This window comes from Aythya ferina, assembly GCF_964211825.1.
Source record: "Aythya ferina genome assembly, chromosome: 13".
In the NCBI taxonomy this organism is placed as follows: domain Eukaryota; kingdom Metazoa; phylum Chordata; class Aves; order Anseriformes; family Anatidae; genus Aythya; species Aythya ferina.
The window spans coordinates 7,513,049-7,625,816 of NC_140311.1; the positions used below are offsets into that span (position 1 = coordinate 7,513,049).

General features: G+C 43.5%; 4 protein-coding genes and 1 long non-coding RNA gene across 26 annotated transcripts; 2 read left to right on the forward strand and 3 right to left on the reverse strand.

Moving 5' to 3' along the window:
- Window positions 1-5,430: 5,430 nt before the first annotated feature.
- Window positions 5,431-24,060, reverse strand: SLC9A6 (solute carrier family 9 member A6). The gene is made up of 16 exons (XM_084534697.1): window positions 23,749-24,060; window positions 19,853-20,052; window positions 19,422-19,499; window positions 18,670-18,746; window positions 17,664-17,776; window positions 17,401-17,506; window positions 14,280-14,421; window positions 13,949-14,054; window positions 13,636-13,724; window positions 13,305-13,418; window positions 11,646-11,757; window positions 11,259-11,412; window positions 10,911-10,941; window positions 9,653-9,732; window positions 8,956-9,061; window positions 5,431-8,763 (listed from the first exon to the last, which is right to left on the reverse strand). The coding sequence occupies exons 1-16, from the start codon at window positions 24,026-24,028 to the stop codon at window positions 8,488-8,490; spliced, it is 2,064 nt and encodes a 687-aa protein (XP_084390823.1). The 5' UTR covers window positions 24,029-24,060; the 3' UTR covers window positions 5,431-8,487.
- A 6-nt stretch (window positions 24,061-24,066) lies between these two features.
- MMGT1 (membrane magnesium transporter 1) lies at window positions 24,067-28,581 on the forward strand. Its single transcript, XM_084534698.1, has 4 exons — window positions 24,067-24,281; window positions 24,410-24,462; window positions 25,261-25,364; window positions 26,326-28,581. The coding sequence occupies exons 1-4, from the start codon at window positions 24,200-24,202 to the stop codon at window positions 26,486-26,488; spliced, it is 402 nt and encodes a 133-aa protein (XP_084390824.1). The 5' UTR covers window positions 24,067-24,199; the 3' UTR covers window positions 26,489-28,581.
- A 4,186-nt stretch (window positions 28,582-32,767) lies between these two features.
- On the reverse strand, window positions 32,768-74,646 carry LOC311443800 (integrator complex subunit 6-like). 16 transcript variants are annotated; one of them, XR_014697502.1, is made up of 19 exons: window positions 74,329-74,641; window positions 74,129-74,206; window positions 57,726-57,875; window positions 56,939-57,028; window positions 56,441-56,624; window positions 55,481-55,609; window positions 53,445-53,608; window positions 52,218-52,370; window positions 50,319-50,451; window positions 44,890-44,984; window positions 44,031-44,141; window positions 42,228-42,443; window positions 41,629-41,752; window positions 41,070-41,212; window positions 40,708-40,939; window positions 39,622-40,014; window positions 38,729-38,822; window positions 38,021-38,322; window positions 32,768-37,578 (listed from the first exon to the last, which is right to left on the reverse strand). XR_014697502.1 is itself a non-coding variant. In XM_084534292.1 (18 exons), exons 1-18 carry the CDS (start codon window positions 74,437-74,439, stop codon window positions 38,223-38,225), a joined length of 2,700 nt encoding a protein of 899 aa, XP_084390418.1. In that variant the 5' UTR covers window positions 74,440-74,641; the 3' UTR covers window positions 32,768-38,222. The 16 variants fall into 16 exon arrangements, 14 of the variants coding, with proteins under 14 accessions (XP_084390418.1, XP_084390426.1, XP_084390425.1 ...); XR_014697503.1 differs by having other exon boundaries at window positions 37,945-38,322; XM_084534292.1 differs by having other exon boundaries at window positions 32,768-38,322.
- A 2,953-nt stretch (window positions 74,647-77,599) lies between these two features.
- Window positions 77,600-96,012, reverse strand: LOC311443804. Of its 3 annotated transcripts, none has more exons than XR_014697504.1 (6): window positions 94,344-96,012; window positions 93,183-93,245; window positions 84,947-87,481; window positions 84,350-84,415; window positions 82,680-82,838; window positions 77,600-77,766 (listed from the first exon to the last, which is right to left on the reverse strand). It is a non-coding gene; the product is annotated as an uncharacterized lncRNA (long non-coding RNA). The 3 variants fall into 3 exon arrangements; XR_014697505.1 differs by having other exon boundaries at window positions 84,947-88,525; window positions 94,344-95,328; XR_014697506.1 differs by lacking the exon at window positions 77,600-77,766 and adding an exon at window positions 79,831-80,662 and having other exon boundaries at window positions 84,947-88,525; window positions 94,344-95,328.
- Window positions 95,569-110,311, forward strand: MOSPD1 (motile sperm domain containing 1). 5 transcript variants are annotated; one of them, XM_084534311.1, is made up of 6 exons: window positions 95,569-95,803; window positions 101,208-101,465; window positions 101,653-101,728; window positions 104,940-105,169; window positions 107,082-107,243; window positions 109,639-110,311. In XM_084534311.1, the coding sequence occupies exons 2-6, from the start codon at window positions 101,312-101,314 to the stop codon at window positions 109,668-109,670; spliced, it is 654 nt and encodes a 217-aa protein (XP_084390437.1). In that variant the 5' UTR covers window positions 95,569-95,803; window positions 101,208-101,311; the 3' UTR covers window positions 109,671-110,311. The 5 variants fall into 5 exon arrangements, with proteins under 5 accessions (XP_084390437.1, XP_084390439.1, XP_084390436.1 ...); XM_084534313.1 differs by having other exon boundaries at window positions 95,587-95,803; window positions 104,940-105,166; XM_084534310.1 differs by lacking the exon at window positions 95,569-95,803 and adding an exon at window positions 96,062-96,207.
- Window positions 110,312-112,768: the final 2,457 nt, after the last annotated feature.

Consider the following 112,768-nt stretch of genomic DNA (forward strand, 5'->3'; position numbering starts at 1 on the left):
TTTAGACATGATACCACTCTGTGAAGGAGATTTGTCTGTGCTGGACTTTTGCTTTCCTTCCATTTCAGAACAGATTTTCAGCTGATTTAGTTCAGCTGCACAAAGGGAGCATGGGTGTGTTTTCTATGGTTTAAACCAAGTTTTCTGGGAGTCAGCTTTTATGTGAAAATGAGGAAGCTCCCTTTTTAGCTGAATTCTGCTGAAGAAAAGTGATTTAAAGATGGGCTGCAGTCAAAGCTGAAAAAGACCCAAGAGAAAGATCTCAGATATATGCATGGATATAGAGAAACTGTCTTTCTGCCACTTCCATACTGAAATAAATACCTTCAGTAAAAACAGATTGTGAGTTTTTTTTTTTTCCCTCGGCAGCACCAGTGAGGGTTGGGAACAGATGAAGGAACTGAACCAACAGCAGGGAAAAATATTTGGCAGTAGAGACTTTGGATCTGGGGAAGAACGTGAGAGGTATGCCGAGGCTGGTTAGATTTTGACAAATGAGCAGCACGCTGCAGCACAGGGTGGCAGAGCCCATCTGCACAGGCTGGAGGCGAATGCACACGTTGACCTCGGAGTAGTACCAAAAGCATTTCTGTGCAGCATCCACACACTCACAGTAGGGCCTGGGGGGAGGATATGGTCCTGAAAGGATGTGCTCCAACAGAGTGTCATTAGAGACATCTTACTGAGGTGGCCTTGTCCTCCTGACCCCAAGAGGAGAAGGCCACTGGATGCTGTGTATTCAATTCCCACCTCCCTCATGCACATCAGGGCCAGTCTGTGAAAAACACTGCTAGGCTGACTTTTAGGGACTCAGCAGTGCCTCCTGCCCCCTTTCCAAGGCTTCTGGTTAGGATGTGGGAGCTGGTGCCTGGTGGGTGCAGGGGGTTATGCTGTGCTGTGGCACCGCAGCTGGAGCCAGCCCGTGCCCTAGGCACTGCTGCCTCGGAGAAGTGCTGCAGCAATGCCCCTGGCTCCTTCACAGAGGTTTCTGCCCCTTGAGCAAGCCTGTGAGTGTCCCTGGCAACTCAGAGCCACAAACATCAAGTGGTAGGAGCCAAGAGGGACCAGCCAAACACGAAACCTGGTAACTGGGGTATAAATATTTACACCGCGCCTTGGCTCTACTCACTCTGCTGCATCAGGAGCACGGCCAGACACAGAAGGCCAGGTATTAACTGTCCCACTTGTTGTGGTCCAGGACTTCCAGACGGACCATAATCCCCACCGCCTCGATGTCCTGGGTCAGATCCATGCCCCAGAAAGCTGCAGGTGCTCCTCGTGCTCCTCTTCCTAGCCTGAGGGTGCCGATGCATCGTCTTCCAGTCTCAGCATATCTACAGCATTAGATTTGCCCAAATGTTCCCCAAATCAGCCAGTCCTTGCAGCCCAGCCTGCTCTGTGCTGCTGCTAGCACAGCTGCTCCAGTGCCCTCTGGCACAGCTGCCTGACCCTGGCTGTTCTCTCCTCCCTGGGGCGATGCAATTCAGCCTTGTGAGCACTGCTGCGGCTTGGTGCTTGCTCTGAAATCTCTGGGATGATCACTTTTTTTCCAGGGAATATTTTACTCAGCCCCTACACCCTTGTCACGAGTGCCATCAGTCTATTATCAGCTCTGTCATCGGAGCACAGGCTGGTTCCAGCTGAAGCAACAAGTCGCTGATGTTGAGGCGTGTAACGGTGCCAGACGGCGCTGGCATCTCTCTAGCGGGACAATAGCACTGAGCCCTTTAAGGCATCTGGCCCAGTGCTAAGGCATTTTATCGACAGCAAATATCTCTGCAACAAAGCTCCTGCTGGTGAACCAGCCCATGCTAAGCAGAAATGAGGTCACAGGGGAAATTCATTTGCCTTTTGTAACAATTTGGGCATTCTCATGTAAGCAGCAGACACAGCTCTGAAATCCCAGGGTGGAAAACATGACCCGGACATATCTTGTGTATTTGCAGCGTTTATCACTTGCTTCACCAGGTAGTCATGCCTGCTCTGTCAGAGGAATCCAGTCTCCAGCTATTGCCTTGGTCTTGTACCTTGAAAAAATGGACAGCAACGCAAATAGTGACCTTAGACCACTCAACCAGACATACCTTAGATAAATAGCTTTAGGTTTATTCCAAATCTAAAAAATATGGTGGAGTATCTGGAGAAGGGAATAAGATTCTGTTAATTCTGTCATCGAGAAAGAGGGTCGTTTCCAATTCTCTCTTATTACAGATCTCAAAAGCTTCAGAGGCCAGGAGAATTCACACAACGCATCCTGAAGCACCAGTGATTAATATTAACTGCCTGGGAAAAGGGAGAAGTCAGCAACACTGCATCTGTTGTTCCCCTTCCTCTTGTACCTCTGGGAGATTTAGGAGCAAGCTGCATCACAGAAGAGCAGATTCAGCCATCCATCACAGTGTGCAGAGGAGCTGCTTCAAGGTGCTGAATGAGGACACAGCGGGGAGGTGGGAGACAGACACCCTGGCAGAGAGGTGGCAATAGCTTCTTCTGCTGTGTTTGGAGTATGAGCAGGTCAGGAGCTTGTCACGGACCATGGACACCAGGCCATGGAGGGAGGAGGAGGAGAGGAGGTGTCCTTGGCAGAAAGATCCAGCCGAATTCGGGGTGCAGAAGTCCCTCATGGACAAAAAGTGCTCAGGAGTAGCTGCTGGATACCTGCAGCTCTCGGCCATAGTTTAGCTTGTGCCTGCAGGAGGAGGAAGGGTAAGGGAAATGTTCCTGCTGCTGTCTCAGCCTGAGCACATTTACAGTACAAAATGCTCTGCTGCCCCGTGGGTTGGTATTTTCCTATTCACAAAGCATCCTTTGCACCACGGTGCCTTGCCAGCTCAGCACAGCCCGTGTGGGTAGGCTGGGATAACTAACCTTGCTGCTGCTGGGAGCAGAGCTGACACACTGCATACAGCCGATGGCTTTAATTTATACACTTTTTATCTTTGTCTGCATTCCTGGGAGCTTATGCATACGGGAAGGGGAGTGATGCTCACACGTGTCCTTAGCAGCAGCTGTGACCACACTATTCTGCGAAACACGCCGGGTTAGGAGATCGCAGCCATATAAGGACTCCTGGGGCCAGAGCATCGCTGGCACCCCTCGCAGGAGGACAGATGGTGGAATTTCCTACAAAAGGCCAATTAAGAAAGATCAAATCCTTTTGTATATATATACGTCTAAATATTTGACAACAAGTTCGACGCTCTGCTACCTTGGAGCCCTGAACCCTACAGAGTCTCCTGCAGCCCTTGCAGCCCCTCATGCTGCCTCTGAGTGCCCATCATGGACTGTAATGGCTGGATTAAGCAAAAGCACCAAGATGGCCTGTGTAAGGGCTGCACGACCCCACAGTGACATGCTCCAGAGCCCCTGGTTCCCAAATCCGTTCTGAGAGCAGACCTTTGCACACCCCTGGTGCTGTCCCGCAACCCTGAGGAGTGGCAGACTCGACCTCTGCTTTCCCCAGCTTTGGGCTCTCCGGCCTCCCCACCACATCTCACTCCGCAGCAGCCAACCCACCAAGGCTTTGCCTCGCTTGTTTTGGGGCTGCTCCAGGCACTAAGTGCCCGATTGCTCCCAGCGAGCAGGGGAACACAGGGTGCTCTGCCGGGCAGCGCCGGGAGATGTTGCTACACGGGACACGGAGTACACAAACACTGCGCTGCCTCTGGGCTCTCTCAGCGCCTGGCAGGTTTCGCTGTGACTGTCAGCAAGGACACCAGCTCTTCATCAACTCCTCATCTTCCAGTTTTTCTCCAGTCGCAGACACAGGTGGCCCAAGGATGTTTGCAGCTTAGTACTGGAAGGCTACAGCTGGGTCCGCGAGTGAACATGTTCCTAGCTATCCCTACGGGATTTCCTCCAGCACACAGCCCTTGGCTGGTGGCACATGCAGCGCTGGGGCTGTGACAAGCAGGAGCCAAGCCGAGAGAAGAGGCTGGCACCACTGCCAACAGCCATCCCAGCTGCAGTCACCCCACAAAGCCCACAGCTCGTTCGAGTCCTGCAGGCTGGGTGTCGCATGTGGAGCTCGAAGGAGCTCTGACGCTTGGCAGCAGCTGCAGAAAGGCTGCACCCCGGCTCTGGAGGGCCACATCTGATCCTGCAACAAGCTGGAGACCACCAGCCTTAAACTGCAGCTGGGTGCTGGTAAGGTGCAGGGAGCACAGCAGGGGATGGAGGGGCTCTGGAGCAGGGGTGGACTGCAGCCTCTGCACCTGCAGGGACACTGGTGGCAGACAATTAGTGGCCTTTCCAATATTGCCATCTAGAGGACCCAGCAAGGACAGGAGATCCTTGCAGGATATGATAAGGAAGATTCAACAGCTTGCTTGCTTGCTTTTTTTTTTTTTTTTTTTTTTTTTTTTTTCTTAATTTTGCCTCACATAAAGATTTTGTCAGCGTGGGGCACAGATGGAGAGCCAAGTGCACAGCACCTGAGCATGAGAACACAGGATTGCTCTGAAAACAGCCAAACAGCCCTGTGGTTCTTCTGAGGCTGTAGGTACCTTTGGGAAGGAAGGCAGAGCCGATGTCCTTTTGGCTGGCCTTGGGACAGCGGTGGAAGAAAAGTTCTTGGTTTTCTCAGTGCCAACTCATTACAAAGGAACTACTTTAAACCAAAATGCCACGGACATTTTCACAGCAAGCGTAGCTGTTTAGCAACAGAGTTCCTCTGTTTTGCTAGCACAACAGAGCAGCTTTGCTCTCTTTTTTGTGGTGGGGGATGGCTCAACACAGGCTTGGTGCAGTATGCCCCTGAGCCAGCGCTGAATTGCCCACCTGGACCTGCAGGGTGGGGGACACCTGTGTACAGGCACGGCTGTGTGGTGGCATGGTCCTTCCCTCTGCTTGCCAAAATCAAACTCACAGCTACGTAAAGAAGGAAGGTAACAGACCTCTGCACTGCTATGGATGGAAGACAAGGGTTTATGAGGTTTCAGAGGCTGCCCTCCCGCAGTGAAGCGGAGCTACAAGGTATTGTAATACCCTTAGAAAAGCGAAGGTTGCCCTTTTTGAAACAAAGCCCTCAAAAGCAGATTCCTGAAGTTTCCCAAATGACCTCAGTATTGAAAGATTGTAAAGCATTTGAACAACAAACCTCTTCTGCTGCTCCCACAGCACTCACAAAACCAATGTAGAGGAGAGATGGAGGGTGGAATCACCTCCAGAGGACAGCAGATCTGCTGCAATGATCCCAGCTGCAAAATCAACAAAAACACTGGGCATAAAAGTCCAGGAAAGCTCGAGACTCGGTTTTGCAAATGCCCCTTGTAATGCACAGGTCCATGGAGCTCTGCAGGGTGGCTGCAAGCAGCAGCACTGCCCCATGGGTTTTGCTGTCCATGGATGAGCGTGGGGTCAGCAGCTGCTGCCTTCCCTGGCTGCCAACAGCCGTGAGCAAAGCAGTCCAAGAATGTAAAGCAGCACGTCTTCACTTTGCTACAGATTTATTTCCATGTGAATTAATGAAACAGTACACACAATTCCAGAAAAAAAAAAATCTTTTATAGGCCCATAATCCTTCTTTCACAGTACAACGCAACAGTAAAGGATTTAGTCAGTGTAAACAGAAGGTCCAATAGTGATCATCAGCTATCACAGATCAGCTGCACAAACACCACAACTACAGGGTTAATGCCATTACCACACAAATTGACAGTACTAGTACAAACCATAACTTTACCTACAATGCTTTTTCATGTGCAAAAACCATGAAAATTCAATTTACAGAAGGAGGGCACCTTCTCTAAATCTCCATGTGAGCTGTAAACTGCCTCCTTGGGGTCGTCCTATCTACTTGGCAAAGGGTCTCAAGGGCCTGATTCTCTACAATAACCCTTAAAACCAACTGCAGCATACAAACCATCAGGGCTCTGCATCTGAAACCCAGGCAATCATGTGTTCTCTGCTGCAGCAGAACAGAGAAAGTAATCAGCTGAGGATGAATCTGAGTCATTTATTAAAATGCTCACAAATTGCAGCGTACATTCATTCTTTCACCAACACTACTTGAGATAGTCCTGCTTATATGACGTATGGATCATAGCAGAGTTCACAGGTACCCCATAAAATCATCTCTTGTTAACTGTTTTTTCTTAAATGTACTAATTGAACTGGCATCAAAAGCCGAGGCTTTTGGTAACGTGCTGGCAAACTTTCAGGATGTGGACACATTATTCAACTGGGAGGGTCAGAGAAAGAGGAATGCCACTAAGGCTATGGGGAGACCTTAGGTTGTGGCCATCACGCAGCGCTCGGCTGCAAGCTTGCACCTCGGTTGGGATTGCCTGGGCTGGAGCCCCGCGATGCCCGCACGCTGCTCTCCTGCCTGGAGCCTGGCAGCTGGAGCAAGGGAGCTGCCGGCGGGAGCAGGACGCGGCGGCTGCACCAGCGTCAGCTTCGTAAATTGAATTCATAGTCTGACCATACAGGAAAAAACAAGAGGTAGTTATTTATCATACCTCTGCAAAAAGGCAAAACAAAACACAAAAATAAAGGACGTAGAAATGATGCAGTAAACCTAAAGTCAACATGTACCTACTTTTTTTTTTTTTTTTCCTTTTTTAAACACGTGAAGTTAAGTTACAGATGTCATATAAAATGCACACTTTATGGAATTCCTGCATAGCAGGAAACAAAGAGGCTAGCGCTAATCCAACAGCTACATTAACAGCGAGACTGCCATTTATTGGTGCAAGGAAGATTTCCTATCTAAATATAAACAGAGCGTACCCCCCTTCTAGAGGAGACCTATGGCAACACCTATACATTTTTTGTTCAGAAGGGAAAAGAAAGGATTTTCTTGGGGATAAACTGCCAAAATAATTAGTTTCACATCCGTAAATTTAAGGCAATGTTACGTAGACCTGAGAAAATGAAAAAAAAAATCGATTTTCTCAACTATAAATATACACACAAACTTTCGGTATTTCCTGTCTTCTCCAGCTCTCAGGTGGCGCTGGGGAAAACAGCTGTAGGGAAACTGCTCTGCAGTCTCAGGATCGGATCCTAAGAGATGCAGAGTTTGTTGCAAGGAAAGCTAATGGGAGCTGGGAGAGCTCACCCTCACCTGGCTCTTTTTCAAATATTCTCTTTTTAAAACACTTCTGTTTAAGCCTTTCGGAGTGGGTTAACTCCAGAACAGGCTATAGTGCACCAGTAACCCTGAAAGGTTTGTATAGCAAAACTGCAGCTAAAACAGACAATAAAATTACATACAGTAAATTTCTGTGCTCCCCCCTCTTCAGGAGGAAAATAAGGATGTCAGGGTTAACAATTTCACTGCACCTTTAGCCATTCCTGTAGCTACAGAGTAAATCCTGTAACACTAGTGTGAAATCACAAATTGTTCTGTGCTCTTCCTTGGGAAAAAAATAAAATAAAATCAACTTGCAAACACAGTTCATTAAATGGTAAGAGACATGAGAGAGATCAGGTGGGTATTACAGACACACAGCATGCTAATGCTAAGGAATTATTAAACAAAGTGCAATGATTTTGACTATACAGGAGGACGGACAGATGGACAACTCCCCTTCAGTACTACCTAGATGCTAAATGCCTCACCTCTGGAGAAGCCTGGAGGTACCGTGTCAGTCTGTAGCCATCAAGGACTCTGCGGTCCAGCATGGGCAGTGGCAGCACTGCACCTCAGCTACATCCATGGCTTCAGCAGAGGAGCTTCACTTGCACAAAGACACGGTCGCTTCCCAAATGTGAATTTGGTCACCAATTCAGGATTTGATGGCTGCTTCTACAAAGCTGCTTGTGCTACAACTGAAAGACAGACTCAGCCCTAAAATCTGTGCACGCCCTGGGCAGCTTCTGCAGGACCAGCTCCTTCTCCCAGAAGTGACTACAGCACGACCCATGCCTCCATCCCACTCTGGGGGCTCCCCCACTCACAGCTAGCAGCGTGACTGATGTCTGACATTAGCCTGCTAAAGCAGTGGCTTGGGCAGAGCTGACGGTCACTAAAAAGCCGAAAATCTCTGGATCCCCAGTTCAGGTTCCCACACAGCGAACAAGAGTCTGCAGTCTGACTTTCTGCTGACATTTCAAACGCAACTATCCAAAGATCAGAGGCAAAAAAACAATCCTCATCTGAACAGAAAGCAACTCCCACTGTTCACCAGCACCTCCCTACCCCACTCTCCCACGTTCAAAGGATGAACAGGGAGACAGCTCCTTTACTTACCCAGCTGGGAACTAAACCCCTCATCAAATCACACATTAAAGAAGCTCACTGTGTGCAAAAGACTCTTACGCTAAAACAGTTCCACCCTACACAGTGCAGTCAACACAGTTTTTAACTTAAAATCGCAGCTTGTTCTTTACAAGTGCTTGGCAGAGAATATTTATATTCTTCTGACACCATATAAATAATATTTATACAGCTTAGACATTTTGAGACATGCATTAAACTTTAGGTAGTACACATTTCTTGATCATATATGCAAATATTACTGTCAATTAAACCGAGCAACCTTATGCTGGACCATGTCTTGCGCTATCCAGGACGTTTGAGGGTGGCTCCGAATCGTCCATGGGAAGGACCAGGCGTGTTCCCCGGATCACGAGTTCATGGTCCCCAAAAGCCAGCTCCCGATCGAGTGCATCTTCGGAGCTGTTTCCGACGAACCGCCGCGACGTGCCGCTGGACGCAACCGAATCGGTGTTGACGGTGGAGTCCCCGTAGGTCAGACTGATGTCCCCATCGTTCAAAATGAGGTCAGAGTCATCGTCCTTCAGCTGCTCTTGATTCTGGGCAACAAACAGGAGGGAAGTGCTGTTTAACCCTTCCTGAAGGGCTGTGTTTGTTTGTCAGCCCGAGCGTCTGACCTCCCCACAGGCTCCCAGCTCGATGCAGCACCCAAAGGCTACACAGAACTGTAAACACATCAAACCCCACTGACACCACGACACAAAGGACACCAAAGGTGGCATCGGACTTACTTCGTATGCCTGTGGACTTGTCAGGCACCGGGCAATCGGCCCGCAGCAGCCAGGGAGCGTGGTGGTGAGAGGAGGACCGCTGTGTGTCAGGAGAGGCTTCAGATAGCTGCAGAGAGGGTTAAGGAAGAAAAAGGAAGGCGGCGAGGTCGGGGAGTCGAGGGGTGGGATGCAGAGGCAACAGCAAGGAACTCAGTGTCTTGAGGAAAGAAACACAAAACCCTGGAAGCACAAAAATGAAAGGGATGAGCAAACCGAATTAAACGAGTAAGAGGGACACAAGTGGACCAGGACACAATCCTGTTAAGAGGTTTTCCAGCATCACTTGTCCTGTCATCCTGCACCCTCCGCCTGGCAAATTACTCCCCTGCTAGCTCATAACAAAGCTTTTGAAAGGGAAGAGAGACACCGATCCAGCAAGAAGGCTATAAATGTCCCTCTGCCTCTCTGTCCTCCTGCCATGGGGAACTGGGACCAGAGACCTTTGGAGACCCTTGGAGACCCTTCCAGCCTAACAGCCCTGCTCTGAACTTAGCCACTGCAGCATTTCCAGTAAGTGCAGGTGGAAACAGCCACAGACACGAGGAAGTCCAAGTCAGGAAACAACTGTGAGATGGGGAAGCAAATGCTGGCTCATCTGCAAAGCAGGGAGGGAGTCATGCTCTGAGTCAACAGAGCCCCTCGGGCAGTTCAAGGATACTTGTGATCGAAGTTGTACCACATGCGGAAGAGCCAGGCGCTTTCTGCCTTTGTGCTCCTCCTCTCGCTCTCCGGGACACCCTGTGAGAAAACAAAATGTTAACAGCAGCAGAGCAATGTACTGAGAGCGGGTTACCCAGGGGAACGTAGGAAAATGCCTTCCCCACCACCTCTTTGGAAGAAACCTTTGGGCTGCAGCAAGCATAAGGACATCACTCACACCGCGGCAGGCTAACAGTGCTCGCAGCACCAGGCTCTGCATTTAGCAGCATCAAAACAGGGCAAGCACAGAGCAACTGCTTTCCTGCTAGAGCCTTCCAGTTTCTGGCCCCAAGGTTTTAAGTGCCTCAGAACCAACAACTGCATCCAGACATCACACTTAATAGCGACTGGCAGGTCCAGCCTCCATCAAATCACCCTTGAGATGTAATATGCAAATAATCTTGTGCCATGGGCATTCGTGGCTTCCTTTTAGCTGGAGAAAAACACAAAGCTGTTTGGAGGGCACCGTGTACGTAATACAATTACATATTTCACAGAAATTTGGCTTTCAGATTTATGGCTCCGGGCTGCCTCCTGTATTTGGCACTTTCCTTCCAAGAGCCCAATCAACATCTCTGCACAAAACGAACCTCTGAGGTGCAGACCCCACACTGAAATCGATTGGAGGCACAGCCACAGCACTGCCGGGCTGCAGACACACAGCTGGGGGCTACCAGGCAGGTGGTGCCCGATGCCACAGGGCTGCAGCACGTATCCCACCACGGTCAGTGGTCCCCACTCGGCCACGTAGCTGCTTGCAGCAAGCAGGAGGGCGCAACAGAGGTGACAGCAAGCCTGAAGATGCTGCATAAAATGGGGCAGTGAGTAGCATTTCTGTCCTGCACAGGACACTGGGATGAGGCAGAGAGCTTCTGTGTCATGCATGTTTTGATATTAACTTCAAAACCAGTGAGGGACCAAATGTTCTGTGGCAATAACGTGGACTGACTAAGCACTGCAACATTACTTCTAAGGCCTTCTTTCAAACGGAATAAAGGAAGCCTCATTATAACTACAGAGGGCACAGAAAAGAGATGATTCCTATGGACTTCAACTTTCACCAGAGGAGCTAAAAAGCCTTCCTCCCCCAGCTGGAAGGGAGCAGGGCAGAGAGGAGCATTCACACAGTGCCTGACACAACCCTTGTGCCAAAGGGCACAGTACAAAATTCCCCTACCAGGACCATCCGATGGCAAGTAGCAAAGACCTGCACTCACCACATTCTCCTGATCTGCATCCACGCCGACTCTGTGGAGGAGAAAACACACAGTGAGCACACGGTGAGCACAGGCAATGCCAGGCAGGTACGTGCCGCATGTCTTGGGGAAGGACGGGATCTTCCCATTGCCTTTGGGGCAAGCGCAGCGCTTTCAGCAGCTGCTCCCCCTGCACAGGGGGATGCCCCGGGGCACAGGCAGGAGCTCTGCAGGGCCATGCAGCCGGTCCCATTTGCCCACCTGGTGGCATCCCTCACACCGCCTCGTGTCACGCAGCCGCGGGCACCGTGCAACCCGCAGCAGCAGGGTGGGGTGGTGGTGGCCAGGAGCGCCCCATGCCGCACTCACCTGATGTTCAGGCAGGACAGCATGGCCGTGGTGCCCCCGCCGAAAACCCAGACCGTGAAGAAGACGATGAGGAGCGTTGTGCTGAACATCATCTGCCGGGCATAGGTGGCCGTGTCGCGGATGGCCAGGGCGAACGCCATGGCTCCTCGCAGCCCTGCAAGGGGAAGGGATGGCAGAAGAGCAATGTGAGCCTGCAGGAGCAGAGACCATATTCACTGTGGGCTTCCCATATTCACTGGATCAGAGATTATATTCACTGCCTAGCCTCCCCTGCCCCATGTGATTGAACACCAGGGAGCCCTGTCCTGCCCAGCCTCTTCTCCAGACGTTGCCCTAAGAAGTCGCTCAGGGTGAGGAATGTTTGGAGGCCAGGATGCATCAACGTACCAGCAAACATCATCATATGCTGTAAATTTGTTCCAATCTTATTTCTCCTCCCCAAATTCAGTAAAAATGATAGCGGATAAATATTGGCAGCTCTTCCTAGGAAGATAGCAAGCTGGATTTGTACTTGTTAAGGAAACTGTTCTTCCTGTGTCTCCCACTGTATCCCACCTCTACATGCTGAGCCAGCAGAAACACGAGGAGCTTCACGAGCACCAGTCCCTAGGATGCAAAGACAATAACCCAGCTCTGAGTACTACAGCAGTGTGGGAAGAGCATGCTCCTGCCTCACCAAAGCAAAGCACAGATTGCAATTCAGGAATATCACAGAGGACAAATGCAAACATATAAACAAGGGAAATGATGAGAGGACGGGTTAGACAAGAGAGAAAAACCACCAGTTCCCACTGTATGCTCTCCCCTGCTGCGCTCATTTTTCACCACAAGAATTACTTGTCCTTTGCAAAGCCCAGGTTTCACAGCTTCCACAACCTCTCTGACATTCCCCAGCACACCACACTTCACAGTTTGGCTTGAAGCTATAAGCCAGCTCCCATTCCCAAGGATTATTCAGCAAAATGAAAGCAGCAGCAGTTGAGAGGAAAAAAAAATCTAATACTCTTTCTGTTTTCATAGCCTGCGAGACACAAGAATCAGCAGCCCCTTCATATTGCTTTTATCTTTGAAGCTGTGTCTTTTAATACCAGCACCCAGATGGCAAAAATAATCTTGCAGCCAGTATTCAGTGCAGCCTAGAATAATATGCAAAATGCTTCCAGCTTTTATGTTCTTTCCTGAACATCACGAATTTGCATAAGAGATGTATTTCATGATCTTTCTCATGAATGAGCCATTTCATCAGCAAGCTAGCCGGTTCCTACTGAAAAGGCACAGCACACAATCTCAGTCTAAGTACCCAAATGCATTTCTAGGCTCTTCACTCCCTTTACCCTACTGCAGCCCTGCAAAAGCTAATCAGGGAAATTCATCAAACCCTGCTGGAAACCCATGCATCAGCACCGGTGAAGATAACATTTTGTTTATCTGTATAAACCTGCTTCAGTGCAGGCAAAGGGTGAAAATAATTCCGCACATCAGAACTGGCATCCCTGTGAAACAAAACAAAAAAATCCTTCACGTCCTCGCTCTTCTGAGACGTATTAGGGCTGACAGCGTCTCCGCTAGCATCAGCCTGCAGAAAGGGAAATCCCTCCTTGTCTCATCATTGAGAGGTAACTACTGTAGCTCTAACTGTTATTTTGAAAAAAATGAAGTGTTTTTTTTTGGTGGGTTAGCCAAATGGAATAGCACAGAAAAGAGGAAACAAGGAGGTATCAGCAGGTCCCCATTTGCAAAGCTGCTCCTGTACCACGCTGCCACGGAATGAAGCTTGGTGCTCCAGCACCATGTTCACATCCAGCACTGAGCATCTCAAAAGCTGACAAGACAGAGAAAACACAACAAAACAAAACAGAAAAGCTGGGAAAAGAATCTCCATCCTCTTAAAACAACCAAAGGCACCACTACACAGGAGAAACTCCCTTTTAAAAATAAAGCTAGACTGAGTGGGAAAAAAATCACATTTGAATGAAAAACACACGCTAGGAATGAGGCAGCTCTCCCTTTCTCTTCTTGTTTTACAAAACGAACTCCAAAGGATACAAAAGCTCCCACCACAAAGGTAGGGTTGAAGACGTGGTTCTGGAAGGTGAACAGTGCAAGTCCCATGTAGGAGAAGATGAAGTTTTCTGCCAAGAAATTCAGCAGTTCGAACAACTGAAAGAGGAAAACAAATTAAAAATGAATTAAACGTAACTCAGATTTAACAAGAAAAACATGTTAGCCCATCCACCATACAATGAATACTTCTGCAGGAGTGACTCCAGCAAAATCCAGCTGTAGACTGGCAGATGCACCTAATTCTGGCTAGAGGGAACAAAAGAATACTAAACTGCAACTCTGGAGAGGATTAAGGGGACTGAGGAGCTCTCACCTGCTTTGTTCTGTGTTGGGATTCTGTAGATAAGTTGTTATAGGTATAATGAGCCTGTGTGATCCCACAGAAGAGTACAGCCACCACACCTGGGGAGCAGAGCATCACGTTAGACTCGTGGCCACGAAAAGGGAGCAGAGCTGCACCCAGCACTGTAGGGTTTTTGATACAATAACCCCAAACCCCCAAATAACTGAACTTATAGAAGCAGAGGGTCAGTCCCATCTGCAGCCAATACTTAGAGAAGCAAAATTCAATAGCACCATCATTCCTGCAGATTTCCATTCAAATGCAGGGCAGTGCTGGAGCTTGCCTGTAAAGCCACACGCCTCAGCCAGCAGGAACGTGCTCCAGGACATCAGGAAGAACAAGCCAGTCTCCAGCAAGGGGAACTCCCGCAGTTTGGTGAACTTGGTGACGTTGCAGATTGTTAAGGACAACTTGGAGAGAAACTGCAGGCTGAGGGAACGTCTAATCCTGCTGTGTGTCATAGCAGTACTGCACAGCCTGCCCCTAAAAAGGCTGTGGCATTGCCTCTCGTTAATTTAGGCATAAAATCGTGAAACACTGGGTCTGGCAGAAATGCCACATAGCAAAAGAAAAAGCTGTTATGTAAACACTTGGAAAAACAACAAAAAGGATATTAAAGCTGTCACAACTCCAGTAGCTGCTCCCATTGCAAAAGACCCACTGAATATCCCCAGGAAGATCCCAATAGACTTGAACATCGCTGTGACATCAAACGTGTGGCTGTTGTCGCCCGCTGGCTGGTACGCAACAATTGAACTGAAAGAGGGAGAAAAAGCACACATGGGAGCAAAACACTCCTTAGTCTGGGGAGAGGGAGATTTTCACAGTGCTGTGTGAGCTTTGCAAAGTGCTACAACTGCTGCAAGCCCTGAGCGTGAGAAACCCTGAGCTCAACCAGCCTAGGCAAGGCTCTGCATTTGCTCCTTCCAGATGCTATAAAGCATCAGACTAAAACCCATCTCTTGCACGATCCCCTACAAATGAGTTTGCCAGGCAACAGTTCTTCATTTATGATGGCATTTTGGGGGCTTGGCATCAGGACTCTGGAAAGCCAGGCACTCTGGGAGCACAATGCATCCAAGCAGGCAGCCTACACTTCTCTGCTGATGCCACCTGATGTGAATATCCCCTGGAGAACTGCAAGTTCTTCAGTTTTACTACATTTAACGTGTGCTACCTTCCTTTTGCACTGCTCTGGGTTCTGACGGGAAATCTTGCAGGGCAGCAAGGCAAACGGCACGGTGCCAGTTCACAACAGCAGCGCTGCTGTCTTCATCCACCAAACCTTAATGTTTCTTTTTGACAAGAAAACCAAGAAGATTTTCCATGGTTGGTGGATCAGCCAGCCACGCTGGTGTCCCCCGGCCTGTGCTGAACGTGCTCCCTCCGAATCCCTCAGCAGGTACCCAGAAAGGCCTCGACACAGGCGGGCCCCTATCCACCTCCTCAATCCTGTGTTAATATTGACTCCTTGTTAGCTTTCTTTGATGTAAACTTGCTGAGAACATTAACTTCCTTGTCAGCAGTCCCTCGGCTGGCTCTGTTAAACCTCTCAGGCTTGAACTTTAACTAGCTGCCGTTTCTGTTTAACCTCCTGAGTTATGCTGGAACGGAAAGTTACCATCTCACAAACACATCCTGCCACTTTCCTCCCTAATAACAGACCAACATTCTTCTGCAACACGAGTGATAACCCTACCCTTGCCAACACGTAACGGGTCACTTCCCTTGCTAAACTTCCCTGCTTGTAATAAATTGTATTTTTTCTCCATTGTCTTTTATGCCACAGCCCTCAGACTTCTCCCTGAGATTTAAGTTCTTTTGTCAGTTCCATCTCCTACTTCCCATTCGCCAACATGGTCTCAGTCTGGGGTTTTGTTGTTTTGTGTTCGTTTGGTTTACAATCCAAAGTTTCATTTCCCCTCCATAACTGACTGTGTGGATGGATGTCAGTTGTGCACTTTAACTTATTGCAGCCTTCCTTCTGGTTTTGCTTTTTGCCCGACTAATAAGAAACTCAAGAGGGAGAAACTAAATGGGGAGGAGCAAGTAGGAACCCTGGGGCCACAAGCTGCAGCCTGGCCCTGCACTGCTCGCTGCTTTTGGTTCTGGGTTCGATTCCTCTTTACACGGCCAAATCCTGAATCAGGTTCCCTGCCACTAACCCCACCGGAAAGCACCTCCTCACAGGATGGGGAGTGGCAAAGCCCACGGCTTTGTGTTTGTTGCTTCCTCGCAACACCAAACCCCTGTGCTCGGCCGGACACAGCTGGGGCCCCTCTTCACCCCAGGGCAATGCTGGCACCCACCCACGCCAGTCCAGGTGTCCCCCCAAAACCCCCAAATCCTCCACATTTCCGATCCACCCCTCCCAGCCACCAAGCTGGGGAAGCAGAACTGCCCCTGCCGCTCCCCACTTATGCCTCTTCCATGCAACAGGCAAGTGCCAAGCTAAATTTAATAAAGGGGAACCACAAATAAGAGCTGCAGCGGGTCTCTTTTGCTGCTTGGAAGCCCTTGAGAATTAAACACGCTGCTGGACCGGTCTGCACACAAACCTTGCATCAAAACAACGGCTGGCTGCAGCTCAGGGCTGCTGGGTTTGGTGCAGATTATCTTATTCCAGAGGAGGGGGGCTGAACTCAGCTCGTGCAACAAGGAAGGGAGGAAATCAGAGCTACAAAGCTGGGAGCAAAACAGTGCAAGGGGCAGATCAGAGCACATGGTGCAGGCACAGATGCATGCACAGACCCACCACAAACTCCACAGCCCTGCTGCTGAGCCCACCAACACCTGGCAGGCTCCGAGCCCCCGTCTCCTCCTTGCTCTGTGTCACTTCTCAAACACGACCTGGCTGCGCAGAGTTTACTCTCGCAGCAGTGGTGACACATCCAGCATAAAAACCAGAGTGAGCAATACAAACAGTTCTAGAAACAGTCAATTTAGTAAATACAACTCAGGCGGGTGCTGATACGAAGCTCACAATATGTTACTTGCTGCCTCCACATCAGTAAAACCCACGCAATCAGCACGCCGGCTTGACAAGTATTCCAGAAATATTTTCTGCATTAGTCTTAGTTATAAGTTAACCTGTCATGACTGCAGATACTATATATTCCCAAACAAACTCCCATGATGGCAACACAACGGAAATGCAGATAAAATATGTCCTACGTGCAGAGGACATAAAATATTAAAGAATGTTATAAAACACTCTTTAGAAAGGCACCCGCTTTCCAGTTCAGGATGCTAACTCCAGAAATACCATCTTCTTGAGGCACAGAAAGTGGGCAGAGAAAGGAGACAGCTGCTTTACCAACTGTCTCCACCAAAACAAAAGCGGGTACTTGTGGATGGGAAGGCAGGCAGGTAGGAGCAAAGCCATCAGCGAGGGGTTTCGGTAGGATCCTGTGGCTGAAAAGCAGACGTGGTGCTTTTCACATTGCAGAGAGACATGAAAGCTTCCTTCTGGCTGGGTCAACAGGCCATAAAAGAAAAGCACAGCTATCCATCATGCAACAGGAAGCTGTAGCTACAATCCATGCTCCCAAACAGTGGTCTTCAAGGAAGAGGCTGATCAGAAGGTCACTACAGCTTCTGGGGACACTTAATAGGGAAATCTGCTCTGGCCAACACCAGTGCTTCTATTTTTACAGGAGCAAGGCCAGGTGGCTCCCCCAAATGCCCGACACAGAACATACATAACAATTAAAAATAAAAACAGAACACACTTACGAAGACAGCACTATGGCAACGGCATCATTGAGAACGCTTTCGCCAAAGAGAAGGGCATAGAGCTCAACATCAACCTGGAGTTCATGGAATATGGCAAGAACAGTCACTGACAAATAGAAAAATAGAGAGACATTCAAGAAGGTGCCGTTATTGTGGTGTAATCAAAGACAAAACATCCCTTTTAGAAAGCTGCCTTCCTTCCTTTCTTCCCCTCTTCATCAAATGTAGGTAAAACAAGGGGAAAAAAAAAACATCTAACATACCTGGGTCAGTAGCTGATACGATGGCACCAAAGAGGAGGCAGTCAGTGAAGTAGAAGTCTCCCCCAAGCTGCCCAGTGACCTTCATCAGCGCCACACAGCCGTACATGACGGAGCTGTGGAAGCAGAAGAGACAACAACTCGTACCTGCAGTGTAAGGAGTTCCCCGGAATCTGCCAATTTAACCCCTAAAGTTGTCCAAACATAGGAGAAGAATACCCTGAGAAGTTGCATTGCATGAGCTGAGCCTGGTGAAACACCAGGGTTTCAGACCAGAGAGCAGGACTGTGAAATCCAAAGCACTGACAGCACAGGAGCAAAGCACGGTGCTGGGGAGGAGCTGGTACCACAACTCCTCTGCCAGCACAACACGGACAAAAAAAAGCAGCAGCTTGTGGGACAGACCATGACAATCACCTTGCAATTGCTTCACAATGCTTGATGTTAACACGTTTCAATGGAATTGACTTTTCAGTTGGCCTGACTTTCAGATGTCCTAAACTTGCAGCTAGGAGCAGATAATGCAGGCGCTGAGTTTGCTTGAATCCCCCTGGATCTCCAGTGGAAAACACCCTACGCAAGCCTGCACGTTGCTATTCAGAACGGGAATTATCTAGCTCCCTCTGTGCACACAGATAAATAATTTGAAACACAATCTGTGTTTGCTAGGCATCTGCTTCCAGCAAGTAAGGACAGGACATGCATTTACGATCCTGCCCTCTACTCGTGTGTCTCACACTTGTTTGGGCTCCGCTTTCAATAATTTCAAGTCAGTGCCTGTTTATTCTCAGGGATCTGCAGAACTTGCCTTGCCGTGCGTATAAGCAGCCTGTACGGGATACAGGAAAGCACTGTGCAACGAGGCAGCAGGCACACTGCGCGGCCAGCAAAAGCAACGTTAGCTGCCCTGCTGAGTAGCCCAGGGAGCCCCCCTGGCCCTCGCTGCAGGACAGAGCTCTGTGTCCACACACAGCCCTGCCAAAAAGCCCGTCCGGCCACAACCTCTCACCCGATCATCAGGCAGGAAATCGCAGTGCCAAGAAAAGCGTAGGCCAGGATTGATCCCAAGTTTCTGAAGAAGTGCCTCTAGAAGGAAAAAAAAAAACAAACTGAATTACACTTTACTATTTATTTCAAGCTGTGCCAACAGATAGGTACCTGCACAGCACCCACAGCAACTTGTGCCTGGCTTGAACACTGCGAGCTGTGTGAGCTTGGCTGAATAACGCCTCACACAATGGCACGTGCAGCCAGACCAGCACAGCAAATGCAGTACTAATAAACATCATTTTCCTGTACTGGTGTATTGAACAAGGTGCAGCTCCGAGTCCTGGGGACTAATTCCTAACACAGGACAGGACCTCCTTCCTTCTCCCAGAGACAAAGAGGATCATTTTCCTTTCCCTCCAAATCAGTACTTCAAAGAGCTGCTGCTTCCTAAAACCTTCCCACCTTCTGAAGTGTTTCAGCATTCCAGATGGCTCAGCTGGCCTAAAATACCCCTGCACAAACCCATGCTGGAAATGGTCACAGTTGCTGACCCTTCCTGGGATGAGGGATGGGTGAGACCTACAGAGGCACTCTCAGCCCTGCCTCCTACCATCCTGCGTGTACTGGGAACACCGTACCCAATTCTGCAGCCTTGGCCTGCTGCTGAGCAAACATTAAAACACTCTCAGTGTTTTAAGTATTAAAATTAAAGTGTTAAAAATGCTCTGGGGGCAGAGGAACAGAAAGTGTAGGCACTGTAAAGGCACGTACCCTTTTTAAGCTGTAGCCTGCATAAAATATAATTGGAGGAAGCAATATGTTGAAAAACACCTCAGGATCAAAAGTCACCTGTAAATAAATTAAAAAAAAAAACAACAGTTAATTGGTTTGTTAAGATTTTACAGGACAAAACACAAATAATGACATAAGAAATACCCTGTACTCCCACCAGATGAAGCGCTGTTAGGTGAGCATGGAGGAATCAGGGCTCTTTCAGACGCACAACCCCGAGTTTAAACAGCTCACGTTACGATCAGCTGAACCTAGAGCTTCATTACATTGTGTATTCAGCTTACAATTTATGGGACCAAAGTAAAAACATAAAAATGCAATAAAAAAAATCACATAATGCAGCAGATATGGGATTTCTGCATTTGCATGCACCCCACGGAGCATCCCTCACCACAAAATCGCTCCCTTACCTTTCTCAGCATCTCATTATCCTGGACATTGTTGAGCTCCTGGGCGCTGATTTCCCCCTTCAGGGTGTACTCGTAGAACTTCCCGCTGACGTTCACCAGCAGCGTGGCAGGACTGGTCTGCACCTGGCAGCTCAGCGTCACGTTGTTCACATCGCTGGGGACGTGGATGCCGTAGCGCAGCACCACACCAACCAGGACACCTGGGGAGAGAGGGATGCGGGGTGAGACGAGCAAACTGCCGGGGTGGTCACCGTGAGCATCTGCAGCTGGAAACCTGACAGGATCACGTGTCGCTAGTACAGAAATGCACAAAACCTTTCCTTTTGGTAGGGGTTAAAAAGGTACCAGTGACTCATGAATGCTTTGAGGACGGTGAGCATCCTTCATAAGACGCTGTCTCAAACTGGGGAGAAGAGATGCACTCAGGCATTGGCCAGCACAGCAGAGATGGTTTTAGGTCACTTTTCTGCTGTTTTTCTGATTTTTTGGGGGTCACTTAATCCCATTTCTGAACCATGTGTTTATGAAAAAGGTTGCAAACATGTGGAGACCGCAACACTCCGAAGGCTACTCGATTTGCCTCCGAGGATGCTCAGGCTCTTCACTGCTGCATTAATTAAAATCTCGCTCTGCGTTTTCCTAGGGGCAGGGCACAACCCAGACCAACACCAAACTCCTTCCCCATCACAGTCCTACAGGAGCAGAGAACGGGCAAGAGGTCTGCAGCAGCAGGGATGGAGACCATGGGACTCACCCAGCACCTCCTGCAGCCAGTCCCCACGTGCCACCGGGCTCTCACCTGCTCTTCCCTTGAAAGCACCTTTCCAGGATGACATTTGCTTATTTTGCTGACTGCCAGAAGAAAAGCCCCCACCTCCCCTGCCAGGGGATGTGATGTGCAGCACAGAACACCCAGAAGATGATGAATGAGCTCTGAGATTCTATGGGAGATGACCAAAGCTCTTCACTGGGATAAAGTGAGCTTCAGAGGGTCCTCACATCTGCTTAGGACTATGAAGCAGCTGAAAACAGTTGCAGTGAGAGCACAGCATAAAGTCACAGCCCCAAAAAAGCAGAAACCTCTTACCCTTGCAACTCTGTTCCTACAGCCTTCTAGAGCTACCCCTTTCAAAAAAAAGTTGATTTTGGAGCTTTAGGGAAGAGTCAGAAACCTCCTGCAGCAGCTGCCTGTCTTTTCTCAGCTGGAAACCTACCCCGAGACACCTTTCAACGCCGGAGCTCACCACTTTGAAATGAGATGCCCGGCAAGGAGGAAGGAGGGAGAGGCTTTGGTTGCGGTTGGAAATTTAGAAGGGATCCTGACTCACCCACCTCTTGGCTCTTAATCCTTGTCCCACAGCAGGGCTACATCTGATAGCAGCCGTGGTCAGCCTCGCCGTCTCGCCACCCCACGCAGCTGTTCCCGGCCCCGCGTGCCAGCCGTGCTCTGGCCAGAGCCGAATTCCCAGCAATGGGAGAAGGGAAAGGGGACGGGCAAACCTGGAACAACCGCCGAGACCACTGGGCTTGGGGCTGCTAAAGTTTGTCTTGCCCTGCAGCACACGCAGAGCTGTCTGCACGAAACAGAGCTGGGTGGGAAGAGCGTGCACAACCACATCCATGCGCACGCAGAGCGCTCAGGCACCCAGTCCAAGCCAGCCTCGCACCATCAGTTCCTAATGTTGAGACAAAACCAGAATCACCTGGAGGGAAAGCTGCAGGGTGCCGTGCCCAAAGCCAAGAGCTCTGGTGTAGAAACAGCCCCACCGTGGGCCTCGCACCGACCTTCCCCACGCACCTCCCACTTCGGGGAGCTGGCTGGCGGCACCCGGCACACACCCGAGCTGCTGGCAGGGTTTTTCAGCCCCCCAAACCAGTCCTGTGCTAATGGGATCACGGCCAGAGCTGGAGTACGTCCTCCTGTTGCTGACGGCCTCTTAGGAAGTGGTTGGAACACTCCTGGCACTCGGAGGGCTGCCCTAGCTGCAAGCCGTGAGCCGCCCCACCGGTATCAAAATGGTTTTGCTGCCAAAAGTTTTACAAAAGTGAGCCCTGGGAGGGAGCTGAGCGGGGGAACCCGACACCGGGAAGCTGACAGCTGAAAGCTAAAGGCAAAGCTGGAAAATTAACCGAGTTCTTCTATGCAAAGCGCAAAAGATTTATTTTCATTGCATTTATCCCAAAGAACAAAAACCCATGGGCTTTTTTTTTTTTTTTTTTGGTGCTACGGAACGCTTCTGAGCTAAGATTTAAAATGAAGACTACTATGTTACCATCCAGGCACTTAACAATGGCAGCACGCAGGAACCCCCAGGCAAGCATTAATCCGGACACCAAAAGGGAAGAAAAACGCAGCGAGCACCTGAAAGCATCAGGCCAGCAGACAATCGGGATGTCTGCAACCCAGGGGCGAACCAGGAACCACTACAAGGAAACTAAACTTCTAGAGAAGCTCCTGCCACATCCACCACCAGACTCCGGGAAGAAATGAAACAAGACTGCTCATTTAATTGTCCTAAATGTTGAGTACCCAGGGTATGGGAACCTAATTTTAAACACTGAAATGAAGCCCAGGGGCTGCTGAACACGTATTGCCTATCACTCTGAAACAACTCCGGCTCTTGAACAACAGCTCTGAGCCAACAGTGTAATTTGTAAGGTAAAACGCCACCCGAAGCAACAGCTGGTAACTTGGGGTAAAAGCACAGACTCCGTGGAAACCCTGATGGATTTCAGCAAGTAGAGATGCAGAAGTTTTGACTTAGTTGCTGAGGTTTCTTTAATTAGAAAAAGGCCGAGCTTTTACCAATTGCTTCTTTGCCCAGATGTAAAGGTCTGTTTTGCAGGCTGCCTGCTGCAGCACTTCCACATTTTCCACCGACTTCCCCTGGGCTGAGAGCATCAGAGGGGACCAGGCATGGCAAAGCAGAAGCCGCACTTGCTTTGCTCCCGGCGGCTTGCAGGCTGCTGCTGTAAAACAAGAGCTCTCGCCAACCTCTGGGAACTAACACATCCCTCTGCCTATGGTGGCTGCCTGACCTGAGAGGGCGATGCCAAAAGCCTTGACAGCAGAGAAAAAGTCAGAGTTTTCCACCTGACCTGGCGGGTGAGGTTCCTTATTTTGCCAGCAATTCCCTCAGTGCAGTCTGCAAAAGAGCAGACGGAAAAGATGTGTTTTAGGGATCATCGGGAGACCAAAATGTCACGGGCTGGGCTCTGGGACCAAGAGGGGCGCTCACATGGGCAAGGGACAACAAGGGGAAGACAAGTGCAGCAGCCTCACCGAGGGCTTGCAGGAATTTGTACACGCAGCCCAGTATTTTGGTTATATTTTGTGCCCCTAGGCTGCTTCTCCACCCCTTCGTTCTGAAAGCCGCCTCCAATTAACTGAGAGTTAGGATGACAAAAGCCAAGGGCCCGAACGCACCAAGCCGCAGCCTTCAGAGCCGAGCTTTCCGCTGCGTGGGGAGCTCAGCCTCGTTTCTGCTCCCACCGAGCTTGGTGGCACATCGCCTGCGACCAGACTGGGAGAGGGAAGAAAGCAAGAAGAGATGGGGACTGCAGAAAACACCTTGTCAACCCTATATTCCACTGATCTCGCCTCGATAGGCGTCTGTGGTCGCGTTAATCATTCCTCCAGCACAACTCCCAGCCCTGCTCTGGTCGAACTCCAAGGGTGACCCTGGGCGAGCCCCGTGCGTTATCTGCTGGCCATGGCCAGGGCACCTCGGGAGGCCACTCCCGAGCACCTCAGGCGACAGCAGCCCAGCATTAAAGCCCAACCCTCGATCCACAGCCCCGCTGCGGGGCAACACGAGCACCTCGCAGGGTGGGAGGAGGGACCGGGAGCCCCAAAAGGAGCTCAAGGGACCCCCCGGCCCCTTCCGAGCCCTCACCGTAGATCATGGCGAGCCCGGTCTCGTGGAGGAAGCGGGCGCGGCGGTGCTTGAAGAGCCAGATGGTGAGGATGGTGAGGGTGAGCAGCAGGATGAAGACCAGCAGGTTGGCGCTGTCCTGCCGGTGGCTCTCCTCCGCCGCCTTCTCGGACACGATCTCCTCCTCCAGCGCCCCGGGACGAACCTCGCCGCCCGCTGCCGCCACCCCCACCCGTGCCCACAGCCCCACCGCCAGCACCGGCACCGGGCTCAGCCCCGGGCCCCGCCGCGGCCCCGCCATCGCCCCGGCCCCGGCCCCGGCCCCGGCCCCGGCTCCGCCGCCACCAGGAAGCGGCGCTGGGCGCAGGCGCCGCCACCTCCCGGTGCCGGCCCCGTCCCCGGTGCCGCTGCCGGCCCCCTGACGCCATCAGGCGGCGCCTCGGCGGCGGGCAGGGCGGGCAGGGCGGCCGGGATGGCGGCGGCCTCGCTGTGGAAGGGGCTGGTGGGGCTCGGGCTCTTCGCCCTGGCTCACGCCGCCTTCTCGGCGGCGCAGCGTGAGTGAGGGCGGCGGGGAGGGCACCGGGAGGTGTTGTGGGGTGGGGATTTGGGGGGGAAGCGGGGCCCGGTGCCCGGCATCGTGGGCGCTTGGGGCCGTCGGCAGCCGTGCGCTTGTCTCCCGCAGATCGCTCCTACATGAGGCTGACAGAGAAGGAGGACGAGACGCTGCCCATCGACGTGAGTGGGGCCGCGGTGGGGGTGTGGGGACGGGAGGGGATGAGGCGGCTCGGCCCCAGCTGCCCCCGGCCCACAGAGCCCGGCTGCCCCCGTCAGAGCCAGCACAGGGCAGGGCCAGGCCTCCAGCCCCTTCCCCAGCACCACCCGGGGACATCTCGCCCCAAGCCCCGAGCACGGCTCCTTCCTCACCCCCTGCAGCATAAACATCCTCCTCCCTCTGGCTTCTGCTGCCTGACATTTGTTTATCCGGCGTGGCTGTGCGCCCGTCTGAGCCCAGCACAACCTGCTTCTGCAAGGGTTTCTTGCTTGCTTTTTTTGTTTTTTTTTGTGGTGCTTTAATTCCACTTCAATTATTATCCATCGTGTTTTTGCTTAATCTGAAAGTTAAGGAGGTGAAACACCCACCATAACCAGGACGTTTGGACAGAGCAGCAGCTGTCACCTCTGCGCAGCACAGGCTGGCCGCTGACCCATTTCTCAGAACGAGTATTAGATCCTAAAGTGCACAAGAGCAGGGTGTGCTGTCCCCCCGATCGCGGTGAGGAGCTGTGTGGATCGATGCAGTGCCCGTAGTACAGCCTGTCTGCCCGGTGCCGGGAGCTCTTGGCTCTGCCACCATCTCACGGTGCCATCTTTCCATGCCTCACTTTCCCTGCTGTTGAACTGCCCACCTCTGTAAAGCACTTTCTGTCACTGGATAAAAACTGAAAGAGATGCTGTTTGACAGATGAGATTGTTTTTTTTAAAAGCAATTATATATATTAATCCGTATGTTGCATTGTTTTCCCTCTCCTACAGATAGTTCTTCAGACTCTGCTAGCCTTTGCAGTTACCTGCTATGGGATAGTACATATCGCAGGAGAATTTAAAGATATGGATGCCACTTCAGAACTAAAAAATAAGTATGTTTTATTTCTTCTCTTCATAAACACATGTATCCGTTACGCTCTATGCAAACAGCACGTCTGCACAATAGCAGGTCTCTCTTTAGCTCAGCTCTTCTACGCGTATTGTAGACGTAACACAGGAACAGCCACATCTGGGAAAGCCAACAATGTGTGGGACATAAGACAGAGTTAGATAACCGGAAGAAATTAAATAAACTTTTTGCTTTTCCCCATCCAAAATCCTGCTGAGCAAATTTAGTAGAGGAATTAAATGTTTGCCTAGGAAGTAAGAGCTTAGCAGTCACAAACTGCTGTCACGAGATGGTCTCAGATCTCAGGGCAGCACGCCTGGTTCACCCTCTGTTGCACATTGCTTCTTCACAAGAGCCTGAACTATTGGAATCTCACAGTCTCAGTGAAGGCAAAATGTCAGACGCCTGAAAGATTTTAAGAAAATAAAGAATTTTGAATTGAGATTTTGGAAAGGATAAGAAGTGGGGTTGGTAATCTTTCTGGCCATTCCCAAAAGCCTAGGAAAATATGGAAACTGAACAAGTTGGCATCGCTATATTTAGTGCTTACCTAAAACCCTTAGCTTCAGGCGTGGAAAGGGCTGGGAAGCTGACAGTGTCAAGTTATTAACACAAGTGATGTCTGAAATAAGGCCGTCACGTTTGGTGTGTATGTAGTTAGTAATTCTCAGAGCTGCCCTTAAGCTCAGGGAAGGAAAGGAAAGTTTGTCTGCAGCATGGGGCAGCTTCTGCATATTGAGCAGTCAGTATTTGTCAGGCATCTTGGCTTTGTATCTCTTCTGTGACTTGGTTTAGGAGACTTACAAAGTGAGCATCTCTCCCTAAGCTTTGGATTCAAAACTTGTATTTCTGCGTACGTAAAAGCTGGTATACCCTAGACTGACTCTTTCCAAGCCCCTATTCTGAAGTAGTATTAACGTTGACTTTTTACCTTTATTTTGAAGGACATTTGACACATTAAGGAACCATCCATCATTTTATGTATTTAATCATCGCGGTAGAGTATTGTTCCAGTCCCCAGACACAGTGAATTCTTCTTCAAACCAAGATGCTTTGTCATCCAGCTCGTCACTGAAATTTCGAAAACTTGAACCTCTGCGCCGCTAAGACTTTTACAGAGTATAATAATAATACAGGACACTGGGATGTAATATTCAAGTCGGGGATGTAAACACTTTTTTTAATTTCTGGAGCAGTATTTATATTGATCTTCCAGACTTTATAAAGTATATATATATAAACTAAGGACCTTCTTTGTACACTGTTAATGGAAATGAATTGTGAATTGGCAATGCAGTGTAAATTATTCTACAATTATGCTGTGAAACACATCTTCAAATTTTCATATATTAAAAAAAAGAGTTGCAGGTGACCTAACTTCAGATAAACAAAAAACAAGCTAGTTTTTACTGTGGTTACTGTTCTTTGATAAGAGGGAATGTTTGAGTGCTATTTATTTTCTCAGTTTGCTTGCACTACAGTTTATGGAACTCCTTCAGAAATACTGTGGGCACTGCATCACTTAACAGCAGAAAAAGGGCAGCGTCTCCTGTTCCTAAAATGCCTTGGAGACCTGCATGGTGTAGGCACAGGAAGTCAAAAGGTTGCTTTTATTTTTTTTTTTTAACAATACTGGAAAATAGTTGTGTGAAGGTTGTTGTTTTTTTTCTTATTTTTTCATTATCACATTTAATTTCTTTGTTGCTCTCCTCTGTTTAAGCTGTCCTATGTTGCCCCAAGTTGCCTGGGATGTAGCTGTACAGTTGGTGGCTGTGTGGGGAGGGCAGCTCACTTCGGATCACATAGATCATCTTCTATGCTCAGCTTGTTTACCCACGCTATTTATGTTCTGTTTGGTTGTTCATATAGGAATGTTCCTCAGATGGCTGAATGGTGTGTTAGTACCTCAAAATGGCACTGGATACTAGTTCCCAAGTCATCTTCTACGAGATGTTTTTAAGTATCAATAAGAAATGTCCCTTCTGTAAATGTTACAGGGGTAGGGTCCAGCAGCTGTATCTGTTTACTGTCATTAGTACAGTACAGGTAAACAACAAGTCATGGTACTAGCCCCTTTTCTGTCAACAGAGCCTTTAAAATTGATTTCGTTTTCCAGCTGAGCCCTGCGTTGATTTAAGTTGACTGTCTTTGATTGTCTTAGGACGGATGATACGCTCCTTAGCTCTACTGGCTTCTCAATTCTGACCTCCACTTAGGGGCTGAATGAATGCTAAATTTTTTCTTGCTCTGGCATTTCAGTCCAGAAATGGAACGCTCTTCTCCCACCTACCTGCTATAGCAGAAGAGATGGTAATGATGGGGCCAACTAGAATTTTGCGTAGTCTGAGGATGTCCCACTGCCTCCGAGCAAATTCAGCCTTTTGTCCTAGCATCTGTTTTTTTAAACTGCTAAGAACCGTTCCAGGCAAAAAGCTTAGCAAAAATACTGTGTTAAATGAAGCCTCTTTTTTCTAGCTCTGCCCATCCTATGGAGTGGGTGCCCCAATGCTAGAGCAATATCCATAGCTGCTGCTCTTCAATCACTCTTAAGCAACTGGGTTTGGTTAGAAAGGGTTACTCTGCCAGCTGAAACCTGAAGTGTTCTGGTTCCCTCCTCCTAGCTGGTGTCACAAATCAGCTCGTGACAACTGCTGTCACCAAAGGCCTCTGAAATCGTGTCAGGTCAGCCCTCTATTACAAAAAACTTTCCTTGGGGAATTGGGCTGCTGTGGTAGCAGTCGCTGCACGGAGAAAATGGCTGAACATCAGCCAGCTGTCCTTGCAAGGCCCGGAGGAAACTGCAGAGAAAAGTAGTGGAGAGAGGGAGAGGCAAGGCAGGAGGTCAGTAACCACCATACCAGACTGATCCTACAACCGTGGTTGGCAGGGAGCCATTTGGAGAGGGTCTCTTAGAGCAGGACTGCTCACCCGTAATGTCTAAGAAGCCCCATTTGTGCTCCGGTAAGGCTGTGTGGACCTGCTCACGGTGGGTGGTGCTGCTGTGTGACAGTTCTAAGTCATTCTTGGTGAAAAACATTGCTTTTTCAGACTGTCGTGCTAGGAGCACCCTGTTGGCTGCATCAGGTCTCTCTTGTGTCAGGTAGCCTTACTCTTCAGCAGCAATGGTTATATCACAGAGCTGTACAAATTATTTTTTCTTATTGATCTTGCAATGTCCAATAAAAACTGATATCCTAAAAGTGTTTGAGAGTGGTCTGTTTATTTCTGACCTGGAGCCTGCTGCAGCAGGTCCCTGATGAGTGCATATTGAACAGTGCCTGCCTAATATTGACAAGCGGGCTTGCCTTCCTTGTGGCAGCTCTGCATGAAAATGTGCGCCTGGCCTGGCATTCAGTACTAGAGATAAGATCAGTACAGGGAATGAAAATAACGTGCTACAAGTGGCTGAACAAGACGCTCAGGCTGAAAATGTTACTGGCCTGGGGTTCTCTGCCTTTGCATTTCTTAGTCAACATACCTAGTGGTGCTGACATGGCTTCTGCCTTCCATTTAACCATAGCGAAGGCTTTTCTACCGTGCGCTAATAATCCCTGGCCTACCCACAAGGACAGGCTGGAGCAAGGCCGGGTATTGCAACAGTTACTGGGGAAACTGGCAGCAACCCCGTAGGGCTGGAGATAGTTACCATCGCGGCCTTGGGCGAGCTCATTTTTCACTGGCTGTTCTGCTTTTCTTTGGGGGGATGTTGGAAAGTTATCAAAGAAGGAGCTTGCTTAACTACGGCATCCATCATGATTGCACCACGAAGAAAGCAGCAGTCACCCTTCAACCACTTGCTGTGCTGCCACAGTTGTCTGCATCCAGCACTGAAGACGTGCATGTAAAAACCAGTCACCAGCATCTTAAAGAAGGAGCACCTTAACCAGCCCCCAGAGGTGCACTGAGCTTACCTTGCAAAGCACGAGCAGCGCAGCTCCTTACAGATAAGCTGCCCTTCTAAAGCAAACCAAAAGTTGTGCCAACAGCTTCTTGGGTCAGCCCGACTAGGAAGAGTTTCCAAGCCTGCCCAGCACACTTTTGCTGCCATCATACCTTCAGCTGATTTGGCTGCAGGATGTTTCTACTATGTTAAATAGGAAAAAAACATGCTGATAATTTGCATTTGTTGCTGACGTAGCAGGCTTGATCTGCCTTAGTTTTGCTGGTTTCTCCAATCCTCCTCTCCAGCCAGCATCACTTTCAGTGGGGAATTTGTTTCTTTAGAGGGGGCAGGAGAAGTTCAGCCCCCAACCAGGCTCAGTGCCCAGCGCCTCTGCTTTGGGGCAGAGGTCGGTGAGGGCTGAGCTGCAGCCCCTCCTTTGCCAATAACTTCAATTACACACGTTAGTTTCCAAGCCTGGCAGTCACCGAGGCACTTACCATCTGTGCAGCTCCAGAGATGGAGCGCACTGGAGCTGCCTGCAGTACAGGGAAGCAAAATACAGCCGTGAGCTCAGTCAGTGCTGCTCTGAAGGCCCAGGTGTGCCTTCTCCCCACTGCTGCAGAGCTGGCTTGAAGCCTTCTGGTGAAAGCTGGAGGCCAACCACCCCTTCCCAGAAGCTCACAAGCACAGGCACAGCTCTGCCCCTGGAGAACACAGGAAATGGCAAGCACTTTCTGCTCTGAAATGATTTTTGGCCTCCTGCTCTCACTTCCCATGCTTCGGGAAGCCCCTCTGGCCCCAGGGGGACAAGGAGCCTGCAGCGCTTCCCTGCTGTCCCCAGCCCATGCCTGCGTGGAGGGGAAGGGCCCTGAGAACCTATTTCGAACGTTTAAACAATCAGAAAGCTTTGGTACCAGCTTTCCTCAGCCAGAGCTGGTAGTGAAGGTGAAAGTCCCCTTGGCTGGCTTGGCCTTGAGGTTCACCTTGAAGCTGTAATCACCTGGGGTAGAACCACAGCGTGAATAAATGCGGTGCTCGAGCAGGTAAAAGCCTTTTAATCAGTCCCACATTGGTCTCAGTGACACGATGTCATTTCGAAACACTTTGGACTGCAACAAAAAGCTATATCCTTAAAATGGCAGCTAATTAATTTTCCCGTCCTGCTCACTTAATCCTTTTTCCAGCCAAGGAAAGGCAAGTGGGCGTTCACGAAGCAGCGAGGCGGCCAGGAGCCTGGCAGGGCGAGCAGGAACGTCTGTCAGGACACAGCCCCAGGGCGCCTTGGCAGGGGCCCAGGCTTTGCGGTGTCACAGCTTATCAGGCCGTTTTCAAGGGAAGGAGGGGAAGAAAGGGTGAAATCTGGATGAACACAGCAGGGGTTTGTCCCAGGCCAGCGGGCCAGGGGAACCCCCAGGCCCCCCACGGGGACCCAGCTCACTTTTCCCTCACGTTTCGGGGCCGGACGGAGCGCCTGGTGCTGGCAGTGCCCTCCCTGCCCTTGCTGCTGCTGCTGCACCAGTTTCCCGGGGATTAGCCGGAGGCACAGCACGCTGCGGGAGGACTTCGCTCCAGATTTAAAAGAAAAAATTCCCCCTCCCCCCTCCAAGGTTTTTCAGCCGCGTGTGTTAGAGAAGCTGAGGGCCAGCCGCCCACGAGGCCAGCCTGGACATCCTGCAAGGCCCAGGCCAGCATCCTCTGTGCCCCGGGGGGTCCCTGCTGCAGTGCAGGAACTAACGAGTGCCTGGCCAGCCGAAAGTGCTGAGGTGGTGATTTATTCCCTTGTCCTGCGCACGCAAGTGCAGAAAACAGACGCTTGCCTCAAAGAGCGGTTTTGGAGGAGACAGGTCAGCAGACATGCCAAAAATCAGCTCGCAAAACCCCCTCGAGGCTTCCTCGCTTCCCCACAGCAGCCGTGTGGGCTCAGCCGCACTGAGGGCAGCCCTGCAGGAAGGCAGCAGCTCCCTGCACAGCGCAGAGGGCAGGGAGGGGAGAGAAAGGGCCACACAACCTCCCCTCCGATGCAAACAGAGCTCATTTCTTCCAGCATACCTGATCAGGAACAGCCTGCAAGGCTTTCTCCTCTCTGCCCTTGCTTCTCACACGCAAGAGGTAACTGGGGAGCTTCGAAGGGCTAAAAATGAGCCTCAACACCACGACGTGCCCAGCAGCCCTGGGACACTCAGCAGGGATCAGCTACCACACAAGTTAAGACAGGAGCACTGAAAAAAACGAGGTGAGTCATTGCAGATGTGGCTACAGAGGCGCAGAGAGGAGGCCGGGTGCCCTGCACCACACACACCCCGCTCGCCATGCACTGACCCCAGCCCCAAGCTGAGATCGTGCCAGCGGCCTCCCCCAAGATGCAGCCTGGGCTCAGGTTTCTGCCTCCTGAGGAGCTCCCGTTCCGCACATTTGTATCCAAGGATGAACAGGGCAAAGCTTTAAGGGGCATTTTCAAACCCCTACCGGTTTCCTACCGTGACAAGAGCAGTCCCGTGAAGTCAGAGCCTCCTCGGGGCCCTGTTGCATGCACTTCTGGAAGAAGCCATCCCCCAACCTACCCAGCAGCAGTTTCCTTTCACAGCCTGGCCGGGACTTACCAGCTTTACCTCAGGGGAACACTGCCCGTCCCCAGGGAGGAGGCAGCCTGGTTTCCCTCGCCTCATCTCACCCGCTCCGGGGGCAGGCCCCCACCTCCTCTGCCACTAATGACTACTTTGGATAGCGGCTTCCACACCCGGCCCACTTGTTGGCAGAGGGAAGAGCCCTGAATCTGGGCATGCCAGAGGAATTTAAAACACACTTCTGCGACGGCTGAGAAAGACAAGGTGCAGAGCAGCTCAGGTCAGAAACCAGAACTCGAGTTTGAAGAGGCGGCAGTAACATCCCCAGCACCTATGGGCTTTGGTGACGTCTCCACAGCCTCCTCCCGGCCTCTTTTTGAGCTCCCACTGTTCTCCAGCTCCTGAAGCACACGGCCAGCCCACAGCAAGACTGTGGGGAGGAGCCCACCGACAACACGAGCCCAGCAGCCAGCAGGCTGCTTTGTGGTGGGATTTCCAACACCAGGGAAAGAATTCAGCGTACAAGACCAAATTAGGGCATGGATTTTATAACCATCTTTGCTAGTGAGACACTGTGTGACTTTGGGTAAGTCCCTCCATCCATCTTTAAAGACACTCTCAGAGGAGTGCCACAACACTAATTAGCAACCCTACAAGTGCTCAAGATAGTTTGTCCAAAATACCCAACCGCAGATGAATTGGAACAATCCCATTTCCAAATTCTGCAAGCAACTGGGATCCAGGCTGCTCTCAGACCAGCCACTTAAACAACATAATCAAAGCTAAACGTGCCAGCTGTGCATGAAGGATTTTAATACGCTGCATGGACCAGAAATTAGCCTGAAGAACTAATGTTATTTTTCCATGTCTGGGATGCCACAGTCAAGCAGCTGCATTATAACCATCTGCAATCAGCAAAAAATTTATCGCTTGCTAGTCTTGGGGAGGAACGCTCATTTTATTTCCATCCAACTTACAAAAGCACCCTGGAATCCTGAGGCACCCGTTACCAAGAGATCAGGCAGCTACTACGGCAATGAAAACCGCTAGGTCTTCCTGGTTCTGCAGTCAAAACCCAGTTATACCGACCGACAAGTTCCTAAGCTTCCCAAGTTGTGCACACAGTAATGGCTCATGCCACCACCACCTCAGGAAACAGTCCGTGCGTTTCCATAAACCCAGCCAAAACCTAGCTCTGGTTGCCTGTCACATACCCAAAGCTCCCCGCGCTCAGCGGGATGGCTCCGAGCTGTCCCTCCCTGCAGAAGACCTGAGCGCAGCCTCGCTTCCTTCTCCGCACAGCTGCGAGATGAAGCAAGAGGGGAAGCTTTCCAACTCCGCCCTTTCCAAAGGACTGCACATCTCTTTGATATGTTCTACGTATTAAATATTTACAAATAAAATATAACATTAAAATATGCACGTACTTTGACAGAGTGACAAGAAACAGGCGGACCACACGGAACAAGCTGTGCCCTTTTAACGACCAAACTGCTTTACAAAACCCTCCTCCCTTCCACTGTCCTGTGAGGCAGTGAGTATTTTACAAGCGGGGCACGCTCCTAGCAGCTGCTCAGCACTGGTGAGTGGGGCACCAGTACACAGAACACTGCCAGAGGTGCTCAGTATTTTTGGGGATGTCTCGCAAGTCTGCTTGCATCAGAGGAATGATGGGGATCGAAATGACAGCAAGCATGTATAAACACCAGGGACCCGGCTACTTCCACTGCTGTTGGAGCAGATCCAGGAAATCAAAAATATCCATGAAACTCCCATTGCAAATGTAGACATGAAATTTCCCCAAGCTCTCAGAAAACAGATAAATCTGCAGCGAAAATCTGATTGGGGGTTTCCATTCCACTGCGCTTCCCAGACCAAGCTACTCAACTTCACCATGAATTGTGTATCAGCTTCAATTCAGGTGCAAAAGCTTAGAAAAGGCACCTTCTTTAGTAGCTTTCCAGCTCATGTTGAAGGCTCATATTGTTTCCTTTACGTGGTATCATGCAGTCCCCGTTCCAGGCAAACCCACATGGCTGTCAACCCAGGGCAGGCATATGCAGCTCTTCTTTTACCACATCTGAAAACATTCTCCACCGAGCTGACCACAAGGCTGTACGAACAGTGCAACTTCTTCCGTGGCATGTTCTTTTTCTGAACTCTGAATAACCGGCTGCTGACGGTACCAGATTTGCACTCCCGGCCTGAGAACTGCCTCATAGGCTTCTTAAGCAAAAGCTCTGAAGTGCAAAACCAGATCAAATGGAAGCAGCTTTCACAGCACGCAAGGCACACTGCCTGTCCCACTGACTCCACCAGAACCCCCTACCCACGGCTCTCTACTTGGTGGGTAACAACAGAGCTCTTGCAAAGCTGCGGTGCTGGTTAGCCACTACTAAGAAACAGTCGCAAGCATTGTCAACACAGAATGAGAGAAGAAAAACATCACCACTAAAGCCAAGCCAGCAGTCTCCTTTCAAGGATGCAACCGTATGCCAAGTTGCAGCTGAATTGGAAACATGGGGAAAATCAGATTCATCCAGTCTCTTTGGTTTAGTCTTCCCTACCTGAAACGCCAGTCTAAAACAGTTAAAAACACTGATCACAAGGTTCAGATTTAATAGTCCAAGTTAACAATTCCTGCAGACCACAAGTTTTTCCTAAATCCCAAAGCATTATCCTTCTCCAATTTCTTCCTTTTCCAGTTAGGGCAGACTTCAGCTCGTTTTTGCAGTCGTGAAAGCAGCAGCTCCTTTTAAATCCAGCGACTACCATCCTTCCTTCAGTTCTCTGCCAACCATCGCTTCTGCCAGATCATTTCTGAGGTGTCTTTGGCCTTGTTTTCAGCTTACTGAGGTTGCAATATCTTCAAGAGGAGTGCTGCATTTGCTAAAGGTGTGGTATTGCCATGCTGGCTGGTATGAAGCAGTATAGTTCAGCTTTACAGTTTGCTTCCGTTACCCAATCCATTTCTAGTCTTATTTTTCTATCTAAAGTTTCCTAATAGGTATCAAAGAACAGACAAAACCAAATGCAGTACCCTACCTCACTGCAATTACAGCCAGTTTAGAGGCAAGACCTTGAGAAAATTACCAGGGGGGAAAAAAAAAAATCTTTTCCACCCCTTCCAGGAGCAGACACAGGAAGAGAAAAGAAGATAGGAAATTGCTCGGCCACTGCAAACACAAACAGCAGAGTTACAGCCCCCCTGGCATTTATTTTGGAAAATGACAATCATTTTCTGATGCTGGCTAGGCAAAAATACACTCCTGCACATCATAAATGTACAGCATGTGAATTAGGAACAGCAGCACCTAACAGAGATCTTCCAACCGACTGGACCCTAGGAGCTACAAGGCTATGGGCTCACTTTAGGAAAGAGGAAAACTCCTTCAGTTTACAAGAGAAAACTAAAGATAATAAGCACTGAGGATGCCCAGTTAGAGTCAAAAGAGACAGAAAAAGCAGAATACATACTGCTATCTGGACAGTTTAACTGTGCTGCATTATTTTAACTTTGCATAAGGGCTCAAAAAAATTTCAGTTTGAGCAAAACACATACAGCATCCCATATTCCATCTACACGTACATATGTATTTGCCAGTCTGTGCCATTCCCTGACCCTGTGCAGAAACACTCCTGGTGCTCAGACTGCTCTGTCTTACAAACACGCTCTCAGTAATGCAGCTCTTGCTTCATGGGTCATGGTCTCCACCCACAAGAGGAAAGGCCTGACAGCAGGATAACACCTAGTGAACTGTGCCATTCAAAACTTGTGGCTCTATCTTTTCCAATGCATTTGCTACCCACACCAAGCACGGCCACTTGTCTTACAAAGAACTGTCTCTGTTAATATTCTCCTTAACACAGGCACGAAGCATCCATTGGCTTTCTAATCAAGCAACGTTCCTTCTATGCTCCATTTGGGATGCAGGACTACATGCACTCAGATTTATTCCACTCATTTTTCTTCATCTTTTCATTGGCAGTCTGCAAAGATGTCTTGCTTTCTTCCCACGAAGATTCACATCCAGTTCAGTGTAAGGCATCTTTTCCCTCCGCTGTTCTAATCCAAATTCAATTTATCCAGATAAAACAATAGTGAGGTAAGAGAGAACTGAGTTGAACAGATTGTTTTGCAGTTCCTGTTCATTTTCTGATGTATAAGCTTCCAAACAAGTGAATAAAAGTCCCCATCTTCCTGTAGCTAATTTAGCAGACAGCTGTACTACGTCAGATGAGTAGGTTTAGATACTAACAAGGTCACAGCCCCTGCTCAGGCACATCATGATCAAGTGAGTGCCTCTGGAATCAGGAAAGAAACTTAAGTAAGAATCAACTGGAAGAAAGCTGTCTCCTCTTACCACCACCTATTTAAAAAATAGTGTATTACAGGCAATTCTATGCACATAACCTGGCATTTCAAAACCACGTACACACAGTATACCTGACCTACTGTAAATAAATTCCCTCTTACAAGTCCACCATTAGGCAAGAGAGGTGTATTGTGGTGACATACAGCTGCCGTGTAATGATCCTGACGGTATGAATCGTCCTTTGTATCACTGTATTCCAAGGGATTACTGTGTTTTTAAGTATGTTCAGCTGTACAGATGAGTACATTACTGCTAAGAGAAGAGTTCAGAAATGTTTATAACAACTTCTTTCCGTGTGTCACTTTTTCACTTAACATCATAACAGAGATATGCTGCTTTTGGATTTTATTTCCTTCTTGAATCTCACTGGTTTAATTCCAATGGTCAAACTACCTCTTCCAGAAAGACAAGGCCACTGCTTCACAGGAGAAGGAAAAGACATCTCACAGGCTGGCTAGTACTAAAAATACTAATAGGAACAGAAGTTCAGGCCATCAACTTAAATCTGTTTCCCTGCCTCTTCTGCTGGCTGGTCAAGTGGAATCCTTAGGATATTCGCAGTACTTTGTAAAGAGCTTGTTAACACGAGCACAACTTCAACCTGTCTTTTAAAACAAAGCTGTTAAAGGAACAGGAGGATGTTTTTAAATGAGAACAACTGAAAATAAAATTATCTGAAGAGCCACTTACTACTGGCATATTACTGTTTAAAAAGAAAAAAATTAATTACGTGCAGGTGCTTCAGTCTTCGTTGCATGTTCTGTGATACACAACATTACCTTTGAACAAAAGAGTAAGAGGAACGGAGGAGAGGATATTAACTCGGGTAACCAAGGATTTGGTAAGCTGGAACTTGGTGCCTTTAATACTTTCGCCTTGGAGCAAAAATGTACACCCTGCACAGGCTGAGCTGACTGATGAGGCAGGTGCTCCAGGGTGCATGCTACTAGGAGGTAAGTACAAACACATTCTGCAGCTATTACCATAAGTGGAGTTTGAGGGTGTGCAGACTGGTTTCACAAAAAATATTAGCGGTCTGTTGGTACCAGACAATTCGAGGACTTCAACGCTGCCCGCTACAGACTCCTCAGATTAGCACTTATTAAAAATTAATAAAATGGTTTATTTTATATATACATATGTTCCAAAAAATTTATACAGTTAAAATATCAAATTAGTGATCTGGTAACAATACTGTTCAAAATAATCTCTTTTGTATGAACATTAAAATACACGTTTTTAAAAGCGTTTCCTTTTAGTGCTTCCAAAGCACAGCGTGTGCCAAGGCCACCTGAAGAATCTCCGTCCTCCTCACAGGATGAAAGAGAACTGAAGTCGGGGACCTGGGAAGCCTCAGGTGCACTTTCATAATGTCTGTAGACAAAACAGAAGAGAGTCTGAGGTAGATTGTTTAGTGACCATCAGGTGGTAACAGTCACAGGGCTGTCTTTAGCTTTCATTAACACAATAGCAGTTTCTTTACTCTCAATCTACACTGAATCTCAAGTTTAAAGGCATGGCTAGCAGTTCTCGGGAACAAGACCCTTGTCTCTGTGGTGGCAACATGCAATATTACCAGTGCAGGTGTTTCTGGGAGGTTTTATTTGGGGGGGAACACACGGGATCTCTCCACGATGCAGACAGTGTGTGCATTTGACAGTGCCCCATTTTAGTGCAATCTGCTGCCTATAGCACGTAAAATGTCTAATGACAGTGTTCAAATGAGTAAATTCTCATCACCTGCAGGAGGGGCAGCAATGGTTATTTTCTTCAGCCTGTTGAGCAAATAGCACCCTCCACAGGAAAAAAGCCACACCTTTCATAGCAAATCCTTAAGGTTATAGCCCAGCTTCTGCCGATAGAGGTTCGTAAAGTTAAAGCTCCACTGCTTCTTCTCAGACTCTGACAGTAAAATCACTTGACTGCCAAGATGGTGAGGGCAACAGCTACATCCTCTTCCACTCTTCTGTGGCACAGCAAACTCATTCCTGGTCCGTATTCCTCTGGCTGGTACACTATTATCTACTGTTGACATGATTAACTCTGTTGGGTAGGCTGTTGAACTCTAGTTCCTCTAGTATTCTCTCTAAGTGTTGTATTAAGACACGTTTTTTAAACCTAGGGAAGAGAAGGGAAGTAATTTCATTTTTTCTTCCAAAAATAACAGTTAAATAACTCAGTATTATTTTGCCATGACAAACAGTATTACCAGAGGCTCTCTGTTTCCAGCATGGAAGAGCTTCCTTCATTTCTGACATCAGAATGGCAAATTTAATTTGATAGAGCCATCTTTCCCCAACCCAGGCAAATTCTGGCTCTTTCTTCCATAACCACCCATCTTTCTAATTCACATTTCAACTCTAGGTAACAACCATTTACTCCAGAAAATACAATGGCAGTTTGACCACTAGAACTGTAATAATTTAAGTATGTCAAAACAACGTATTTGTTTTGGAAAAGATTAAGATTTACTATCATGAACAAAGTTAGCATTTAACTCTGAATCGTTTATTTCTATACAAACCTTGCTGCTTCCTTTATAGCAAATTCAATGAAATACTTCTGAATTTCCATAGGTCCTTGTACCTCCTCAAGAAGAGAGAAGATTTTTTCATAATCTTGAAGAAAAAATCCAAACAGATATTAGAAACAGATCTTGCAAATGCATTTTCAATAAATCTTAACAAAGGAAAAATAACAAAACCTAGGGTTTCCCATTTCTGTATACAGTAATGCACGTAAGACAAGAAAAAAGCCAGCATACCAATAATTTGAAGTGATATTGATTAGCTGGTATTCAAATGCAGCACTGAAGGATTTTGTTCTCTTAAAAGAGCAGTATCTAGAAACACCTGCCCTCGAAAATGCAGTCTAGGTTTAATCAGCAGAGAAGCCTTGTACCTCCACGAACACACTGCCATGATTAGCAGTTAATACAAACAAAGGGATACCGTGCCATGTTTCAACCTAGAGCTGTCATTTCTGAAAGCAGAGGTTTAAGATAATTACTCTTTGTAAGATGATTAATCTATGTGGAGCATGAGCACAATTAATATGATTGTCTTGTATAAAGTTAAAAAAAAAAAAAAAAAAAAAGTAGTGCAAAAGAAGAAACTGGACACATTAGATCTGAAACTGGTATTTTTTCATTGGTTTCTGTATTTTCTTATCTGAACCAACTATGAAAACATGAATGGCACTGTGACTAAGCCTGCTTAAGAATGCTGCAGTAAGTACAGTGAGGATATGAAGTCGGACTGTGAATACATGTACTTACTTGCTTGTTCTTCCACTACTCATACACAAGTAATCAAAAATCATTCAAAATCTGCAGTTTTATTTTCAAAATAGATCCTCATTTCAAGAAAAGTCTTCTATATCCCTAGCCTATTTTTAATATACTAATAAAGAACTTACTTCTTCCAGGTTTGCGAACCTCTTTCATCACTCTAATTTTGATATCAGCATTGCTTCCCTCCAACATCGTAGGTGTTATTTTAAATGAATTTGGCACGGATTCAGAAGTAGACTCCATCACCCGTTTTTGGTCATCTCCGGCCACACTGTAATTTAGAGGCCCTCGAACAAGTGCATTGGTACCAGGTTTATGATCCAAGCCATCTTCATTTAAGCAATTGAACTCATCAGGTAGGGAGTCTAAGTCATTGGGTAACATTTCATCTTCTCCCATAACAGCTGGAACTGAAGAAGCCATTTGCACAGACAAGCCATCAATTTGCTTTTCCAGCAACTGACAATTTTCTGCTTTCTTCTCTCCATTACCATCTTGGACAATACTGTTACCAGTGTCTGAAAATGAAGAAGATGTATCTTAGTAGTGCATAACGGTAGTGTCAAAAACACAGAAGGGAATTATTCTGCATCCGTTCTTGTTTAAAGCACTGTGTAGAGTTACTCAGCACTGTCAGATCACTTCAGTAGTTTTATTCACCCTTTGATACAACCAAAGAAATACCTCCTTTTGGACTGCTACTGTTTCATATGACTGTTGTGAAGTTATTTTCTGTATTCCCATTTCAGTGTTATGACTTCCAAGTAAACTCAAGTTTCCCCTCCTTCCCCCAGTTTTTCCCCAAATTTTTCTTTTGACTCTGCTGCAACAGGTGGGTAACTTTTTTTTTCTTTTTTTTTTTTTTTTTTTTTTTTTTTTTTACACTTTCCTTCCCACTTCTCCCTTCCCCACTATAGAACACACAGGTGAGAACTAAAAGCTGAAATGAAATCCTTGCTACCTCCAAACCATCGTGGTGAAAGGTTTCAGCACTTTTTAAAAACAGTTCAAAATTACTGCTCATTCAGGACTTCGTTAGCTATAGCACCAGCCTGTTTGCCTAAGCCGACCAAAGAAATACAGTCCTAATTAACTCTAAAACTTATGTGTCCTTTTGAATTAATACAGAAAGCACAGAGACCTTTTTTTTTTTTGCACACATTTCCACTTATGACCACACAAGCTCCTGTACTACAACAACTCCAACATACCTTTGTTTGTTGGCATGCCTTTGAGGTTCAGATATGATGGAGATCCAGCAGCACAGGGTGGCCCTTTCCCACCAACATGGTTTGTCACAACAGGTGGTGACTGTGGCCGTCGCAATAGCGGTGACATGCTGCGCCTTCTCTTTAGTGATGCTGGAGTGTTGGGTTCTCCAGGACGCTTGATCTTATTCTGAGGCCCAGCAACAAATTCATCTGCTTCATCTATCATCATACCCTGAAAAGACATTTTTTTTTTTAAGTAAAAAATAATTACTCCATCAATTCACTACTAGAGTAATTGCCTCTGTGTTACAATTCAGTTAGTTTTCAAATAATGATACAGCAGATAGCAAGACTTCTCCTACCTTCTTATCCTGTTTGAATGGATTGCCAAATGTATGAAGCCTTTTTGGTTGATCTGGATCAATCTCCCGAAGGGGTGAAGGCATCATTTTCAAGTACTCCTGATAATTTCCCATTTGAGCAACAGGAACGCTGTGAAGGCAGTCTGCAGCAGAACAAGGTATCTAAATTTAGTCTACCTTAAAACTAAGGAAATACAAGCCTCATATGCTTCCATTTCAAGCGTTAGCATTTCAGAACTAGAAATCACTATTTCTTCCCTCTACAAAGGAAAAGCAAAAGGCAAATAAAAGCCCTCTTTGCTTTCACCATCACTATAAAAACATATACTGCATCCTGTTGTACAGGAAAGCTCACCCATGAAATTTATTTTTTAAATTCCAAGCATGTTTTGTGACAGAAGACAGAAGTTTCATTCTTTTCCTTTAGAATCTAAGAAAGGACGACTGACCCAACAAAGGATGCAAAGTCTACTTCCTCTCCCACACTGAGGACAGAAACACTACTTAGGTGAATTAAATAGCTGTACCAGACTGTTAATAAATAATTGTGGCAATTTACCTTCATCCTGCCCCACGATATGCCTGTGTGTTTTCAGAAGATTGGTTCTCATTCTAGTTAGCTGATCTAGAAGACTGCGACGAGGAATATCATATGCATTTCTGAATGCCTGTGGCTTCAAATCCTAGTTTTATAATAAAACAAGTAACTTTCAGTTAACCCATGAGTTCTCATGCACGAAGAAATTGCTCTATGAACTGTAATAACGTTAACTGCTAAAAAAATATTCTGAAACAACTTCATATCTTCCTAATTGGTACAGGAGACTCAACCCTTTTTAACAAGATTTAATTCAGCATTATCTCTTTCAGCTTTATTAAAACTAACCAGGTTAATTCCTGGACTAACAATTTTAGCTGTCTTTTGCAGAGGTTGTCACTTTCATCACAGTTGTCTTTGACTACTACTGTGGGATTTTCAAACTGTCCCAAAAACATGTGCAAAAAATTGCATTTGCTCCTCTCACTACTTATGCCTATGGCACATTCTTCACAATTCAGCAAAAAGTACTTACTTCCTTCTTCTATGTTAAGTCCATAAAAGTTACCCATTTAAAACAGATCAGCTGTTTAATCATGCAAGATCTCTATCATGTTTACCTTGTTTAAGAGTCCTATGTGGAAGCCAGCAAATTCTTTAACATTCATTTCCGCCAGTCTCAGTGGAGATTCCCCAGTGATCCCTTGCAGCAGTTGCTTAAAATCCCTACTGTGTACCAAGGAGAGGCCACTGGAGTGATTTTTCACTTTTATTCCAATTTCTTGTGGAACTTTCTTACCCACTGAACCTATTATTCGTTCCGACTCTATTTTTGTCTAAAATGAAATCACATCGTGAGTTAAAGAATCAGCATGCATTGCAGATTTCCAGTATAAAACACATAGTACATGAACAGAATAAAGCTACAATTTAGTTCCCAACCACTCAACTACCTGCCCAGGGATATACTGGATATAAAGTAGAATAAAATTCTTGTGCTAGCATACAGAAAAAATATTTAGCCAGTGTATCTAAATTTATATGCCAGTAGGTGGTCTGTGAACATCCCTGATTTTGCTGCAAGTCTGTGACTTTCTTTATGTGCTCCTGAAAAATCATCTTTAAAAGGAAAGAAATAATGAAAAGGGTGATACCTTAGGTTACTGTCAAGCTACATCTAAAACCGTATTCAAATACAGTAACATCAGATTTCATTTTGGAAACAATCTATGTACTCAGGTTTGCAACAAGATGAACAGTCGTAGAACCTGCATGTAATTTGCTTCATCAGTAAGTTTCTAAAAAGATGTTACTTCTCTAATTAACACAGGTTTCTTATTAATAGCTACAGATAATTCTACTGTATTAAGCTTTAAGTGAATTCAAAGCAAGATTTTTTTTAAACCACTTGCAATACCTCAGAAACACCAGTGATTGCAACCCACTTCCCCCACATCTCATCCTCTACAGGATTTGCTTTATTATCTGTGGGAAACTCTGAATTTAAGGACAGCAGGAGCACGACATAATTCTGGCACTGCTTGCCCCTGCATAGGAGCCTATAATGCATGCAACACATTTAAGCTCTTTCACAGGTTGAGAAAGTCTGTGAAAACCACAGTAGCCATATCAAGCCATTCCAACTCCATATTGCAGATAATAGAATTTGCATGTCATTACTGAAATACCACAGGAAGCTTTATATCTAATAGATGCTCAGTCATTCTGAAGCTTTTGGAACGTAGTTTGTGCATTCTTTAAGGAGGAGGATCTTTTCTTTGTCATTTCTAAAGGCTGCACTGCTTTGCTGCTGACTTCTAGATATTGAAATACTGTTATAGGAACTGTTCATGCTAAGGAGGCACGGCTTTCAGAGTTACACCTGAAAGGGCATTCTTGACAAAGACAAAAAGACATGCAAGACTATTTCCCACCAGGTCACACAACACACATAATGGATTTGACCTGAAGGAAACAGGAAGCTTAGATATAAACCATGAATTATGATCTTATTCCCCATGGCCAGGAATGTATACGTTTTGGAATGTACACACTGCCAAGGCATCCGTGGAAATAAATACAAAACTGAGAGCAAGCCTCTGACTTCAGCTGTGATGAATAATAGCAAGAGCAGTCATAAATCCAATTAGTGATAATCTTTGCAATTTAAAGGTCTAGCAGACACTTAAAATGTAGCTAAAGTTCTCCTCACTCCCCTCCACCACTTACAGAAGGCACAATCACTGGCTATATAGTCACTCTAGATTCATCTGCATTTGTCATGGAAATGTTCACCCATCTTTGATTATAATGTATACTGCACACCCAAATGAACTCCCACAGGGAATAACTGTGTTATAATGAGATTACCACAAACTAAATAATCAACGCACTTCTAATTGCAAAGGTTTTATCAATACTACCTGTTGGCTGAGTTTTTTAAGGTAAGAGATAACACTGTAACTAAGTCCACAATCTAAATTATCTGATATCAGATTTGGAGCTCCCATCATCCTTAGGGCTTTCTTTAATGGCTATAAGGAAAACAAAATACACAATAGTAAGAGAGTAAGTCTTTAAAAAAATTGTAAAAGATCAATTACAGGAAGCTAAGGCACATGGATTAGTGCTCTAGCTTTTCCACTTTTGGCAACTAAAATTCAAGTCTATTCAGATAACATGTGACATGAGTTTGGTAGACTAACTAGCTTGCAATGGACATGATGCCACATTACCAAGACACCGCACAGCATGGTGCCACTGGCAATTTCCACTCAGAGGCTCAGTACCAGAATAGCCGGGATGATGCAAGTCCGTATTGAGGTGCATTGTCCAAGCTACATGTAAAAGGTGACATGGTTCCTCCCCCCCACCCTTTATCTGGCCCAGCCAGTTCTCTCAGTGTGAGTTTTTCAAGTTCTAGCAGTTCACCCACATTAATAAACAAAGAAGTCTGTATCTTCCTCACCAAGTTACAAAAATAATGCCAAATTTGGTTACAATCTGAAGTGTACTAGATCAAAGCTCATTTAATATTTAACGAACTGAAAACATTTAATATTGTAATATCATTATTATTGCTCAATATTATTAGAAATGTATTTATTTATTTTAGAAAAGATAGGCCTGATCTACATACCTCTGCAAAACAGAATGTTTACTACCAAAAATTGCATCAAATTTACATAAACAAAATTTACTAGGAAGAGGTATGATGCACAGGACTCTGGTCACACCAGCCATCATTATACCCAGGAGCACAAAATGAGAGAAGGAACATACCAGTAAGTAGTAAGGAGGCATTGTTTTTAAGTAGTTGTCAAAAGCCTGTCGCCACTTCAGATTTGGCTTAAGTTTGTGAACCTTAAACAAGTCATCTGCAACAAGGAAAACAACAAAAGAAGGTTTTGTTTATAGAGTCCCAGACTGTTAGAATTATCCAAAATTCAACTGCCAGGTAAGTTTCCTCCCATTTTTCTTCTCCCTCCCCCCATCTCCCAGTGGGGCTTCCCCGCAAAAACTGGTCTTAACCTTAGGATTGATTGAAGGGTTTTGAATCCCCAGTCCTAGCTGTAGGATATACTCCAGAACAATTCCTCATCACAGGTGAACTTACAAGGACACCAGACTTAAAAACTGCACACAACTACTAGTAACATGGTAGATGCAACGGATTCGCCTCTCGCGATAATTCACATCATCAAAGACTCTCTGTATTAGCCAAACAACATTCACTTGGTTCAATTTCCATTTTCAGCTCAGCTGTCTTTTGTTCAACCTGTATGATGAATTCTGGTCTTCAATAAATACAAAAAAAAAAAAATCAGAGCAGGGAATCCTTATGGGCAGCTTTGCTGGACTCCGCTAGCAACAGTGAGCAGCTACCCCCAGCAGGCAAGGGGTGCACCTTCAGTACCACTGCCTGCCTCTTGCCAGAGCAGCAAACTCCCACAGATGCAGCCGAGTGAAGGTAATTAGCTACAAAAACTGCTGCCTGTTAAGACGGGGGCAACCAGACAGACTATTTCCTTTGCAAAGTGTTTTAGAAATACCTTGTTCACTCAAGAGGTGTGTATATTGCCATTTAGAAATCACTGAGTTGAAGCACGTACTCATTTGCTGTGCATGCTATAGCAGTGATTTCTAAACATCAGAAGGGAACACAGTATCCTGCAATTAATCATTTGAAATTATAAATTATCAGCTGAGATCAAGCTTCTCCTTAGTAGGGCAATACCATGCTGGCAGAGTGAGGCTAGTGGAAGTAAATACAGAACTGGAGAAAGGGCTGTCCAAAAATTAACTGCGGAGAGCTGCAGGAGATGGAGATGCACACAGAGGAGGGTGCGAGAAAGACAGATGCAGCAAGGAAATTGTTTTCTCCAGACTGAGCTTTCAGGAAGATATATTTGGAGAAGAAAATTTGACTTGCATAGTATTCTGCACAAACGGAACAGATGTTAAGATACACTATTCCAAGTTCTCATAGTCAAACCACACTTAATTACAGGTATTTTCTAATCTAAATTAATTCTGTAGCACATAAAAACCACACTACAGATGCTCTAGTTCTCTTTCCTGGCCTGAAGGAAGTGGGGTGCAGTTTGAGAGGACAAATTAGAACTCAATTTTACATCTCAATATGCTTAGCACTATTATCCAAAAGAACCCATGGTAGTACCATGAAGCAAGTGGCAAATAGAAAATAATTGTTCTTATCTTGTAAGCCCGTTAGCTCTTTGCTGCAGAAAGGAAGCTAAACTATACCTGCCTCACTAAAGTAAAAATTAAAAATATCAGTCCTGTAAAATATTCAGTGTTAGAGCGTCTCAATATTTTAAAGCCTATGAGTTGGTTCTAAGTCCAGCTTGAACCTTCAACTCCTTAACAAGAGTTTACTCCTTTCTCAGTTCTTCCTCGGCGAAGGCTGTTCCAGCATATAGCCCCTTAGGTCTGACTGCACAGCCACTCTCAAATGGCACAGATTTTCGTAATACATACTGGTTCAACTACCTGTAATTCTTAATCTGCAGCATGGCTGCAGTCTGAGAAATCAAATGCAGAAGCACCTCCCTGATCTTTGCTATCCAAATACAAAGTTCTCAAATCTAAGTAGAGCTTCACCTAAGATTTGTCTGTCTTATCTACAGAGACCCTCCCCACCGCATAAGATTCCTTTAAAAGGAATAAAGTCACAGTGATAAACGTGGCCACAAGTCAAGAAGAACACCACCATCAACATCTTACCTGCCTCTATAGCAAGAGTTTGAGACATGCACTGTCAATAGATTGCAACACAGGCACTTGAAACGCACTCTTTCCACCGTGCCCTGGGCTGCATATAACCATTTACATAAACAAGAAAACAAACAGCAACTTAGTTAACTACTTCATTCATGGATTAAATCCAAACCTTTGGTAAATAAAATCCAAAAGCACTGAAATCATCTTTTCATAGTTTTAATCCAACCTGCCGATTTTCAGATACTGCTCTGTATAGTCCAGAAATCGATACAATACTCTTTTCACTTCTAAACTCAGAGGGAGCCAAAAGCACTGGATAATTGGGAAGATGGCAATAGAAACAACCAGTAAAGGGCCACAAGTTGTAGCAATTCCAAGAGAACAGGTAAACCTACAGATCACTTAATTCAAGTTGTGCTCCAAATGCTCTTTATCCACTTCCAGACTAACATAAAAAACAACCAAATCATGCCAAACCAAGACACCAACACACATCTTCAGTAACCAGTACCACATAAGGGGGCTTGATGTACCTTCAAACTCAGTGAACAAAAGGGAGAGAAAAAGTGTGCAGGAAAGAAGGGTCAGTAGGCGATTTCAGTAGTTTGGAAAGAGCCTAATTACCTGAACAGATCATTTGCATGCTAGTTTTGACTGTTTATACCATGGAACGAAAAAAAAGTTTTAATTTTTATTTTATTATCACTACCCATGCTAAATTTCACCTGAACAAGTACACCACCATTCCCTGAGCTTTCTGATGTCTCTGCACTAATAGATATGCTCATTTGTTTTAAGCAGTGGGAGACTAATGCTTTTACATTCAAGAAAAGCAGTATTCTTCCCTGCAAAAAATCTAGCCTACATATAAGGAGCTACAACGTAAGATAGTATCCAACACCAAAAAAGGTATCGTACTTTTTCCATTGGTACAAAATGTTTGGCTCTCCCTCCTAGTGTAAGAGCATCCTATGCTCACATTTGTGAGAAAGGCAACTCTTGGTTTCCAAAATATAAAATCATTACTTGCAGGTTCACTCGAGCAGCCTGTAAAATCATCAAAGGTAACGATCGATATTGCAGTCCTTCACAGGCAGCCATCTTCTAAATGCTCATCCTTCTGCATGTTTAGATCCACACAGAAAGGCTATTCACCACCTTCTCATGGTATTTCCATCACAGCCGTTTCAATGCTACTTCTGCTGACCCTCCCAGTGAATTATCACTCCTGTTGCCCAGCAGTACCTGCCCTTCTATGAAAATCAATCATGAAAGCATCTTAGCAGAGATGAGATGCAGCATTGCCCATCTCTATCCCCTCATTTGACTTTTACTTGATGAAGTTGGCTGTGCAGTTGTTTTTAAACAGCAGAATATCTCCAGTACATGAGCTATGCTAGTATCAAAGGCAACAATCCTTGAACAGGAAATCTCTGTAACGCATAAGCCAAACATACGTATAAGCACATCCCTCTACCTGTGAGAAGTTCTGTCTTCAAAAGCATCTCACACTGAACACACTAAAATCCACTCTTGCAGAAACTGAGATATAAATCATCAAATCTATCGAATGTGATACACAGTTTGCCACAACTTGCTTCAGTTGGCTTAAGCATCACCTGCAAGCTCCTTCATGCATACCTCTCCTATCTTTTAGGACTGTCTCCTATACTCTTTACCAAAAATAGGATTAAGGCTTGCCCTGCTCAAGAACACAGAAAAACAAATGCAAGAAAAAAAAATCTTCAGCATCTTGTAATCTGTTTTAATGCTTGAACACATATAGGTCACTCGATAAGACAGCACGAATGTTGTAAGGTGTTTTTGACTTGTCTGAAAGAGACAATGAAAGGAAGGGAGAGATATTATCCATGGCACTATACCAGGACAAGTCCCACTTCTCCAACACAGTATAGGCAGTAGCCACTAGAACCTCAACTGGTGGACCAATGTTGGTGGGCTGGATACACTAAGTTTCTCCTGGGTTTGGAAGTTCTCACATCCTTTTTCATCTGGGTGAGAGTAATGGAAGGGGCCAGATCCGCTTTCAGGTTTAGGTATATTCCACAGAACTTCATTCCACCATGCCTTATACACCAAGGATAAACAAAGTTCTGGAACAAGATCTGAAGGTAACACTTCATGTACGCTTTTTTGTTAACAACAGAGAATGCTGTGCATTCACATTCTAGAGAAAACATCCATTTTACAACTTGCACAACATGGAAGCTTCACATTCTCCTTTAAACAGCCTTTGCAAACTTAAGATGTGGGATACCAGGTGGATGTGAGTGACCTGAAGAATAGCATTACACATACAGAAAAGGTGCTTTTTTTCCAAAAAAGCAGGAAGAGCTTTATAACCCTGCAAAAAAGGCAGGAGGAAGACATGAGCTCCCAGGGAAGACATAGCAGAACTGCAAACAAACATCAAAAGAACATCAAAACAAACAAGGAAATTCTTTTAGTATCAGTAATGACTTTTCAGCAAGTGGACCTGCAACAGTAATGCATTAGCCACCAGCTTACAGAAAATGCTAAATTAGTCTTGAAGGATCCTGCTTGCATACTTTAAGACAACTGTTAGGCTACAAGCATGATTACGGAAGGCAGCCACCTTACCCAGTAAGCACAAATTTCTTTTTTTGATTATGACCAGGATTAGGAAAAAGCAATCCCAAGTTGTTTTCCAGAACTAAATGCACAACCTTGTGCGAGAAAGTAATAATCAAGTTTGTGTTCATTCTCTCCAATTTCCACTTCTATTTTCTATCTATATAAATTTTATTTTCTATCTATATAAACAGAACAAAAAAGTCCTACAGCATCTGCAACTAAAAGGTTTGGCAACACCCAAGAAACTCTCCTCTCTGCCATTACCTTTATGGCAAAACCCTAATAGACACTTATTATGGCAGTTACTCACACAGCACCTTTTCATACTGTTTTTCCTGTAGAAAGTACTTTATTGTGAGAATGAAAAACATTGGTTCTTTGGGCAGGGAAGAATTGTAGGCTGTTTCACTACTCTATTCCTTCTTACTGCTCTCAACAGCATCTGGGAATTCCCTCTTCCCAACACCCATAACACTGAATCTGATCTTCCAGAAAAAAAAAATTAGCTGCTACAAGAGCAACGGCAAAACCTGGATACACCACACCCTAAATGAGGGAAAAGAATGGAGGTTGAAGCTTACTCCAGGTTAAGGAAGAGGCTACGTGTCTAGGAGGTGAACAGCATCAAACATGCACTGGAAGCAGGTAGCTCTCCTCCTCTGCTGGAGAGAAAAAAAGGGAGAGGGGGTATGAAAATCCTCTCCTCCCAAATTATATTAAAGAGTTTGCAACATTCTCTACACTCCATTCTCCATTATTTTATAATGTCTCAAACTAAGGCAGCACACTAACCACTTTGTTTTTATTCTCAAGTAGCTGCATCGGCAGTCCAACGTAAATTTATTACCTACCTAACAATGGAAGTAAAACAGGATAGTTGTAAGGCATCACAAAGAGGTTTACACAGGTTAGAGTAGTGCTTGCTTTTAAATACCCAAATGGATGGCCAAGTTCACTGTATTTTCCACTGCTACTCACAAATACCTGATAAAGAAAAAAAAAATATGTATCACTATTGGAAGAACATGAGGAATACTAAACATGGAGCATTTTAAAAACAATCTGAATCTTACTGCATTAAGGCAACTCGTTACCAAGAACAGCCAAGTTTGAGGTTGCACACATTAGGATGAGCATGCACTTACGCTTCCCAGTCACAAAATGTAAACATGCAACATTTAGCATACTCCCAGTCAGTGCGGAAATGCTCTTCACAATATAATCTTTAGTGCTTTAGTGAGCCTACTTAAGTGATGCTCTGAAAAGATTTTGAAATTATTTGAAATTGATTAAGGGACATCTGTGACACTTATGTTAATAAACAATGCATTTGAAATTACTCTTCTGACCTGTAAAATAGCAGGACTAGGATTTAGAATGGAAAAGGAAATCTAAAACTTCTTACACATACATATCAAGCATAACAAACAGGAATATTCAGGAAACATCTTTCAATCACACCAAGTGCCCACACTCTTAATGTTGAGCCCATTTCCCTGGTATGCATGGGTCTGTTAAGGAGGTGGGAGAAGGAAAGCAGTTCTTGGAAAATTTAACAATGGGAATGTCTGGAGGACTTAGGCAAATAATTTATCTGTGAACGTTTTAAGGGCATTTTTGAACTAAGTTTATTAGAAATAACTTCAATTTTTCAATTAAAACTAACTTCAAAAATACATCTTATGCTTTCAGTTCAGTTTTAATATTTATTAGGCAAACAAAAATAGAAGATAGACTTCTTGTCCCATCCTTCCGGGTAAGATCCCAAACCAACCAAACTCCTCTTGTACCTATTAAGCTACCCTTTACAAGAATACCATTTAGAAGGGATTTACAAGCCGTATTTTATAGAGGATGCAGGAACACATCACTTACCCAAAGATCACAAAAGAGCATGTGCCAAAGGATTTCAACATCAGAACTTTGGCTTCTGCTAGGCCAATCTCATCAACAAGATCAACAGTTTCCATTCAATTCCCACTAGCAGTTTCAATCAATTAGCGGAATTGTTACCTAATCAACGTCTGCAGCTATGATAGAAACCTAGCATAGTTTCCCCAAAAGCAAATGAAAGCCTACAGAGAATTTCAATTTAGCCAAGAACGGAACCTGTGGGACACATTTCTTAAGAACATGAAATGGACCTAGAAACAGAATTAAATGAGATTACAAAGCCTGTAGAGGGATCACTCATTCTGACCTTGTTGCAGGAAGAACGGCCGAAAACACGACAGCCACTGGTATGGTCAGATCATGCTGCCTCTTTATGACCCAAATAGCCTGACTTTTATAGTGAACTTAACAGGGGCGGACAGTGTCTCACACAAGATTATTGGTCAAAAGCACTCAGACAAACAACTGCACGAAAACAACCCCACCTGCAAGAAAACAACCCCCTTGTGATTAGCAGTCACATAGACGTTGTCCTTGAAGCCAGCTGCTGGCAACAATATTTTTCTAAATTCCTTAATTGGGCGATGTGGGAACACTGTCATGGGAATCTCTTATAGCCATCTTGGTAGCTTGGTTTGCTCAGCTGCAACAAGCCATGGGATCTTTGCTGTTTCAAAAATCCCTCAACAACTCCTGATAATTCTACTAGAAAGAAGGTAACTGAAACCTTGACATGTTTCTTCCCATCAACTGCAGACTCTCACACCAGACCCCAACTCTTCAAGGCTTACAAAAACTAAGGCACTACCACTTCAGGATACCCGTTTATTTGATTGTAGAAACATAAGGGCAAATACCTGCCAGCAGGTATGGGGAGATTTTCGTTCCAAGATGTACTGTGTTAAGGGCGAAGGCTCAAGCTCATACTTGTCAAAAGGAAGCTTGTCTATTACCATTGGCTCACAGTCAACACAGGAGAATCTCACAACAGGGTGAGCTGTGCGCGGAGGCTAAAAGGAAGTGGAGAAACACATCAATTACCTGGTATTTATGGTAAACAAATCAACACTCAGAAAACAGATTATTCATAAATATACATTTTACTATCTTGTAAGCTTAAACTTTCAATTTCCAATTTATTTCCAAAAAGAATGTGACAAGCTCCTACAACAGAATATAAATTAACGTAGTATTTCTCTAACCTAAAAAACATACATGTGCACACAGGCACACACATTCTTCCCACCAAGAGAAAAATACGGTTAGCATTCCACTATTTATCTTGATATTTAGAAGCCTCCATGCCAGTCCACCCATATCACAGATGGGTTTAAAGAAAACTTCCAACTCTGCTTCTTAGGTTGATGTTAGCAGAATTAAAGATGTGAAACTGCTCACTTCACAAAGAATATCCTCAAGATATTCCCTATTGAGTTTCAGATTTTTTTCCTCTTGAATCATGTGTGGGAGGGGAGGGAACTGTATCTTGAGCTCTTGCAAAGTTTAGAAAGAGAACATGCCTAACAAGAGAGATACCTAGAAAGCCTAGCAAGATAAGCCAAATGCATGATTGTTTCATTAAGAAAGGATGAATGAAGTTAATGATCTTTTTATCTCATTTTCTGAATGGATAACTCTTCTATTTCGGTTTTAATTCCTTCTGCTGTGAAAGAAGTGTCCACATCTGAAGTATTAAGAAAAAATATGGTTGATCTATCCTCCTTATCAAAAACAAATACTCCGTGTTCCATCCAAAATGGATTTTATATCACAAATTTTTGTCAGAAGCTTTATATGAAGTAATTCGGAGTTTAATTTTATAATCTTTTGAAGATTTTTTTAAACCAAACTAATCAACCATACACGTGGAAGTACTGCTTCCAGATTAAAAAAAAAAGTAAAATAAAAATCACAGCATACAGTATCTACATTAGATTATACTACTCTGTGTTAAAAAGTTTTAACTATTCTTTTCAAGCAAAGACAGATTGCATTAGCAAACACAGCAAGTCAAAAATTACTTAATAATTAATTTTCAGCCTGTTTAATTAGCTGTAGAATCCTTTTTTCAGTTCTTGACTTACCAGTGTTGGTGAATTCTGATCAGGCCAAAAAGATTCTGGGATTGGCCAATGCCCAACAGGAACACCAGTTTTAGGGTTAGGCCGTACATAAATGAGTTTATGACAACTATGCCACGGTTGAGAAGCAAATGAATTGATGGGTCTGGATGAATCAACAAGTCCATCTAAAATTTAAACAAAGCAAAATAAAAATAAAATAAAAAGCTACATGGCATGCATTTGTCTCCCAGCAAATTTTTCCATTAGCAACCAATAAGATGTTTCACTACAACTGTTTCAAAGACACAGGATCTTCACATCAGTGGCTGAAAAAACTACGTATCAAAGCGTAGAACAGCGTCATCTGAGAAAAACCATAAACATTTGCCCACATCCACCCTTCTGCTCCTGTGGCACAGCCATTAGCTAATTAGTGCAGCAGGGTACTTTCATATTACGGAAAATGTTCTTTGGGTCTGCATATTCACCCAAGTTCAGTACTTTGACGTACATCTGATACACAACAGCAAGTCTATCATTTTCAGTTCTGCTGCACCTGTAAAAACTGATAATTTGCATTTACAGTCTTTCTATATGGGATGCAAAGCTCACTGACTGATGTTGCCACTCATGGAAACTGAAAGCGAAGAAAAGTTTCATGAGGAAGTCAGATGCATCTGGCAGGAGCAGCTTTTGTCACATTTTTAATTAGTAAGAAGTCACAAATCACTTAAACCCCACCGTCTACTGGGAAGAGCAGTGTTCTGTCAGTCCAATGTAACGTACCAGCACAGACTTCTTCCACACTGAGCACAAAGAAGTCTGTAGCAGTACAGAATCTCAGAATTATTTTTCAAAGACTGCTCTTCAAGGCAAGTGACACAGAAGAGATCACGTATTTCAAGAATCTTTTTCATCTGAAGAACATTTTACTCTACTGAATTGCCCTGCTTTAAACAGCTGGCCAATAATAATGTGCATAACACCTTTCAGACCTTTCAGTTACATACCTGTTTTATTTCTCTGCATTGTATGTGTACTCTGTATTGTACAGTGATTTTTAAAACTTTGGTGAACAGCATCACATTTCTCTTTAGTTGAGGATTTCCACAATTTATGTAAAGACAGAAGCTCTCAATCTTTTTGTGCATATGTATTCACATTACCATTTAAAATGTGACAAAAGAAAAAAAAAATTTCACCAGCTGTTTTGCCACATAGGAGAACATTTGTGCCAACAGAGACCCAAGAATCTGCTGAAGTGCTATCCTGCGAGGCCTTACAGGAAAGCCTTAAGCATACTTACAATAGAATGGTATTATTAAGCAAAAAGAGAAAAAATGTATATATAAAGCAAGAAAAAGGTGATTAAAAAAAGAAAGGAAAGTAGGGGTAAAGCTGGCTGTGCTACGATGCTCAGGAGACCCTAAAAGCTATTAAGCTCCTGACATTCCAGAAACATCCTAATTTCCTAGGTATAAACTAGTCAGCTCTCTCCTTCCTTTCAGCCATGAAGTTCTGCAAATCCTTTGTCCACATTAAGAATGCATTCTTCTATTCTGCTATGTACTTTACTTGCAGCTATCAAAATAATTCCTTGTTCTCTGCACTGAGTTTTTCACTTGCAGCTACAAACACTCAATTGAAGTTTACTGTGTGTGTGATCAATTAACAGAATGAAAATGTCCAGTGAATTCAGCGCTGAAATTACTTCAGAAATGATTAAGGACTCAAATACACTAGTCCCAAACTTAGTTCATTTCAAACAAAGTTTTGACAGCAGTAATTCAAACTTTACCACTTCCTACAAATATTCACTTTCCTCTGTTACTTCCATTGTGATCTGGGGTAATTAAAGAGAAACCAGAACTCTATCGCTGAAGCACATAAGCTCTATACCTTATTCACTTTTTTAGATTAGGCATCTGATAAATCCTGTGTACTACAGTGAAAACCTAAAAGAAAGGAAACTGAAGACACCAAAGGGCATTTGCATGCACATACAACATTCTAAAAAAATAAATTAATTAATTAACAGGAACAAATGATTACTGTACCTTCTCCAATAGGAGCTGGATCTGGTCCTGATTTTTCAAAGTTTATAACAACTCCACTTTGGACTTTCTGAACTAGAGATTCTAAACATTGATTCAACATTCTTTGTGTCCGAACACAGTAGGAACGACCTATACAAGAGATCATTAAGATTACTCAGAGCTTGCTTTCATATTTTCCCTCTGTAATTTAAGGAAGACATTTTGTTTTGTAAGCCATACTGCCAACACTTTCAGCTTTATCTAAAATAATAGCAACAAGATTAGTAGTAGTTGATGTTAAATGCTTTCAAACACAATGAAATCAAGGAAGAAAGAAAACCAACCTGCTTATATTTTACTATTTGCTTAAAAAACAAAAAAGCCATGACAGCTACATCAGGCTGGACCAAGGCCAAGTTTATAAAGGTACTTAACAACCTCCAATTTCACCAAGTCTGCATGCCCTATCTGCTTTTGTCTATCCAAACTTAATCAACTCCAATACAACCCCAAACTTCTTCTCCCATGCAACACTTTCAAGCACCAATTTAACAAAAATTCTGATGAAGATCTTGAGGAACAGACACCAAAATTAATTATTTTAAGATTAAATTTAGCTTAATAGCCTTTTAGCAGAATTAAAATCTCTGTAATACATCTCCACCTCAACTCAACATTTAAATAACAAATCTCGTGAGTGAGCAAAAAACTTTTGGAAGGACAATCCAAGAAATTTTCAAATCCTTCCTAGTACTGCTTGAGAAAATTCTCTTAGAGCCACAAGATCTAACATATGAATATGGTTTTATTTTAAAGTTCTCCTGTGCTACAGGAAACCAAGCTCAAGAAGCACCACACAGATTCAGACGGACACCGAGTAATTCATATGAAGAAAAGCTAGAGGTAAAGATTAATCAAAGAGAAATAAATGTTTTAAGGCAAACAACAAACATAAGCCAAAGCAAAGTAATATCCAGTTACCTCCTGTAACTTCACACATCTGTGTGATAGCAGATTCATCAGTAGGCACACTCCCAAGCTGCTCTGGCTCAGCAGATGCAGCTCCGGGCAAACGCAGCACTAGAGCAAACAGTCTTTGATCCCAACGAAATGGTTCTTTGGTTAGTTCACTTCCAGGCAAAGGAGAATTCAAAGGAAGATGAAGCTGTTAAAGAAAGATTTAGGAGTATTTTCAAGTATTTGACAAGCCATCTAAAAACAGAGTATCAAAATTTAACCATTACTCTGAAAGGGATCCCATTTCTCTTCTATCCACTAGTTTATCTGGCACTATAGTTTGGAAATCCACACGGAATATGAATTTAGGGGTTGGGCAACAACACCATAGCTAGCTGCTTTTCTCCGTAGAATAGACTGATGGAACACAGGTACTCTTTGCAGGATAAAAACATTAGCATTCATCTCAGCATAGTGCCATCTTGCAAGATCATAATTTATAAGAATTTAATACAAGTTTACCTCCTCTTGAACTCCAGCTGTATTTGTCAGTTTGTTTCCATCTGTGATGGTAATCAAAATAGATGGCTCCAAAAAGAATGGATTCCTTCCCTAGAGAAAAAAGCAGAGGAATGCTAGGAGTAACCTTAACACTCAGTTGTAGATTACTGTCACTATAAAGTAAGCAATAAGATGAGCAATTTTTCGGAACAACCCTGAAGTTTTTCAACAGTTGTGGAACCACACAGAACTATGTAAGAAGAGCTACTCTGCACGTGCACACACAGGCATTCTGAACACATTTTTGGAATTACTAGTCTTCTTCCTACAGGAAGGGCTACAAATCCTTCTATTCCACAAAAGGAATAAATAAGTTAACACATAGCAACTCAGTGAACTCAGTAATTTATGGTGTCAGTGTGGCAAAAACAGAGTAATTTGAACTGTAACTTCCAAATGTGAGAAAAGGGAAAGGCAGGACAAACTACAGACAGAATAAAACTGAAAAGCAGATGTGCTGCCATCCAGTGTACACGCTCCAACGCAGCAACTGTACATCTATACTCTGGGTTATTTACATTACTGCTTTGTTGTTCAACAAGAAAAAAAGTGCTATTGTATTTCCTGGAATGCTCAGAAAATGTAAAAAGAAAAACAATTTACTTTCAAGATTTAACACACAAGCTATCCAAAAGAACAATTACAAAACAGAAAAAGCAAAAAGATATACTTGAACCACCCAAATCTCTCCCTACTGTAATTGAGAAGCATACACAAATAAAAAGGAAGACTAGAAAGAGATTGTTACCTGTCCATAGTTGTCTATTCCAGACACTAATCTATTGAGATTTAACAAGTCAAATGAAGATCTGAGTGCCTGACCAAGGGTTGTTAGTCCTGATGCCTGCAGATTTTTCAGTTCGTTCATAAACGTTGCATGGTTTTCTTTCCACCCAGCCTGTTACATAAAACAAAAAAGCTTTTCAGTTTTGCAACAACTAGAATCAACTGTGAGTTGTCATTAACCTCCCTTCCCACCAAAAAAAAAGGGACATCCCTCATTATTCAATCTACTGCATCACTTACATGTTGCACACACCTAATCCATGTCTGCAGAACTTGATGTGAAATATACAGTATATATACAATGGGAGACTGATGAAATACGCACATTAAAGTGCTTGAAGAGCACAAAAAAAGCAATGATAAAAGATAAAAGCAGCAGTATCTTTGCTTCTTCTGTCTTATGCCCACCTCCCTTCCATCCTTTCCTCCACAAATCAAGACTAGAAGAAAGGACGCATATGCAGTGTGCATATGCATATACAGGAGTTACAAATCTAACAGTAACAGTTTAAAAACAAAAAAAAAAAAGAAAGAAAAGCAGCAGCAATAACGACTGTCACCTTTGCTCCCCAGTGACATATTCTCCATCCCACAAATTCTCCAAGTATATAAGCATATGAGTTTAGTTCATATGCTTATTTTTAACATACTATCTGACTCTTGCTTAACTTTACTGTTTTCCTTGTTTTTCTTCCCCATGGGTTCATTTCACACCATTTAATGTACTGAGGTTACCGTAAGTTACCTTTTACCATTTTTACCATTCAAGTTACCATCAGGAGAATTAACAGAAACGGGCTTGGGTCAGGTTTGCTTTCCTGAACCAAGTCAAGAGTCCTATCAGTGCAGGAGTGCAGGGGGAGAAGAAAAACGCTGCACTGGGCAAAGGAAGGACAGGACTGGCTTAGCTTCATCACCAAACTGCACTCGAAGTTCAAAGGCACTAGGTTCCATCAGACAGGTCAGTGTCAGTAAAACACCATCCGTTCCCTCACCACTGTGGCTCAACAAAACGTGGCATCTCATCAGCTGGGCCTCTGCAACTGCCCGCACATGCTCTTAGCCCAAGGCAAGCAACAATCCTTCAGTACGTTTGGTCTGGTACAAAACAGCTACGAAACGAGTCACGTTTCTTGGGAACAGCCAGGTTGCAGCTCAAAAGGTGTTTTTCCACCAGACTGCTATTTGAGTTACCTTATAGCAAAGACGCATCAGGGAGTAAAACATTTACCACGGAAACACTATGCCTAGCCCACAACTCTAGATGGGACCTCTAATGAATTTAAGAGTTTATTTTTTAAATAAACAGTAACAGGCTTCACCAATATTTCAGGATTCTGCTATTTTCCCGTTCTGAAAACATTTGCTCAGCTTTCAACTCCCACCACGTTTGATCCAGCTGCGGTCAGCTAACTGCCTGCAGAGCAACCAAGCAAGCTGGATGTACCAGGAGGAGCTCATCACCAGTGGCTTGTCTTCGAAGGAAACTACTTTTTGTTGTACAACCTCTCAGAGGTTCTTCAAAGATAAACCAGAGGAGACCTGTGCCTTTCGAATAAACAGGATAATACCAAAGAATTTTTAATTAAGTGAAGAATGACAGCAAACGCGACACTTCCCAATTTCATACACAGATTTAAAATGAAGACAGGTGTTTTTTTCCATTTTGTTTTGTTTTTCAATTTTTAGGCTTACTTCTGTTTAATGTGTCTCCCAAAAAGACTCTGGTCAGTGTGGGTAATTACACATGTTTCAGAGACAGAAACTAGAGCCCAAGAAACTGTTTTCTCTTCTCCATACATGCAGTAGAATCATTCTTAGGGCAAAATAAAGAGTCAAGTATGTAACACAGAGCATATGGATAATGAGTTCAACAAAGCACTCTAAAGTGATTAAATAATAATCCTTCCTAAATTCAAAATACTACCACTAATGCTGCTTAGAAAAAAAAAAAAATCTTTTATAAAACACTACTTCCACTTGCCAGCAGAAATGCTAAGCAGCAATTTGAAAACAAACAAATAAAATCCACCGCACACAAATGCTAAGACCACCAAACTCAAACATACCCAAAACATGTATCCTCTACAGGTCAGTAATTTTTAAGTCAAAACTAAGTATCAGTTATTTTAGTTGTTTACAAACCAATTCTAGCATGGAGTAATTTCACATTATCTTCAACATTACACTCCCACTTAGCTTTACGCCCTGAGTTCTTTAATAGCAATTTGAGCAGCCTTTATCTTGCTACCATGTTACTACATTATCTTTTGGTAGTTTAGATGAACAAAGTAATTTTACCCTCTATGTAAACACCAAAAAACTTTCAAAGGCGGTTACAGGGGGAGTAAGACAACAAACCACTTCAAGTCCTGTAAGCTGAAATCTCACCCTATTTGCTTATGTCAAAAGAAGAGGCAAAGATGTGGTGTCACCGAGCCTTCTGTGCTGCCAAGAGCAAGTTGTGGGTACCACCTCCGAGGCCCTAAGACCTGGAAGCTATGGCACCAGCAGCAGCACGCTGCCTCCAGCTCCCAGCTTTGGCCTTTGCAAGCCATCATACCAAGAACTAACATACCTGAGAAGCAGCTCTTTTTGTTGTGGCTTAGTTTTCAGACAAATCTATGCCCTGCTCTGTCTCACTGTACCACTCCAGCAGTGCTTCAGCAGCTTCAAAAAGCAGGTAACGTCAACCGGCCTCTTTTGTCAGTAGGTAGCCCCACACTATCTAGGATTCAGGCAAACACCAAGGTGAAAAACCTAGCAAAGAGGAGGTTTTATTAACCAGGACTAACAACATCAGAAGGAATAGAGCTGAGCTGCGAAAAAGAATCTCATTCATAAACAGCGACTTAAAGAGACCTTCAAAACACAGAAGAAATGACAGAAGAGTATTTCAATTGCAAGGGACAGGAAATAACATCTTATAAAATGGTTTAGTAAAGCAAAGCAAACTGCCTCCAAAGAATGGCCGCCTCCAACCACCTGACATTAGACCCCAAGAAGCCCAGGTCCAAAGCTTCCTCTCCTGATTTCTCCAGCTCCATGAAACCCGGGGAGCTGCTGCTTGGGAGCCTTCAGGCCTTCCTCCGCACTGCTTTCATAGGAGGTGCCGCACCACAGAGCTGCAGAGTTTATCATTCGTTCACGGGACTGCTTTCAGATCTCATTCAAAAATTGTAACATTACCAAAAATAATATTCCAAGTTAGCAGAAAATTTGCAATCTAGCATGCCAATCACAACAGCCTGTGTTATAGTAACTCCTCAGTATTTATTTCAACATACAGATATTTGTAGTTCTGCTCATGTTTCCCCAATAAGAAACTGATTTTAGATACTACAACACGTTTTAACGAAGTTTTGCAGTAATTCAAAGTATTGATTGCATCCATCTCAGGAAAACAGAGGCTAGTTCAGCATACCAAATCTGAGGCATGCTAGGCCGTCAGTGACATCCATTTGGAAAAAGTAAGGTAAGAAACTGGTGCAATCTGAAACCACTCCTGCTACAGCATTTCTAAGTACCATGTAAAGAAGGTGAAAGCAGCTGAATATTTTGCCTCCCAAGTCACTGAAATTATTAAGTTTCAAGTTACCTTTCTGTTAACTCGGTAACTTTGTGATCACCACTCAAATTTGTTCGTGTCTGTGTAAGAACCAAGTATTTCTGTCCTAGGGAAAATAATTATTCTTTTTGACTTCCTATAATGTCAGAGGTTGCTTCTCCGATTTCCCCTCTGTAATCTCCTGAAGGCAGCTCCAGCACTGCTTTGTATGCTCTGCACTAAGGAAGACCCTCTCCTATATAATCTAAAGCTTTCCTGCCCCAGCTTCCCCTTGGAACGGGATTTCTCGTGAACACAATATTCATTTTTCACAACAGCAACACTGAGAGCTGGCCAACCCAGTTTGGCTATGACAGAACTTGCCAAAGGGGGAGAGGAGAAGAGGTTCTGGTCCCATTCGTCTCCCTTCTGCACAAGGGGCAGGGTAACACTGCCCGGAGGTACAGAAAACAGCCAGTGCCTACACTACACCCCCTTTTTTTGGTTGGTGTTCAAAGCTTTACCAGCTAGAAATAGCTCACAGTGGAAGAGAGGTGCTCTGAAACATCCCGTACCGTTTTAACTTTTAAAATTCCTAAAATCAGCCACTGTCACACAACCTCATCACCTACCCATTTCATTCTCTCAAACGTTTCTTTGCACTGAGCAAACGGGTCAGGAGAAGCAGGAGCTCACAGCCAGCAGACTCCCCTCCCACCAGGCAGGAATGCCACTGGAGGCAGCAGAGCTCCCCGGGTCTGTCTGCAACTCCTCTCCAGTTTCAGGACCTGCGTGCTCCAGTTACTTCTGTGCAACCCAGCAGTCCTGTCACTGCTCAGTACCCAACAGCCCTCAGCGAAGAGGCTCGGAAGATCAATTCTTTTTCATTCTTGGCACAGACAGCATGCCAACGCCTGTCTCAGAGCAGAACACCTCCGCACCAAATGCCCGCAGCACGCAGGACTGAACTCAGCTGATTGCCGCGTGGCACCTCAGGTGAGGGTCTGAAACACCAGCAGCTGTTTCCCCGCTCCTTCTCAGCAACAACCTAAGATCACAGGGCAAGGAGGGGCATAAAGACACATATGTTTTGGTTATCGAGCCAAGGCAGCTCATCTTTAGGTTTTCACATAAAAATCTGGTTTTGCAAAGCAGAACGTGGAACAGAGTGTCAGGGTAAGTATTAGACGTGACCCTAATGCAGACACAGGAGAGACAAGCTCTGGCCACCCAGGTCACTGTTTGCTGCAAGCCCAGCCTAGAAAAAACATCTTTTCACAACTTCTCTTTGGAGGAGTATCTTAACCGATGGCAAATTCACAATTTTAACTCTCCTTCCGTAAGCCCAAACAGCATTCAATTACAGTAAGTGTACAGAAACGTCACTTGGTCCTTCTTGTGTTAGAGCTACTGAGAAGCAGCTTAGTTTTAACGCCACTGTTGTGTACAGTAAGCAAGTTTTTTCTTCCTGTCAAGTTATTTCTGGTTTTGTAAGGCACTCAGACTGAAACTTAGTGGTCAGGTGCTTCTTTAAATACAGAGCAGACTTTTGACAGGCACCAGTAGTCAACAGAATATATCTATATAACATATATCTATATAACATATAGATATATATATAAAATATACCTTAGATGTCTCCAAGAGAACAGAGAAGTATGAACTGTATTAATACATCTTTATGAAAACAAGTTACTCCCGTAGAGGATTCATTTAATCCCACACAGTTGACACATTGTGACTTTTTTTTTTTTTTTTTTTAAATCAATGCTGTCCTTTGTCCTCTACCTCCATCCATTTCCAGGCACTACAATTGTTCACTATTTACTTTGATATCACACACACTTTGATATCCTTCCTCCCCTCCCCAGGTTTTTGTTTTGGTTTGTTTTCTCCCTTCACAATTCGAAACAGTTTAAATGTCAGAAAAAACATGTTACTCACTGGCCGCATTTGGGCCAGCAGGCAATGCAGCACAAACAGGTGGTTTGCAGACCAACGGAGTTGTCTCTAATGAGATGACATCCACATTCCTGCATTTCAGGGTTTTACTTCTGTATATATGTACTTCAGCTATCCTATAGCGTTGTCCCGTAGACCAGGCATCACTCAATAACTGGAGCATATCTTCCAGTTTTGTTTCATCCCAAAGCAATCCCATTCTTACACTTCAAGGCAGGTCTTCCATGAGAAGCAGAAGATCCCCTTCAATGACACTTTTCAAATCTGAGCTCTCCTGTAGGTGCACCCACTGAAGACCAACTCATTTACAAAGACAGACTGCACCAGCTTGTTTTCTAAAATATATTATGTTAGTGAATGCAAACAAGATCTAAACTGAACTTTAGCGCAGTATTGTCAGGCAGTCAACTACACAGATATAATTTTCATTTTATACAGAAAAAAGTATTTATCTATGATACTTAAAAACACACTCACACACACCCCTTAGGAAATCAGCTCAAACTATGTATTGTTCACTGCCCTTTACAGATGAATTCAATATTGAAGATATAGAAATGCTCTCTCATCAAGAAAAAAATCAAGATGATTATATAAAAATGACTCATTAATCTTTAAGCATGATATCCATGAAAAATACTAGCTGGCTCTTAAGGTCCATTAACAAAGCAAGAGCACTGCAGCCTTCTGTTAATGCAGGAATTCAAAGCAAAGCAGCATCTTCTCCTGTTAGAAGTGTCAGAGATGCTGTATGATCACTTAAAGCTGTACGCTATGCTTAGAATCAAGTGATAATAATAATCAATGCTAAGGGGAAAAAAAGCCTACATTACCTTTCTATTCATTACCTGCTGCTCCTGCTTTAACCCATCTCTGGATTTGAGCTTTTTGGTCAACAATATTTCATGTATTTTTGACAGGAACACTTGCTACACTTTTTGCTGCACAAGGATGAAAAGACTACACACGAAGAAAGGGAAGCATAAAAAGCAAAGGGATCATGGTGCCACCCCATTTCTGCAAGCATTCTTACCTAAATGAAAGAACACTATCCTGACATTAAAGAGGCATTTTTTCTGAGAAATGCTCAACAAGCTCGGATATTTCAGTACAGCACTGAACCAGAGCAAGATACCTTCCATGCAACAGCTTAATGAAAATGGAACAGATTTAATCATACAATCTGCAGCTCTCATATAGTAAGCAAAACAAGATGCTGTTCAGTAGCATAGCAGTCATTTTAAAAAAGCCATTATAGGTGTATTTAAAAAACACTACTGGGTGGAACAGCTGAAACATGGCTGTTTCCATCAAGAATTCCCACTGACTCGTAGCGCCCACTGCTCTTCCAGACCACCAAACCTGCCTTCAATGCCAGTCAGCCCCTCACTCTGTCCTCCTGGCCCCTTCCTACTCCCAGCATTGCTCGAAAAGTCACAAGGAAAAAAGCTAGGAGGTTACAGAGCGTGCTATCATCGCAAGGGATTCTTCATGGCACGCTGCTGGAACTAGAAGAATTACTCATGATCCTCTAGCTTTACAGCACAGAGCTGAGATGACACAGCATGATCCATGTTCATTTTGAAAATCTCACATTCCTCCCCCTCCTTCCAAAAGCACATCGCAGAACCAGAGCAGCTCACCCAAATGTTACGTGTACTGCAAGCTCTTTCTGAACCTCAAGAAAGAACCGTATCTGAAAGAGGTCATCTAGCCAACAAATTTCCCCAATTTGCATCAGAAATATTATCTAAGGCATTTCTACAATAAAATAAAAAAGACTTCACAATTAAATACGAGGCGCCCACCCTCTCTCTTGCCCTCACGGTGCAGGCTGTGCTCCTCCACGCGCCGCCAGCCCGCAGCACAGGGCCAGGGCTCTGTGGGGCTGCTGCCAGCTGCAGGACACCAGGCCCTGTCCCCAGCCCAGGGCTGAAGGAACCGAGTCCCGGCTCAACAGATGCAGATGTTCCCACAAGCTTTTTTTTTTTTTTTTTTAATTAAAAAATCCACCAGCTCTACCACGAACACGCTCCGAACACCGGTACTAATGCATTCTTCCCACTTACAAACCCAGCACAGCAACGCCAGCCCAGGCACACTGTAATCTTTGTTTGCAGCTAAGTTAGGCTCTTGACAACATCAAGATTTGTACTTTTAAACCCTATTTCACACTTTCAAGAGTTAAGAACATCCCAGAAACCAAAGCCAAATTAACAACTGTCTTCAGCTTTCAGAAGTAAAATGCAGGAGCTCTGAAGCACGGCCTTTAACATTTAACATTTCCTACGCTGCTTTCCTGGAAAGTTCTCATAGGAGCCTGAGTACAGAAACACAGTAACTGGGTAAAAAGTGAGACTGGCCTTTTAGTTAAAAAAAATAACAATAATTTAGAAGAAAACAAGGCTCTGGCTGACTTACCTGGTATGAAGTAGCTTAAATTTCAGAGATACTTGTAAGTGCCAGATCTTACACCACAAGAAACTCTAGTCTTTGAAACGCTGCAGGTTGAGGAGACAGCCCCACACAGCTTTATGGAGAACCACAGATTCTGATCTGCACAGGAACCAAGTTTCATCACAAGAACGTACTTTTTCTCTTGGCACTTCACTAAAACCTTAACCCCAGAAGAACATGCTGTTATATTATATTTAAGATGGATTACTACGTAATCATTTTCCGACAACTCTAAAATTAACAAGAAGAATGCAAAGCAAAAGATATTTTAATTACTCCCTACTATACTTTTTCATTGGTGGTAAAAGCTTAAGAGTTATGTATTAACTGCTACATTGTAAGAATAAGGTTTATGAAGGAAGAAAAGCTTCCAAGACTAAATCACAGGAATGAATTTCATGAATTTATTAAATAATAATCTGCATTTAAAATTCAAAACAGCAATTGCCCTCTCTCTTTTGTGCTTTTGGTAGCCTACATCATTAAGTAAAGCCAGGAAGACAGGCATTCAAAATACTGGAAGAGAAGAAGAGAATCACTGACTGGAGACATCCAGAATCTTCTCAAAGAGCCCTTACACTTGCACTGCTCCCCCCTCTGAAAGCACTCATCTTCCAGAAGACAACGAGCTGCCTTTCAAAGTCACACGGTACAGAAATGACTTTTTCCTCCACTAGATTGCAACTATCTGAAGTATGAAAATACTGTAGGGGATATATTAACTTTTGTCTTGTCCATAACAGGCTCGGAACATCACTCTTGCACCACTGCTGCAAATCACTGTTCCTTCTGGCAAGCTTTGTCAACGAACTGTGAAAGGATGAACACTGTACAAGTGTCAGCATCCTTAATTACCTTTTCCATTGCTGCACTAAGCAAGATTTAGCATTTAGAACTGTATTGGCTAGCTTTTCCTGAAGGTTAAAAATAAACTCCCATTCTGAAGACATCACGTAAGTATTTTGTGCCTATTCTTAGTTATACCACAAAGCCAGGCTGCAAGGCCCAGAACGTCCACCGTAAATATCAACAAAAATTAGAAGATGCACATGCAAAACCAGAATACAAGCAGCATGAACGGGAAGGAGGCAGCCAATGAAGATTTCACTGGGCAGAAATCGATTTCACAAAGTACCTTCCTTCTTGCAGCTCTCACTACAAGAACACAACTAGGGGGATCCAACTTAACTGTTTGATTACACATTTTAAGCTTCTATTTTTAAAATAAAAGCGACCTTTGCACTGAGGATGAGTTAAGCCTCTTACTGCAAACATATCTACTTTTGTCTAGTTTATCCTGTAGTCTTAAGGGCTTACATCTTTGAATGTGTCCAAGATCAAATAAAGAACCAAATAAAAAGATGAAAAAATAAATTGCTACTGTGTCTACGAACAACAGATGTTGGTTTCCATTCAAATTCTTTGGCATCTCCCCCACAGCGTGGGGGAACAACCTGCTTCAGATGAAAAAGCAAGGTTTTACTTTACAAACTCCAAGAGGAACAGAACTGGTCGAAATATTTTCATTAACAATTAACTTTGCAGCACAGACTCTCCCTTCCCAGAAAGGCAGGTAGCTGGAGAAAGCACACGTTCAAGTATTTAACTGATTTCCAGAACTAAGGGTGAAAGTGACAGCCAAGCAGAGTTTGGTCTATCACATCTATCAAGAAAAAGTTCATTTCTGAACTGCCCTCCCATTTAAAATCACTTTCCTTCAAAAACCATCAACTTCTTGCTTGAACTTGAATTTTTACAACAGACCTCAATTTCAGAATGTACCAAACCGCTTCTTTCTTTTAGAAGCTTCTCTCTTTTAGAACGAATCACTCAGAATTTTCCTGTCATTAAAAAGGATATGGTACATTACCATACACAAAACTCCTCACTACAGTCTTTCTCCTTGCCATACCAGTTCCTGCATGAGCATGTTGACCCTAAGTCACACACAAAGGCAGATAGCACGAAGCAGTCACTCAGGACAAGAAGAACAGCATGTTTATACGTGCTTAATAGCATGTCTGAGCTTTACCCAATACATTAATTCTCAAGAAAGGGAACGTGCTTTTCAAAGGATGCTGTCTACTGAAACCCACTTAGTGCGACCGTAAGCTAAGAGGGGCTGCGGTACTTCATTGCATGCTTGCTACAAGGATGCCAACTGATACTAGCGTTTTTAGTAAAATAATTTCAGAATTTTGATTCCTTTCACCAAGAAAGTTTTATCTGTCTTTGGCCTTCCTTGTTCAATTCTGAGATAGAGGCTTAATTTTTTTTTTTTTTAAAGGCCTTTTTGCATGCATACACAGTGCACACATGCTGCATTCAAAGACTTACATGATAAAGCAGTTAAACAGAAAGGAGAAGGTAAAAACTGGTGGGGGATTCTCAAACAGCATTGTGGATTTTGTTTTGTCCTCCAAAAGAACTAGACAATCAGGATTTGCCTGAGTGCTACTCAAGTACATGACACGTGTTTGTTTCTCTTCTTAAATCCATTGTGTCTAACAGATAAGTGCAATTGTTGGTTTTAAGCTACCCGTCATTTATGCTGAAAGTCAGTCCAGTGAAAATAGACAAACTCCATGGCAAAAAACAAACCAAGCGCAGTAGAACCTGTATCAGAAGACTGGAGGAGAGGTCTGCTTAGTACGTCACAGGCAGTGAAAGATGTGTTGAGACACGTGAGCAGATTAAACATTGCTAGGAATGACTCAAAATTTGTATGGAGGAATTGCTGATGTGAGAGGACTGGTTGCGTATCTCCAATAAACAAGTACAGAATGTGTGCTCCTGAATTAGTTACCAGTAACACTGGGTAGCCTACCAAGATGTCATCCAGTCCTTCAGTACTATATTCTGTGTGTTTTTTTCTCTTTCAAGTAGCTCTTGACTGGTAGATTCACCAAGTTTGTACGGTATTTACAGCATACATGGAGAGAAAAATAGGCCTCTCCCACTTACCTCAGCCTTCTTTCCCTTTTACATCTATCCAAATAGCAACTTTCCTCTTGTTCCTGTAGCTGCCAACCTGCCCTGCACCAAACACTTCTGCCTGCACACCTCACTAGCAACTTGTACCCTTCCAGTCATACACACCTCCTTTGCCACACAGGTCAGGCCTCTGAGTGCTCGCATGTGCAAGAAGCCAGACTTTTTAATATATAAAACTGATGATTTCTGCTATCTCAGAATTCATGTAAAAGCTTATCAATTTAAGATTATGCTATGCATTGCTACATTCTTCTGGTTGTCTTCCTTGACAGAAGTTAAAACACACACAAATGCACTTCCTATCACTTCAGGCAGCCTTCCTGAAGATCTCTGCCTCAAACCCAACAGGTTTCACAGTCAGGTTTCTCCTTCTCCCTGCATCTCAGAAAATTAGATAAAGTTAGTCTCCTGGAGCCTGACCTTATGAACTTCCACTTTTGAAGCACTATTTCAGTATCCTAAATGAACAGGTTATCTACACATGCCAAGCACTCTTTGACAGACTCTTACAGCCCTGCACAAACTTCCTACTCCAGCCTCTAGCATACCCCAATCTGGCATCAAAATCTACGGTCATCAAGCTCAACCTGTTAGGAGAATTTCAGGGAGACAGGAGAGGTTCCCCAGACAGTACGTCATGAAGGCTGCTCCCACACATTGCTCCTTAGCTTTGGAGCACACGTTCAGAGTAACAGGATCACTAACAGACACGGAAGGCGTCCCATTAATTCCTGTTTGCACCTCAGCCACCTCTCTTTCACTTTCTTTCTCCTGCCTACGTGGCACATAGTTTCAGGTTAAGGCTATCAATCTTTCTGCTTTCCCACAGTATATAGATACAGCTTCCAAAAGCATCCGTCACTTCTAGTCACAAGAGGTGGTCACCCAAAAATTTCTTAACACATATTCTCCCCATCACTTACCAGTGCATACCAAAAAAGCCTAATACCTCCCCAACACGGCTCACAGTGATCATTCTTCCCTCAATAATGCCTTAGTGTTTTCTTCAAAGTCACAGTGGACACTAATCTAAAGCTATCACCTGCAGGCATTTCTCAAACAATGAAGTTTCAAAGAGCAGTCTCACACTATTAAGACTTTTGAGCTAGTTCTCAGACAGCTACATACATAGTTCAGGGAATCTATTTATAGTGCAGTTACAACTGAGTCCTGAATTCAGCCTAAGACACAAACAGAAAAAATGCATATAATTTCAGATTCAGCAGAATAAATGTAACTTAAGTTCTCCCAGTCCCCAGACTTGTGACCAAATCGTTTATGAAAGTCATTACAGAGTCTCACAAGAACGTTAAATAAAAGTTGTAATTCTATGACCCTGCCATAAATAATACTCCTCAAGCACTGAGGAAAGGCCGTGTCACTATCAGCAGCCAGATATCAGTCACATGGGAACAGGGCAGCCCAGTTAATCAATAACTTCACATAAGACCACCATTGTTTTTTTCCTGGACTGAAGTAGCCATTTGCAACACAAATCCACAAGCAGACCACAAACCACAAGATGGGAGGTTTAACAAAATCAAGACTGGAGAAAAAAAAAAGAGCTAAATCTTGCTTTCATTTTCAAAATCTCTTTTTAGGCAGAGATTTGGGCACAAGCTCCATCTACAGTGAAATCTAGATAGATCTTGCTGAAATCTCCCTCCCTCTTTTCTGAATTGCTGGAAAACAGCAAAAGCTTGGGGTTAACTAGAGCAGGTGAGAAGACACTCCCCTCCTCCCCATGCTTTTATTCTAGCACCCCTAATACAGGAAAACCCGAAGAAACTGGCTTAAGATCTTTCCCACTTAAATCATGACACGCTAGAGAGCTAATATCAGCTAGAGAGAAAATATCTGAGGATGCTAAAAGTTCACGCAGCTTCAAAAAAATCAACTGAGCAAATGCAAAGAAGAAAACGCTAGAGAAGACCATTCCTGGTGCACCAACCCTTAGCGTGTCTCCGACCTGCACGTGTGGGGAAAGCAGAACTGCAAGTAATGCCCTCGCCTTGTTTTCACTCTCCTCCCCACTCATTTGGAGTCCAGCACTTTTTTGCAGAAAGGGGTAGGGCTGGCACACCCGGGAGGTACAGCGGTATCTGGTTGATGCATGGATGGGATGGAGCACCCAACACCCCATTAATACAGACATCGTACTTCCTCTCACAAATCATCTCTGCGTGATGCAGCCAACAAAAGCAATGCACCTGAGCTGGCTTCTGAGGCCTTTGCACTGAGTGGAAGTTGTTTAAGACTCCCACCTCCTCCATCTTTCTGTCCCCACCTTTCTAGGACAGTACCCGGTTGCCTCTTTAGAGGGGTGCCACCCCAATCCTTCGCAGAGCCATGCTGCAAACTCAGTGACTACGTAATCCCATTTAAAAAAGTGACACAGAGCCATGAGCAGTCATGTAACAACAAGAACGACTGGGAGAAGAGCCACACGTCTCAAATCATTTCAGACACTTTTCACTGAAGACGGTTCCAAACACATCATCTTAGCCAATCTTTGTGCCACGGAAGGACCCTTTCACATAGAAAAACACCATTATTTGTGTGATGTGTTCGAGAGATGTTCTTTTCCACCAAAACCAAAATCTGCATTGTTGATTTAAAATACTTTAAGGCTACAGGTAAATGAACTCTGAAACATACAGTTCATCTCTCAGATAACCCACATAATTATTTCCCTCGGTTAGTTCCCTCCTAACCTTAAGAACTATCTGGGAGATTATGATTTACACTAATTAAATTACATAAAGAAAAAAAGAGGATAAAGCAGACATTTGACAAAAAACAGTTGCTAATACTTGTATTTGGAAAGCAGACTTGCAAAATACGTTCACTTGCCAAGTTTGCTTACTCCTTTTCTAAATCAAAAAAGCCAATAAGGTATCTAACTCCAGCAGTGCTTGCAGAGAAACTGTATTTTATTTCTTTTACAAGCACATTTTCTAAGACATAGGGAATCTGGACTACACTAGAATGTTTTCCTGGTATTAATAAGGTAATTAGGATACACTAGAGAAGGACACCATAAATACCAGTAAAAAGTCTTGAGAACACATCTTCAGCTTGGAGAAGAGTCGTGCTGTTGCTGTAAAGCTCTCTGCTTGAATAAGAGACAGGGCAACAGCCTAACCGCGCTAATTTGTGGTGCCATGAAGTAGTTGTGTAATAGTTAAACTGAAGTTGTGATCTATTAACTATTATAAGCATGTATTTTTTGATTCGCAGCCTGTTCCCACTGATTACTGAGTTTTGAAAAAATATTTTCACATTCTTTAAGGTCTAATTTGAAAAGCAGCAAAGTAAAAGGAGAAAGAATTTCTAAAAGAGATAGACATGGCATGTTACAAGAACCAAAACATCTGTTTCCTTGGTCTTTTACTGTATTTCAAATATGATTTAATCTTAAAATGGGTATCACATAGTCCCATTTATTTCAATCATCTACTAGAATTGAGAACACAGATGCTCATTAGGACCTGGCGCTTAGGGACATGGTTTAGTGGGTGATATTGGTAGGAGGGTGATGGTTGGACCAGATGATCTTGCTGGTCTCTTCCAACCTTAATGATTTTGTATTTATTTAAAGCGTAAGAATTTTCTTCAGCAGATCTGGAGTACAGCATGTGATAACAACCTGTAGCATTATCACACAGATCTCCAACCAGAAGAGTCACTTTTAATAATAAATCACCAGGATCCTTTCTAGCACCGCAGTGGAAAGGTTTCTTCCTCAAATAAAAAAAAAAATGTCCTTCTTGTAAAATACTTGACACAGAACTTAAAGGAAAAACCCTTAACACAGGAAATTTATGGTTAACAGTGAGGTAACAGAGACTTGGTTTTCACATCTAGCCACAACCAGGGATAGGGAAAAAGGATGTGTTATGTCTTCAAAAAATGTAAGAAATTAAAAAAAAAAAAAAAAACACAACGCTCTCCCTGAGGCAGACCAAGGTCTTTTGACAAACTGTAAGTTTCTGTAACTGAAATATGATGGTTCCAAGTCACAGAAATATGAGTACTTCTGACACCCTCTTCTAAGGGAACAGAAGGGAAAGATGTAATAACAGGACGTAAAAATAATGTGAAGTCCTAACAGCAAATGACTCACAAAAGCCACCTATTCCTTCAGAAATCAGGCCGCACTTTGAGTTGTGAATATATTGCTGATGAAAAGATCCAAGATTCATGGGTCTTGATAATTAAGTTTCCCTATTACCAAAAGATGTGGACAGACATCATCAGCAAGCACAACTGCTCTTCACAACTTTTCTTCCAAGTTTTACTGGGGGATCTAGGCAGGGCCATCTCTTCTTCCCTGGGATAACCAACAGGTTTTATGTGGGCTTGTCGCACACTGGAACAGGCTCCCCAGGGAAGTAGTCACTGCACCAAGCCTATTGGAGTTAAAGAAGCGTTTGGACTGTGGACTCAGTCACATGGTCTGATTTTTTTGGGAGACCTGTGTCGTGCCAGGAGTTGGACTCGATGATCCTTATGGGTCCCTTCCAACTCGGGATATTCTATGGCCTTCATAATATGTGCCTAAGGCCCCAACAATTCCCATAAAACTCCTATATTGTTCAGGGCAAATATACCGATCCAGTGTTCCTCGAGAGGATACTAAAGCTTGGGCAACAACCATGTGTTCTGTAGAATGCTTTGAACACTGTAAACGTCAGCTGAAGGTCCGTGTGTGCGATTTGGAGGCTGCAATTTAAGCGTGTCACCATTTTCTCCTCGTGGTGTCGTCGCCGTGACCAACGCCAGGCCCCACGTGCCTCAGCGCTGAGGAACGAGGAGAGGGCCAGGAGCCAGCGCCAGGCGGCTCGGCTGGGCAGGAGGCTGCCCACCCAGCCACAACCACGAGGGCGTAGAGCTGGTGCGGGTTGTGAAAAGCAGCAGGAAGAAATAAGGAGATGGAGAGAACGAAAAAAAAATAAAAAATAAATAAAAAATAAATAAAAAAAAAGGCTGGAGGCCGAGGAGAGGAGACGAGAGGCGAGGATGAGGCGCGGCCCCTCGGAGCCGCCTCACGGGGGGCGGGCGGGCAACGGCCGCTGAGGGGAGGGGCGGGGCGAGGAGGGGGGGGCGGGGCGCGGCGCCATCCCGCCTCCCCGGCGCGGCCCGGCCCGGCGGGGCGGTGAATCACGCTGCCGCCCGTCTCCTCCCCCCCCCTCCTCCATCTCAGCAGCGCCCTCAGCCTCTCTCCTCCATACAAAAGCAAAATGTCCGCCATCTTCAGCGGCCGCCGCCGCCGCCGGGCCGGCCGGGGGCTGCGCCGCGCCGCCTCCCCGCGCAGCGGGCGGGCGGGTAAAGGAGGAGGAAGAGGAGGAGGAGAAGGGGGGGGGGGGGGGCACCGCGTTGTGCGGGGAGGGGGGCGTCGTTACCTTGATGCAGTAGGGCGGCTCGTCGAAGGTGACCAGCATGTACCTGTCGCCGCGGCTGGCCGGGTCCCGGGCCCGCAGCTGCGGAGAGAGCGGAGAGAGGCGGCGTGAGCGGGCCGGGGGTGGAAGGGAAAGGCGCAGGAGCGGGGGGGGGGGGGGGGGTTGGTGTCGGCGGCGGCGGCTGCCCCCAGCCCCGCACTCACCTTCATGAAGATCTCCACGGCGCCCTTGGCGATGTCCAGGTAGCTGGTGCCCAGATACGCCCGCTGGTTCATGGAGGCGGACGTGTCTATGAGGAAGAGGAGGATCGGCATGGTCCAGGCGGAGCGCCGGGCACCCTGCGGGGAGGAGGGGGGCGGCTCGCTCCCCCGGCCGGCCGCTCCGCTCCGCTGGGCTCCGCTCGGCTCCGCTGGGCTCGGCTCGGCTGCGCCCTGCCCTGCCCTGCCCGGCGCTGCGCGGCTCAGGCTGTGTCCGTGCGCGGCGGCTGCGGCTCGTTACTGAGCTGCTGCCTGTGTTCGCCCAGCCTCAACTTCTCTCCCCTCAGCTTCCACCAGCACCATGTGACCAGCGCGCACGCCATTGGCTGCCAATTATACCCGCATTTGCATATTCATGGCGGAGGGGAGCGGGGAGGCGGCGGGATGACGGGGAACGGAGGGGGGGGGGGGGGAGGGAGGCGCTGACGAGAGGCTGCCTGCGCGCGCGCGCCGCCGCACCTGTCAGCACGCCCCGCCCCGCCCCGCCGCGGGGCTCCCCGCCCCTCGCCACAGGGGCCGCCCGCCCCTCACGGCCCCCCGCGGCCCGGCCCGGGCCGGCCCCTCCGCCCTGCGGCCGGGAGCTGCGGGGAAGGGGCCGGAGGGGGCCGCGCCCCGCGTTAACACGGGCAGGGCTCGGCCGCGGGGCAGGCCCCAACCGCCCCCCCCACCCCCCCTTCAGCCGTGAGGGGATGAGAGGGGCTGAGGAGCTCGGGGCGCTGCGGCTGCCTCCGGGACCGCATCCAAAGCACACAAAAGCAGCACTGTCAACACGAATCTTAGTTAACAATAATAATTAAGGAGCTCATAGCATTCTCCACTGCTTTTACAATCGAAGGCTCTTTCCACACTTCCCCACCCGCCCCCCAATTTGAACAATAGGCCCAGAGGCAGCTTTCGCTCCCGTACTTAGAATTAGTGGGGCAATGCTGTTGCTTCACAACGCCACAGGTAAATTCCCAAATCCCCGTAACAAACCATTGCAAAATGCAGACGTTTGTAAAGACCATTACCTACCTTGACCAAAATAACCAGAAATGTAAATCCATTTAATTCAGGGACATACTTGTCCCTTTTTTCATTAAGAAAAAAAAAAAAATCCAAATACAGGACAGTGGCAAGTCTCCATATTGTTTTTAGAAAGACATTTGTGGTAGTTTTTTTTTTTTTTTTTTTTTAAGCCTCTGCAAATATTTAATATACTATTATGAAATTATTTAATTGCAGTGCACCATAAGTGGAGAAATTACTAGTTGAGAAGCAGCTCATTTTGAAAACAAATACTATCAAACTTGGAGACTCTCCATGCCATTATCTAGGCCCCCTCTCTGAGTTGTGTATCTGTAAATGCAACTGCGATTAAAGTTTTTGAATGTTAGAAATCATAGCAGAAACTCCAAAAGGGATAAATAATTTTATGTATTAGTGCACACTGATGGAACCAGACTCTAAGAATCAGGGTTTCAATCTCTACACATAAGACAAAAAACACAGATACCATGTGGTTTTGGTTTGTTTGTTTTGTTTTTGTACTGCTGCATGTCAGTCTGTAAAGACAGTTCCTAGATATGAATAGATTTGCTAAGGACTGAATGGAAAATAAACTATTGGTACAAGGTGCCAGCTAATACCGCTAGGTCCCTGCACTGAGAACTTGATGAGGCCACCTATGCATTACTCTCACATCAACGAGATGAGGTCAGAGACTAACTTTTGATTCCAGCTGACCTCAGCCAATTCAAACTGGCAACCTAGAGGCCCCACGTCCTACAGTGTCCTCAAGTCAGGCTGTATGAAATGCTAAACAATTAAAAGCTCATACTTTCACCATTTTTTTTTATTTTAACTCCAGACTGCAAGAAACCTAAAAGCCAGTTCTCTCCCATCCAAACATAATATTTAAAGGTCAAGACAAAACTCTCTTGTTTCCAGTTTCAGAGGCTGACCTTTCCAAGGGCAGCAGCAGGCAATGTTCACATACTCTCCTCTGTTGAGAGTTTTAGCTTTTGGAGCTTGCTCCTGCTGAACACCACAAGAGCTGAAGTCTAGCAATTTTCTGGGCACAACACAAGACATCTACTTAATTTAACGAGACTTTCTTTATTCCTGAAAATAATGGACACCATGGTTGCTAATGTGCATGAATGCAGTTAGAGTGGTTCTTTACAGCTACTCTATACAAGCTGTGTTTGCACTGCTGACTACCTGGCAGCTATGGTGACAGACATTTGCTACATCTATAAAGTTCAAACTATTCTTGATTTTCAATTGAAATTACACTCATCTTAATTTCTTCAGCTGTGATAGTTAAAGAAATTTTCTCTATGGGGAAATTAATCAGAACAGCTACTGCAGATTAAGCTCTCCTACAATTAAGTATTTTGAAATCACTCCTGCCTCAAAGTTCTATCCCACAGTAAATAGGAATGTTATTCTATAAGAATGTTTTCCATCAATTTCTGACCAAACAGATGAGTTATATTTTTCCCTGTTGTGCTGATAAGTTATTATTTTTCTGTTCCTTGTCCTAGACAGCTTAACATCTAAGCTGTTGGCACTAACAGGATTTTAGCTCTAACAATCTTACTTCTTAACACTTTTGTATTCCTTCATCTGTTACTTTTTTTCTCACTTAGCTATTTTCTGCCTTGAACAAGTAATATACCTGTGAGACTCTAGGCATGCTCCTTTAGGCACTAAAGGACGTCAGCTTCGGCACCAATTAGCCATCTGAATTTGGGACATGCTTGATACCTTAGTCAGAAAATATCTGCTGAAAATCTGGATCAACAGCTAAATCCTGCACTCCTCCCTCCACATCTGTGGCTCCCTATCTCGGCCTTGTAATACAGCTGCCCTGATGACTTTCCTGCTTGATTTAAAAAGCTTCAAGCCAGAGCAGAAGCAGCAACCATTCCATCATGGTAAAAATACTGATTAATTCGCTTAGCGAGGTGAGAAGTATAAGCCCTATTATACAGGAAAGCAGTTGCCACCAGGGCTAAGGGACTTACTCACTACCACGCGAGATAAAAGTTTCAGTACCACAGTGAGATTTCACAGGTGCTTAGCTCTTAGCCAGCCATAAGTCTATACTGTCCCTGTCAGAAAGATGAAATCTCTCATTTCCATTAAGAATTCATGTGCAGTATGAAAGGTAAAAAAAAAAATGTACTAGGTAACTTCCTCTTTCCACAGCTCTAGTAACTACACAGCAGAGTGAGAATACAGAATTATATTTGAGATGGCAGAAGCTGAGCAAATTTAAGCCCTTTGATATTTTGTGCTGTATCAGGGCTAAATATTCTCACCCATCAGCAGTTAGCCACTCTTAAGCCAGACAGTAGAACAGGACAGGCTGCTTCTGCCAGTCTCACAGGGCCCCTTCTGAAAAGAGGAAAAAACAAACAAACAACAAAACAAATAAACAAGCCAGCCACAACAAAAGCAGACCAGTATGTTCCAGGATATTGCTCAGCAGCCGCCATTGTGTGTGTGATTTTGTAACTACACTACAAACTTCCACAGGACTGTAACTCAGCCCTTATAGATTTCTGCCCCCTTCACCTGCTCCATACCCTTTCTGTAATCATTCCACTAAAGACAACAAAGAGTTTGAGAGTCTGAACCAAAACTTGCCTTAATAGCAGCCAACTCCCCTCTGCCTTCCAGGAGTTTGGGTTTGCAAGTTAGAGGAACGTAACTGTAACTAAGGTGCAAATCCCATATTGCTGTGGGCCTCCCAGCTTTGCACGAATTTCACATTTTCACAGACTTCTGTGAATTCGAAAATTCCATTTTCAGTGTAAGGAATAGACAACAAATACATGCCCTGACTGCAGCACATTTTCTGCTGATTTACTGACTGTACATAAATACTACAGTGTAATTGTCATTTTTAACCACAAAAAGAGAAAGCTGTATGCTTAGGAAAATAATTCAAGGAACATCTGAGAATTTCATTAAGTCTTGTCATCTCTTCCACGTACTTCAGCAAATGAGGCCTATTACTGAAGGGGTGAAGTGCAGCCAACATCGTTTTCTCTCCTCTCCCCACCACATGGGTTAGGCCTTTGCCATGCCTGACAGAGCCTGAGGAGGTGGGGTGAGCGTGCACATCAGTCCAGCTGGTACCATGCTAAGGAGAGATGTGAATCTCCAGTTCCTAGAAAGCTGCTGCCAGTAGGGTACAACGTGAGGGCAGCGACAACGCACAAGCACAGCTCCACAAAACAGACTGTAACTGCCCCGTTCTTGGCTCTTTCAAAGCCAGGAAAGAAACCACAACCTCCAGGCCCTTGCAGGGCTGCCAGATGCTTCCACCAAAGCGTATCACAGCCCAAAGGGCTCCCAAGTACCTTGGAAAGGCTTTCATGTGAGCACAGCTAATAGTGCCCACGGTCCAAAGGTGAAAGACAGATCACCACAGCCTGCGTAACAGCAGGCATGGTTTAATTTCTATTTTGCTTTAAAAAAATAACACAAAGACTATGAGGAAGTGATTGGTTGCCTAAGATGGTGGATCATTTTGTAATAATGGTAGATAAGCAAAATTCTAACAAAATGTCTGCGAGAAGACATAAAATAAATCCATGAAGCAGCACTTTGAACAGCAAAACAAGCTGGAACAAATTTCCAGACAGGCAAAGCTTTCCATGCAAGAGCTGGTTTCAAAGTCCAAGAGTCTCTCTAGGGAAGAAACAACACTCAAAGTTTGAAAAAACAAAACAATAACAACAAATGTTCTGACTACTGCAAAAAGTAGTAAAAACTTAGTTAAACTTAGTAGTCAAAATTCAGTAAATTTAGGAAGCTGGAGAAATGAGTTGCTATAAATTCGTAGATGAGAAAAAGAAATTAAAATAGTGGACATACCTATACATATGCAGAGAGATACAAAACCAAATGCATGTTCTTTGGCTCGGTATATCTTTGGGATCAAATTGCAAATAGCATCTGAATAAGACCCTGTATCTCTCACTGTGTTTTCCCCACAAAACTATTCTCTCTCTCTCATACATGCTGGGAGACAACAGAGCTTATTCTGGGGAGGAGAAAGGAATGGGAGAAGGATTTCTGGCCGTCTGAGGCAGGAGCTATGTGTGCCAGGCAGTCACAGTCACAGAAAATGGGGGCTCAGAGGCTGGAGTACAGGAGCCCTGGGGATGCTCTAACCTGTAGGTGCATTTGAGTTGACAGCCAGCCAAGAACTGCGTGAAATTCCCTGTTACTTCCTTTTACTGGTCTTATGCTAAGTGTTGCTAAGCTGTACCTGGGAACCGGGCCAAATCAGCTTGGGATCTTTGGATGAAAGGCATTATAAAAAAATCCAGAGTATTACCCATGTGGAAAGCAACAATATGAATTAAATGAATGTGCAAAGTAGCAGGATTTGTTTTTTATTACATTTTACTAGGCAAAATATAAAGACAGACTAAAGAATTGCTCCATGTGAGGAAAACTACATCTTTCTGCCTGGGTTTCTAAGAGGAAGAGTCATTAACGCAGTGTATCATTACCAAAACTGACACCTGAAAACACACATTTTTTAATAGACTAGAGCCAACAGGGAATGGCTCTGAAAGTCGTTTTCCTCAGATAGCATATACAGATCTGTGCTACCAAGAAGTGAACACCACTTCATCTATTATCAGTCGGCATTTATGACAAAGAGCACCCATGTAGGTTAGAGATCTGCTCTGAACCAACAGCTCTCATCATGAAGGTAGAGTCCAGCCTGACTGTTTCATTTCTGGACACAGTTATGACTTTCCACTATATACATGGCTTGCCTGCAACAGAAGTTCTCCCTTACAGAGTTCAAAGTATCTCCCGCAGAGAAAGTTTACCTAACCTGACCGTGCACTCCACATCCTGCTTGCGCCTGATCCAAAGCGGACCAGACCCTACTGTGAGTCAGGGAGTCTCAAACCTCATCCAGGCCCATGATTCTCCAGTTTGGGCTCTGTAAGTCACCCTTCAGCCCTCAGCATCATTTCAGTCCATGGGGGAACACCCACTGTCTCCAGGTAGCATGGTGTCGTGGCAAGAGGGTAGTGTCTTAGAAAAAAAGATAGGGACATTCTCCAAAATACGTAGGAACACTACAGCATGGGATGTTAACTCTGTACTTAGTGCGTCTTGACTTGAGAATTACTGTTCTTGAACTGGAAATCTGATATATTAACACTTCCAACATTACTTTAATAGGTCATTATTATCACCTTGCTGGAACTGAACTCTTTCAGGCAATCAATAAATACATTTATCATCAGAAAACATCCTGCAATGAAAAATGCTTACAGTTAAATATAACACCTTTGCAAAATTATTTTTCCCCCCCTGAAAAATTCAAAGCTTAATACTAATGGCCATTCTTTACTGAAGACAGTTACAGAAGCGGAAAGAATCATCTACTTGGAACCCAAGCTTCAGTGCCATGTGAGCTCTCACCATCCCTGCTACAGACCTTCACCAGCATCATCTATATTCACCTGGCCTTCCTGCCTTGGTTTCCCCAAGCTGCGCAAGGGCTTATTTTGTTGTTGTCATTCCTCCCCCCACCCCAAGTCCCAAAGCCAGTCAAAACTGTGCCAAGCCCTCACTAAGGAGGCAAGAGAAATCAACCCTGCCCTGTAGTTCTCTCAAGCTAATTTCAGACATGATGTAATGAGTGGGTGGTAACAATACAGCAAGGCAGGACAGGAGAGAAAGGCCCAAGCAGCGCTGTTGCTATTAGAAGGAAACTGAGCAAAGAGCAAGTGCAAGAGAGAATAAAACAAAGATCCTTTCATTCTTCAATAACATGGTATTTTGTTTACACACATACAAGACAAGGAAGGGGAAGCAAACACTTAGGTATCTGGTAGGTGTTTGGAAGAAACGAGTTTCCAGAAAGAACTTACTAGGCAGGGATACAACCTTTGTCTTGCTAGACCAGCTAGCTCTGTGCAGTGTTACATGAAAAAAGGAGACGGCAGGAACAGACAGTGCAGTGCAGCAGAATTGCCAGCAGGACAGACCGGATGGGAAATTCAAAGAACTGAGACACAGCAGCAAGCAAGAAATAGGTCTGCAGAGTCTTGAAGAGTCAGCTTGAATCTGATGGAGTAAGGAACAAAAAAAAGGGCACAAGGTGGAAAGCCTGTGTGACTGAAAGGGCAGCAAGGTGTTTCCCAGCAGGTGCTTGCCCCTGGGTCTGAAGATAATTGCATTTGCCTCTGTCAAATTGGGTGTTCATGCCAGATAGGAATATAGATGAGATACCGATTCTTTATGTAATTTCTCTTTTCTGTCTTTTAAGATTTATCCATGACAGAAGATACTGTACTTATTCTGGACTAAGTGGAGGAAAACCAAACCAAAATAAATAAATAAATATTCTGCCCTCTCTGTTCCTGTTCAGCCCTGCTGACCTTGCTCAGTACAGCCTGAATTGCTGCACTTCCTGATCTCTCAGGTCCCGATTTTGTCACTTCCTTGCACTCGCGCAATTTGTGTGTGTGTTAAGTCTGAAGGTTTGCTGGCAGCAAAGGAGAACTTCAAATCCAGACACTTCTCCTGTTTACTTGCTGTGTGCTCTTATCTACTTTTGGATATGAATGCAACCTCAAACTGGAGAGGCTTACAAGAACAGAGTTTTCACTTCCTTTCAGAAGCTTTTGGCAAATTCTAAGAGCTGAAAGCTAATTATTTTGGCACAAAGAGGCACCAAAGAATCTTTTAACTATGGCATTCCTGTATAAGGTTTCCTTGACACTTTTGTCTGAGAGAAAGAAGAAAGAGTAGTAATAAAAAGCCCACATTTATCTTTTTGAGATACAGAACAGCTTCACTACAAGAAGAAATTAAATAGGCAAGAGTTCTTCAGGTTGGGAAAAAAAAAAAAAAAAAAAAAAAAAAAAAAAAAAGAGAGATGACCGCAGAGGGAAACGATAGCTATAAAATCCTGAATGGAGAAGGTATATACAAAATAATTGTTCACATTCTCTTACAGTATAAAAGCTGAGGGGGCATCCAACAAAGTCATTAAGCAGCAGGTTTAAAACAAACACCCAAAAGGAAGTATTCTTTCATCCCGCCCATAATTGCATAGTGGCAGTCATTGCCTTAAGAGACTGTGGAGACTGAAAATGGATTTTAAAAGACATTACGTAAATTCATGGGGGACAGTGTGATCAATAGGAAATAAAATAGCTAAGATGAAATGTTGGGGTTTTCAAATCCTTATCCTGCTGATTTCTGAAAGCCAAGAGGATACACCAAGCCAAGATTATTTTACATGTATACTTTTTCCTCACCTCTAACCATCTGCCACTGGCTGATCCTGGAAACAGCATGGCAGTTCCTGTTACTCAGTGCAGAGCTACAAGGACGAGTGTTGCACATCAGTAATGAGCAGTGAACGGTTCTCTGCATTCTCCTGCTTGGCTCTTCTTTATCTTCTGGCAGGCTTCCTCCTAGGGTAGGAAATACTTTTGGCAGAGCTTCACAATCCAACCCTCCTCCCATTTTCCCTGCTGCAACCATACTAATAATTGTGCAGAGAGAGAATATTGCACTCACTCTTTCTAGTTAAGTGCAAATTTCAGATTAAAAAAAAAATGAAAAATGTAATTCTATGTTTTCATATTTAATTGTAGCCTCTGTAGCTCATATTGAGTTTTCAAAGGGTAGAAAACGCAGCTGTCCTCCATTCTTGGTCAAAAAGCTCCCCAGTCCCCAGTAATGATTTGATACTCTCCACAAAACAGTAGAGACAAATTAAGGCCATCAAACAACAGCTCTCCATAATCAAGTGAAAGTAACAATTTACCTCAGACAGCAAAAAGACGAGGAAAAATACAAACAAAAGAAAAAAAGAAATTACCACGCTGAAGTTACTCAGTTTCATTTTTAAAAAGTAACTTTAATAAAAGATTTTATATTCACTATTTATGAGACAAGAATTTACAATTATGATTATGCCCAGCTTTTTTTAAAAAGCTGTAATAATGCCAATTCTCTTCCAAACAACTTCAGAACAGTCAGAAACATTTTCAAACTTTAATTATTCCCTATTCAGCTAAATCTATTGTGTTTGCAAGGAAAGTCCGACTGAACTGCGACTTTGTGCCAGCTATTTCCCATGTCACAACATGCTCATTTGTCACCCCAACACTTCTCCAGCTTTGCGCAACACTTACTCTACAGCCTGCCCGTGCCAAGGGCAGGCAGCTTGTCCCTTACCCCCCAGCTGCCCTACTGCTGCCCCCTTCAATCTCCCCTTCCTCCCAACCCATATTCCTCCTGCTCCCTCATTTTATCATCTAGCAGCAGGGCAGAAAGGAAATAGAGAAGAAAGCAGCAGAGAAAGGGGGAGGGAACAGGACATGGTGGGTGATCGGTGCTGGGCACAGACTTTACGCATACACAAGAGAGGATTGAAAATTCAAGGGGAAGACCACAAAAGCCTAGTGATGGTCCAGCACAGCAGAAATACCCGATGAGCCGCTGATGACTCAAGGTTTCCATAGCACTTGTATTCTCAGCTTTGGAGCACACTAAACAAAAAGTACAAAGCAAGTGGTACTTGCACTAAGGCAGGGGGGTCCTAAGTAGTTGCCCAGTGCTACTACAAACTTGGTTCCCCTGGGAAGAAAATTGCCAGTACTGGACTGGGCCTTTTATGGGTTAGTATCTCAGTGCCAATGACTTGGATATTCCTACCAGAACCATGCAGCCCTTTTGTCCCTCTCCTCAGTTCCTGCTTGCATTAAGCAACACAGACAGAAGAGAAAGTAAAACTGCAGGAAAACAGAACTAAGTGAAAAGTAAAACAGGGGAAAACACTTGAAAAAGTAGTTCTGAAAAACATAGATCAGAAGGTAAACAAGCACAGAAAGAAGCACAGTTCTGATGAGACTCCTATTTTTTAGAGAGACAGAACTACACAAAATTTATAAATTATTCAACTGAAACCATAAATTACCCTTTGATACTCATGCTTCAGGTAAGTTCCTGTTATGCAGCAAGCACCCACAGTCACCTTATAAATCTAAAACGAGCATAAAGGTAGAAGATAACATTCTTAACTTACTAACTTTCTTAATTTAAGAATTATCACCAATATATATATATTTAGCTATCAGATTACTTAACACAAAAATTAATAACATATTAAAGAGTATTAAAGCACACCACTTCAGACCTACAGCAACTAAGGAAAAAATAACCTCAGTCTCCCAAAAAGAATTTCAGTGAAATAGATACTTCAGTTAATGGGCTTTGACTGCGGGCATTTTTGCTCTAGGCAGTTTAGCCTGGTGCACTTTGAGCTTAATTCTCAGAGGTATCAGTCACTTGAAGCTCCAGATGAACCCAACAGGATCAGGACCAGCTGCCCTGAAATGGTTAATCAAACAGAGGCATACAAAAATGTGAATCCACCAAAGCTTTGACAGCTGGAGATTCATCTGTAGTAAGGCTAAAAGAGCAGCAACAGCAGGACCCTAAGATCCAAGGACACCCTCTGTACCTCTGACAGAGTAATAAATAGCAAGGCTATTGCTCTGACAGTGATACCCACCACTGAGCATATTATTTTCCAAATGTGGCACAAGTTGCAACACACAGCACTCCAGCACGAAGAAGAGCAGTCCCTGGGCCTGAAGAGAGAGCAGGACAGCACCTGTAGCTATGTGGGTTGTGGCTCCTGCAAGGAATGCTGCTATGGCTGGGGCATTCCTCATTAATTAAATACAATCCCTAGGCTGCCAGCCAATTATCCCTATAACCCTCCTGTGGCTATGTTTGAAAACCTATGGTCAAACAAGGGATACACGGAGAGCTTAGAAGGTGAGTAAACTCAGATTTAAAGTCTTGCTGCGTACCAGATAAAATGATAATATTTTTCTTGCTCATTTACTATTTCCAAAACAAAAGCAGCAGAGGGTATCTGTTATCAAGCTGAACTCTTACTTCCTGTCTCACAAAGCTGCAGCTCACTTGCAGAGACTCAGAAGGCTGTCCCTTGGCCCTGCACCCAGGCTCCGGTACCAGCACACCCACAGCACCCCAGGATACCAGCAGCCGGTGATGTGGCAAACAGGGAGGGCAGTAAAACAAAGTAGGGCAGCGCTAGAGCAACATTACGGAAAACTGCTGTGCTCAGTGCAAGTATAACATAAACTTTTGCAGTCAGCACACCTCTTTCCTGAAGTACAAAATGAGAATCTTATCTTTTTCAAAGCTTTTCTTGAAACACTACACAGAGCTGTCTGTGTACAAGCATTATATTCAGCTGTTCCTTTTCCCAGTAGATAGTCAAAAGAGTGCTATCTAATTTCATAGACCAGGGCTACACTATGGTTTCTGTCTCAAAATGGAATTTTCCCCTAACTTCATTAAAATGAAAAAAGTCCATCTAAGAAATGAGACTGAGGTTAATGAATGACTTACAAGCTTTAGGTTTTTGCTAGCTGTTCTTTCCTACTGAGATCTATTTTTTCATCATAGCCTAATCATTAGTTTCACAGAGGTATAGAACATACACGTGCTCAACTGGCAGCTGGCAGTGGCCACATCCTGCCTCCTGCCAAAATCCACTTCTGGGGATCTAAACAGGCTCAGTAAAAATCCTCACTTTGCGACTGCTCTCCAACCAAGAAAGCAGGCAGAAACAATTCTGTCACAGCCAGGTCTTTCCACAGACCCTGCTTTCATGTTAATTTTTATTTATTGGCACAGAGGAGTTTCCTGCATCATGGGCTGGAAATTGCCTCTGTTGCATTTCCAAAAGACATCGAAGGATTTCGGTATCAGTCACTGTGTCAGGCAGGCCATAAACCAAATTTTAACAGACAATAGCGAAAAAAATCCTGAATCATGAACTAGTATGACAGAAACTCAGTCCTCCCTTTGAAAACACTATTGTTTATTGCTGCCAAGGTTGATGAAACTATAAGCGAACTGCTTTAGCAGACCCCATAAATTTACATGTGTCAATACTCTGCATTGTTAGTTCTGGAGATACGTGAAAAATGATTAAGATCAAAAGTAGGTGAGCCTCAAATATAGCAGCTGAATAAAAACTCAGTGATCTCTGTTGGCTTCTCCAACAGGTTCCCATGCTATTTGAATCTTGGACAGGGGAAATAAACATGACCATTTTCAGGGATCTCAGTGGAGAAAGTGTAAGAATTTCTGGTTTCAAGGTCTAGGGGCTATTTGCTACTCCCTCAAGAGGACCAGACCTTTATCCAGTGGCTCGAGCCATGCCAGATGTCCACCCCAAAATCCTGGGAAAATGTCAAACACCTAGCCTGGGTTTGACATTATCCCATTCCCATTATGGGCAGACTGGAAGAAGCTCTCTGGATGAGCTCAGATTTGGTTTGGGATTTTAACAAAGTGAAACTCTTCTGCCCAACCATGGTTACAGGCATGTCATAGAGCTCTAGTTAACAAATTACTAATTTGTGTGAAAGTCAAGCATTCTGTATCTTATCAAAAACAAAAGAGGTGAACATAAATGACCAGCAAGACTGAGAATCAATGATGCTTTTGTATTACTTGTGTTCTTGCCAATAATTTGGCTTAGTGCCAAATATTAATCCCAACTGTTAACAGTCATACAAACTAACTCACATCCAAGGTACTTCAAATGGTTTAAGTGTTTTATTCTCAATCACTGAGGGAGAAATTAAAGTCAAATTAGTATGAGTCAAAGGCATTTTTGTCACTGAAAATCACAGTTGACTGCTGTGTGCCTCATTTTCTTCACCAGTAAAGAAGGCATAATTTTGACTATTGGTTATGTTTGATTTTTTTTTTTTTTCCAGAACTTTTACACTTACTGCCTTTTTAAGTTGAATTAAGTGACAATTGCAGTCTGGTCTTAAATGACTTATGCAGGGCCAGACATTGAGTATACGGCAGAAATGAGAACAGAACCTCTATTTTCTTACTTATAAATCATGAGCTCTAACCACTCTTCAGTGCTGCCTCCCTTACTGAAATAAGAAACCATAAATGCAGGCAGTTCCAGTTTTCAGATTATATGATCCCAGCCTTCCTCTTTTGTTGTTGCTCATTCATCCTTTTTATGTAACTGTTCCCTTAGCTGTGAAAAAAACATAAAGGTCAACTTGACACTGAACTGTATCATTTGGAAGAATTATCAAAATTGTGGAAAAAGCTTAACAGATCGTCACCCATTCTCTTGATTTTGGGGAGACAAGATGTTTTAACATTATTCTAAACACAGTTGCTCCAGTGAACTACACTCAAAACACTTTTGCTATCAATTTTTCTGCCTACGATTGTGTGTGCTACAGGGGGAAGCTGTAGATAAACAGCAGAGCCTTGCTAATGATTGTACATAGGGTAAAAGTAGGGTCAGATAGCGGTGCTGTTGTATTCAGTAAATTCAATGGATCCACTTTATATCTCGCCTTGCTGTAATTGCAGTCGTATTACTTTATTGACTTTTATGCTAATATAATCCAAAATATCCCCACTTATAGACTGTTTCTCCTAGTCAAAAATCTCTTTTGAGTATAGTAAAACTACATTGAATGTATCATTATTACTACAAGAAGCACAAAGAAACTAAAATAGAAGACATACCAAGAATACACCAAGTGCTGTATCTATGTTGTCTGTTTTGAACTGTGTTGTTAGCATTGTATTTGGGAAAGGAGCAACCCAAATGCTGCACTAGACCAGAAGTTTCATGAGGATCTGTGCATCAGTTATGCTGAAAACACCTTTCTCATCATAAGCCCTCTTTTACTGTAATTAAATGCTTCAAGAAAACAGTAACTTTGTGAAAAAATAATTTTAGGGGAATAGCAAAAATTCTGAGACCACCTGGTGTCATTTCAATGTTTTCCCTTCAAAATAATTTTTCAGTACTGGACCAGGCAGCATAGTGCCTACAAATACTACAGTACAATACATCATATTACAGTACAATAGAGACTAAATTAAAACAGAAGTTTAAATCGATCCATAACGCATATATTTTCTGAAAGCTTCAATTTCGCTGCAAATAACAAACTAAATTTCACAAAACTCGGACGAGATCTCTTCTTCCAGTATGCATCACGGAATTTCCTGTTTTTCCTTTTCTCTGTGCTGAGCCGGGAGTTGGGTGGGCGCAGTCCTGCAAGGAGAACATGGCAGGAAGACTGCTTGTGGGCTCGCTGCGATGGGAGACATTTGCAGCTCAGGCTAGAGCTCAAGTCACCTAACTTTCACCACGCTTGCTCTCGAGCTGGCACGCTCTCGTCCTTCTCAGCTGCCGTCAGCGTGCTCATCGGGCAAAACTGAGGAGGAGGAGGTGAAAAGCAGCATGTGGCAATGCCAGGCTGCGCGGCTGCAGTGGGAGAGCTGCCGAGGCCTCAGCTCTGCAGTGGCACAGCGGGCAGTTCCCACAGCAACCCGCAGCTCCCGGCCGCCTCTGCGCAGGCAGCACCGAGCTGGCAGGCTGCTGCTGAGCATGTCGGAAATTCTGCAAGAAAGGTTACCAACTTCAAACAGATGGAGATTACGCTCCAACAGGGCTGCAGCTAGTCCTAATGCGGCCAACCTCTGCCTCCCCACAAAAAAAAAAAAGAAAACATCTCAGTGCAGAACCGTCCCCTACGTTGCACTCAAACTGTGCAGACGCTGCAGGTCCGTGATTAAACCCCAGGGTACACCGCAATTCTCCTGCCACTCCCAGCGGGGACATGGGAGCTTTGCTGCTTTGCAAGCTTTTCCTTGTCCCCACTGACATTTGCATGCGTTTCCAAAAGGTTATTCCATCTGAGTGGCAGCTGGTCATCACACACATACACAAATTAAATTAATTTAATATCAGATTTTGTTAGGTTTGCATTTCAGAATAAACATAATTTTGCACCAGAACAACAAGCAATGTGAAATGAGATTTACAAATGTGCTGGTACAAGCTGGCACATGAGCCAGTTGCAGATGATTGATATGATGACTGACACTATAATTTAGCTTTTTATGCAGCTTAAATGAGCACTCAATTCCGTGCCCTTTAATCACAAGGTGGCATTTCATCTCATAAGTAGTCAGCTTTAGTTCAATAAAAGAAAGAGTGCCCAACAGGAACAGGCAAAGTAGGATGAGGCCTCAAAAAAAAAAAAAAAAAAAAAAAACAGATCAAAAGCATTATTTGAAAAATGAAATATTAATACAGGCAAGGCTTCCAACTAAATGTTTCCTTTGGTATTTGCTCAAGTGAATGTTATACCTCTAGTGGCAGTAGAAGTGAATTACTTAGTATAATGACTGGAAAATTCGGACTACAGTTAAGTAGTTTCTACATCTTGGATATAGGTATGTACACACAAAAACGTACGTCACTTTTGAAAAATGAAATCTTAAATCCCCATGTCGGTAATTCACACAGCTCAAAGCCTGACAGTCAAGCAAGAGACATGAGTAGGCCTTTCCAAGTTAAATACTGTAATTTGTCCAAATAAAATGACAGAACACAGACTCACACCCTATTTGGATGTGCCTATGGCTTCTGCTTAAGTTACCAGATATGTCCATTACCTACTCTCAAAAGAAAGTTTGTTATAAAAATGCTAATGTACAGTTTGTCCCTTCAGGCACAGGGGAGGGCAAACTGGACGCTACAGCAGTGCTGGAAGACACATTACACTTGAGAGGGAGGTGTAAGGCAAGACTGATTTGCACCATGACAGTGCCGGGAGTCTGTCTGTGGACACCTATCTCCTCCCAAATCCAGCTGTGTTGACACAAGAGTCCTCCCCCAGTCTGCCCAGGGGCTTGTGAGCATTGCCCTGCAACAGGTTACCACCCCTCTGATCCGGATATACTCGTTCTAACACTCCCTAACCTATTTCAGTGATTATCAGCTGGGCCAACGAACCCTTATTACTTCAAATGTTAGGCCACGGTTGCACAGACATTTTTGCTTCCCTGCAAAGCAAGCTCCAGCTATTTCTACTCCCCAGTCTTTGGCTATGCTTTTCAACCTCTGCATCTCCCCCCCACACCCGCCTCCCCCCTTGATCTATGCACTATTTCCTGGATTTTTATAAACTTAAATTGCTTTTTTTTGTTTGCTTTTATTTTGTTCTGTTTCTAAGTTGGATTCACACCATGCCCGATTTGCTTAACTGAATGTTAAGGTCTGTGCTGACACAATGGAGGTGATGGCAAGTGGCTGGAAAAAATGGCCATGAGGTTCCTACATCAAATTTGTCTCCAGAAGAAATGTTTGTAGAACCATGGCCTGATACCCTGTAATCCCCTTCTGAATTTGTCCTCTGGAAACTATGTGACTTGTTTTACAACCACCTAATTTACAATCTCAATCTCTTATTAGCATCATGCTCTCCAGATCCACCACTCAGTCTGATCTCCACAAAGTTTTTTTCAGGCCTGGGCCTTCATCTAAGTAATTCAGGATGTGGCTATTGCTGAGTTGTACCCTCCCATACACAGTTCAGAATATGTCAAAGGCAGCTTGCTTCTAATGCCTTGGAGTCAAAGGAATCAGTAATACCAGATGGAGAAATAAACTCTAACCTCTGTGTATGTAATCCAGGTACTGGTAGTACCTGTGCTGATGGTGTCATGTTCAAGTCAGTGCCTGCAGATTACCTACACTGTAAACTCTTCAATTACTGGAGGCAGTAAAGCCCAAATCCAAAGCTTTTTGAATTGCCAGGTCAGAGATCAACTCTGGCCCACATGCCTCCCAGATTTCTTTTTTTCTGCAATGTGTTTGCAAAGTACCAAAGGCTGCACAAAGAAAATCTGCCAGCAGCAATAACACCTGCTTGTTCTCAGCTCCTGGTTTTTTGAAAATCCTTTGTCTTTGTCCTGCTGGCCATAATAAGGAACGAGTACAACAGGAAGGACGAGTGGCTTCCAGAGTAATTCCCAGCAGAAAGGAATAGGCTCCATGAGGGAGCCTAGAGCAGGTCTTGGCGCCATGCTCAAGAAACAGAGCATGCAATGTAAAGAGTCCTTCAGAGAGGAGGCAGGATCAGAAAGAGAAGGACAAATGGTACTTGTGGTCAACTTTTAAAGTCAAATCTAAACATAGGTATTGGCTAGCAAAGTAGCAAAGCCTTCAGTAAGGCTGCCCTGTCTCCCCTCTGTATAGCTGCACAAAGACTTAATAATTTGCACATGTAGAACGCTTGAGCAGCAGAGGTGCAAAATGGATTGTACTGAGTGAAGCCTTTAATAAGATTTTGATAACAATAATTTTTATGTTAATCTCTGAAGAGTTTGCTTTTGTAACATTTAACTGATAAGCGTATAATCTAGTTTTAATTTAATCTCTGCAGGTGTTTCCCAATGGTAAATGTTAAAGTTTTATTGCTTCCTTAGGCAGTAATAATAGGGAAAATCACTGTGAGGCTCCTACTTGTCCATTTGTCTGCAGATAGCATCGTATTTTATAATAGCCGTAAATCTGTCAGGCTGACCTCTTACTTTTGAGATGACATTATTAATAAGTGTCAAAACTGAAGTAAACATGTTTGGAAGGAAAATGAAATAGAGATGTTATTAGAGGTCTAATGAAACAACTGTTAACTGCCTATTTCCGAGAGATGTGTGCGCACATCCTCGAAAGAAGCAGAGACCATGCTGAGTTTGCAGCTTTTCGATGAGCAGGACAATGAAGATTCTCAGCAGGGTCCTACAGACAACGCAGAAATAGATCCTACACTTCATAAAGATGATGACTGTCTATAAAACTCTGAACGTTTGCTCTCTCTGAGGTTTCTAAATGATTATAAATACTGTGATGTCTAAGACCCAATTATGGCTTCTTTTATACAGCTTCACAGAACAAAGCATATGTCAAGAACTCCTACATGAATAACCATAAGCCCAGACACAAAGTGGAAAGAAGTGAACCCTGGTACCTGTCTGAAGTACAATACAAGTATACTTTGTGCAAAATTCACTCAGTATAAGACATGAGCCAGACAAATGAATGCTTAGATCTCACACTGGCCTTATTCTCAAGAAATGAGCGTGCATGAAACCTGCCCTTGTTTAGTATTTTAAACTGAGCTATGCTTTAGGCTATACTTTTCCAAATCATTTTATCTATTCTGCAGCAAATATGGTTTTCTGGCATGCTGTACTCACAATAGGCATGTCTCAGGGGCCATTAGTAGGGGCACAGAGCTAAGGTAAAGGACTTCTAAGCTGGAACTGGCTTGCTTCCAGACAGTCTGCAGCATGGGCAGTGGGAGCTTTGAGTTGTCTTTACTCTCTTGTATAGACACGTCCTGAAAAGGATTACACTTTAACAGAGGTTTAGATATTTCCTCAATGGCATTTAGATATCTGGCTCCCAAGGTCCACATTATTAGTCATAAAAACAAACAGTCTAACCCCTGACACAAAAAAATACACGCTAGTATGTTGAAGTCCCAAGTGACGTAAAATGGGAATGCAACATGCTGCCACTGGGGGGTGGAAATTTGAAAAGTTGCCACAGAAGCAAGGCGAAAAACAAACCACAAGTTTTAATAGGTGAATTGAAGGCAAGAGAACTGCTTGGACAGTTAGGCTGAACAATTCTTGCTTCTATTGTAAATCACAATGTGTACACTGCTTTAAGGTGGTAGGTTGAATACAGTATTTTCTTTATTTGATAGTCTTTTAAAAGGAAAAAAAAATATGAAGTTTTGTTTGTTTGTTTTAATAAATAGGTATTAATTATAAAAAAAATCAAATCATTTTCTACAGAAAGACAAGATAAAAACATAACATGGGTGTGAATGGAAATAATACAGATACGTCACCTCATTTCCTGAGGTATTTGAAAGGCGAAGTGGATTTTCACTGCTGTGCCATGGCGAAGGCAACTGTCAAGAAAAACAAAATTCACTAGGGTTATACCAATTATTTCAAAAACAGAGGTATTACAGTTTGCTTGGAGGAAGCACGATCCTTTAAAAACAAAACTATTCATTATTAAGAATTAAATGTATTACAAGCTATGGGTAAGACAAAAATACATTAAATGTGCTGCACTCCTGTCTGCACACCAGTTCTTTTCCTATCAGACTTTGTAAAAATACAATTTATTTAGTGTAACTGCTTCAGACTGAGAATTCATTAAAGGAGGCCCCCTCATAAACTGTATTCAGTGAGCCTGTCCAACTGCACAACAGAAACACATTTGCCAGTGTTACAGGCATACCAGACTAGCAGTAAATACAATTATCTTTCTGCCATGACAGTTAACGTAGAGTTTTTTGCTACACAAGTGTGAAAACTACAGGAATCAGGCATAATGCTGTGTTTCTCACAACTTAAGAAAATCTTCTCCTCGATAAATGAGTTGAGAATCTCCCATATAAAGTATTTAAACAGATGGATAATCACCACAGCAACCAAAAACACTTCCACAGAAGTCATTCAGGAGCATTCTGCATTTGCAGACTCCAGTCTCAGGTTTCTGGCTGCAAGTAGGCCATATTTTATGTAACAGAAGGCTAGCCAATGATTTTAGGTAACTCACACTCGTTTCCACGGTAGGTAAAAAATTAAGAGGCCAAACATAAGCTACAGAAACTGAATCTTTTTACTCAGATTAAGCTTAAAGTGACCTGACAAACTTGTCGCAGATTCTCTCCTGCATTTTATGTCTCTACTCCTTTGGGACTGTCTTTCTGATTTCCTCCTCATCCACATTTTTTTCTTCTCTTTTCCCTGCCTTACCAACATTGTCACAAGGACTGCAACCTCAGCCTGCCTCTGATCCCAGAAATAATTATTCAGGCAAAATAAAGTAATGTGGGGAGAAAGTAAAAGAAATAATAGCCTAATGATAAAGAGAACTTCCCACACATCTGACATAATTCTAGTTACTGCCACGCATGGCAGTAGTCTCCATCTTCCACATGTCAGATGAGCAGTCTACCACAGCACATGGCCTATGGGCACAGCTGTATACTCACTTCAATATTTTTTTCATCCATCTGAAGTACTGGGTGTTGCTGGCAAGGCAGCGAGGAGAGCGTCAGGACTGTACCAATCTGGGCTTTGTGCATGCTCCATGCCAAGAAGCTCAGCATCAGCAAGTTTATCAAGCAGCTCCATAATATTTTTGCATATGTCAGTGCTGGTTAAATGGTGATGGCACATACATCCCCCTTTAGTAATGCCTGGTATGGGGCACAATCTCTCTCAAGGCAAAATTGTCAATGATATGGAGTTTGTGCTGATGCATCAGGCATAAGAAACCAGGACAGAAGAACATGGCTGCTGCTCAGATATATACAATAGTTTCCACATTGCACTGGAGTCAACACAGGGCTTTTAAAATACCCAAATAAACCAGAAAGAAACCACTGTGATAGGTGGGTAGAAGAGAAAGGAGTCCAGCGTGATTCCTGATTTTCAACAAGTGATCAGTAAATGTGAACATTCTTATATGTGTTAGATAAAAAAAAAGCGAGAAACCAACGTTGAATCCTAGGAAACTTACAAATGGAGATCTAAAGTACTCTTACAGATTCTGAACTTTCTTTGTAAATGAGCTGGACAAACTGGAAAATATCATTTTGGCTAACTAATGTGCTTCCCATTCTAGCTATTTTAAATTATGGTGTGTTATTTTTTTTTTCTAATTTGATCATTTTGTTTATTATTGATTTGAATATCTCTGAAGCATGTTTATGTCTGCTGCACTAGGAGCCTTTCCTGAGACAGGTTTCCAAAATCAGCAACACCCTTTTAATACTCAGTAAAAACATTGTAATTTTCTAATTGTATCCTGAAGACTCAAGTCTGCAAGTCTGTTTGAAACAGTAATTCCAGTTTATTTATTACCATTCAGAAATACTACTATTAGCCAATTGAAACTAGTCAAGAAACAAACAAATTACCAGTTTTTACTGAATAGATTTTCAGAAACTCTGACAGGATTATAATTCCTCTATATTTTAACAGTAGTATTGAATAATTTGTAGCCATAAAACTAAAACTGCTCATGAACTCCCAGCAACTCGAAGACCTTCAGAGGGAAGTATTTGGAAGATCAGCGCTAACACACACACATCCTGGCTAAGTTGCAAAATGAGTAATTTTGTTAAGCATCTTCCATGATTTTAAATAGACAAAATATGTGACTTCCTGTCCTGGATTGTTTCATGATGGTGTTGTGAAATACTAATGGCCGCTGTGTTTGTTTCCCCACAGACGTGTGCTTGTTCCACTGCTGGGGCAAGTCTGGTAATGGCTAAAAGGCTTTTGCAATCCTGCTGGCTGGAAGGCTTAATATAAATCTTAATTATTCACCTGGCTTGAAAAAAAATAATAATAATAAAATATTGCAGCGTTAATCTCCACGATCTCACGTGGTGATTGCAGGGCTGCATTTTTTTGCGTTGCACCACGCGGAGAAGCCCATGACAGGGTAAGGCAGCAGCGAGGGCACCGGGGGGCTGAGGGACGCTGTGGGGAGGGCGTGAGGCCGCAAAGCCGTGAGGATTTTTATGAAAATGGATTCTTTTTAAGACAACAGCCAACAGAGGGAAGAAGGGAGCCGGCTGCTCCCCATCCCTCAGGCGTGCTGCTGAGGGGAGCCCCCTGAGGGCCCTGCCCGGGGCCGTGAGGTGCCGCTGCCCCGGCCATGGCGGCGGGGCGGGGCGGAGCGCGGCGCCTTCTCGCGATGGCTGCGGCGGGAGGCAGGCGGCCGCCATCCCGGCCCCGTCCCGGCAGCCATAGCGACGACGCTACCGGCGGGGACGGGAGCAGCCCCGGGGGGGCGGCCGGACAAAGGGGGCGCCGCCAGGAGCCCGCACCCAGCGGCCCCGAGGGGTGAGTGCGGGCCGGGGGGCGACGCGAGGGAGCGGGCACCCCCCCCACAGCCACCCGCTTCCTCCCCCGGCCCCGTCAGGCGCCGCTCGCCTCAGCGGGGCCGTGAGGGGCGGCCGGGCCGGGCCGGGGGCTGAGGCGGGGCCGGGGCAGCGCTGAGGGTGCCCCGGGGGGCCGAGCAGGGCCGGTGGGGGGCCGGCTGCTTATCGCCGCCGCCAGGGCAGGGCAGGGCAGCGAGGGAGGCCGTTAGAGCGCCTTGAGCTCAGCCCGGCGGATAACAAAGGGCGTGAGGCGAGCTGGGGGCAGCCGGCCGCGTCTCTCTGCCTCAGTGGGTGCTGTCTCGCTGCCCGCGCTGCCCTTAAGGGGTGTTTTCCTCAGATAATCTCTCGTCCTGGCGTGTGGGCTGAGTGTTGGAGCCTGGCCGGAGACAGGGAGAGCGGCCGCGTAGCGCTGATGGGCGCAGGAGGTGTTTAAGGAGCGGTTCGGTCACGTTAAACGCAGCCTGAAAGGGAGAAGATGCAGAGTGGGGCAGATGTGCCCTTGAAAGCCTTCCACAGGACTCTTCTGAGCCGTGGGGTAGGATGGATCAGGAACAATGCCCGGCTGTTAGGCCAGATTTCCCTGATCTCACGTGCCCCTTAGTTGTATTGCAGTAACGCTTATGTTATTGTCACCTTTTCAGCACTTGAAAAAAATAAAGAGGAAAATATAATGCAGACCTAATGAGCCTTGCTGTTAGCATCAGCATGATTTATGCGTGTTGTAGTCATCCGCTCTAATAGGTAACGCTCTGGGACTACTTCATTTTACAGCATCCTGAAGACAGTTACCAATTACATTCCTCATCGCCCTGTCAGGAGGTGGACAGTAGCATGCTTCATCCGAGGCTCTGCAGGGTCTCAGAGTGGTTCTGCCAGTTCGAATGTGACTGTCCGCCCACTTAAATACTTTGCAGAATGTGCGCCTTCGTAGATGAGCAAATTGAAGTGAGGTTAACCAACTGCTCAAGGTCATAGAGGCAGTGACGGAGCTAGCAGTAATGGAACCCAGCCGACCTGACTGCTGGGGCCGTGCTCTAATCATTGGATGACTCTCCCAAATAATTGCAGGTAGTTTAAACATTGGATTGCGTAAGTGCATTTTGAGGCCTTCAAAAACTTTTGGAGAGACAAAATGTTAATAGATCTGCTTCAGATCATGTGGTCTATTTGCGTGTAGTTTAAAGGTAAGATAATTGCTCTGCTTGGTATGGGGAGGAATTTTGAAGAAGACTTCATGGCTTATTTTGTAAATATGTGCTCAAAAGGCATATGTACCTTAGTCATGAATTTATTGAGGTTATGCAGTGTAGAAAAGCTTTTTGTGTGGATTTAGGGGGTAGATTATGAGAGAACAAACAAAGATTACACTGTAATTACACATTTTTAATAGGAGAATGTGGAGGCTGACTGTAAAGAGGTTATCTTCTGATTAAAGTGTTTACCAGATGATGTTCTGTCAAGTTATTTGACAGAAATAACTATAGATGTATACATCCATACATGCATACATGGTGGTGATGCTGTTGGAAGTTAAAGTGGAACAAAAAATTTCTCCACTTGATTTATTTTTTCAGTGAATACTTGTTAAATAAAAACAAATCAGAACTGGTGTTATTTCTGAGCCTGGAGAGAAGTTACATTTCACTTCATGGTGTGTTTTTTTTTTCTGTCAGGTTAAATTTATGAAGAAAGGGATTTCACAGGAAATGCTGGCAGATCTGTGCTATTGTGACACAAGCGTTATATATTTAGTAACTTCAGGGAGGAGAAGGGAGAAAAGATCCTTACTGAGCTGAAGAAAATATCAGTGGAAATGGTTTGTCTGGGCTTCAGAGAGTGTTGGAAAGCAAGCTGGCATTATTCAGGTGTTACACTTCAGCCCCTGTCCTGTAATGAGCATTGCATTTGACAGATGACTGCAGCTGCGTGGAATTTCATTGGTGGTACTAGAAGTCCATCTGCACAGATGGTCACAGATTAAGACCACAGGTCTCAGTTTTGTAAAGAACTCTTTGTGCTTCCCTTTATGTTCTGAAGTAATTGTGGTTACCACTGACTGTCCAAAAAAATCTGCTGCTCGCAGTGCACCACCTCGTAGAAGAGTGATGGACAAGTTTCTTTTAAATGAACTGGCTGGGGTGCCAGCTTTGTAGCTTTATTCTGAACATTTTGAGGAGAGCTTCTTTAGGCTTGAACTACGTAAAGAAGTTCTGGTTACAGACATTCTCTGTAAAAATCTTTACAGCTTCTTATTGATGAGTGCTGTGTGAAAGATGTGCTGTTGCTCATACTAAATCATCAAATCTCCCCAGTGTCTGTACAAGTTATAGTGCAGTCTTTGGGAAGAATGTTTTACTGACATTACTTGGTGGGGTATCCCAGCAAGGCAACTTCTAAGCCAAAATAGTTCTCTCAAAAAGGATGTTTGTTGCTTGCTTAGAAACCTAGAAATTTATATCCTGAATGACACTGCTGTGTCAGCAAATGTATCTACCATAGACCTGGGTTTGCCAGGTGTTACTTCTGCCAATTTGGAGTGGCAACTTCTTATTTATCTTGGCTGGACAAGACAAGGAAGCAATAATGGGATATACTCTTTTAAGATTGGTGGCTTTCAGCCTACAAGTTTGTGGATTCCTGGGAGGTTTGTGCGCTGTCTTATCAATGGATGTGTAAGAAAAACAAGACTGCTGGTAGGCTTGCTGATCCACTGTTCCACTGACATTGTCATTTGTGGGGTTTTGGACAGCTGAACTCCTGCTGCTGGCTGAACTGAAGAAACGAGAGTTGTGGTGTGATAACAGGGATCAGAATGAAACCTGTGCAATGTTTAAATAAAAAAGCATCAAAATTGCATTAATTATTACAAATAACTGTTTGTATTTTTGATTAAATCTAGTCACATTAAAATATCTAGCAGTAGTTTGATACTGGTTCTATGGGAGTTTAAAACACTAGTTAGGGAAAAAGAAGTTAATTTCAGAAGATGGCTGATATTTCTGTTATACAGCATTTATGCAGTATAGATACGTATGAGAACCAGTGGTTCTTGCATGTGCTTTCTGTATATTGCATTAAGCTAACTTTAGTAAAATAAATAATTAAATAAAACAATTCTTCTGCCTACGAGAAAGAAAAAATGATTTTGTGTGCCTGTGATTTGGCAGCTTTTTTCACATTACATCTTCGTATAGTCTTCATATTTGAATGGAACAATGAATCTCACTTTGCAATAGTACATAAAATTGTTCAATAAATAATACTTACAGTTGCTGCACAAAGTGATTTTAGATTATGTTAATTCTTGTGAAACAAAACAGTTTTACCAAAATTCCAAAAGCACTGTAGAACTCAAATGGCCACTTACAGATCTATTTCTTTTTCTAGACCTTTCTTAATAAGGTAGCAGGACATCAACTTGGAACACTATCATTGGGGATTTGTTTTCAGAATATTATTAGTAGCATTTCAGTGAGGTGGAAATAAACCTCTGCTCTGAAAAGAAGCTGGATCTGGGGGGAAGACTTTCCAGTAAGAACCATAAATTTAAGTTCTCCAAGGATGAGTTGTTTTTTAAAAAATAAAGAAATTGAGAAGCTTAGTTTGTGAATAAGAATCATAACCTGTAAGTCTGAAGATATGACAGGGACTACTAAAATAGTCTAGGTAATGTTCTAGTAAACAACTAAATTTGTGTCATGTTTCAAGTATGAAGCATGTATCTGGTGTTTGGCGGAGTGAACAGCATGATATCCAGAATGTGAAAAATAAGCATTTATTTTTTGTTTGTTCTTAATGCTAAGGCAATTCGCTGCTAGAAATTTCAAAAACTAAATGTCTTATGTTGCAACGAGATCAGATTATTAGCCTGGAGAACAGTTTAAACGGATGTTTTATAAAGCATCATTGGAAGTGGAAATTATAGCTAATAAGTCAGTGGGAACTTTTTGTTCTTCTGATGTTTTCTACTGTAGAATAAAGTTAAGCCTCAGATGACACCTTTAGTTTGATACCTAACCTATAGGAGGTACAGTAAAATATGACATCCTTGAGGAAAATATATATGTAGCTATTTCACTTGGTTTTGCCTGTAGCATGTAAAGTCAGTGACATGCGTGCTGAGGAATCTGGCCTTAATTTTATTTTATGAATTGCATTAGGGATTGTTGCTTGATCAGGTCATAGGTTCTGGTTTTAGTTCTGGAATGCCACTCAAACTAAAACAAAACTGTGGGGCTGGTAGAAGGAGAATTATGGTGGTTATACTTTGTTTAGAGACAGCGGTGGTAGAAAATGTTTCTTATTTTTTAACCAAATAGTAAATCCAAAGTCTATTTGGTGTTAATCATCCCAGTTATTTTTCAGTTCATTGCCAGTAGCTACCATGCAAGCATAACAAGACCTTAGTTTAAACAAAGCATGAAGATGTTCCCCATTCCTTTGTTCTGAATCTGTAGGATTTGACATACCTCAGTGCCTATGCGAGCAGATACCTAAGTTGTTATGCCTCATCCAGGAACGTTCTGAGCAGGTCACCCCTGCAGAGAGATTCTTGCCCAAATGGTGACTATTGCTGCCTTACACCTCTGTTTCCTCATTTCTGCTCTTTTCTCAAGTTAGTTATCCAAGGCAAGAACGGCATTTATTTTTTTGTTGTTTGGTTTGTGTTGCAAATGTTTGTCCATTATAAGCAACCCCAGTCATAGACTGGGCCCCTGGAATCTGTTATACACTGAAGAAGTGCTTATCCATTTATTTTATAGCAGTTTCTTAAATAGATATATATCTAATTCATTTTTTTCCTATTTCCATGTTTTTAAAGAATTTAAGTATAGGTAGATATATATCCAAGTATCAAGTTTTATATTTTTACACATTTGTTGTCTGTCTCCATTTAGTATAGATTTGTGGAAATAATCTTATTTATTTGTGTTTTTTTTTTTTTCTCATTTTTTTCTTCAGAATTGCCAAAATGCTTTGGAATTCTTAAACGATTCAAAAACTGAAGTCCCCGAAGATACAAAAATCATAAGAACACAAGAAGCAGCAAGGAGGATTCAGTGCCAATGCAGCAACAAAGAAGACAACCAGAGTTAGTGGAAGGAAATCTTCCTGTTTTTGTTTTTCCTACAGAACTTATATTTTATGCAGATGACCAGTCAACACACAAGCAGGTGTTGACTCTATATAACCCCTATGAGTTTGCCTTAAAATTCAAAGGTGGGTTTCTTAGGTTAAGTTCTACTTAAGGATTAGTTGGTGATCTTGAAAAGTCCAGTTTTAATTCATGTAACAAATTATATTTGTGGCAAAACCAAAATTCTGTCTTTACGTAAATCTGTTGATGAAATTAATGAGGTAATAATTCATGACTTGTTACCACTACTGTCCTTTTTTTTTTTTGCAGTTCTTTGTACAACTCCAAATAAATATGTGGTGGCTGATGCTGCTGGTACAGTGAAGCCTCAGTGCTGTGTTGATATGTAAGTAAAAGTGTGTGTTTTTTTTTCCTAATAGTAGGATATTTCATAAGCTTAATTCCTTTTATTAAGAGGTAGTAAATGACAGCATGCATAGTATAAATTAAATTCTACAAATATTATGTTTTCCTAGTCTCTTTTGGCCACTCCATCTTTGCCATCCTTTTACTGTAGGACAGAGGTAACAATTTTGAGATACTTCAGTCTTTGATTTTGTCTTTAAGCATAAATAAAATGCTAGTAAATGCATCCTGTAGTATACTGTTTAAACCGTCAGTGAGACTAATCCAAGCCTCCTCTGAGTACTTTTGTGTTATTTCTAACAAGAAAAGCAAGACCCCCAGGGTTGGGATTTCTTTGTGAGAAATATTTGTTCGCAGACTGACAAAGCGAAAATGTATGAAGTTCTACTGAACACACTTTTCTTGGGACATATTTAATAAAGGTACTTTTGCCCACCTTTCACCCTGACCACCTCTCTTGTTCTTCCTTTCTCTCTCTGTTCCCCTCTTCCCTCCCCTTGTTTCTCCATTCAGGTCCCAACCCAGTAACAGAGGGAAGATGAACCCTGGCTAAGTTACCACAATAATGTGTAGGGCCTGTAGGCTGCTATAATTCAAACTGGAGGAAGCAGTAGTTAGATAAGCCAGAATAGCCCAACTTCTTTCATCATTTATTTGCCCTGTTATTTCCATGTTGATGTATAAGTACAGCTAAAGAAAGGATGACATGCCTAGAAGAGTACACAGCTTTCTGACTAGAAATTTGTCAACTGTAAAACACCAGGAACCTCTGGTCATTTAATGTCCATAAACAAAAAACCCTGCTATTGAATGATTTGTCTTTTGTCAAATCAATAATAAGGTGCTTGGGGAATGGCTCTTCCCTGTAGGCTGGTTTCCTTGGGTGTGATTTGGAAAATTCCAAGGACTCACCAAACAAAAAGGGGGTTTAAAACATGGAACTAAAAAGTTTAATTGGGCAGGGGCAATAATCCTAAAATCAGAACAAAATTAATATACCAATGTATCTGTCTGTAAACTACCCTAGTCTTTAGTAGACACACAATCTTGATGACATATGTTCGTCTCAAATGTCTTCTACTAAATAAAGAAAAATAAGGTGTATCCATGTAGCCAAGAGTTTTTGTGTGGCAGGAAACCCATCTCATTCCGCTGGTTGTTGTCTAAGGGCAGTGTTTACTTCTAAGATATGAGCAGTACTATGTAAGTATGGCCATTTGCCAGATAAACAGATATTCTACAGAGCTTCTAATTATGCAATGGTCTCTAAAAAGAAACAGGAGAATGTATCTGTTTATAAGGGTCTGCAGAAAACATCTCTTTGCTTGGCAGCAGATGCATGTTCTCATAGCACAGTGTTACATAAAGATTCTGTTTAGGTTAATTGGCACTATGATACTAAGAGGAGAGAAAAAAAATAAGAAGGAAGTCTCAAAGAAACAGAGTTGAATCTGCTGTTCTGATACGCTCAGAGTTGTATGAATTAGGATTATCAGGAAAAGAGCCTTTTGTTTCAGTGAAGGCCAACACTCAGCTTCCTGAAAGCCTGTCATAAGCACACTTTTTAGCTTCTGAAGTGATGTAATACCACAAGCGTTCCTGTACCTCATCTAGCTTAGGATGACGTAGTTTCTGTTTCCTTGTTAAATAGACTGTTCAAACCAGGTATCAATTATTACCATTTTCTCTGTTTGTGATTGTAGATCACTTCAGGTGACACAACTCCTTTAACTTAAGTCTGAAACAAGAATCTATTTTTTGCAGCATTTTAATCATGTATGTTATCACAAAGATTTTTTTGAAACAATTTTAAGAGCGCAGTGCTGTATTACTAAGGAGAAAATCACTTTTTCCCCTCAGGAGATGGCAACCTTCTTGAAGTCACATCACTTACAAATAGGTATTTTTACCAGGTTAGCTATTATTATCTTAGAAATTTAGAATAGCCTTTCACCAAAAAAAAAAAAAAAGGTCCTTCACTTTGGAAAAATACTTAAAATCTGTATTAACCCTTAAGAGCTGGTATGACTTAAAAACTTGAATGTTCTAGTTTTGTAGTGCTAAATATGGATTTTCATAATGAATCATAAATGCAGAGAGGAGGTAGGTGAGCAGAACAGCGTGCAGAGTTCTGTATTGACTATGATCAGGGTTATTTTAAAGCTGCCTTTTATAGGTCCTGCATGATTTTTCCCATGAAATAACGTAAAACTAGAAGCAATTAACAACTATCACCCCACCTTACTATCGAGCCATCTTGGTCAACCTGTTCAAAACAGGTTCAGAGTGGTTGCTGGACAGTATAAAAGTTTATAAAGGAAAACACAGACTGTCCAGGTATGACTCAGTGTGTGCCTACACTGCAGTCTATGTTGTGATTGCAGCTTGGGTAGATAAACCTGGCCCAGGTCTTTCTAGCTAGTGAAGTATCTACAGCATTTCAGTGCTGCCAAATATTCTCAAGGTAGCTGCTAGATGGATGAACAAGGCTCTGACAGCACAGAGCTCTACTATCTATCTCTGTATCCAAACATGCTTACTGAAAGACAGGTGAGAAATGTTTATGTAGATACATAGCTGTAATTTTGACTGCAGTTACATGCTCTAAGCCAGTGGGTTTCTGATTTTAAAAATCCCTTTACTGGAGCTGACTCTCATCCACAGAGAGAATGAGTTTATCTTCTGGGAAAGTATAATTTTAAAGCTTCGAGCCTGCTTTCCTCAAAAAGCTAGACTTCTGCCACCATCTTGTCTGTCCAAGTGTTTGGCAGTCCTACTTTCCTTTTCTTCCTTGTCCACCCCAGCTCCCCCTATACCTCTTAGAAATCATTTGCCAGCATCAAACAGGTCTGCTAAAAGAGGAAGCATCTTTCAAATAAGGAATGTTTCATGAAGATTGGCAGATAGGTGCCAGATTGAGGCAAAGGTGTATTCTTAGATAAAGAATTAACTATTCTTTTTGGCTAGCCAATTGGAGTATCAGTTAAGCAACCAGAATACCGTCATAGTACAATGAACGTAGGGAGGGGAGAGAGAAGACAAGACCAAATTGTCAAGAACATTGTGTGATGGAGGATGGAATGGGGATCTGAACTGTGTGGGGGGGGAGAAAGGGGAAATATTGGGATTGTAATTCCACAAAGACTAGACAAAGTGGTTTCTCTGTTTGAAAATACTGTTTTCCTCTGCAGTGTGATTCGTCACAGGGATGTTCGAGCTGCTCACTATGGTGTGATAGATAAATTTCGTCTGCAAGTGTCTGAGCAGAGCCAGAGGAAAGCACTAGGGAGGAAGGAGGTTATTGCTACTCTACTTCCATCTGCAAAGGAACCACCACAACAAAAGGAAGAGGAGGAAAAGCGAATAAAAGAACACCTGGCTGAAAGTGTCTTTTTTGAGCAGACTTTGTGTCAACCAGGTAGTTGAAATCTTTTACCCCTCCTGTCCTCTGTCAATTTTGAATAGCTCAAGTGACTAGAAAGAGTATATGGAAATCAAAAAAAAAATCAGTCTTACAGCAAATAAAGAATTAATCACTGAGGGACGATAGCACTCAAGAACCAAACTGTGGCAGTACTGCTTGTGCTGTCTTGAGTAATCATGACTTTTTTTTCTGCCCTGAGTTTGGTTATTGTACCTTGGAGAGTACCCTCTATATTCTTCTGGTGCAGCAGTTCTGTTACTGCCAATGGGAATTTATCTGCAAAAAGATCAGTTACTTTTTTCCTTGGTCTCTTTCAGAACATTTGCCCCTTCTGATTTTGTTCCAAACCCTTAATCCTCCATTTCCTGATGATCAGGAAATACTGCCAAAACATCTTCTAAAGTGCTCCTTGTTTTGTGCCGTCTTTGTCTGAAAAGTACAAAAAATGAAAATTGCTAGCTGAGAATGCTGCATTTCATATATGGGGAAGTAAATCAACAGTCTTGGGCAAAGCCTGTACCAAACAGCTAAATCAAAGTAGTAGGGAGAGAGATAAAAATTATCAAGTTTTACTGGAAATGAATCTGATTTGATTCTTGACTTGACAGTCTACTGATTTATAGTGTAATACTCTTGTCGCTGCTTTCTTCTTCATGACAAGAACAAAAATAATTTCCAGAAAATGGATTAACTTGCTTGAGAGTGTTCCTCCTGTTATAAAACAGTTTCAGCATTTATACATGGTTTGTTGGCTGGTGAAATACCTTACACTAAAAAAATCCTCAAGATGGATAGTAGGAGGATACGTGGTTAAACTAAACCTACAAGTTCTCAAGGCTCACAGAACAAAATGTTACTATGATAGTTGTTCCAGTACAGAGGGTTTTAACCATCCTGAACAATCTGATACTGGTCTTAATCCAAATGCTATTTCACTGCTTTAAAATATTGTTAGCTACATCACATTGCTTGCTTATAGAAAAATAATAAACAGAGCAAGTACAGTCTTTGCATGTAACCTGCAACCTAGAAATACTAGGTTAGTACAATTAAAATGGGACATATACTGCTAGTCACTGTGAGGATAGAAAACTTTGATAAAACGCTTGCTAATTTCTAGTGGGTCTGAAGAAGTTTGTTAGAAATATTCAACTAACACATGAACAGCTCTTTAAAAAAAACAAACAACAAAGTGTCTTTGAGTAGGTTCCAGCTATTAATCTCCAGCACAGTAAAGAGCACGAAGGACAATTTAATCTATAGTTTGCATTTCCTTGTTCAAGTGATATTAGACTCATGGCAGTTCACTCAGTTTCTACAGCAAATGTGAAATACTGCTCCTTTGTGGCACAGAAGCTTGTTCTGGCAGGTGCAGGCCTTGAATCCTCCTCTAAAAGAAATAAGAGAAACTTATCTGGCCGAACAGTTTGTGTTCTTGCTGTAGCCAAGTTTTGTTCTGGAGGTGTAAGCAGAGTTATCTGCCTGTGCACCTCCTCTAGGTGTTCTTTCCCAATTGACTATTAATCGCTGAGGGAACATATCAATGTCAGGAGTCAGGATGCATGGTGAAACCTCAAGCATTGCTGAAACATCTAACTGTCATGAGTGTGTGTATATATAGCTACTGAGCCTGGCAGGCTCTGTTCCTCCAGAAGGGAGGGGTTTGGAAAGTCATGTGAAAACAAGTTCCAGCATCAGCTCTGGAACATGGAGCAGCCTTCTTCACTGCAACATGCGGAAGGCAAAGGAAAGTGGGTTTAAGAGTTGTTTTCCGTCCCCTCCAAACTCCAGAGGGAAAAAGAAAAATTTGAGATAGTGCAGCTCTGATGTACTGCAAACACTTCTGCAGAATATTTAACACTTACAGTGGGTAGATAATCCTTACAAGTGGTACTATTTTGTGTTTCAGAAAACAGAACTGCCTCGTCGGGACCTAGTTTACTAACAGTCTTCCTGGGAATAGTGTGTATTGCAGCACTAATGCTACCTACATTGGGGGAAATGGAATCCCTGGTGCCTCTCTACCTCCATTTAAGTGTGAATCAAAAGTTAGTTGCTGCTTATGTTTTAGGTAAGTATTTTGGATTTTGTTAAGTATTTTATTGCAACTTCTCTGATTTGAGAAACTTCTGTGTTTGTCAGGGCTTCAGGAAACCTAATGGAGACAAAGCACCGCATCTGTTTTCTTTTGCATCCCCACTTATAGTTTAAGTTACAGCCATAGTGATATCAGGAGAAAGTGGTAATTGTAACTATTTTAGACCAGATTTTACTCAATATTATACAGGCCCCTACATGCTGATTTTACCTTCATTTGGTGACTGGCCAAATTACTAATACCTATAATCATCAGCCAACAAAAATGAATGGAATGTGCTGTTGTTTCTTTCTCTTGTATTGACATAGTTACTCTACTGCAGAACCTAGAACTCTTCTCTCCAACCCAGATGAGCTGTTCTGAAAGGCTCCATTTACTACCCTCTTAATAAGCAGTTAAAATGTTTAGAAATAGTTCTAAAAACTTGCTAAGAGATCACTGCCATCCACAGCTCTTCCAGATTGTTGCTAACTTCCTCCTAAATTAGCAAGCATAGCTAAGTTGCACATTTAATTTGACTTTTTCTATAACTTTCAGATTCGAAGAGCAGTCACACTAAGCTCAGTTCTCCTGTCCCACTATGTGGCAGAAATGAGGATTTAAAGGAAAGGAGCTAGGCAGCTTCAAACTGATAGCTAGAGGTGAGGTAGTGATGAGAAGCGATGCAAGTTCTTGGTAGTTAACGCGCACACAGTTTAATGACTGACTTCTGAGAGTCAGTCTGCTAAAAGGGTTTTAAAACTCACCCGTTACTAACCAGAAGCTTACATCTCTATCTGAGCTGATGGTAATGTATTTTCAGATTAGGATCTTGCAGTAATCCCTGCTTTATTTTTACCTCTAGCTTTGAAAAAAATTCCAATTTCTGCTGTTGCTAACTGTAGTATTAAACCATTTGCAACAACTTACCTGTTTATAGATGCAGTATGAAGTCCCTGTGCATCTTGATCCTTCAGTAGCAATGTTCTTAATACCCAGGAAAAGAGTCTCGTGTATAGCACACTTGCTCATCTAGAACACAAGTTGATTGGCCTTAAGATGACGAAACTCCTTTCTTCCCCAATGAAGTACAATTGGATTGTTTAGCATTTAGTTGAAAAAAGAGGTATATACCGTGACAACTGGGCCACGTGACATTGAGAATTTGCTTTACAGAAATGAGTTAAACCCTTTCTTACCTGAAAGTGCATGTACACGTGGTATGGGCTGTCCTGTAGCACCTTCCAGAAGCCTGGTACTTCAGCAGTGATTCAGATGATCCAAATTAGGGCCTGCAGCAGTACTGGTGGTAGTGATTGTCTGAGGTAGAGCAGACCTTAACAAACAGCTGAACTGTAATTCCTCTTTAATGGATAAAATGCTTATCTAATGGAAGGCAGCGTTACAACTCTGTTCTATCATACTTTTATCTTTAATGTCTTTATAAAGTTAAATCAGTATGTAGCAGCAGGATAACAAAAATAGTCTCAGCAATTTCTTTGTCTCTAGTGAGATCTCTAGACTTTAGCTAAGATCTCTGCTGTGAAGAACATCTTCCAAGCCTGAAAGAAAATAAGATTGCCTAAGAACTGATAAATTACTATTTTGATGTTACATGAGGGTGGGATTCTGGGAGCCCTAATGTTTTTCCATATACCTCTTTACCTTGTACTATATAAACTTATGAGTAAGAACTTGCAGACTTGTACTTTTTTTTCCCTTGTATCAGCACATAATTAAAGTGAACTCTTCAGTGTGGCATGAGTAGTTTACTAACCATGTATTTTTTCCTTTCATCCCTGGAGCTTCTGCTTCTTATTTTTATATTTTTACCTCCGTCAGAGCAATTCCACTTTTCCTTCTCCTTTTAAAGGTCACAACGAAGTCTGCAGAAAGCTCCCTATGCAGACTGATCAAAGACTAGTTTTTGACAACGATGTTATTGTCCACAGAGCAGAATAAAAAATGGCTTGGAGCTTTCAGCTAATCTGTTTTACTGATGATTCAGCATTTAAATTATACTACCCATAGCTAGCCCACATCAAAACCGGGGGTTTGTGTGCTAATGTTATACTTATCCAAGTCAAAATCTCAGTATTAAGATTTCCAGCCTTGAGTTTGATAATTGTTTGGAATGGTTATAGCTTCTTTGAAGTGTAGTTACTCGATAGCACTTGAGTGTAAGTTTATACACTAATTTTTATCTACATCAAAATTTGGAGCAACACTTCTGGTATTTAAGTGATGGGTGTATATAAATTCATTCTGCTTGCACATACGCATTTTTACCATTTTTTCTTGGCCAATGTCAGGATACCTATCTCATCTCTATTTTGAATGTTTTACTCAGTGAAATTAAAACATCTAGTTCTTAATTCTTGTCTTTCAGGTCTCATCACCATGGTTATTTTGAGAACATGAGCAATGACTTAATAGGATGTCAAACACCTTACTGTATATTCACATCATGAATGTGGACTGCCTTTTATTCCCATTTGGCTCATCAAGATGCTAGCAAAACTGTTCAGTGATTTAAGATACCTTCAGAAGTGTAATATATTTTAACTATGTATAATAAATGAAAGACTCAAAGCACTTTTAGGTGCTTCTGTAACAGACAGCTATGAAATGTTCAGTGATACCTGTGAAAATAATTTGAAAAACTTTTATATTTACGCCTACTGTAAAAAAATCCTTATTAAAGCGACATTTGTTATTTTTAGTCTATGTTCACATTAGTGTGTGATCACTATAAAAGCAAACTGTCTTATGTAAAACATTTATTTGGTTTGTGGTTGTACATGCTGAGGCTGGTGCCTAACACTTCTGTATACATACCAGAAGAAGGGTGAGAGTCATGGCTAATCATTGAAGAAAATGAAAAAATTCATCAGTTGAAACTATGAAATAAACCATTAAATTTAGGTGAAGAAGTAATTCTCAAATTCCTTACTTCATCATTACAAATATATCACTGAGTGCTCATTTTCATACCTGGGGAAATAATTTCTTCAACAACTGTTTTGTATCACAATTGTAGACAATAAAAACAAGTTCTGTAATCAGATCCTTTCATTTCTTAGGGATGCATGCAATATGTGAACTAAGGGGCATTAACAGAAGTTGAATTAAATGGCATTAACAGAAGTTAAACTGCACACTAATACAAGACTCAGCATTCTTTTCTACTTTAGAGACCAAACTAAGTATAGCAGCAAAGGCATTTGTCAACACTTTCCCACCACCATCCCTTACAGCTAAGGCAGTAGATTTCTTTTGTAGCAGAAACTGCTGCTCAAAGTTCAGTTTTATATTTTAGGTGACCAGTTACAAGTATGTAACAAGTATGTCCCTTCATTTAACATTTCATTTTAGAGCTGTTTAGTTTTAAAATCTTATTTCTACAAAGCTGATTCCTACTGAGGACCCACTATTGGTGTATTTGGCTCATACACACAAATCTTTATAAAAGTCTATTAAAAAAACATTTTTGAAATTAAGCCTTCCCACTGCCTGCATGTTGTGTGCCACTTTTTATGCATGGAAGCACAAAGAAACCATGCACGTGACTGTTTAATTTAACCTTTTTTATATTATTATTAATCACTATGTTTTTGTTACATATAATGCACTAAGTCTCTAAAGGGCAATAAAAATGTTACTTTAACTTGATTCCCAGAAGAACTGGGGTCGTGTCATCTATCAGCATCAGATGATAAAGAGACAGTCAAACATTAACGTTTCTAAAAAAAAAAAAAGTTATTAACTGGTTTGAGAACTTGGTGTTCCAGAGCCCATGCTACAGACAATGCTCCCTCCCAGTTACAAACACAGATCTTGTTTGGGTCGAAGTGTTTTCCTGCCACTGCAGAGCTGCCTTCTTGTAGTTTTGTTTTTATTCTTAAGCACCTAGGCTGTTAATTCTGAGTTTCATGAGGTGCTTTAGCCTGCCTCTTCCTGAGGAAAGGCAAGAGAATTGAACAGAGTTTAGGGAGATAAAACGGACTTAATAGCCTGGCTGTAACGTATTAATACATGTACATGTACATTTGTCCATGGGCAATAGTAGCAGGACTCAATTCAGCCATAGCCCTAAATGCCTTTTTCCCATATCCCCGAAGTGGCAGTCACAGGCCAGCGCTTGCCAAGCACTTGCAGAAGTACAGAAGAGAGGCCCCCCCCCTGAATCCCAGAGTCATTATCACCACGTCTCACACCGGCAGCATTCTCACTCCTGCACAGTGCACACACAGGACTTCAGAAGTGAGAATGGAGGACAACGGAGACCTCTATTGCCAATGTGCTTTTTCACAGAAGTTAAAGAGAAGTGATTGGTTTCAAAAAACACCTTGACCAAAGAAATCAGTAACAAAGAGTTATCAGCAACTAAAAAAAACCTAAAACACTGGAACATTTCTTTTTCAAGGTCAAGCAAGGAGCAATACGCAGATAAAGATTAAATGCACAGTGTAATTTAGCAGCTGTAGATAAAACTGGTGCTTGGGCAGCATTAGCATGAAAGTGTGAATTTGCCTTTTCTATTTCAGAGCGATTACAGAGCACTGCCAAATCACAAATTTATTCCAGAGACCTGAGAACTCCTTCAGTTCATAATGGTAAGGAGGAACGTATCAACTCATGTAACAGCGTAGTCACAGGGAGACAGTAATACATTTTTACTATGTGGATATACAAAAATAAACAAGGTTTGTAACGTTTTCTGATGCCTATAGGTACATATGTATGCACGTGTACCTCTGGTACCTTGAGGCTTACTTACTAAGGTTGTTGAAAACACAGAATGCCTGTGGAAATAAAACCTGAGACAGTGAATACGCTTCCTCTTAAAACACAGGGAAAAACAGTTAAGTGTTCACGTCATTTCCCATTCCTGACTCTTAAAGACAAACAAAACAGTCATTTCCTTGAAAAAGTATTTTGAGCAGACAGGAGTGCCTTAAGATCATCCAGCAGAAACAATCATCTTGTTTACCCAGGGCTTGCTATGGCACTGATACCCCAAACAAGCAATGTTGGCACGCAGGAAGTGAGAGTGCTGTTAAGATCGTTTTCAGTAGTGTCACTCCCAGTAGCTACAGGCCTGGTACATGATCTTCTCTAGGTGTTTACACTTGTCTGGATCAGCAAATGCTTAGATTTCCCTTTTTGCTCTGCAGAAGTCAATCACAGAACGCTTACAACTACAATGGGCCCCATGTAACTGTTTCAGAGTTGCAGGGACAGACAGGGCTGTCAGACAACCAGTTCATTCCAGCAGGGAGCGCAGCTGATGGGTGCCCCGAGACTGGGTCAAGCAACCTTACGTGGGAATCACCTGAGAAGAGACAGTGGCCATATTTCTCAAAACATGCCTGAGGAACAAAACCAAACATGATACCAGATGGTAACAGGTCCTGCTCTTATTTTAAGAGCTTAACGGTGGTATTTGTGGCAGCTCAAAGAGAAGTCCCTGCATAGAAGTGTGCTTTCAACAGCAAAGCAAATAAATTCTTTCTGGA

What these genes read in the sequence shown, in the direction of transcription:
- MOSPD1 (XM_084534314.1), top strand. Translation starts at nt 101,312, where the DNA reads ATGCAGCAACAAAGAAGACAACCAGAGTTAGTGGAAGGAAATCTTCCT. An exon ending in CCTCAGTGCTGTGTTGATAT is followed by an intron (nt 101,729 to 104,939) that starts GTAAGTAAAAGT and finishes TTTCCTCTGCAG; the next exon opens with TGTGATTCGTCACAGGGATG. An exon ending in GCAGACTTTGTGTCAACCAG is followed by an intron (nt 105,167 to 107,081) that starts GTAGTTGAAATC and finishes TTTGTGTTTCAG; the next exon opens with AAAACAGAACTGCCTCGTCG.
- MMGT1 (XM_084534698.1), top strand. Translation starts at nt 24,200, where the DNA reads ATGGCGGCGGCCTCGCTGTGGAAGGGGCTGGTGGGGCTCGGGCTCTTC. An exon ending in CGCCTTCTCGGCGGCGCAGC is followed by an intron (nt 24,282 to 24,409) that starts GTGAGTGAGGGC and finishes TGTCTCCCGCAG; the next exon opens with ATCGCTCCTACATGAGGCTG. An exon ending in ACGAGACGCTGCCCATCGAC is followed by an intron (nt 24,463 to 25,260) that starts GTGAGTGGGGCC and finishes CCTCTCCTACAG; the next exon opens with ATAGTTCTTCAGACTCTGCT.
- LOC311443800 (XM_084534292.1), bottom strand. Translation starts at nt 74,439, where the DNA reads ATGCCGATCCTCCTCTTCCTCATAGACACGTCCGCCTCCATGAACCAG. An exon ending in TGCCTCCTTACTACTTACTG is followed by an intron (nt 44,142 to 44,889) that starts GTATGTTCCTTC and finishes TTTTCCTTATAG; the next exon opens with CCATTAAAGAAAGCCCTAAG. An exon ending in GGTTCGCAAACCTGGAAGAA is followed by an intron (nt 38,823 to 39,621) that starts GTAAGTTCTTTA and finishes TTTTTCTTCAAG; the next exon opens with ATTATGAAAAAATCTTCTCT.
- SLC9A6 (XM_084534697.1), bottom strand. Translation starts at nt 24,028, where the DNA reads ATGGCGGGGCCGCGGCGGGGCCCGGGGCTGAGCCCGGTGCCGGTGCTG. An exon ending in CCCAACACAGAACAAAGCAG is followed by an intron (nt 13,419 to 13,635) that starts GTGAGAGCTCCT and finishes TTCCTCTTTCAG; the next exon opens with TTGTTCGAACTGCTGAATTT. An exon ending in CAAGTCCACAGGCATACGAA is followed by an intron (nt 8,764 to 8,955) that starts GTAAGTCCGATG and finishes TTTGTTGCCCAG; the next exon opens with AATCAAGAGCAGCTGAAGGA.